This window comes from Clarias gariepinus, chromosome 18, assembly GCF_024256425.1.
Source record: "Clarias gariepinus isolate MV-2021 ecotype Netherlands chromosome 18, CGAR_prim_01v2, whole genome shotgun sequence".
Classification (NCBI taxonomy): domain Eukaryota; kingdom Metazoa; phylum Chordata; class Actinopteri; order Siluriformes; family Clariidae; genus Clarias; species Clarias gariepinus.
Genome location: NC_071117.1, coordinates 9960273 through 10104451, shown reverse-complemented (window position 1 = coordinate 10104451; position 144179 = coordinate 9960273). Strand labels below are relative to the sequence as shown.

At 38.2% G+C, this 144179-nt stretch overlaps 10 protein-coding genes across 12 annotated transcripts; 8 read left to right on the top strand and 2 right to left on the bottom strand.

Annotated features, from left to right (window-relative positions):
- Window positions 1-2848: 2848 nt before the first annotated feature.
- On the top strand, window positions 2849-4262 carry LOC128506805 (serum amyloid P-component-like). The gene is made up of 2 exons (XM_053477399.1): window positions 2849-3502; window positions 3607-4262. The coding sequence occupies exons 1-2, from the start codon at window positions 3445-3447 to the stop codon at window positions 4233-4235; spliced, it is 687 nt and encodes a 228-aa protein (XP_053333374.1). The 5' UTR covers window positions 2849-3444; the 3' UTR covers window positions 4236-4262.
- Window positions 4263-8681: 4419 nt separating this feature from the next.
- On the top strand, window positions 8682-9564 carry LOC128506778 (serum amyloid P-component-like). The gene is made up of 2 exons (XM_053477363.1): window positions 8682-8771; window positions 8857-9564. The coding sequence occupies exons 1-2, from the start codon at window positions 8714-8716 to the stop codon at window positions 9486-9488; spliced, it is 690 nt and encodes a 229-aa protein (XP_053333338.1). The 5' UTR covers window positions 8682-8713; the 3' UTR covers window positions 9489-9564.
- A 5903-nt stretch (window positions 9565-15467) lies between these two features.
- Window positions 15468-30504, bottom strand: ctsh (cathepsin H). Its single transcript, XM_053477436.1, has 12 exons — window positions 30307-30504; window positions 29948-29979; window positions 29673-29778; window positions 28937-29007; window positions 28731-28835; window positions 27637-27723; window positions 27444-27499; window positions 24066-24147; window positions 16740-16808; window positions 16548-16654; window positions 15950-16075; window positions 15468-15806 (listed from the first exon to the last, which is right to left on the bottom strand). Exons 1-12 carry the CDS (start codon window positions 30374-30376, stop codon window positions 15737-15739), a joined length of 981 nt encoding a protein of 326 aa, XP_053333411.1. The 5' UTR covers window positions 30377-30504; the 3' UTR covers window positions 15468-15736.
- Window positions 30505-35867: 5363 nt separating this feature from the next.
- On the top strand, window positions 35868-39282 carry rnaseh2a (ribonuclease H2, subunit A). The gene is made up of 8 exons (XM_053477200.1): window positions 35868-36396; window positions 36490-36561; window positions 37524-37650; window positions 37756-37843; window positions 37977-38114; window positions 38297-38384; window positions 38756-38879; window positions 38988-39282. The coding sequence occupies exons 1-8, from the start codon at window positions 36270-36272 to the stop codon at window positions 39145-39147; spliced, it is 924 nt and encodes a 307-aa protein (XP_053333175.1). The 5' UTR covers window positions 35868-36269; the 3' UTR covers window positions 39148-39282.
- A 1285-nt stretch (window positions 39283-40567) lies between these two features.
- snrpb2 (small nuclear ribonucleoprotein polypeptide B2) lies at window positions 40568-44101 on the top strand. Its single transcript, XM_053477281.1, has 7 exons — window positions 40568-40627; window positions 40788-40867; window positions 41230-41402; window positions 42330-42461; window positions 42599-42640; window positions 42762-42850; window positions 43722-44101. Exons 2-7 carry the CDS (start codon window positions 40804-40806, stop codon window positions 43879-43881), a joined length of 660 nt encoding a protein of 219 aa, XP_053333256.1. The 5' UTR covers window positions 40568-40627; window positions 40788-40803; the 3' UTR covers window positions 43882-44101.
- A 13484-nt stretch (window positions 44102-57585) lies between these two features.
- Window positions 57586-65586, top strand: prokr1a (prokineticin receptor 1a). The gene is made up of 3 exons (XM_053477446.1): window positions 57586-57639; window positions 59979-60545; window positions 64824-65586. Exons 2-3 carry the CDS (start codon window positions 60079-60081, stop codon window positions 65539-65541), a joined length of 1185 nt encoding a protein of 394 aa, XP_053333421.1. The 5' UTR covers window positions 57586-57639; window positions 59979-60078; the 3' UTR covers window positions 65542-65586.
- An 8317-nt stretch (window positions 65587-73903) lies between these two features.
- On the bottom strand, window positions 73904-96664 carry aplf (aprataxin and PNKP like factor). 2 transcript variants are annotated; one of them, XM_053476511.1, is made up of 11 exons: window positions 96540-96664; window positions 96353-96459; window positions 93521-93592; window positions 90616-90776; window positions 87298-87481; window positions 84643-84772; window positions 78260-78531; window positions 77780-78024; window positions 76293-76424; window positions 75505-75551; window positions 73904-74599 (listed from the first exon to the last, which is right to left on the bottom strand). In XM_053476511.1, exons 2-11 carry the CDS (start codon window positions 96452-96454, stop codon window positions 74412-74414), a joined length of 1533 nt encoding a protein of 510 aa, XP_053332486.1. In that variant the 5' UTR covers window positions 96455-96459; window positions 96540-96664; the 3' UTR covers window positions 73904-74411. The 2 variants fall into 2 exon arrangements, with proteins under 2 accessions (XP_053332486.1, XP_053332487.1); XM_053476512.1 differs by having other exon boundaries at window positions 96353-96455; window positions 96540-96647.
- A 418-nt stretch (window positions 96665-97082) lies between these two features.
- On the top strand, window positions 97083-100236 carry LOC128506648 (F-box only protein 48). Of its 2 annotated transcripts, none has more exons than XM_053477199.1 (3): window positions 97083-97136; window positions 98362-98697; window positions 99018-100236. In XM_053477199.1, the coding sequence occupies exons 2-3, from the start codon at window positions 98395-98397 to the stop codon at window positions 99177-99179; spliced, it is 465 nt and encodes a 154-aa protein (XP_053333174.1). In that variant the 5' UTR covers window positions 97083-97136; window positions 98362-98394; the 3' UTR covers window positions 99180-100236. The 2 variants fall into 2 exon arrangements, with proteins under 2 accessions (XP_053333174.1, XP_053333173.1); XM_053477198.1 differs by lacking the exon at window positions 97083-97136 and adding an exon at window positions 97143-97302.
- Window positions 100237-102299: 2063 nt separating this feature from the next.
- Window positions 102300-106768, top strand: cnrip1a (cannabinoid receptor interacting protein 1a). The gene is made up of 3 exons (XM_053477335.1): window positions 102300-102521; window positions 102921-103065; window positions 105195-106768. Exons 1-3 carry the CDS (start codon window positions 102343-102345, stop codon window positions 105357-105359), a joined length of 489 nt encoding a protein of 162 aa, XP_053333310.1. The 5' UTR covers window positions 102300-102342; the 3' UTR covers window positions 105360-106768.
- Window positions 106769-108640: 1872 nt separating this feature from the next.
- ppp3r1b (protein phosphatase 3 (formerly 2B), regulatory s1ubunit B, alpha isoform, b) lies at window positions 108641-129330 on the top strand. Its single transcript, XM_053477196.1, has 6 exons — window positions 108641-108867; window positions 116040-116079; window positions 126616-126792; window positions 127001-127060; window positions 127964-128148; window positions 129146-129330. Exons 1-6 carry the CDS (start codon window positions 108865-108867, stop codon window positions 129191-129193), a joined length of 513 nt encoding a protein of 170 aa, XP_053333171.1. The 5' UTR covers window positions 108641-108864; the 3' UTR covers window positions 129194-129330.
- Window positions 129331-144179: the final 14849 nt, after the last annotated feature.

Sequence of the window (144179 nt, the reverse complement as noted above, 5' to 3'; positions counted from 1 at the left end):
AAAGACATGAAGGTTAGGTTAATTAACGTTCCCAAATTGCCCGTAGTGTGTGAGTATGTGTGTGTGCCCTGTGATGGATTGGCACCCTGTCCAGTGTGTACCCTGCCTCGTGCCCTAAGCCTTGTGCCCTAAGCCTCCTGGGATAGGCTCAGGGACCCTGCAACCCGCGAACCTGAATACAGGATAAAGCTGTATAGAAGATGAGTGAGTCAGTGAGATATTGCTTTAAAGGTTTACATAAGTTCATCTGCCCTGACTTTGCTCATACTTTTTCCAGGTAATGATTTACTCTAATACTTTAATATGATGATTTACTGTCATATTCTTAACTATAGCACTAGCTACTCAAAGCATTTCAGAGTTATTATTTGGAAAGATTTGACAGTTTCTCATATGATAATGTTTTGGTCTAGAAATGTTATGTCTTCTGTCCTTCAAGGTCCATGAATAGTTCTGGCTTATCTGAATTTAGGAGAAGGATGTTTTTATTTACTTTGCTTATCTGTGCTACTAAAGTTTTATCGAGTGTCATTACCTTAAAAGTAAAAGCCAGAAGTCTTTTTTCAACAGTTAAATTTTCAAAGTTCAAACTTTGTAGTACTTACTGTCCCAAGTAGGACATGTATTTAACGGGAAAAAAATCATCCACCTAAAGTGCTCACCCTATCATCCAGAGATCGCTTGTTTGATTTCCCGGTGATGCTGTAGCCTCTTGCAGCCGAGGGGGCCTAGAGAGAGCTGATTGGCCAAGCTCTTTCAGTAGGGTGGGTGTGTCAAGCTGCCCCAATGGTGCTTGAGTGAGTGAGTGCCTAATGTGCCAGACGATACATAGACGGAACCATACATAATACACATAAAACCTTATTTCACAATCAGAGCAAATAAATCTTCATGAGAAATTGCTAGTCATAAACTGTTTAAATGGAACACGACTATGCAATTTTTACTGCTCAAGGTCATGTTTGCAATGAACAACAACTGAAAGGCCAATTATATAATGTTAATAATTGTATATGAAAAATACTTAGAAATAAAGACCAAACTCCATAATAAATACAGTACCAGTCATACGTTTGGACACAAGTTTGTATTTATTTCAAATATACCTCTGCTGCAGAGGAGAAGCTCATTTAGAGTTTTGAAGACTTTAGAGAAGATGAATAGCAGACACATCTCAATATCAACTGTTTAAAGGAGATTATTGCATATTATGGATGCCTTCCATATGGTTTTACAGAGTAGAAAGAAATAAAAATCAGAAAAGACGATGGAAATAAAAAATGTCTTCCAACTATTGAGGACACCCCACATGGCTCCCTAATTTCCACATGATACATGAAAATGTTATCCAACTTTATTACAGTTCAAGTCACATAAATAGTAAAAAAAAAAAAAAAAAGTACAAAGTACAGTCTAATAATGTTTCATTTAGGTTAATAAATAACATTCAACATTAAGCAAAATCATATAAATACAGAACACATTTAAAGAAGTTTATGAAAACCAGACACAGCCTGAGACATTGACGATTAGAGAAATGAAGAGACTTGTGGTCTTATTCTCACTGTTTCTCCTCGACACAGCTGAAAGATAAGGTTAATGTGTTATTTCTTATCACTAAATATATTATTTAATCCTGTTTCTAGTATCTGAGTACCTGTTTAAAATAATAATAATAATAATAATAATAATAATAATAATAAAGTTTCTTTTCAATATAAAGATATTTCAGGTAAAATGTTCACATTTCCTGTGGAGTCCAATACTCCTCGACCCTGAGATGAATAAGATCTTCACCACTGTCACCGTGTGTCTGCGTGCCTTCTCTGACATTTTTAGGGGTCAGATCCTTTTTTTACACACCATAATTTTCATGACATTAGTTTATTTACACTTACTTTATTTATGCATGTGATGGGAAGGTGTAAATCTGCGAACAACGCAGGGGTATAAGTCAAACCACAGAACAGTGATGAGACTCTTAGCTGCAGTAAAATTGTATGCAAGGCTGTACGTCCATGAATGGCGATCACAGCCAAGGTGGCGCAGAGCGCACTACAGTCGCATGTATTTATATGGAAGCAACACGTCTCTGTAAGATTCTGCTTCCTTGTGCGCTACTATTGTTTTCTACAGGTATGTAAAATACTAAATGGCATATAAACATTTACAGTCTGTTCTTAATTAACTAAATATTAGTTTATTAAAGTACTCTGGAAAGATAAAAAGTCCTCTAAGGCTCAGTTATGAGATTGTTGTTGTTTTGTTTTTTGTTTTTTTATTAATATAAGATAACAAATATAAAACCTCATTTCACAATTAGCTGATATCTGAACACAAACATTGTTTAGGTACAAAGTGCATCATGAGAAATTGTCAGTCATAAAATGTTTAAATGCAATTGTTACAGTACAAGGTCACATATGCAGCAAAAACAAGTTTAAGTTCATGTATGCAATGGAAAACAGTTCAAAAGCCAATTGTATGATTTTACATTTAAATTGAACAATAACAGAAAATGGGAATTAAATTACACTGAAATAAAGAACATGCTCAGTGCCAAACATACAAATTGTTACACAAAGCAGTAGATATGATTAGACGAATAGGGAGAATGGTGGACTTATTCTCACTCTTTATCCTTACCATGGCAAAAAGACAGGTTTTGTCTACATTCATTCATTTCGCATTTTGCCAATCCTTAGTACGGTCCGGGGAGGCCTGGAGAACTTAAGACTCAAGGAGGGGTACACCCTGGATGGAGTATCAACCTATAGCAAGACACATGCACATAGTCAATTAAACACATAGTCAATTATTGTCTACATGCAATTTAGAAACACCAATCAGCCTACAATGCTTCTTTGTATTGTGGGGAGAAACTGGGGTACCCGGAGGAAACCCACCAAGTTCAGGAAGAACATTCAAACTCCACAAACGCAGAACAGAGATGAGATTTGAATCACCATCCCTGGATGTGGGATGTCAAAGGTTCACATTTCTCATAAAGTCCAATTCTCATTGTGTGGTTCCCAGCCCTCCTACTCCAGTGCTACCTGTAATACCTATAAAAAAAAAAAAAAGGAAATCATGCCAAGGCGAGCCAGCACAGGCAGTGTGATGCACTGGACACTGTCCACCTTTGCATTCAGATGGATTTTACCTTCTGTTTAGGTGACATGCTATGGGACCTATTTAATATATGGCAGGGGGATTTAATGTTATCACTGATCAGTGTCTAATTTGCCTCATGACACCTTTTTATCCAATTTTATTACTGTTCAAAGTCACACAAGTAGTAAAAAGAGCACAAAGTACAGTCTAATATTGATACATTTAGGTTAATAAATAACATCCATCATTATATAAAATCACATAAATACAGAACACATTCAAAGCGGTTTATGAATCCCAGACACAGCTCAAGACAACGTGACTACAGAAATGGAGAGACTCGTGGTCTTATTCTCACTGTTTCTCCTCACCACAGCCAAAAGACAAGGTTTGTGTGTCGCTTCTTAATGCTGATCTTTAGGTATGGGTATGAGCGAAAAGTCTCTTAAAATAAATAAATAAATAAATAAAAGTTCTTTTTTCACTTTAAAGACCTTTCAGGTAAAATGTTCACATTCCCTGTGGAGTCCAACACTCATCATGTGGTTCTCAATCCTGAGATGAATAAGATCTTCTTCACTGTCACCGTGTGTCTGCGTGTCTTCTCCGACATCTCCAGATTTCAGAGCCCATTCTCACTTTCTCTCCCATCATGTGACAACGCCTTTTCAATTTTCAAGGAAAATCATGTGTATATTTTGAACATTTTAAACGAAGGTCAGAATTTTTGGGGCTTGAAGGATGAATATAATGTCTGGAATTCAGTGTGTGCTACCTGGGACGCTAGCACAGGACTCGCTCAGGTCTGGGTCAATGGAATCCCGAGTTCACGAAAAGGAATCAAGGCAGGAGGCTCTTTAACTGGAATTCCAAAAATCATTCTGGGTCAAGAGCAAGACAGTTACGGTGGACATTTTGATGCGGCGCAGTCATTTGTTGGGATGCTGACTGACGTGCACATGTGGGACTCTGTTCTGTCTCCTGATCAGATTGCGTATTATTCACATGGTGGGCAGTTTACGCCAGGCAACGTTATCAACTGGAACTCACTAGAATTTAGTACAAATGGGTATGTAGTCGTTGAAAGTAAAGAAACTTCACATGAAGTTGGTAATATGTAGAAACTAGAGTAAACACACACTAGATGTAGTACTTGTTACATTTATTCTTGGAGTGTGGACAAATGCTTTATTGTAGATCCATACAAATTTCTTTATTAACATAACTAGAAATATTACGACTCACAATAGTCGATTTGGTATAATTTGGAGTTGGTATAATTTCTTTTTAAAAAATTGGTATTTACATATGATTGTTTGAACAATCAGTAAAGGTTTATTGACATTACACTTTTAACCTCTTGGCAGAGGATGTCATGTGTTGCTTACTCCAAGACCATTTTTTTTTTTTAGTTTTGGAAAACGAAAATACAATACTACCAACAAGCATTCCATCTGCAATTACCATTACTAAAATCAATTCCCTTGTACTACATACAGTACATACTGAGCAGCACAATGAAGGTATCGAGTCCTTGTATATGTCACAATCCTAGTTAGATCTCCCTACACACTCACCACACATTGTATAGGGCCCAGATAAATAAACAAGGCCCTCACCCTCTTGTCAAGGCGACCATCCGTGGACAGGTTTTGAGACGATGAAGCGTAATTATCCTTTAAAAAAAAAAAAAAAAAAAAACATAAGAGTGAACTACAGAAAGAGCTGTCCAGTAAATCAGTGTTTTGACCTCACATTTTTTTTTTTTTTTATTTTGTATCGGAAGATGGAAGATGTAAATGCTGTAAAAATTGTGTATTTAATTTCAAACTATCTTAAAGTTACAAACTCCATAAATGTTTTTTTATGCTGCTGAAAATGAAATAATAATAAATTAAACTAACACACACAAAAAAGTATACTAAAGCCACTAAATGCAGCCATAGAAGGAACTTTCATGGTTTTGCACATGCTCACTGTAGTGGAAACAGATTTATAAAAGGAACCAATCAGGAACAGGTAGTCAGAATGTATACGTCACTGCATTCGGCTTCTAAAAATCATCGCAGAAGCAAATGGACCAAGCCAGCTTCAGCACTATAACAATGACAGTAAACCAAATTTCAAATTTAAATGTAAAATTTTTATTTGCCACATACACAACCATACACACACAGTATGATACGAAGTGAAATGCTTACATGACTGTGACCTTGAAAGAAAAGAAAGAAGTAAGAAGGCATACATTCTTATAAGAAAGAATATAAAATATAAAATCTACCATCTTTGTTACCATCAAATCAAAATGAATAAAATAAAGTAGAAAAGAGGAAATATTTTAAATATGTAAAAATTGTAAGACTGTAAGAAAATTAAGCACTGTTTAAATCAATATGTGCAAGCAGCAGATTCATGGAGTGTCCATCTTTTAAAGTGCAGTAGTGCAAAAGCAGTCTTTTTTATGTAAACATAAACCAGAACGTGTAAACCAGAAACATATACAGTGGAACCTTGGGTTACGAGTAACGCGGTTTACGAGTGTTCCGCAAGACGAGCAATGATTTTTAATAATTTTTGACTTAAAAAAACGACCATTGTCTTAGTTTACGAGCACCGAGTATCATGTTTCACGTATGCGCTTCTTGTTTTGACACTGAGCGTCACATCATCACAAGTGAGCCAACGGTTTTTCTCTCTTTTGCAGCGGAATTTTAGGTAATCGTCTCTCCTGCTGGGTGAATACACACACACACACACACACACACACACATTTTTTTATTAATTATTTTTATGCAATTATTTTTTGGGGCTGTAGAACGAATAATTTAAGTTTCCATTATTTCCTATGGGAAAATTACATTTGGTTTACGAGTGTTTTGGAATACAAGCCCGCTTCCGGAACGAATTATGCTCGTAATCCGAGCCAAAAATCTTTAAAGCAAAATAGCAGGTTGAATTACATGAACTGAAAAAAAATTTTTTTTTGAATTTTTCTGCATTGCAATTTAAAGCAAAGCCAGCGCTCTTTGATTCACACGCGAGAGCGATGGGTTTCCCGCCCCTGAGCTCAGTAATGTTCAGTCACATTCAGTAACCAGATGGGATTAATTTTCTCAGCAGCAGCAACAACATACATGCTGTTTACACTTTGTTAAATGATGTTGATGTGACAGGACCAGGACAGGTCCTAGGTATCGAAAGGACTGAGGTAATGGAAGCTGTCCACTCTCTCCACTGGGCCCTCAGTGATGACGGGGCTCTGGTAGTTCCTCTCCTGGTCCACTCAGCTCCTTTGTCTTACTGACATTCAGGAGGAGGTTGTCCCACTGGCACCTCTTCTCCAGATTCTTAATCTCCTCCAGGTAGGCCGTCTCATTGTTGTCAGAGCTCAGGCCCACCATGACACTATCGTCAGCAAACTTGATGATTGTGGTGGAGTTGGTAGTGGACATGCAGTCATAGGTCAGATCCTGACCTGGCGTAGCTTGGAGCCCACCTCAATCATTCCAGTGAACATTACGGTGGAATGCTATTAGGAAAAATTTACTGATATGATCACCAAAGGCATTTTGTTCTCACAGAGCAATGCACAACTTGATATATAGACAAATGTACATAGAGGGAGCTTTTTGGTGTGTTTTTTTATTCTGCACATTCAAAAGTTTCGCTTAGTATCAAAATGACATCCAACTTTTTCTTTAGTTAATAAAAAATCTAAGAAAAATTGGAATATCATGAAAAAGTCAATTTTCTTTTGGAATTTAAATTAAAAAGTGAAACTTGGATATTCTATATTAATTATAGGTAAAGTGAAATATTATAAGCCTTGTTTTTAACAGCTTACACCTCATGAAAATCAAAAATTCTAAATATTAAAATGGTTAATTTTGAGTTGAAGTAAACAAATATTAAAACAGCATAAATCTTTGTAGCTCTTGGTCTAGTTCTGTACATGTATGAGGAAAACTGCTGACTTGACAGTTGTCCAGAAGATGATCATCAACTCCCTCCACAAGGAGGGTAAAACCAAGAAAGGTGTGTATGGAAGTATAATTTCTTAAAGTTGACTGGAAGGGAAAAGTGTGGTACATGGAAAAAGGTGCACAAGCAACTGTTGGCCACAGTGTAAGAAAATTGTTAAGCAACACTGATTCAAGAACTTGGGAAAGTATAACAAGCAGAACCGCAGCAGCCTACAGAGAGAAACCCAAGCTTTACAAACACAAGCTACACAGTGTTAAACGAATAAATATCTTTTTCCACATAAAAATTTAAGTATCTGTATTAACCACGCGGTTTGGTGGTTGAAACACACAAGCAAAATTACAATGAACAACTGGACGTGGACACCTACGTTAGAGGACACCTATGTTCGAGGGACTATCGAGAGCATCCTAAGCAGCTACATCACTGTTTGGTTTTGGAACTGTGCCATCTCACTCTACAGCGGATAGTGAGGACAGCTAAGAAGATCATCGGGGTCTCTCTTCCCTCTATCAAAGACATCTAAACCACATGTATCCGCAAAGCATTGGGGCTGATCGGACACACCCATCACACTCTCTCTCTTCACCCTCCTGCCACCTGGAAAAATGTACCAAAGCATCCAGATGTTCTTATGTCCATAACTACCATCCTGATGTTCTTTCCAAGCCATCGTCTCCTCAACAAAAAGGGACTGGACTGATAAATATACACACACACACACACACACACACACATACACACACAATCACTCAGATAAACTCAACTACCTTAAAACTTTGGGACTAAACTGATGAACACATGTGCAAAAACACTGATCAACAACCATCTAAGAAATGTTCATACCAACCTGTAACTTTTTTTTTGCGTAATATTTATTAATTGTTATTTGCACGAAACTCTCTTGTATCTTCGCTGCTATTTACAAGGAATGTTTACTATTTACTGTTTCTCCTCCCACTACCTCAATTCATTACCCTCATCACAAAGACGTAATAATATGTGTCATGTTGTCAATGTTGTCTCTTTTGTATAGACTTAGATATTTTTCCGTTAATTTAAAAATGTCAATCTGTCTTGTCTCAACTAGTCGGCTAATCAGGTTTCTTCGTTAGCTAGTTAGTTTTTGTTCATTTCTGTTGTTAATTTCTGTTGTATGTAGCACCTCGGTCCTGGAGGAACGTTGTTAAGTTTCACTGTGTACTGAACTGTATACGGTTGAATTGACTTCTTATTGTGAAATTCACAAGGCCACAGAATATTTTTTTAGGGCAACGCTTTGAAATAATTTTGTTCCACTATTTCCTGTTTTTGCTTTGAGTCTGTTGATTATTTGCAATGTCTAACCTCGTTTTACCCCTGGCTGATATCTAACATATAAATCTTGTTTTCATACAATAACTCACTGTTTTATTTTAAAAAAGTCACTCATAAACCCTCTCTCTGGAACACCATGACACAGTTTTTACGGCTTGTGGTCACGTATGCAGTGAAAAACAGGTCAAGTGCCGGTCGTATAATGTTAAATTTTGGTTAAACAGTGAAAGGAAATGGAAATGGATATAAATCCAGCGCAAACTCACTGCCACACACAACCTGAGGGACATTTAGAAAAATGAAGAGGCTCGTGGGCTTATTCGCACTGTTTCTCCTCGCTAAGGCTGAAAGAGAAGGTTTGTCTACCTGTTACTATCATTTATGATTGAAGTTAATTCTGTTTAAGGTAAAAAAAATAATAACTATTTCTTTATCGTAAAGATCTTTCAGGTAAAATGTTCACATTCCCCGTGGAGTCCAAAACTCATCATGTGGTTCTCAATCCTGAGATGAATAAGATCTTCACCACTGTCACCGTGTGTCTGCGTGTCTTCTCAGACATCTCCAGGGCTCAGAGCCTTTTCTCACTTGCTCTGCCATCAACAGCCAATGCGTTTCTATTTTTCAGGGAAAAGCAAGGACATTATATCTTACACATCTTAGATGGCACTGCCCATTTTTGGGGCTTGAAGGATGAATATAATGTCTGGAAGTCAATGTGTGCTACCTGGGACGCTAACACAGGACTCGCTCAGATCTGGGTCAATGGAATCCCGAGTTCACGAAAAGGACTCAAGCAAGGAGGCTCTTTAACTGGAATTCCAAAAATCATTCTGGGTCAAGAGCAAGACAGTTACGGTGGACGTTTTGATGCGGCGCAGTCATTTGTTGGGATGCTGACTGACGTGCACATGTGGGACTCTGTTCTGTCTCCTGATCAGATTGTGTATTATTCATATGGTGGGCAGTTTAAGCCAGGCAACGTTATCAACTGGAACTCACTAAAATTTAGTACAAGTGGGTATGTAGTCGTTGAAAGTAAGGAAACTTCACATGGAGCTAGTAGTGTGTAGACTCCAGAATAAATACAGAATAGACTTAATATATAATCTGTTGTCTCTTAATCAGCCTTACTGTAATTTCTAAAACTAAAAAATGTACTTTATTCCAATTACAATTCAGTTCATTTGAATTCATTTAAATCACTATTGTGTGACAACTTAATAAAAATTTATGAACATTACACTTTTACGCTCTTGACAAAGGAAGTCAATGTTGTTGTTCCTATTTTTTTTTATTTTTCATGACCATTTTGAAATATTTCACCACCAACAACTTTTTTCAACTATTTTACTATTACAATTACTATTACACAAGCCTTGTTTGCTAGGCAGATACAGGTTTCCACCACAATGTTATGTGGTTTGTCATTTTAATGAACAGCGTCTGTAAGGTATTCTGACATTGTTTAGACTTTCCCATATCTCTACCTCTTGCATCTCTTTATGTTCTATGTCATATGTCTATAAAATAGTGTCTTCCTCGTTTCTTATATGGTAATACGTTCTATGGCCTGTGTCTGGACAAATAATCTTGCAACTTCCCGTGGCTTGCTGGAACCTTTTATCTAACTGTAATATGCTAATATGCTTCCCATCTTTGGTCTGTCTTTGGGTCTCCATATGCCTTACTGTACATTGCAATACACTGTATATATCCATACATGGTCCATTCATATATTGCAATAAAAAGTCTATAACTCTAAATTTTGTATAGTGAAGCTCATTGTCTCATAGAAAACAAAATTAATCAATATAAGCCACAGTTTCCTATATATGGAAATGTATTATTAAATTTAGTGCAATATATTTTACATTATACTGATCAGACTGCGTATTATTCACATGGTGGGCAGTTTAAGCCGGGCAACGCTATCAACTGGAACTCACTAGAATTCAGTAAAAGTGGGTATGTGATCATTGAAAGTAAGGAAACTTCGATTAAAGCTGGTAGTGTGTAGACACTAGAATAAACACACACTAGACGTAGAACAGCATTTTACATGACAACTTACCCTCTATCTGGTGTGGTCAGATCCATAAATATATTGTATTAACATTACTAAAAATATCATGAGTTGGTATAATTTCTAAAAAGTAGACAAGACTTGATTGCAATTACACTTTGGTTTTAGTTGTTTCAAGTATTAGAACATTCGTTAGGGGTTTGTTGACCTTACACTTTGAATCTCTTTGCAGAAGAAGTCATGCGTTGCTTTTCTTTACTGATTTTGAAAGACGTAACATGTAAAAGATGTAATTTTTATGAGTAATACTGTATGCAGTATGAAAACTATGTATTTAATTTTAAACTATCTTAAAAACACCACGAAGGTTACCGTATGCAATTAAAAATACAGTGGACCCTTTGGCATACAAACACCCCGGGTAGCAATTTGTCAGTGAAAATTAACAAAGAAAGAATCGTTAATACTGTGGTCTGATTGTTATAGTTTTAATGGTACTGTTTCCAAAATAAATCACAATAATTAAAAGTTAAATAAGGTTTAATGTCTGTTCATTTAGTATTTTATTAAATTAATAAGAATTTTCTAAATGTTTTAATTGTCTTCATCTGCAAAAACCAATTAAAGTGTTGGAAATGTGAAATTTTTGGTTTTATTTTTGGGTTGCCGGAACTGATTATTAACATTTACGTTGTTTTCTATAGGACAATGAGCTTTGCTATACAAAATTTAGAGTTACAAACTCACCTCCGGAACAGATCTAATTTGTATGGTGAGGGTTCAAAGATAAAAACTAACAAACACTTGTTTCCTTTTTTTCTTCCCCTGTGTTTCAAGAGTCCTCAAATCTACACTAATCAACCTTAATATTCATATGAAAAACATTATTCCCAGTAAGGTGTAGGTTTCCCTTGTGCCACCAGGCAGCTCTGGTCCCTTGGGGACATGACTCATAGGATGTCTGGGGTGTGCTGTGGTATCTGGCACTAGGACATTGGCAGCGGATCCTTTGAGTGATGTGGGGTGGAGTCTCCATGAATTGAACTTGATTGGACTGGGATCTGGGAGACTGGAAGCTCTTTGCCTGCTTGGTCTGTCTGTGGTGGGCATTGGGTGTTCTGGTTCCTTTCTGTTGTTTCCAGCATTAACTTGACAAGTTGTGTAAGATTAGACTGGACAGGCTGAGCTTTGGTTCCCGATAAGCATGGGTGCCCATGGTTCTGTCACTCATCGACTCGTATATAATCGATAATAAATGTTAATGTTATGTGGTGTTAACATTACAGCTGATCGGTCCAACCGGTCCAAGTCTACTGGTGTCTAGACTCTAGAGTAAACACACACTATATACACTGTCTTGGGTTAGACTTCCTGTTCCATGAGCACCTGCATGAGCACGTTCCATCAAGTTCCTGCTTTTATCATTTAACTTCTTTTTCAGGTTGTAAATATGATTCAGTGATGATGTGCTATATTTCAATGCATACAGAAACTTTTGTCCATTGTTTTGATGCATGGTGTGTAATTGTAGCTTGAATGTCATAAGTGGACTCATGAAACCTGGCAAGTAATACATTTAAACTTAGATAAGCAGTAAGAACCAGTACAAAGTGGTAGAATTTAGTACAAATGGGTATGTAGTTGTTGAAAATAAGGAAACTCCATATAAAGCTACTAGTATATAATTAATACATAATTATGTTAAAGATGCAACACAATATTTTACCAGGTTTCTGCTTTTGTCATTAAAATTGTTCTTCAGATTGTAAATAGGAATTGGCATTCATAACAATATTCACAACATTTGTTAACTGATCCCCAAATGTGCTATTCTGAATTATTACATATTACAGTAAATATTGTTGTGATGCATGATGTTATAATAAATGAATTAATATGATCATGACTGATGCAACCTCTAAGTTTTCTCTTTCGTTTCTTATCACTGATCATCTGATTTAATCCTGTTTTTAGTATAATTTTTTAAGAAATATTTTTAAATAAATTTTGTAAAGATGTAAAGCATGGGGTTTGTGATGTTAATCAAATGTGTCCGAAGAAGGTGGCATCAAAGATCGCAACGCTGCATACTAAATAGTTAATGTCTCCCGTATTTTTGTTGAAGTTCATCCTCACACCTCACCTGCTGGGAATTTAACCCAAGATCTGACACTTCATTCAGCCTCCAAAATCACTACAGAAGCAAAAAGACACCCAGCTTTTATATATATATATATATATATATATATATATATATATATATATATATATATATATATATAGTTTTAATATTAAACTTCTTGCATGATTCTGCTGTTGCTGCTCTTGTGTATGTGTGTATGTGTATATATACGACAACCACAGGCTTCAATTTATTTTTAGAAAATGTGTCATATCAAATTTGTCCATCTACCAGCCTGACGAGATGCCTTTGTATTGTAGGTCACCGAGCCCTCCTCTACTGTGATTGTGTAAGTTCAAGATGGAGTTCACGGTTCGAATTAAATGTTGGAGAGAGAGTCCCATTTTCCAGTGTGCACACGCATACACACACTACTGTGGCAGCGCTGTCAATAACAGGGTGACTGCTAAAAATATTATCTTATTAGGCTACTACTCCAGTTTTATTTCACATAGACACAATAACACCAACAGAATCATGCAAAAAGCTTAATAGTCTAATCAGAGGCAGAACAAACAAACTAAATTAATCATAAAGCAGTGGGGCAGGTAACATCTTTTTGCTTCTCATAAACACTTTTCATCACTTTTTATCATCACGTTTCATCACTTGTTGTTGTCTTTGTTTGTTTTGTGAATCCAAGTTGTTCGAGCACTCAGGGGCGTTTCCATTTTGACATTCTGGTGTTTATTAGCCACAGTTAAACAAACCTGTGAGAAAGATATTGAATGGATGAGGAAACAAGTAAAAACTTGACTCAAACATTACAACAGACTGAATTCGAAAAAAGGTAAAAAAAAATATTTAAAAAATTGAAAAAAGGCTTCTGTCTGGAAAGAAGAAGATATTTCCATAGAAGAACCTTTTTCACCAGACGAATGACTGAGACAGTCACATGTACCTCCGGTTGCACATACATCCGGTAGGCGATCAAAAGCAAAGCAAGTTTACAATTTTTTTTTTTTTTTTCTTTGTGCATTAATAATTCTGTTTTGTCACCAACAATTAAGCAAGATGTAATAAGGTTAATACCCAAACCAAACACAGGTTATATCTCTTTATTTTACACTATTACACTATTCCTATTACACCTATTACACTTCTTTGATGTGATTATATCTTTTTGTACATGTCTATGCTAACAGACTAAATACTGGACTTTCTTAAGATAATTGATGAAATTCATAATCGCATTCATATCATATCCACTTTGTTTTAGATATGCTTGATCATGATTCACTGGTCTCGCAATATAGCTTTATTTTATTCTTAGATTCTTTTTAAAAGCCCTTGATTTATTAAGAGTGGTCAAGACTAATGAAAGGGCCACTCTAAAAAAAATCAATATTATATCGACAATATTTCTTCTAAATTCAAAATATAACTATTGTTATTTAGAGTAAATATTTAGAGGAAATGACAAGATCACAACACATCAAAATAACCCAAGATCATGCAGTATTTGCAGAGCTTTAATAACTCAAATAGAACAAAATGCAAATCATTAGTTAACAAATTCTGTTAATACTTTGGCTAAATAACATTAAGAAATCAGTATTTGGTGGAATAATTACTGCTTTCATGCGTTTTGACTCTCCACCAGTTTTTCACATTGCTGTTGTTTAACTTTATACCACTTTTTTTGCAAAAAAGCAAACAGCTCGGCTCTTTGATTGATAGTTTGTGACTCTTCATCTTCCTCTAAATAACATTTCAGATGTTTTCTGGAGTAAATTGCAGTGCTCTCTCTTTTTCTCCCAGGGCTGTAGTGTCGGCTATAAACCCTGTCAGTGACTTTCTAATGGAAAGATTTCTATTTGATGCAGACTCCTGTAAATTTTGTTCTTCAGAGACAGAAACTCTTGATCATTTATTTGTTAACATGCCCTTATTACGTTTTTTTTGGTCTGATGTACATAGCTGGTTGTCACTTAAATTGTACTATATAATATACCTTCTTTTAATTGTATTAATGATAACCTTGTAATAATTTATTCATAACTGTAAGTTGGCAAGGCAAAATTCCCTCCTCTACCTTGTTAAGTGACTTTATTGAACTTTATCAAATACGTCCAGTCGTTAAAATGTAAAGGATGGTTTAAATGTCTAGAAAATTATAAACACAAATTTCTAAATCCCTGCCTTTTTAATGTCTCCTTTTATATTCCCTTATGGTATGATCATTATTCCTGTATCTTTACTTTGTAGTTTCCTGTACCGTTTTGTATATATTGAAGTTATGATTCAAACAATTTGACATTGTAACAGTCAGTAGTTAGAATTATTCAAACAAAACAAAGCACAAAATAAGTCACAAAGCAATTACACTATAGCATTTATAATATATCACATAATAAAAACATAAATAACAATCATAATATATTTATAAAAATAAAATTTAAAAAATTTAAAATATTTTTTTTATGTAAAAAAAATCTTCAGTAATGATTTTTAATTCACTGCAAATATTGAGGAGTTTTATCCCATTACAAGATACAATTTTAAAATTGGTTGTTTAAGTAACCTCCTTTCCTCTCTCATCTGTTCCAACCACTCAGCATTCAGCCTCAGAAGTATACTAATCACCAGCCTGATCATCTGCACCTGTTTCTCAATATATTATATAAAATACACTGGCATTGATTACCATACGGATACCATAAAGATTGTAATTTTATTGTAGTTTTTATTTATATCAAAACAAAGCGATAAGCGATAACATCATGATTTTATAACTTCATACTTACCTGGAAGACCAATAACTGGCGAGCTTTTCAGACACCTCTCATGAGTCTCTTATCATAATCATAATTGAAATGCAACGGAAGAGCAAAGCACAAACACTTGTGTACAATTTTTTTATTCCAAATCAGGTGACAGAAATTTGATTAATCCATAAAAATATAAATCAAAAGTCAAAAGTTTTAATAAAATGAATCATTTAAATGACAAATATTCATATAATCAATGCAATCATTATTAGTTAAGCTGAACAGTTGATAAAAAGATTTTTAAAGCTGTCAAGTTTGTGTTATTCTTTATTGACTCACACATTCACCTTTTAAAAACACTTCTGTTTTTGTCCCTTGTCAGTTTTAATGTCGAGGAATATTTCACACTACTGGATAAGATGCGCAGGCAGCAAGACCGCACATGTTCTTTCCTCTTTCGATGTAGAAATATCTGAAGAGAAGGAAGACGCTATATTAAGAACGAGAACATTCATGCAAAAAGTCATGCGTCCTAAACATATTTTTAAGATCATGTCAGCAAAACTAGCTTAAAAAGACACCACCGAGCCATCCGATCGATTACAGCACACATACCCGTCAATGCCCCACAGTGGGCCCCAAGAATTCTTTACTATCCAGTAGGGTGTGCCGTTCTCCTCGGCATAGCCCACGGCGAGCACGGCATGATTCACAGTGTCTGTAGTGTTGTGGCACACGGTGCTGCAAAATAGTAATAGTAATCATGACTATGTAAGGAATAAAACACATGGGGGTAGTGCTGTAACAGAAAAACAATCAACAGTACAGAGAAAAAGGAGCATTTTAAAATAATCAAATTTTAAAGATTATTCTTTCACCTTTTACCACAGAAATGTTGAAAAAACATGTTTATAGTCAAACAACAATCATTTCCTCATCAGTTGACAAACATCAGGGATAAACGCATAATTACTTGAAGCTACATGTCCACAGTTAATTGCACTGTATGCGACGTTGGTCTACCTGCTACACAGAATCTGTCCACTAGATGTCAGCACAATTCACTTTTATATGAATCTTGATGCATGAAATGAACCTTTCAGAGAAACTACTGATCGGGAAGCCTCGACACCTAACATCACGAAAATATCACAACAGAATATTAACCACCTCACCGCAGTGTGTAAATCCTCTGGTTCGCTCTGATTTTCACCTGGTATACACTCCGTCTTTGTAGTGCATGAAATCACTCAGCACCTGGAAAGCGATGCTGACAGGGTTAAGCCTGGCCACGGCGTCCACGATCCCCATCTCGTCATACTTACACAAAAATCACTGACTGTTAGCAAAAATTTTTTTTTTGTTTAAAACTATTGCTTACACATGTCATATGAGGGTCACTTACTTTTGTGATGTTCACCACGTCTTTCACGAAGGCCGCAGCAAGTTTAGGATTGTACTTACAAGTACTGTCCTGGAAACAGAACAGGGTCGAAACAGAACAGTTAGCCTTCATGCCATTGTGGTGTAATATAACAGGCATATTATACAAATAGTATGATTTTAAAGGTCCTGTATTTTACTTTTCCTTTAACTAGGAGACTCCCCTAAAGTGTACTGATTGATGTTCCAGCTGAAATATCCTTCAGATAATGCATTTTTATATCTCAAACTCCTGAGGAACTAAGCAAAGATATGTAGAGCTGAGGAAAAACACAGGGAAAGGGTATCCTCTGATGTGAGGTCACAATAGGGAAAAAAAATCCGGTTGGCTTGTTTAAGCCCCAACCAAAACAAAAATAACAAAAAAATATTTTCATTATGTTTTTATCTGGAGACCTACCTGAATGTCGAAAAATGACTTAACAATAAATTTTACATAATAGGTGCCCTTTAATGTACTGTATTACCTGTTTTCTGTGAGAATGTGCGCTTTTTTCCTTAGAAATAGAGCAAAGCAAAGAAAAAACCCAGGCAGGTCCGCATAAGCAGATGCAAACCTTTGTAATGATGTAATTTTATTCAAACAGTCAGGAGGTTTTGTATTATGAAGGTGGGGAAAAAAATCCCTTTTTGAATAGTCACTAAAAGTCACTTAGATGCATATCATTTGCGAGCTCTCAAAGAGACAGTAAACAGATTTCTGGTATCTCTGATTAAAAACCTGCTGTAACTGAATGTTGAAAAAGAATTATACCAGTATATAAACTTACTTGCACCCAAATTAACGCAGTTAGCCTATATAATGAGGCATTTGCTAGTGGATCTCTTCCCTCCTCTTTTAATGACACTCTGATATCAGTGATCCCTAAGAAAGATAGAGATCCCACTGAACCCTCAAATTATCCACCAATAAGTTTAATTAATGTGGACACGTACAAGATCCTTGGTAAAATTCTTGCGTTGCGATTGCGGAAGGTTTTCCCCAATATTATAAACCCGGATAAAGTTGGATTCATGATGAACAGGTTTTGATGAACAACTTTGTCAGGTTTTGGGTTTGGACATTTTACAAAACGCCTAGGGCATGTGTGATCACCAACGGCAAACTCTCTCCATCTTCTGACATATCTACATTTAAATAATCTGTATCTGTAGTACAATCCTACACTGTAGACAGCTGTTGCAGCGTGAGGTGTACATACAGTAAGATGCAAGAATCATTGTATTAGACTGCATGAAATTTATGAAACTTTTTACTGTAAGCAGGTTTGTAATAGAATTCAGTCTGTAATTCAGTATGTATTCCCCTACAGGGCTCTATCCTAAAGATAATGGATCGTTAATATGTCTGGATATATCATAGACACCTCAAAACTGTTCCCCGCTCATATTCCTCTGGGACATAAGGGTAAACCATTTAAACACGTTGTTTGAGGTCTCGGGAGAATAGAGTAAATTGACCGATAGCGCCATCTGCTGTTTTGGAAGAGGAAGTTGCGTCATTGCATTTGTGAGAAAATAGGTTGGGCGCATTTGTGAGAAAGTCAGATTGTGTTTGTTTGTTAAATTTTGGCACATAATTAACTCCATACTACCGTAGCCACTGTGTATATCCTAACATGCAGTATTTGTATGGAGTTGTTTTGTATGATATTGTCATGTATCGAATGAATACAATAAAAATAGTTTTTTAAATTATAAAAAAAAACTGCTGTAAAACATAGGGATTTTTGCCTACTTACTCAATATTCTATTGTAATGTAAATTAGATTTCATTTGAAGTGAATTCCAGTTCAGCTTTTCCACATACATCCTGATTTTGTTGATGACATCGTGTTTAAATTTGATTCCTTCTTACAGCTTAACAATGTCCAGTGAAACGAATGAACAGGGTTCAAATATATATTTAGATGTCACTCAAAATTCTGAAAAAACTTATGAATAAATATGAATGAATCTTTATATGAAGTGATATGGAATAGGGAGAAAATATATACAGTATACAAATTTTTTTTAATTAAATAAATAAATAAATATTTATTTATATATTATATATCATGATATATTATTTTATTTTATATATATACATATATATAATTTTATTTCACTATACCAATATTTTATATTATTATTTTTATTATATATTATTTTATACCTAAAAAAAATTGTTTTCTCTCTCTCTCTCTCTCTCTATATATAATATATATACAAAGGGATTGTTTCCTTGTTCTTAATTAACGATTTATTTAGATTGGAATTGAATTTGAGATGAATTCCAGTCCAGCTTGAAAATTATAGAAACCTTTTGAAATTTCATGGTTTTCTGCATTAATTTGTTATAAAATGTGATCTGATATTCATCTAAGTCAAAACTATTGACAAATACAATGAGCCTAAAATAATAACACAGAAGTGTTTTGATCTTTCATGTCCATATTTAGAATAACCATGAAAACCTCATAGTGCTAGTGGAAAAAGTACGTGAATCCGTGAGTTAATGACCTCAAAAAAGCTAATTGGAGTCAGGCGTTAGAATACCTGTAGCCTTGTTAAGAAAATGATTTTGGAGGTGTGGCCTGGAGCTACTTTGACTGGTTAAAAATCTCTCAGACCTTTGAGTTTGCTCTGCACAAGAAGAATACGCTTATGTAAGCCACGGCTTTCCGAAAAGAGCTTTCAGAGGATCTGGGATCAAAAAGTGTTGATTTACATAAAGCTGGAAAAGGTTACAAAGTGATTTCAAATACCTTATGACTTCACCAGTCTACAGTTAAGTAAATGGAGACACCTTGGGACTGTGGCTAATCTACCAAAAAGAGTCTACAGTATGTAAAACATTGAACAAGCAGGATGTCCACGGCAGGACACCACAAAGGAAACCGCTGCTTACTAAAAAGAACATTGCTGCACGCCTGAAGTTTGAGAAAGTGCATGTTGACACTCTATAGCGGTTCTGGCAAAATGTTCCGTGCACTGATGAAAGTAAGATTGAACTATTTGGAAAGAACACACAGCACTACATCTGGCAAAAAAAGCGCACTGCACATTATGGAAACATCATCCCAACCATAAAGTATGGTGGACGAAACATCATGATTTGGGCCTGCTTTGCTGCATCAGGGCATGGGCAGCTTGCAGTCATTAAGGGGAAAATGAATTCCCAAGTGTATAAAAAAATTCTTCAGTATAATGTGAAAACTCTTTTCAGAATTGGTGATGCAGGAAAACAATGATCCAAAACACCAGAGTAAGTCCAGAACAGAATGGCTTCTGAAAAACAAAATCCGTCTTTTGGAGTGGCCGAGTCAGAGCCCAGACCTCAACCCAATAGAGATGCTATGGAATGACTTGAAGAGAGCTATACACATGAGACGTCTAAAGAATATGACAGAGATAAAGCAGTTCTTCCAGGAAGAATGGGCTAAAAGTCCTCATGAACAATGTGCAGGTCTGATCCACAGCTACAGGAAGCGTCAGGTCGAGGTTATTACTGCCAAGATGGGACTCAACCAGTTATTAATTCCGAGGGTCCACTTGTTTTTTCCACTTCCATGTTTAATGTTGAATGAGTGTGTTCAATAAAGACATGATCAGATCAGATTTCTTTTGATCAAAATCCAACTTGTCAACTTTCTTCAAAAAAATATCCTCTACAGATTTCTACTGCTTTGTAAACACATAGAATCATCTCTTCTACTTGTGATGAACTCGTTAACTGTTATTTTATCCTGCTACTCCATGACCTTCAAGAGGCACAAGTAAAAATCAAGCAAGTTGATCTCGGAAATATTTACACTTGCTACACATGCAATGGCCATAAAGTCTGATCCAAAGATCCTGAAACTGCTAATCCGGACATGCGCTCATTTTCTGTGCATAACCTCTGTTAGGTGTCCTGGCTTTATCACCAAGCACTATTCAATTCAGTTAAATTTACTGCTTAGGGCAAAAAAATTGTAATAATAGCAACATAATCAAATTGCTAATTGGGAGCGTGTAACTGATATAAATTTACTTTAATACATAACCCGTCCTCTGGGAATTTTATTACAATTATTATTATTATAGTACTTGTTCCCCGTCATATCAAGTCAAGTATAGTTCGCCAATAGATGAAATATACATTGGGGCAAAAAAGTATTTATAGTAGTCAGCCACCAATTGTGCAAGTTCTCCTTGAGAGAGATGAAAGAGGCCTGTAATTTTCATCATAGGTATACCTCAACTATGAGAGACAAAATAAGAGAAGAAAATCACATTGTAAAGAATTTATTTGCAGATTATGGTGTAAAATAAGTATTTGATCACCTACAAACAAGCCAAGATTTCTGTCTCTCACAGACCTGTAACTTCTCCTTTAAGAGTCTCCTCTGACCTCCAGTCGTTACCTGTATTAATGGCATCTGTTATCAGTATAAAAGACACCTGTCCACAACCTCTAACAGTCACACTCCAAACTCCACTATGGCCAAGAACAAAGAGCTGTCAAAGGACACCAGAAACAAAATTGTAAAAATCCCTGCACCAGGCTGGGAAGACTGAATCTGCAGTAGTTAAGCAGCTTGGTGTGAAGAAATCAACTGTGGGAGCAATTATTAGAAAATGGAAGACGTACAAGACCACTGATAATCTCCCTCGATCTGGGGCTCCACGCAAGATCTCACACTGTGGGGTCGAAATGATCACAAGAACTGAGCAAAAATCCCAGAACCACACGGGGGACCTAGTCAATGACCTGCAGTATTTGTATGGAGTTGTAACCTGCGTTTTGTATGATATTCAAATAAATTCGTTTTGTATGATATTCAAATATAGAAGGATGTACTGTTACTACCAGCTCAACAGTAAAAGACCTGGGCGTAATATTAGACAGTAACTTAACAGTTAGTCTGTTGAAAATCATATTTCCAATATCACAAAAACAGCCTTTTTCCATCTTAGAAATATCGCCAAACTTAGGAGTATCTTATCCGTATCTGATGCAGAAAAGCTAGTTCATGCATTCATGACCTCCAGACTGGACTATTGTAATGCATTACTAGCTTCAGTTAGTCCAAAATGCAGCCGCCAGGGTTCTCACCAGATCCAGAAAATATGATCATATAACACATATGACAAAGGCCAACCCTGCGAGGATCCTGAGGCATCCAGAGAAGGACCAGCTCCAGCTGGATTCTGCCTTATTATGGTTGGAGCTACACATCCTGCTCCTGTGCTCCCAGTGATCCAGATCCCATCTGCCCTCTGCACCTACTGACTCATCCCCCTTTCATTTTTGTGAAGCTGCTTTGAGACAATGACCATTGTTAAAAGCGCTATATAAATAAAATTGAATTGAAATTGAATTAAATATTCAGGGAAAACTAAATCCAACATTTTAACTAAATAAAAACCCAACGTTTTTAAAAAAAATATATCCTCTACTACTGCTGATTTCTACTGCTTTGTAAACACAGAATCATCTCTCCTACTCATGATAACCTTGTTAAGTGTTATTTTGTTCTGCTACTCCATGACCTTCGAGAGGCTTAAAAATCAAGAAAGGTGATTTCAGAGATAATTAAACTTGCTACACTTGCCATGATTATAATGTCCGATCCAAACATCCTGAAACTGCTAATCCAGGTGTCAGCTCATTTCCTGTGCACGGAGACTGTTTGGACACCCTGGTTATTGTGTTAGGTTTCCTGGCTTTATCAGCCAGCAATATTTAATTAGATCTCATTTCCTCAATAAAGCTTGTTTTCTTTTTCTTAATTAATAATTCATTTAGATTGGAATTGAATTTGAGGTAAATTCCAGTTCAGCTTGAAAAGTATGTGAACGTTTTGGAATTTCATGGTTTTCAAAGGCTACCATCAGTAACACACTGAGATTTGATGACTCAAATCCCGCAGTGCCAGACGTGTCCCCCTGCTTAAGCCCAGTACATGTCCAGGCCCATCTGAAGTTTGCTAGAGAGCATTTAGATGATCCAGAAGAGGATTAGAAGAATCTCATATGGTCAGATGAAACCAAAGTAGAACTTTTTGGCAAAAACTCAACTTGTCATGTTTCGAGGTGAAAGAATGCTGAGTTGATCCCAAAGAACACCAGACCTACTGTGAAGCATGGGGGTGGAAACATCATGCTCTGGGACTGTTTTTGTGCAAAGGGACCAGGACGACTGATCTGTGTGAAGGAAAGAATGTATGGGGCCGTGTATCATGAGATTTTTAGTGAAAACCTCCTTCCATCAGCAAGGGCATTAAAGATGAAACATGGCTGGGTCTTTCATCATGACAGTGATCCCAAACACACTGCCTGAGCAACGAAGGAGTGGCTTCATAAGAAGCATTTCAAGGTCCTGGAGTGGCCTAGTCAGTCTCCAGATCTCAACCCCATAGAAAATCTTTAGAGGGAGTTGAAAGTCCGCGTTGCCCAGCGACAGCCCCAAAACATCACTGCTCTAGAGGAGATCTGCATGGAGGAACGGGCCAAAATACCAGCAACAGTGTGTGAAGACCTGCTGAAACCTTACAGAAAACATTTGATCTCCGTCATTGCCAACAAAGTATTTAGATGAAATTTTGTTATTGACCAAATACTTATTTTCCAACATAATTTGCAAATTAATTCTTTTAAAATCCTACAATGTGATTTTCTGTTGTTTTTTTTTTCTCCCATAGTTGAGGTATACCTATGATGAAAATTACAGGCGTCTCTCATCTTTTTAAGCAGGAGAACTTGCACAATTAATGGATGACTAAATACTTTTTTTATCCCACTGTATCAGGTATCAGTTATAATTATAATTTTAGTATAATCGTCATTTTAAGCAAAAATTAATAATAAATCTCTTATCTTCCTGATGCTTCAACAGAAAACATTGTTTTAAACCACTTCAATCAAAACTCCACAGGCTGGTTACTCTGATTGTGATAGAAAAACATGCATTTCGTTATTTGTTATAACACCATGCTGCTGGCAAAGTTATTTTGAGGGTAGCATGGACATCCTGGTGTCAAAATAAGGCTCAGTTTCACATTTAAGTATTCCAAACTATAGGATTTCGACAAACTTGCACTGGCCAAAACGCCGGGAACCGAACTCGATACAATAATAAAATAAATAATGAATCAGGAATGTGACAACATGCATAACTCAAATCACCTGATTTGATGTAACAGGTCACATATTGTCTGATTCCATCCTTAATAAGACAAAACAACAAAGTTGCCTGGTGCTGCTTAAGTGTGTGTGTGCGTGTGTGTTTGTGTGTAGGAGGCAGCTGTTGTGTGTCACTCACTCGGCCGACGTAGGGATAGTCTTCCTCTGTCATAAGACCTTTGTTGTACATGATGTACTCGAAGGCTTGACTGGGAAGTCCACTGAAAGATAACAGGAAGTTCGTTGTGCATTGTCAGCCTCATGAGGAAATTAAAATTCATAAAACAAAACTTGTGTGTATGCACCACATCACAGCTCTCTTTATTACTGACATTTTATTTGGATTAAATCTTTGATTTAGTGTTAATTGTGATAGGAGAACCCCAGCGATTTGAGTCCTGTCTCAATCTGAATGAGTCTGGAAGCATCACAGTGTACAGTAGAGTGCTGTGAAAAAGTATTTGTCCCTTCCTGATTTTTTTTTTTTTTTTTTTTTTTTGCATATTTGTCACACTTAAATGATGGCGATCATGAAACAAAGAAACCCAAACAAACAAAGATATAAAATGCAGTTACATAAATTATTATTTAATTTATTTAAAAAAAATTTTGGAAAAATGTTGTGCCCTATGTGAAAAAGTAATGGCCCCAATTATCTTTAATCGATTACTAATAACTGTGATTAACCACATTTTATGAAAAGCTGAGTTAAATTCTATTTTTAGAATTACTAAAAATTACTATTTTTTGATTACTGCCAAATGTGTTGAATCAAGAAATCACTTAAACATGACCTGTCTGACAAAGTGAAGCATGATACAAGATCTCAAATTACAACATCTAATGAAATTAAAGAGCAGATGAGAAACGAAGTCATTCGAACATATCAGTCTGGAAAGGGTTACAAAGCCATGTCTAAGGCTTTGGGACTCCAGCGAACAACGGTGAGAGTCATTATTCACAAATGGAGAAAACTTAGAACAGTGGTGAACCTTCCCACAAGTGGCCGGCCCATTAAAATTACTCCAAAAGCACAACGACGAGTTATGAAAGAACCCAGAACAACATCTAAAGAACTGCAGGCCTCATTTGCCTCAGTTAAGATCAGTGTTCATGATTCAACAATAAGAATCAAATCTAATTCAAATCCAAATTTTAGGTGACACATACACAGTCATACACAGTACGATATGCAGTGAAATGCTTATACAACCGCCAGTGACCTTAAAATCAGGATTATTAATAGGAAATAAATTGTGGAATAGAATATGGAAATGATGAAATATGGAGAAACTTAAATTAGAAGAAAAAAATTTAAATATAAGATATAAAACAATATTTCAAAAACTTTGCTGTATAAAATATCCACAATTATGGCTGTACAAATATGAAAAATATGGAAACTGATATGGAATTTAAATAGAAATGACTGGAGATGTCATTTGTGCAAATATGCATGAATGTGAGATGTACTGACCATAAATGTAAAATGTGCAAAAAGTGTGCAAAATGAAATAAACTGAAATAGAAATGTCCAGGATAAGTGCAAATGTGCATGCATGTTCAATGTTTCATGTCTGTAAATAAATGTCTTGGGTGTGAGCAATGTCCATGAAGTGCAGTGTGCAAAAAGAATGTTTTTAGTCCCGTGTGGTTAAGAAAGAGACTAATTCCATTAATACATGGAATAATCTTTTAAAATGGCATTTTGTATCTACTTGGGTTATCTTTGTGTAATATTAAAATTTGTTTGATGAAATCAAATACTTTTTCACAGCACTGTAAACAACTACAGTGGAACCTCGGATTACGAGTAACGTGGTTTACGAGTGTTTTGCATGACGAGCAACAATTTTTAATAATTTTTTACTTGAAAAACGAGCATTGTCTTAGTTAACGAGCACCGAGTATCATGTTTCACGCATGCGCTTCTTGTTTTAACAACGAGCGTTACGTCATCACAAGTGAGCCAACGGTTTTTCTCTCTCTTGCAGCAGAATTGTAGGTAATCGTCTCTCCTGCTGGGTGAATACACACACGCGCTTTGTGTGTGTGTGTGTGTGTGAGATGTGCGTGCGCGCGCGCGCGCACGCACACACACACACATTAACGGAGAGACCGTTTTTAAAACCGTTTAAAATTTAGCAAGGAAAATCGCTAGTCACACTCGCGTGAGTGCATACTAACGGGATTACTACTGTAAAGTAAAACAACAACAACAACAAAAATTAAACAGCTCCTCACCTTTGAAAACAGTCGCGACAGAGAAGAGTTTGTGTGTTTATTTGGCAACCTGAGAGAAGGGGAGCTGTAAAGCCGAGACCTATCGTCTCCCCTGCTGGGTCTTAGTGCTTGCAGTGTTTTTACGTGTGCGTGTTTGTGTCTGTGTAAGGCAGAGAGTTTGTGTGTTTGTTTGGCAACCTGAGAGAAGGGGGCTGTAAACGCGAGCGAGCCCCCCTTCATCCCCCCTCCTCTCAGGTTGCCAAATAAACACACAAACTCCTCTCTGTCGCGATTGTTTTCAAAGGTGAGGAGCTGTTTAATTTGTTTGTTGTTGTTGTTGTTTTACTTACAGCAGTGATCCTGTTAGTATGCGCTCACGTGAGTGTAAGTAGGAATGTTCCTTGCTAATTTTTAAATGGTTTTAAAAACGGTCTATCCGTTAATGTGTGTGTGTGTGTGTGTGTGTGTGTGCGCGCGCACACATTTTACACACATACACTCTGCATGCACAAACGAAAACCCTTATCTATTGGGGTTTAATTTTACATTTCTTTAAGGTAAAGTACAGGTTAATTTGTTTTATTTTTACTTTATATTTTGTATTAATTATATTTATGTATTTATTTTTTTGGGCTGTAGAACGAATAATTTAAGTTTCCATTATTTCCTATGGGAAAATTAAATTTGTTTTAAGAGTGTTTTGGAATACGAGCCCACTTCCGGAACGAATTAAGCTCGTAATCCGAGGTTCCACTGTATATGAAATTAAACCAGCACGATGGCATAGTGATTAGCGCTTGGGGGTTCGAATCTCGCCTCCAGTTAGGTGCAGGCTTATTGATGTCTGAATATAATGTCTGCCTTTGCGCACTGCTATGAGCTGGCACCCTATCCAGGGTGTACACTTCTTTGTGCACTAAATTCCCCAGGAGAGGCTTTCGACCCAATGCAACCGTAAACAGAATAAGCCATATAGACGATGGGTGCATTTATATGCATAGCCTGGTCACATGCACAAGTTGGTAAGATTTTGGTATACCATGTTGGGGGGAAAAATACAATTTCACTTTTTCTTTAGCTCTGTCTTTTCTATTACTTTTGGGTAAAACCAAATCCGAGGTTAAAAAATGTAGAAGAATAAAATATAGTCCATGTGTAAAAGAGAAGTGATACTCCTAAAAGTTTTACATACTATGACCATGTGACCTATACACTACAAGACCTTACAATAAAAATATACTATAAATCTAATCTGTTTCATCAAAAATAGGAATATCCTGTTTTACACGCTCACCCGTTGCAGCCATGATTGTTGAACGCACCAGCGCAATCCACCAACTGCTGCTCTGCCTAAACAAGGAAAACAAGATGTCCTTTTTATACTGAACATACATTTATAACATTGTTCCATGTTTGGAAAAGATATCATAATAATTGCCCTTAAATCCAAACTATGGTAACCTTGTTGCTCAAGATCAGTTGCTTACCAATAAGGGGAGTTTCCCTGTGGCGATTGCCGTGACGGACTCCAGGCAGCCTGTGGTAGAGAAAGTCCAGCAGCTGCCACAAGCACCCTGAAAAAGCAGGTGTGTACATATCTGGTCAGAACATCTGCCTTCCAACTTAATCACACCCATGTCTAATACATTATGTGCATTTCATTTGTGCTGCACTGACTATGTCAGGAAATTCATTTCCTTTGGCGTTATTATAATTTTTAACCACATGATGGTAGTGTGGGGAAAGGAGACAGAGATCTAGTCAAGTGGATCGATATGCTTTATATTGTATATTCCTGTCAAAGGCGTTTCAAAAATCACTTTGTCGACAAATTCGACTTACGAACGTTCATAAGTTGAGGACTACCTGTAACTACAATATTATAATCACACAAAACAGTGAATGTTTTTGTGATTTGATTGGTGGTTTTGATGCTGATTAGTGCCTTGTGCTGTAGTCTTATATGCTGTAAAGTCTGATTTCTTTTTCCACATCAAGTCTACACAGACTCCGTAGACTATGCAAGTGTTGCAAATTTCAATTAAATTCAATTTTATTTGTATAGCACTTATAACAGTTGACATTGTCGCAAAGCAGCTTTACACATTCAAAAGAACTATTTAAGTTTGTATGAAATGTGAATGTGATAAGACTGTCCCTGATGAGCGAGCCGAGGACGACGGCGACAGTGGCAAGGAAAAGTGTGAGCCTGTCTTTGTGGAAAAGTGGAACCATTCTCAGTCACCACACGCATCCCAGGCAGACCACACGGGGCATCCATGTGACAAAATCTCCAATCAAAAGCAGGGATTTCTACTTGTGCTCTGGGGAGTCTTGCAGAAACAAGAGAAGACCTCGGAGGAGACAGTCACTATGGAGTTCATCTCAATTTAAAACTGGAGGCCGGAAATACGATGCTCTCAGACGGACCAAGCACAGTTGCTGCTATCTGTTATATTTTTACTTCAGGCTACACAGGAGGATACGCCACAGGGTACGTGGCTACGCAAGACCTATAGACACAGTCAAGTCATTATATTTAGACATTTAATTTCATTTCATTTAAGTTACATGAGATTACCTGATTTTTCACGTCAGTGACGTAGTTTCCTTTCTTCCTCCAGTCGATGGAGTCTGGGTACAAACCAGCACCTCTAACGTGATTCCCTTTGGTAGCGTTACACTCCTGTCATGTTGGACATTAAGATTATTAATATAGACGACATGCATGTACAGTAAATGCTGAGCATTGCACACACACACACACACACACACATAAATAAATACCTGAGGTTCTTTCAGAAGGTAGAATTTCTTGAATTCAGCAAAAGTCATATCTGAGAACTGGTTTAGTCCCACTGTATTGTAAAAAAAAAAAAAAAAAGTTAAAGATTGATATATTTTTTTACAGCTTTACACTATAAATACTGTGAAATACAGGTGTGTGCGTTTTGAGGAATTGATTATTTTATCTATCATGCTTTTTCTTTACCGAAAAGGGAATAAACTAACACCACCGCTTGTGTAATGATAATACAGTTTAAAGAGAAGGACAGGGAACTAATTATGCAAATATAACGTTTTGTTTAATATTGTGAGGAAACACCGCATAAAACTAGCAGGGCAGGAGTAACCTGACTTGCTTACGAGTCAGAAATGCAGTTATTTTTGTCTGTGTGTTAAAGAACAAGACGGCAAAAGAGAGATAGAGAGACAAGTGAAACATCGTGTTTGTTATGCAATCCATACGATCACATGATATAGTGCAATCCTTTGCTTAACCAGTTTTAAACGCTTGTGATTGGCCTACATGTCTTTCCAGTTAGTGAGATATCACCGCATGTTGGTTTCATGTGCTCTTTACAGTACTGTTTTTTTTTTGGGGGGGGGGTTCTTTTTAGAACAAAGTAGGAAATCCCCATATTTAAAAAAATTATTTAAAAAAACACCCATGTGCATGTGGACTAGGTGATAGATTTTCTCCTCCCATCTGCCCTGTTATTTAGAACACTCTTAGACCTACTTCTGAATTTGTGATTTCCTGCATTGTGTGTGTCAATTTTCTTCTTATTCTCAGTAAAGATCTGCAGCCTCCGGTAATACTCATCCATGCCGTATTGCCTATTGTGCTGAAAAAAAAGAAAGGAAAAAAGAAAGGAAAAACTGTCAAAAAAAGCCACCAACGATGAACCAATCTGTTTTCATGGTAGTGATTTTTTCGTTTGTTTGTTTCACTTCCTTGTTTAGGGAAGACAATAGCTTAAAGAAAACCGTCTCAGGAGCTGTTAGTATTTGTACCTTAGACATCCACGTTTTGAAGAGATATTCATCTGCAGGAAAGGACAAGTCACAACATATATGCAGAGAGGTTATGAAATATAATACACATAATAGAATTTAGACAGATATGAGACAGACAGACATGAGAGACGCATGTGTTAATATGCAAAGATTATCTTTGTTATATTTTCAAGTTAAAATGTAACAATAATTGTATTATATAATTATTTTAACTTCATATAAAATACAATTTAATATATAATAAAAACCTGTATTTTGAAAAAAACTAAAAAGTCCTTGGATAGAAATATGGCGTCAAAAGTCAAACGAAAGTACTTCACAGACAGAACATTAAGAATGCAGCATTGTTTTCCTACCTTCTTCTGTAAACAAAGGCGTTGCAAACACGCAGTGCAGAAGCGCAACACTTAAAAAGAGTGCTTTCATCTTCAAAGCGGAGCTCTTTCCCTTTGTACAACTGTTCACGCGCGCGACCTACAGTATACTGTATACTCCGAGAGGCGCGTGAATATACCGAGTCGCTCAGGCACGGACGGTCACGTGACCTCGACGCTCCTCCACCTACTTGTGTTAGCTCCCAGTTCTCCACCAGTGTGTGTGTGTGTGTGTGTGTGTGATCTGAGAGGGGAAGTGTGTCAGCCTTTGCTTAGTCATTTCTCGAGAAATTTTAATGAAAAAAGATGTCTGTGGTTCATGTCAATTTTTTGTGAAGAAGAAAAAAAAAGTTTATTTGAAATGCTCAAATCAAATAGAGTGATGAAAAGCAGGAAGTGAAATGCGTTTCAATGCCCCACAGCTCCTTTACCAGACATTTATATGAACTTTTGTTCAAACATTCCTTAAATTACATTCTTGAGGCAGTTTTACTTGACACTAACATATCATATAACATACAGTATAACCTATGATAGGATATGGTGGCACAACGGTTTAGTGGGTCTTGGACCCTCCAGGGTTCGATTCCCGCCTCGAGGTCCGTGTGTATGGAGTTTGCATGTTCTCCTCGTGCATGGTGGGGTTTTTCAAGGTTCTCTGGTTTCCTCCCACAGTTCAAAGACATGCAGATTATGCTTACTGGTGTTCCCAAATTAGGAGTAGTGTGTGAGTGTGATGTAAAAAAAAAGGGGGGGGGGGGTTAATACAATGGTCACCATTGGACTCCATGGTCCCTAATTGGAATACAGATGTTCCTAGATGGATGGCTGGATTTCTTAAATTGCATGGCGACTTTTAGTTGACAATAACACTTGAGTGGGTATAAAGACTGGACAAAATGGTGTTTTGTGTGTGTGAGACGTGAAAAACAGAATGAAATTGGAAATTGTATGGTGGAAGGAAAGAACACTTAATCAATTGTTATCTGTGCCCTTTTCTAAAAACTCAGTTTTAATTATGGCAGCAATGTGTAGTAGGTATAAAGTTTCGTGTAAGATGTCAGTAGTTACACCACCGTTAATGTATCATGTGACTGTTAGGAAGCGAGCCAAAGAAAATGCCGGAGTATGTGGTGTACTGTGGAAAGGTTGTGCACTACATACACTAAAAGATGAGTACACTAAAAACAACTCGTCTGCATCTGTTCCCTGCATACATGTCCACGTCTGCTTTTAAAAAAATTATTTTACCGCGAGTTTTACTTGATTCTCTATACTAGTAATAAAAAAAAAAGAAAACTTACAGCAACCTATCATAAGATATAATATTGATGACTTTAATCACAGGGGATATGGTGTCTCAGCATTTAGCACTGCTGCCTTGCATCTGCAAATATCACCTCTGGTCGGTGTGTATGTGTCTGGGTTTGCATGTTTGCCATATGTTTTGTGGGTTGCCTCTGGGTACCATGGTTTCCTCCAGGAAAGATAACAGTATATTATGTAAAATTTAATTATTTAGACAAAAAAAGCAAAAAGAAATCTTCTGGGTTTTGTGGCATAAAAAAAGAAGCAGGTGTGACAAACTCCTCAGAAGGACGTTCTGCAGGATGTTCAGTTAACCTAAGCACTTAATTTCCTTATAGGACTGCATGACATTGTACCTGAGACTACGAAGGGGCAATAAAAAAATTATACACTCCAACATAAACATCCAACATATGCATAAAAAATTTGGTAAATATCGAAGGTAGCTGTAAGTTATGTTTTAATTATGTAATCACATTAAGTGATCAAAGTGGTCATAATTGGCTTCCAGACACTTGATTTTTTGCGAAATACTGAACATTGACTAGATTTCTCCCCAAGATATTTTCTTTTCATAGAGCCGCCAGAGTAAGTGGTTTTTTTTCAGGTAAGTAGTAAAAGTATAATGCAGAGCAATCCCTGTGGATTCTTACTGTACTCATCTTTTAGTCTTTGTATCATTAATTTTGACTTTGTTTTATTTGCATGCGTGTGTAAGACTTTTGCACAGTACTGTGTAAGAGGTTGGTCCAGATTAAATAAATTGTCAAATTCAATTCAGTAAAAATATATATAGGCCTATATTTATCCTCAAGGGGCAAAGTAGTAGCAGAATATTACTATTACATTATTACTTAAACTTTTATTCATTTACTGATATGCAACTATCATTAATACCACTCATCTTCCTCCCTGTGATGATGATGATGATGATACTGTGCACAACTCGTCTGCATCTGTTCCCTGCATTCATGTCTACCTCTGCTTTTTTTTTTTTTTTTACCGCGAGTTTTACTTTATTCTCTATACTAGTAATGACCAGTGATAACAACTCTGTGCAAGAAAACACCCTAGCACGCCTAGCAGATCTGTACCACATGCATGTACTGTACAATTGCAAATTTGCAACTTTATAAGTGTGACTCCACCAATAACACTTAACAAAATTTCTCTCAGCTTAAACTTATACATTTATAAGACAATTGTTTTATATGACAGTAACATTAGGCATTTAGTAAATAATTGTCATACCTCAGACTGTAAGGTCACAGTCAGTTTTATAAGTTATACATATATTATAATACATGAATTAATTATGTTACAATATAATTAAAATAATTTAAATATATTAATATATCATTATATGGACTATATTTGCCTACTTCATGCACTTGTTTATACAATAATACAGGGCATGATTTTTCCTATGGTATATTAGTATTGCATCACATGCAACTGTGATTTTGTGATCATGTGACTTATATTTATGTCTGTGCTCACTTCTCTTTTTACATAGGCTACTTTTTTTTAACTTCTCTTTTTACTCCCTTCATTTAATGTCTGCTGACACTAAATTTGGAATATTTACCACAACTGTGCAGTGGTGCATTAACTTGAATTATAACTTGAACTATAATTAAATACACTTTGGCCATTTCAACAAAAACACCTATACATCTGTTTATACATGCAATTATCTTAGAATGGCTTTAATTATTGTTCTCATCAAACTTTAGAATGGGGAAATGGTGATCTCAGTGACTTTGATTAAGGCATTGTTTAAGCTAACAGGAACGTACTGTAACTCTTTTCTTTTTTAACTACGGTAAGCGGAAAGGCATCACAAAACACACACAACATATCAAACTTTGAGGACAATAGCATAAGATTGTTTCATGAATCTGAGGCTACCGTGGGTACAAAATCACCCAAACTGCCCACTGCAGCCTCAGGTCTGTGCCCTTTCCTGACATCAAGCTGTTCAATCTACTTTCAGTCGTATTAAAACAACAGAAACTGCACAAACGGCATTTAATTGAAACCCCAGGATTAAAAAAAAATGCTTAAGAGTGCCCACCTTTAAAAAAAAAAAATTAAGAGTGAGGTGTGTGGGTGAAGTCAACTAAGCCACTTAAAATGAACAACTTAAAATAGTCTGAGAATGTGTTATCAAGCTCCAGACACTAATAATATTATTATTAGATAATGCTAAAAAACCTAAAATTTATAAAAACCTAAAAGATTAGTAGGGATGCCTTTAGGGTGAATAGATAGCTGTATCTCCCAAAAATGAAATGCCACTACATATGACAACTGTATCTCATAAAATTCTTATATTAAAACTTATTTTTTTATTTCAGCACTTAAGAGGTATAAGTCCAGGTATTAGCAGTTAAACAATTTTTTTTTATTCATTCATCTCCTACCGCTTATCCTGTGTACAGGGTAGCAGGGACCTGGAGACTATCCAAGGAGACTTGGAGGCACAAGGTGGGATACACACTGGACAGGGTGGAGTATAGAAACAGAGTCCAGAAACACACACACACACACACACGCACGCACGCACGCGCGCGCACGCACACACACACACTTTAGACTATTTGGGAAATCAGTTAACCTAATCTTAAAAAAAAATCTAGTGTTTGGACTTGTGAGGGAAAAAATCTATTGTTTGAACTTGGAAGGAAAAGACTCCACTCACCGAGTACCCAAGGCGGGAATCAGACCCTCTGCCCTGGAGGTGCTAACCACAAAGCCACATAGATTTTTTATTATACTTAAGAATTATAAGGCATTAAAATTTTTTATCTTAAATGTATCAGATTTCACAGACCATTTGATATGACAAAAAGTACAAAGAAGGAATGCTATACTTTTTCTGTGGTCTGTAGAGGGACGGAGCATTTCTTTCTTTCTTTCTATCTATCTATCTATCTATCTATCTATCTATCTATCTATCTTATCTATCTACATCATCCATTCATCTAGGATCCTCTTTAGTCCAACATGGTGGCCATTGTGTTTATTCCTATTTGTGCGACCGTGGTAGGACCTCTGGTCAACAATCACAAACCCATTCACACACTATGGGCAATTTAGGGACCCCAGTTAGCCTAATCTGCATGTCTTTAGACTACAGGAGGTAACTGGAGAACCCAGAGAAAACCCACCAAACATTATTATGGTGCGAAAATTGAACTAAAGATCAGGACATGCTCTCAACAATATTTTACTCTCAACAATATTTTTATTGATTTTAAACAGGTATATAACAGAGTAAACATGTAATGTTTCAATACAAATTTTATAACCCCCTTATAAAACCCTATAGCACCCACCCCACCCCTCCCTGACTCTACGCCAGCTTTACATGTGTAAGAAAGGCTAGACGCCAGGCTTATTTAAAAAAAAAAAAAAAAAGGAGAGAAACGAAAAAAAAAGAATATGAAGCTGGAAGTTTTTGGGTTCTGCGTACAAAAAAAGGGAAAAGAAAAAAAACAAACAAACAATTAAATAGAAAGGAAATCAAACTATAAATGTATATGAAGGATTTGAAGGAAGGGCCCCCACACCTGTTGAAATTTCAAGTCTGAATAGCGGATTGAGTAGTGAATCTTCTCCAGGGACAAACAGGACATAACATCTCTGAGCCACTGGCCGTGAGTGGGTGACGCAGCATCCTCGTCACTTAAATAAAAGAGAACGCCTGGCCAGGTCTGGTTCAAGGTTGCGTTTCAATCTGTACGACAAGGTTTTAAAAACATCCCTCCAGACGTTTTCCCAATTCGGGCATGTCCAGTACATATGAATAAGAGACGCCTCTCCGCTTTAACATCTATCACAACAAGGATCGACATCTGGGTAGAAATGGGAAAGCTTAAGTTTGGAAAAATGAGCCCTGTGTACAACCTTAAACTATAATAAAGAGTGGCAGGCACATAAGGAGGTTGAGTTGACAAGTTTAAGAAATTAATTCCAAGGAAGTTATTCCTTTTATATTATATTCATTATATCAGTTTAAAATAAACCAAAAGCAGTGACAAACAATGAATAAATACAGGCCAAAAAGTAAATGTATACAAATTTTGACTCATTCATATTCTTCAGGAACTGACTGCACTTAAAAAAAATAATAATAATAATCTTCCCTATAATGTGTCGCTTGAAGATGAAGTCACGACACATTTTCCCGGGCTTGGGTGCTTCAGCCAATCAGATTCCACTTCGTTAGCTTCGCGCTGTAGCGGAGATTCTGTTTGCCAGATTAGCTTCTTTTCTGTGGATTGTTTTTGTTTTTTTTTATTTAATACTGCACTATACTATACTTTTCTTGTGGGTAATACACAAAAACAAATATATTTGCGTATCTGGAGGTTTTTGGACTCGGCTATCGCGCTGTGTGTAGGATGTAATTTGAGTTAGAAAGCGTCGATAAAGTGGGTCGAGTCCTAAATAGCGCCTGTTTAGACGGGTAGCGCACTAGGTAGGGCGCGGACGCCATCTTGTCTAAGGCATCTTTATAGGGAGTTGGCGGCGATTTGGAATTCGGCCCGGAGTGTTTACTAGTACTAGCTCGTTTGTGAAGGTGTTTAAGGGCTTTCTATCGTCACAAATATCAGAAACTTCACCCAGAAATGGACCTGAGGGATTTTGAGGAGGATAATTCAATCAGTTGTAGGTTGTCCTCTCCTGTCCCTGAGCTGTGCAGGACTGAAGACTGCTGTCTGGGAATCGACGAGGCAGGCAGAGGACCTGTCCTGGGTCAGGACAAATCTTTATTAACCCCCCTGGGTGTTACTGATTACTAAAGTGTTGGTCTGTTGAACACTGTGTCCCCCCCTGTCTCTGCTTTAGGTCCTATGGTGTATGGAATCTGTTACTGTCCTGTGTCCAAAAAGGACGACCTGAAGAACCTGAAAGTCGCAGGTCAGCTTTGGATGTGTCTCACACTCACACATAGAAACAGAGGCATGATGTCATAGGAAAACAATCAACAGCATGGAGCTGAGTTACTGTAACATGGTCCTGAAGTGTCTCATCCCTTGTTGGTTGGTCCTAGGGATAGGGTCCTCTCTCAATACGATGATATTGTAAAATTGTGATCTTTATCAAAATCCCCATTCAATATTACAATCTCTTTGATTTTGTTACAATTTTAAACCTTTAAAAATATATAATAATTAATTAAATTCAGCCCATTTCTTATAACATTGGTTTTCTCACTTAGAAACTAATCGCAGCATTTAAACAGTACAAACTAAAATCAAATTCAAGAGTTTTCATTTAACTAGGCTGCGTGTATCTCTGTAATCTGCCATAATATTTATTTCTAAATATCTTTTCATTTCTACCAAACGGGATGTTTTACAGCTTTAAAATGTCCAAAAACTCAACTCAACAGTGATCACACAGGCGCGAGCGGCTTCAATTAGCGCTCGTGGTGTTTTGAGACTGGTGTATTGAATGGGTTTGATACTCTTATTATTAGGATTCATACACATTCACATTTCATACAAACTTCCATAATTCTTTTGTTTGTGTAAAGCTATTTTTTTTTTTATAGAATTGTCATCTTCTACTATGGAAACGATTAGGTGTTAGAACGAGCTGTTCTTAATAGAAAACGATTTTACGCCTTTCCACCAATTACTATAGATTTGGGTATCTAGCACTGCTGTGGTTTTAAAAACAAGGAGATAAAGATCAGCGAATTGGAGAAAGAAATCTGATTCAACCCCTAAAAGCATCAACGAAACAATTAAACAACAGATAAATGCATTAGTTAATAGAAACTGTGTGAAGAGTCGTCCGGCCATGTTGTGTGATCTGCATCAGATATATGAATCCTGTGTTTGTGTTGTCACACTTTTTGCTTATTTTCTATACAGATTCGAAGACTCTGAGCGAGGCAGAGAGAGAGAATCTGTTCATGAAGCTGGACGAGGCCAAGACTTTTGTAGGCTGGGCTCTTCAGATCCTCTCACCCAATACCATCTCCACCAGCATGTTACAGAGGTACACACACACCAACACAGATATCCAAACAGCTCTCTTTGTGAGTGTGTGTGTGTGGTGCTTTAATAAAAAATCTCTTTTTCTGTTTTTTTTCCCCCTGTTTAGGGCGAAGTATAATTTAAACGCTCTGTCTCACGATGCTGCAATCGGGCTGGTGCAGTACGCTCTGGACAGCGGCGTGCAGCTCAAAGAGGTAGGAGAGACGTCCAAGTCACCCCTTACACTTACGTTATAAGTAGTTAATGTTGCTAATGTAGTAACTTTAGTGCCGTAGTGGAGCTACAAGGCCTGGTTCCGACATGTAACTGTGATTTGTGTTTGGTCAGGTGTTTGTGGATACGGTGGGCCCGGCGGAGAAGTATGAGGAGAAGCTGTCTCAGCGCTTTCCCGGTGTGAAGGTGACCGTCCGGCCCAAAGCTGACTCGCTCTTTCCCATTGTCAGCGCCGCCAGCATCTGCGCCAAGGTCAGTAAACGAAGGAGAAAACGCAGGATAACTCCTCAATGTGCATTTTAGGATTTTGGTGTTGGTATTGCTTTCAAAATGATGTACGATACACTCTCTGATATCGTAGACGATCAGTTTGTCACTGAAACTTAGGTCAGTTACTAATCTAGGACCAACTTGGTTATTTTCTTGTCCCGCAGGTGGCTCGAGACCACGCAGTGAAAGGCTGGAAGTTTGCAGAAGATCTAGGAGACGTGGACACCGATTACGGCTCGGGATACCCCAACGGTCCGCATTGTTTATTCTTACATAACTACTTCACAAGGGGCGTTTAAGTCAAACCAAGAGCGAGAGCTGATTGGCCGAGCTTTCTCAAGGGGGGGAGGGATGGGAGTGCTCTTACATTAATTGTCGCTATGAGGGGCGTCGGTGAGATTATGCAAGCGGAAGTTGTGCTGTTCAAAAACATGAGGTTGGCTGAACGCTCCATTGTCTTGTAGATTACAGTAAACCACAGCGCTGTTGACTTATTACTCAAAAAGTGTGATTCATCTTCGGTAGCAAAGTACAAGTTTTAATTCATGCATTTATAGTCACACATGTTTTTTAGGTCCTGATAAATGTGGTAAAAACATGCCCCTGTATGTTTGTGTGTTCAGATCCAAAGACTAAGAGCTGGCTGTTGAAGTATCTGGACCCGGTGTTCGGTTACCCTCAGTTTGTGCGCTTCAGCTGGAGCACAGCACAGACTCTGCTGGACAACAAAGCGGTCCCAGTGCACTGGTGAGTTCACCAGCAGGGGGTGGAACATCACCCCGTGTGAGCACGGTACAGGGAACTTACAATGCTGCTGTAGTCAGATAGTTTAAACTCTGTTATTTGTGTGTGTAGGGATGATGACGAGGAAGATGGAGAGAAAGCAGCAGCTCGAAAGAACAACACGTCCATGTTGTCGTACTTCAGCCACAGCAAACCTGCCAACAACTCACACATACGAGACACACACCGCTTCTTCACCGAGCGCAGATTACAGAGCATTGATACACTCTGAACACGCAGACGCACTGTGCAGTAACACACGCATTGTTGACCTTACAGTCAAGATCTTCTGCAGATGTTTCTGTTTGTATTCTTTACTACAAACTTCTTAATATTCAAATAATAAAATATGTATTTTTTAACATTACATATTATATTTGTATTTTTGACTTCTAGCATTTTTTGGTATATAAAGTGCCAATCAAACCACATACCTGGTGAAGCTGGCACAGCACCAGGTTTTTTGTGACTTATTTTTACACTCTAGAACAATACTGGATTTTATCAAAACTGAAATAACACCTATGTCATTAGGGAAATAATTAACACCGAGGTTTATATTAGGTTAATAAGTAACACTGACAGTCAGTTGTTATTTTAAGACATGAAGGTCAGCTGTTCTGGAACAGTTCTTGCAAGAACAGTATTGTGTTGATTACATTTGCAAACCCCATCAAGCTCCATGATGAAACTGTCTCTCCTGAAGACCTCCCCAGGAAAGCAAACCCAAAATGTACCTAAATTGTTTTATTTTGTTTTTGTTTTAATTTTATATCAGATTTTATATCAAAGTCTCACTTTTTAATCAAACGAAGATGGAAATTTTTTCAGGAAGTTTTTCACGATATTTTTTTTAGATTCACCGTATAGTTCTCTACAAGCTGTAAAATAATATTTTATTAAAAGAGGGCACAGAGTATTCTGCAATATGATAAAAACCAATAGTTCAAATAGACTGATTAGTAGATAAACATTTTACAAAGTCATAAACTTTTGAGAATTATGTCTCATTGTGCATCACATGTACAATTTTGACAAAAAAGTGTTATTATTATTATTATTAATAATAATAATAATAATAATAATATGAATATAATTAATACCTCTTAAATATTACAATTTTCCCCTTAATAATTTTACTTTATTAAAGTAACTAATAACATCTCTCTTGAATTTTTAACAGATGTTTTTACAATAACAGTAACAATAGATATACAGTATAGCAATATGTAAATAAATAAGAACAATGGACAATAAACAAACAAAAAACAAACAGAATTTAATAAAGATAAAATCAGTGATTCGTTGAATGTTGAGACAATAACAGAGTATTTGTTGTTTATTATATTATATAATAATTATTATAATTATTATTGTTATTAAAAAAGGTCTCAGAAATATATATTTTTTCTCTTAATATTAAATGTTTAAAAACATTTTTTTATAAGAAATACCTCAACAAATATATTTTTCTCTGCTAACGTCAATCTTGTCAATCTACAATTGTTTCATGGCTAAATTTTAAACTGATTACCATGTTCACTTATTATAAGAATAATTATTATTATCATTATTATTATTATGATGTACAAACACAGAGTGCAGTTCCTCCTCCACTACAGTGGGAGGTGAAACGAGCGCGTTTACGTCATCAAAAAGCGCAGCAGTAACCGGAAGTGCGCTGCTGAAACGTTTCCGGTGTAGTAAGTGTGGTAAGTTTGAGACTTATTCATTAATAGTAGTCAGAATAATTCAATAATTACAGTCCGGGGTTAGTTAAACGTTGTCAGTTTTGTTTGCTAGAAATCTTAAGTGTGTTATTTGTTTTTAAAATCGGTTAAACGACGCGTAATGAATCTTTAATAATCGCAGGTAAAAGAAAAGCAACATGGACATCCGACCGAATCACACGATATACATCAACAACCTGAACGATCGCGTGAAGAAAGAAGGTGCGTGTGCTGAGTCACTGTCATTAAAATACTGCTTATGGAAACGCGTGGAATGTTGCATGCTGGGATAATGCTTTGTTTTTGAATGGAAAATGTAAAAGTTCATCAAACATCAGCACGATCAATTATATAAAAAGAAAAATGTTGTTTTTTTATGTTGTTTTGAAATATACTCGTTTTAATAAATTTCAAGGAAAATTGTCATGTACTAGTCTTGGTGTGTGTTTGTTTGTTTGTGTGTGTGTTTTCTGTCCCTGGAGTGGAAATACCTCAATTCGAGTAATTTCATGGAAACTCATGGAGCATCTTAAATTAATTTTGCTGATTTGTTTTTTTTTCCTGCTTTTTTGTCTCATCCTCAGAGCTGAAGCGCTCTCTCTACGCCCTGTTCTCTCAGTTCGGCCAGATCATCGAGGTCGTCGCGATGAAGACGATGAAAATGAGAGGCCAGGCGTTTGTAGTGTTTAAAGAGCTCGCAGCAGCTACGAACGCATTGAGACAGCTGCAAGGTTTCCCGTTCTACAACAAACCCATGGTGAGTGTTTCAGATCACGGTGAGATTGTTGTTTAAGGATTTTGTGTGTGTGTGTGTGGACTTTCATGATGGTTGGAGTCTGACCTCAGTTTACTGTGAAGTTTCCCCTGGGTTTTTTTGTTGCCTCCTGATCTGTAGTGATGTCTATTCAGTTATGGGTCACCTCCGATCTGCCTTTTTCTCCCAACTCTGTGAGCGAATCAGTCTCAAACCAACTCATTACACACACTTACACCTGTCTTAAAACACAGCGATCGCTAATTAGTCGAAAATCGTGTGCATTTAAAGCTGCAGGCTCTCAGCCACTCAACCTGTGCGCTCACTGTCAAGTTGTGTTTTGAGACTTTGGACGAATTAGAGGAATTAAAATGCCACCGTTTCTTCATAATCTTAAAAATGGCGCACTGTGTACTATTTACGCATCTTCATCCTGTGTGTCAAAACCTCTACGTTTGTTTAGAAATGATACGCACTGCTCAGTTAAATACTAAACTCTAGTATTTAAAGTTTGTAGTGTTTAAATGCTGCACTTGTTTTTTTAGTAAGAAAACTTATGTTATAAGGAACGAGCGGCATTTAATTAATCAGTACTCATTTTTTTTTTAAAGGTTTAAAATTGTACTTTAGAAAGTCAGGAAAAATGTAATATGGTGTCTGGATATTTATAAAATCGTGATACTTTGTGATAGAATCGCTGTTGTAATTGAGCACCGGTGTATCCTGATGAAGTTGTATAACTGGTGTTTTCCGTATCTATGGATATTTAACTCTAAAATTAACACTAGATGTTAGTCATGTGACAGATGTGGTTTAGGATGGAGCCAGGTGGAAATAATTTTCACCTCCCAGAGTCTGAAGGTGAGATTGGAGTGGGATATTAACACTGGTGGTCCAGGCGGTAATCCACACGTGTTGTTAATATTTCAGAGAATTCAGTACGCGAAGACAGACTCTGACGTTGTCGCTAAGATGAGAGGCACGTACGGAGACAAAGAGAAGAAGAAGGAGAAGAAGAAAAAGGCTCAGGAGCAAGCAGCCAACGCCGCCAAAAAGCCAGTGGTGAGTTTATACCGTGAAACTATTATTATTATTATTATTATTAAGGATTATTTTAACAGTCAGTAGTATTTGTAGCTCCGCCCAGAGACCATGTATCTAATTAGATTTACTTAATGTTGATGCGTTTTGTTTTCCAGAATGCAGTAAACACACAGCCACCTCCACCAGCTACAGTCCAGGTACAGGAGCAAATTCAACATGTCTCTTTTATTTATTTTTTTTGTTTCATGTTTCAGATCTAAATTTTTTTGAGATTTGTATCGTAGCATTGTACTGAAGATTCTTTTTGTCATGTTGCAGGTTCCTGATAATCCTCCCAACTACATCCTCTTCCTGACCAACCTACCCGAGGAGACCAACGAGATGATGCTGTCCATGCTGTTTAACCAGTGAGTAGAGTTTCACCGCATTGATCGTCGGTCACTTAAAAGCCTAAAAATATATATTTTTTCTATGTCCCTTAAAAGAGAAATGGGTCTGGCCCCTTATGGAAAATTATGGGAGGCATAACACAGACCAAATAGACGACATAGAAAACAAAGACATCACATTTTTCTTGAAAATTTAATGACAAAGCCCTGTATATAAAAATGTCAAATCCGATGAAACTTGCTTTCAGTAAAAAAAAAAAATATTATTATTTTACCTGAGCTAGTTGCGTCACATGTGCTACTTGGCTACACTACCATTTTGAAAAGGATGTCTTGGGTGTGCAAATTTACAGACTGTCACATGACTGAATCAGGATGTTTATTAGATTTAAATAAAATTTGCTGCTGATGACCTACAGTAAAAAATTTTAAATAAAAAAGTAGAGTTTCCAATAAGAATATATAGTATGAAATAAGAGACATTTTTACAGATTAAAAATATAGAAAGGTGTAGAGGGGAAAAAAATTTAAGCTGTAAAAAGAATTTAAAATTTACATTATGTAAAAAAAATCAAATAAAAAGAATTAAAGTGAAATGTAGAAACTGTCCAGTCATTGGCAGGACAATGTGCAGAATAATGTGCTTGTAGATGTCATTTACAGACTTCATGAGTTAAAGTCAAGGGTAAAGCTGAATAAGGATCTTTTTCCCTAAACAATTTAAAGGGTTTGTGGGTTCTTACAAGTTTAGAAAAATTCTGTTCCATGCAAAAATCCAGTCGCATTACAGAATGCATAAGCAACATGCAGATTCAGTGCTGCTTAGACTCTCTAGCAAATATCAAGAATGCTTGTACATTTATGTACATCCTCTTTCTTCCCTTCTCAGGTTCCCCGGGTTCAAAGAGGTGCGTCTGGTGCCCGGAAAACACGACATCGCCTTCGTAGAATTCGAGAGCGAAGCCCAGGCGGGAGTCGCCAAGGACGCGCTACAGGGTTTCAGAATCACCGCCACCTGCGCCATGAAGATCACCTACGCCAAGAAGTGACCCTCACTAAGCACTGTTGGACTGAATCACAGCCCTGCTGAACGAATCTTACCTTCCATCATGATTTCGCTACAGTTGCTAGATTTTTTCTTTTATTTTTCTTTTATGAGTGTACAGGATTTTTGTTGTTGGAAAAACTGCCACAGGGGCAGAATCAGGCATGGGGCCGTCTGTATTGTATTATTTCTTACGTTAGAATATTAAAGGACATTTCTAACATTGTTGTGGAACCGGCTTGGTCTTTTACAGCGGGTGTGTATACTTGTAAAGCACTCAACACTGAATGCTGATATCTTACTTTTTATTATTTAAAAAACAGCATAAACTCACTTCTTTTTTTTTTTATCCCTTGCTATTCAACTGTATATGTTGTGAACTCTAACCCAGAGTCCAACATAAGGAAACGCCACAGAGATTTTAATTTTATTTTATTACTTTTTCTTAGAGATATTTATTTTATACAGAGTGACTATTTATTCTTTTAGAAATATTATATTCATGTTACAATTTCTAACTAAAAGTAATCCATGTTCCTGGATTCTAACCTAAATGTTTTCCTGCTAAATGACCACTAGAGGGCCCCATAATTTCACATTGGTAACACAAGGAAAACGTTCCACGTCACAAGGCAAAACCTGTATTCTGTTATCCGTTCGCTTCTTGATTGTTTGACAATCGCTTATAAAAGTTTTTATTTTTTCAAGGATGAACAAGTGGTGGTGGGCAAAGTACACAAATCTTCTACTTGAGTAAAAGTAGGGATTCTTTAGGGCAAATATTACTCAAGTAAAAGTAGAAGTCCTCCTTACTTGTGTACTTGAGTAAAAGTACTCATTAAGCTTCTCTTAGCTCACAGTAGCCTTTTCCATAAAAAATAAATAATTATCTCTCTTTCCGCTGCTTGTGAATGTGCTATTTTTCCTCATTGTGCGCAACCAGTCGTCCGCTTCTGATTTTAAACCCCTGTTGTTGGGCGTGTTTTCAAAATCAAAAGTCAGGCAATTACACGTAATTTATTTATTTTTTTTTTTTACTTTGTTGTTTAACAGCAGTTGAAAATTGGAATCCAGTAGGTAGATTACCTTACCATCAACTGTAGATCTCTCTCTCCCTCATCTTCCCGTCTTCTCTTTGTGACGGGTCTGGTGTCTGGGGACGGTTTCACTCTACCATGAAGACGGTTCTGGCCTCGACTGATGTTGACAGCTGTTTCTCTGAGGACTTGACTTGGCTGCAGTTGCTTGATAGTTCAGTCCTGGAATTTCCTACAAGTCTACCTAAGTCTCCAATAACTGCCTGGACTCCATATTAACATCAATTAACATCAACTGTTATAGCCGAACTGCCTGCCACCTAACACACAGTATGAATCCAGGTTAATTCCTGCTCTCTGTTTCACCCAGATGAGGATGGGTTCCCTGTTGAGTCTGGTTCCTCTCAAGGTTTCTTTCTATTACCATCTCAGGGAGTTTTTCCTTGCCACTGTCGCCCTCGGCTTGCTTATGAGGGACGATCTGACCATTTTGATTCACACACATTTACATTCCATACAGACTTAAATAATTCTTTTGATTGTGTGAAGCTGCTTTGTGACAATGACAATTGTTAAAAGTGCTATACAAATAAAATTTAATTGAAAATTCCAAACCGCAGGTAGCGGAAATGTTCAGTTCAAAGGGAACTGCGAATGGTGTAGGAAACAAGTGAACAACAGGTGTTCACTTCACCGGGAAAAGTCATTGCATCTCGCTGGAGCATGGAAAAAATGGGGCCCGACGAACGATTTATATATTTAACGTCATTATTATCGTCGATTACATCATATTAAAAGAGCTTAAAAATGTACATCTTAATTTAATCAAGAAATTCTTAGTATTATATGCATTCCTTCCAGAGTCCCACTGTGTGCTTACCCACTATACAGTAAATCCTACACGCCAACGTGGTTTGGGAACGCAACTGCATGCACAAAGATAGTTAGGTAAAAGTACAGATATTTGCTGTAATATGTAGTGAAGTAAAAGTGTAAAAGATCCTTTAATAAAAGTCGATATACATGTATAATAGTAATGCAAGTAGAGATACAAATAAGTATCTAAGTCCAACAGTTAGACAAGATTTTCCAAACGCCGGCTACCGTACGATAGAGATGTAACTTGTGGATAGAAAACCAAACTGGAGATACAAACTTTTCCAGTGCTGGAGCTTGCAAAATCCTTTCTGTCAAGAACATCAGTCAAAAACATGTGCATCATTTGTCCTTCAACTGACATGTTCAATCCAGATGGAAATAAAACACTGCAGTGTTCTTTGGTGTCCATGTAAATTTACATCCATCCAATAGGGGGTAAGTGGACTACAAAGAGCGTCACAGTTCAAAGTGTTTTCAAGTCAACTCCTAAGATTGATGGTATCTCTGTCTTCTGTACAGCCGCAGCAGTTGATCCGTTTTGTTTTTAGTTGAAATACAGTTAAAGTGCCTTGATTGGAATTTGACCAGAGAGCAGCTGGCGCAGGATTGACGGACCACAGCTCGGCCTCGTGAGGAACTAATGAAGGTCTGGTGTTTGGATGCCTGAGCTTTTGACGTTCACATAAATCCAGTGAGGTGAGTCTGAGGTTTTATACTCTGCTGTGAACTTTAGATTGGTAAAAACGCTGCGGTTCAACGTTCTAGCCTGCTGTATCATGGTGTTATTGGAACGCTTGGAAATGCAAGATTTTAAAACTTTTTCCAAGATTTTTTTTTTTTTACAATTTTCGATTGTTGTCATTGGATCTTTTAAATTTATGTGTGTTTTTAAAATATATAATAAAAAAATAATTTCAAAGTATTTCAATAAATGCTCTGTAATGGGATATAATTCTTCCCCCTGCTAGGATAGTGATTTTCCAAAACTGTAAACTGTATATTAAACACAAAAACACTCATTTATTTAAAGATTCATGCAGACCATACATGGTATATTACACGTGTAAAAATGTATGTTAACGTGAAGAGGGGAAAAAAAATGAAGTCCTTATAGCAATGTGCTATATAATTAGTAAAATAATTCAACACAGACATGGATGAAGATGCCCATCTTTGGCAGACGCTTATGAATATTAACATGTATGCAAATGAAACGGTCATGTGACAAGGTGTCAGAATAAACACGATGTCGAAAATGCAAACAAGTGGATTTTTTTCTGGGCAGATTCAGTAAAAAGCTTGTGTCTTTTTTTTTTAGCGAGTTGGCTCCGTGTCCGCCATGAGGGTTGTTTTGAAGGAAGTTATAATCCAGTCTCAGGTCACATGATCTCAGTGCCATGGATGGAAGGGAGGTCGGGCCTAATTAGCATTCTAACAATACAGGCTGAACAAACCAGTTTTCAAAAATGATTATTTTTATAGATGGATGTGCAAGACCAAGACAATAACAGTATCATTTATAATTTCAATGACTATTCTTTTTATTTATTGTGTACTTGTAAAGTTTGAATCAACCTTTAATCATAAAAATGTGCAAAAATACAAAAATGCAAATATACAAAAAATGACAGAAATATACAAACCTAATGTTACAAAATGTGTCGTTTCACCCAATTAAGGTTGAAAAAAAGAAAAAAAAACAATCAGACAAAGAATGGTGTCTTAATGCAATGCCATTTTTTTTCTATACCGTTTATTCAGTCTCCTATGTTTCCTAAGGAGACACTGGGCATGAGGACTATCACAGGGCACACACACACATAAACACATTACAGGCAAATTGGGAACACTAATTAGCCTAATCTGCAGGTTTTCGGACTGAGGAAGGAAACCGGTGTACCCGGAGGAAAACCTGCCAAGGGAGAACATGCAAACGCCACTGTCGTGCCCCATGCCATTCAGGTTTGTTTAAATATAATGTGGGATTTCCAGAATGCAAAAAAAAAACCTCTTAATAAATTAAAAGAACATTTTGTTGTTTTTATGCTCATAATAGGCAAATACACGAGGAACCTTTGAGGTAAAGCTCTGATTATCAGCATTAACATCTGAAAAATAGTTCAGTATAATAAAGTGTTTTTTATTACAGTGAAAGACTCTTACTTTTCCAACCTCAGGGTACTGGAACAAGGCACGGAAAACATCTCCATGTGAAGTTTAATTCTGGAGAGATGCAGAAGAGTCAGCCTCTCACTCATCTTTTTTTATTATCATTATTATTTTAAAGGTAGGCCTGATCTTTCCTTCAGAGGTTATTTATGAGGCTTGTAAACACACTGGCTGATCTGATTGACAGTTAATGCAGCTTGATTTTTCCCAGTTGCCATTCGAAGGAGTGTTCATAAAACACACTGAAACGTGAGATGAAAAAGTCCGAGATGAAAAGTAGGCCTGTTACAAAGAGGATTGCTGTACACGAGCTTCTCTTTATGTCCCTGCCATTAGGGAGGACTAATGTAATTTAATATAGCTGTGCGATTGTATCGTAATTGTTTACACACATGTGGAAAGGGTAGGGAACACGAATAAAACGTTTTCAGTTTGCTAAGAAAAATTGTAGATACAATACAGGTACTTTGTGTACAAAATAAATAAAAAAAACACCCAGAACATAAGCAGTTAATTACTAATTATGTAAGGAAGATTAATCGCCATGCAAAGGGGCAGTTACAAATGATCGATGTATAACAAATCAAAAGTTTTTGTGAAGACCTTCCAGTGTCATCGACCATTTCTGAGACACGTTGAATCCTCTTATCACACTTGTCGTAACAGCTGATAAGTCAGTGGTTGTCACCCTGATATTAAGTGAATGACAATCCCTAAACTTGATGTGTTGGAATCAGGAAAAATTGGCAAGTCTAAGGACTGGAGTGATTTTGACTTGGGCCAAATTGTGATGGTTAGACATCTGGGTCAGAACTCTACAACTGCAGCTCTTGTGAGATGTTCCCTGGCTGGCCATCTGGTCTGATGGATCACATTTTTCTTACATCATGTGAATGGCTAAGTGTGTATATGAATCTTAAGTGTTAAAAATACAATCTTACAAATTCAGGTTGCAAAAATTCAGGTAAAAAATTATGTAGACTTGAATTCTGACTCAACCTGAATTTTGTCAACCTGAATTTGTAAGATTGTATTTTTAACACTTGAAAATTAAAAAAACAAACTGCAATGTAGACTTGAATATTTTTGCATTGAATTTTAAATGCTTGGATTGCATTTTCACTTGAAATATACAACCACAATAAATTGCAGTGGCAAAAATTTCAAACACTGTAAATACTCTATAGATTTTTTTAAAAATTCAGATTAAATTGCAATGCAGAAAAATTCAAACATTTTTATTGCAACAGGTTTTTTTCAGTTTATGTAATTCAACCTGCTATTTTGCTTTGAGGAATTTTGGCACTAATATATTCAAATTCAAATTAAAATTTTTATTTGTCACATACACAGTCATACACAGTACGAAATGTAGTGAAATGCTTACACGACCGCCAGTGACCTTAAAAAGAGAATTTAAGCTTATAATAAGTAATAAATATGAATAAAAGAAATACGATAGAAAATTTAACTAGGAAAAATAGAACTAAAAATAGAAACTGAAAATAGAAATATACTGTACAAATAGAACTATAATGGTGTGCAAATATGCATAGAAAAAGTGACTTTGTGCAAAGGTTATTGAAGTGACTTTGTGCAAAGGTTATTAAAGTGTCTTTGTGCAATGGTCCAGAATGTAAACGTAAACATGTAGTGTAGATGTGATGTGCGTGGAATTGTCCATAGTGTCCATGGATGTATAAAGATAAAGATTGATTGATTGAATATTGATTGATATACTTCCATATTATAATACGGGCCTTGAGTGGTTGCAAGGTTTAATTTTTTACATTTCAGAAATAGATTTATTTAGGACGTAATTCCTGAAGAAGACGCCACAATGCTAACTGAGCGTTCATGATTATAAGTCGGTCATTCTTTTACCTCATATCACGTGTGTACTGTAGATGAGTGAGAAAGAACAGACTGCTCTGTCACTCTAACACTCCCCAGCTTTATCAGTCACAGATCGATTATAATGCGTTAAGTCAAGAGTTCACATGTGGGATGTAATTGGGCTGCCAGTCTATCAACCTCCTCTAATGAATTACTGCATTATTGTAGCCTAGATTATAATATCATCTGCATGCAGATAGAGATTATGAAAAGATCTATTAGTGATATTACAGTCGAAATAAATCTTGATCAAATGCCAGCTTGCTGAGTAAATCAGGATGACATCATGGATATGAAAAAGGCCCCTGCTGATATCTAGCGTCGCCGCTGATTCATTTTAGATGAACTTTTCATTACATTTTCACGGATGATAAAATGCCTCCCGTATGCAAGCGAATCCTGAATCGTGAACGTGGCCACCAGATGACATGACGAACTGGATATACTACCCTCCCAGATCTAAATGAGGTGCTTGGATGTGTATTTATGGCCGTCTCTAAGCCATGAAAAGACAGGAGAATATTTCGACACTGGTTTTCTTCTTCCCCGCTGACTTTACGAGCGGTGTTTCGAGTGTCAGCAGCTGCCTGACCTTAAAACTCGTTTGTGCAGATTTATTAAGGAGCGAAAGTGACGAATATTTCCTGTCACGTATTGATAATGAACGCAGCACACACACACACACACACACACACACACACAAAAACCGGCAATACAGTTGCTTTTATTTGGAGGAAGATAAATGTGTGTGTGTGTGTGTGTGTGTGTGTTGAGATGAAAGGTGAGAAAATGATCTAATTTCGTCAATGACAATTTTGAAGCTAGCTAACATATTAGCACCATGCTAGCCCCTGTAGAGATAAAATTAGTGGTTATGTTCATATTTATTTTATATTATTTTGTGTACATTGCACATTAATCTGCTTGGATTTTTTTTTACATATTTATAGAGATTATTAACCATTTAATATCTTCTTATTAAGTCGACGATACATGATTAGCCAACACGATTACATTTGATACAAGCTAGCCTTGTATGTCAGGTGTGTTGTGCGATAAAAGAGTATCAGCGAGAATGAAAGGAAAGGTGTACAGTGGTGAGACCAGCGATGCTCTACGGCTTAGAGACAGTGGCGCTGAAGAAAAGACAGGAGGCAGAGTTGGAGGTAGCAGAGCTGAAGATGTTGAGGTTCTCTTTGGGAGTGACAAGGATCGATAGAATCAAGAATGAGTTCATCAGAGAGGCAACCCATGTCAGATGTTTTGGAGATAAAGTCAGAGAGGCCAGATTGAGGTGGTTTGGGCATGTTCAGAGGAGAGATTGTGAATATATCGGTGGAAGGATGCTGAGGTTGGAACTGCCAGGCAGGAGGTCTAGAGGAAGACCAAAGAGGAGATTTATGGATACAGTGAGAGAGGACATGAAGTCAGTTGGTGTGAGAGAAGAGGATGCAGAGGATAGGGTTAGATGGAGGCAGATGATTCGCTGTGGCGACCCCTGAAAGGGAACAGCCGAAAGACAAAGAAGAAGAAAGCCTAAAAACAAGTTAAAAGAAGTCAGAACATTTTGCCTCATTTTTCTTTGAGGAACTTAAACACATCTCCTGTTATACTGAACTTCCAGTCTCACACAGTATGAATGCAGATCAATCCCTGCTATCTGTTTCACCCAGATGAGGATGGGTTCCCTGTTGAGTCTGGTTCCTCTTAAGGTTTCTTCCTATTACCATCTCAGGGAGTTTTTCCTGGCCACCGTCGCCGTCGTCCTTGACTTGCTCAACAGGGACAATCTGACCATTTTGATGTCCTTTGCTGCTTTGCGACAATGTCAATTGTTAAAAGCGCTATACAAATAAAATATTATTGAATGAAATTACAGCTTAGCACAACCTTAGCCACATGCTAATACTGAGGTGGATTATTTTATGTATAATTTTTTATCTTTTTCACTGTCCTGGGTTTGATTCCCGGCCAGGTTCAATTCCCGTCTCTGTGTGCATGGAGTTTGCATGTTCTCCCCATGCTTGGTGGGATGGTTGGCGGGGTACACCCTATACAGGTTCACTAAGTACTTACTCCCCTACTTCCTGGGTTCACTGGTTAATTACTCCCCTACTAACTGGGTCCACTGGGTACTTACACCCCTACTTACTGGGTATTCTGGGTAATTACCCCCATATTTACTGGGTTCACTGGAAACTTACCCCTTACTTACTAGGTTCTCTGGGCACTTATGCTTACGTACTGGGTTCACTAGGTACTTACACCCCTACTTACTGGGTATACTGGGTTACTTACCCTCCCTACTAACTGGGTTCACTGCATACTTACACTGGGCACTTACCCCACACTTTCTTGGTTCACTTTGTATTTACCTCCCTCTTACTGGCTTAACTTTGACATCTTACAACCTATGCTCAAGATACAAAATAAAAAAAAAAGATCAACAGAACACTCTGAGCTTCTTAAAAAAAAAGTTCTTCTCCATACTGCTCAAGGTTAATCCTACAGCTCTGTAGTCTTGCGCCACACCGCAATCGTGATGGTCTTATATTGGACAAAGTTTTAGCCCGAGATCCACATTTATTCCCAAACCTATCGTTACTGGGCCAAAACAATAAATTAAAGTTTCAACCAGTTTTGTTACTCTGGCTCTGACTTCTGCCATTTAAATGGAAAACCAATGAGCCACCTGTGGACTGCAGTACAAGTGGAAAACATCCAACTCAGCAGGTAGTCCTGAGCTATTTAACACAAAATGACTAGTTTAACCACGATAATATTTTTATTCTCACTAGGAGGCGATATAATCAAAACAATATACTGTACACCATTGATTTCCTTTACTTTATAACTAGACGCATCTCTTTAATCTGGCATACGCGTAACACATCCCATAACCTCATACTACAGTACACCTATCCTGAATGGCAACTACGCTAATTCTCTCCATCTTTTCTGTATTTTTCTACCCATCCTGAGACATCTGGAGATTGTGCCAGCTTCAGTAGACAAAGGCCAACCCTGCAAGGTTTCTAAAGCATCTTGAGAAGGACCTGCTCCAGCTAGATTCTGCTTTATGATGGCTGGAGCTACACATCCTGCTCCTGTGCTTCCAGTGATCTGACCCCATCTGCCCTCTGCACCTACTGCTGAACTGAATCTACACAACTTCTGATATATTGAACTTTCACCTGCACAACACACTTGATGTTATTTCTATCTGTTATCACCCAGATGAGGATGGGTTCCCTGATTGAGTCTGGTTCCTCTCAAGGTTTCTTCCTATTGCCATCTCAGGGAGTTTTTCCTTGCCACTGTCGCCGTCACCCTTGGCTTGCTCATCAGAGACATTTCATTCATCATTCATTCATTTCATTATTATCTACACACATTTTTCTCATACATACACACTTCCAAATATTTTCTTTTCTTTTCTTTCTTAAAAAAAAAAAAAAAAAAAAAAATCTTTCATTTTTTTTCTTGTGAAGCTGCTTTGGGACAATGACCATTGTTAAAAGCGCTATATAAATAAAATTAAATTGAATTGAATAAGCAAAACGTTTAACTTAAATATAATTATAACAAAAAAAACCAAGTACTGTTAACTAAAGCCATTTTTGTATCACTGTTGTCGGTATGTTTTCCTCACACACACCCTAAAAGTAAGCACTTTAAGCTGCAACCCTACAGGTACTTACTATTTTATGTTAAATTAAAAAAATAAATAAATCTTAACTATCCCAAAGAGGCTATCCCATGTGCTTAGAAATAAAGCTTGAACTTGTTGCTCGAGTTACTCATACTCACTCATCTTCTATACCGCTTTATCCTGTATTCAGGGTCGCAGGGACCTGGAGCCTATCCAGGGTGACTTAGGCAGGGTACACCCTGGACAGGGTGCCAATCCATCGCAGGGCACACACACATACACACACTCACACACCCATTGCTTGAGTTATTTATTTATTTTTTTTAATTTAAGCTTCACAGGTACCTTTTTACATTTTTTAATAGATAAGAGTTAAACAAAAATGAGTACCGTAAATAATATTTTAATTTGTTCTTCCTGGAGAAGTGGTTAGATTGTTTAAGTCTTGTAAGTTGTTAGTCCTAAACATTTTACAAATTCTTGACTTGATTGAGATTTAAGGAGTTTCTACCGTTTAAACTTGTAATAACCATTTTTACCTTTGTCAGGGTGCATCATCCTGCTGAACAAGGCCACTTTTATTTGGGAGCACTGTTTTTTTAAAGGGGTGTCTATCTACAGTATCTATCCATCCATCCAACCACCCATCCATCCATTTAGGAACCTCTGTAGTCCAATTAGGGATCGCGGAGACCAATAGTGATCGTTGTATTTATCCAATTTTTTTGTCCCCATCGTAGGACGTACATTCAACATTCACACACGCATTTACACACTATGGCCAATTTTATAAACGCCAATTAGCCTTATCTGCTTGTCTTTGGACAGTGGGAGGAACATGGAAGTGCAAGGCAACAGTGCTAATCACTACGCAACAATGTTTAATATCTAAAAGTAACATCCACATGAACACCACACCGTAAGGTTTCCCAGCAGAACATTGCCCAGAGCGTCACATGGACTCCCCCAGCTTGTCTTTTATCCATAGTGCATCCTGATCCTGATCCCTCATCCTGATCTTTTCCCTAGGAAAGTAACACATATAGAGATGATTTTCTCCTTTGGTGCAGCAATCGTTCTGGACAGATTCTGATAGACTACAGACCTCAAATAAACTTAAAAAAGTTGAAGTGGTGTTTGGTTCTGCTTCTGTTCCATCTTATATTGGTAGTTTTGAAGCCATCTTGGGTATAAAATAGAATCATTTAGGGTAAAATGCCTGTGGATCCAGTTTGTATAGTGCAGCTTGTAGTGCAAATCACAGATTTTGATTTAATGCCGTGGTTCTTAAGTGTTGCTGTTTCTATGGCACCATCTTCTAAAGGAAGATACATGGCAGATGCTTCATATATAGAAAAAACTGAAAATGTGTGTAACGAATGACATGGTGAGGTCTTTGTTGAGGGAAGTCTTCATTGTCACTGCTTTGTAATAATCCGAGGTAAAGAATGCTGATAGGAGAAAGACTTCATGACGGAGATGTTTGTGTATTTATTGTGCCCCAGGTAACTGAAAGTGAGGCTCATGAAGGAAAGACACTTTAATGCTGCTGTAACATAAACAATAGCAAGCCCTATTTCAAGCAATTTAGATAAAAAAGTATGATTTCAAAATTACATCATTATGCCATGCTGTTTTTTTTTTTAAAGATTTTCCTAACAGAACTCTTGTCGTGTTTTATTCCTTACATACTTTCTGCTCAGCGTCTTCTGATTTATTGTGTCTGCCTAATTCATCGACAGTAAATCCTTTTATTTGTGGTAGCCCTGCTGTTTTTATTTCCCTCAAGGTCAGAGAAAGGTTTTGTTCTTCATAAATAACGCCATCAGACGGCGTGTTGTTTTAGGCTTACGGGATTAGTGAATAGGAATAAATGCAAGTGTCATTTCATCAAAATAAATGGACTCTGACGGTTACGTTCAGGCAGTCTGAAACGAGGACACGCGAAAATATGGAGAGAGAGAGAGATGCGAGTGAGGTGAGATGAAGATGAGTCCAAGCAGCCTGGCAAAAGCAAGAAAAGAAGCACAGGAGTTACAGAGTGCATATAATAAAGAATGAGTGAAAAAAACCCTCCAGGTACTCCAGTTTCCTTTCCCGTCCAATGACATGCAGGATGAACTACTGTAATTGGTGCTTCCAATTAGTCCATAGGGTGTGAGTGAGAGTGTGAAAGTGTGTGAGTGTGCTTGTGTGTCCTGCAGTTAAATGGCACTATGTCCAGGATTTACCCCGCCTCACGCCCCAAGTTTCCCAGGATAGGCTCCAGGCCTCTTGCGCCCCAGTACAGGATAAGCGGTATAGAGATTGAGTGAGAGAGTAAATGAGAAGAACAGATGGTAAAATGACCGAAGGAAAGATAGAGATCCGTGGAATAAGACAAGTAATGATGAGGTGAGTGAGTGTGAATTAAGCGATTCTTTCTGTTGTTAATGTTGTTTCTCATCTTTCCACTTTCCACCCAGTATTCCTTTATAATTATTTTACATTTCCTCACTTTATTTTTCATATATCAAATCAATCAATTGTAAATGTTTTAAATAATATCTCCATCATGCACACACACACACATACCCACACACCTTTAAAAGGTTTCTGTTTTCCTCCTCGAGCGATTAAATGGTTGTTAACTTGACAAGGAAGAGGAATTTTGGCACACCCGCTGAGATAATGAGCGTTAAAAGAATAAAACGTTCCCTCGGTTTCTGTCTCGTCAGAACCACACTGACTTTTACTAGTGGGTCTGGATTAGTGCACATGAGCACTATCCCTTAATAAATGTCAGCTTGAGAGAACAGTGTGCATGCCAGGATAAGCAGACTGGGCCATATAAACCAGCCGTGCTTATTTGCATGGAGATTTATCAGCACACCAGATCTGTACACACAGACATTTTCTGCTCCGCTTGTCTCAGAGGCTTCATGCAGCTTAATGCGTTACACCATCGCCTTGTGAACACTTTGTACATCTGCTCCTGTGTGCTGCTGAGGGGAACTCAGGTTACTTGCAGACATCTCCATCCATCCATCTATCCATCTATTAATTCATCCATTCATCCATTCATTCATTCATCCATCCATTGTCTACATCTGCTCCTTTGTGCTGCTGAGGTGGAGCTCAGGTTACTCGCAGATATCTTCATCCATCCATACATCTATCCATCCATCCATCCATCCATTCATCCGTACATCTAGCCATCTATCCATCCATTCATCTATCTTCTGCTTACATCTGCATTTGTGTGTGCAATCACAGATTACCCTCAGACAGCTCCATCCATCCATCCATCCATCCATCCATCCATTTATCTATCCATCCATTAATCCATCTATTGTTAAACATCTGCTCCAGTGTGTACAGCTGGGGTTAGTCTGTTCTCAGACATTACTATCCATCCATCCATCCGTCTATCCATACTATCCTTACATTTGCTGCAGGGGAAATCTTCGGCTACTCTTCAAAATATCCATCCATCCATGTATTATCATTCATCCATTCATCCATCTGTTCATGATCTGCTTACATCTGCTCCTGTGTGCTGCATAGGTGAAGCTCATCTTCCTGTTAAACATCCTGTGTGCTGCTGAGGTGGAGCTCAGGTTAGTTGCAGACATCTCCATCCATCCATCTATCAATCCATCCATTCATCCATCCATTGTCTACATCGGCTCCTTCCTATCTATCTTTCTTGTCTCATCTATCTATTATAAATTAGTCTCAACTATAAAATATTATTATTATTATTATTATTATTATTATTATTATTATCAAGTAACAACTATCCATCTATCATAAATTAGTATCTATCTATCTATCTATCTATCTTCTTCTTCTAATTATTATTATTATTATTATTATTATTATTATTATTATTATTATTACCAGTCTCAACTATCTATCTACTTATCTGCTCACTTTTCAGGGTCTGATGGAGTAAAATCATAAACAACAGATAAACAAATAATATCGCACTAATACTCCGCGCTCTCTCCCTGTGTGTGTGTGTGTGTGTGTGTGTGTGGAGCAGCAGATCATCACTCAGAGGGAAGCCCAGCTGGACTTTAGATGGAGAGCTGCTGATGTTTCGGGGGGGAACAGGATCATGTCGGGACACCGGACACCCGCGGCGGTAAGGTGACGCATATAAACATTTCCTTTCGTTCACAAACGACATGTTTAAATCGTTCTGCTTATTTTCTCTCCCGGTTATTTGCACCGAATTGACTCGTTTTTAACCCTTTTGTTGGTCGGGATTGTGATCAAAAGCTTCCTGAGCCGAGCAACTGATGCTGTCGAAGTTTTTGTCCAGTGATTTGTTTTAACCCTTAAACGCGGTAAATAACGCGGTGTGTGTGTGTGTGTGTGTGTGTGTGGGACGTTATTCATAGACGTTTTACTAAAGCTTAAAGTCTTCATATTTTAATAAAAAAATTAATAAAAACTCTTTTCCGATCACAGTCACTATTACAGACACACACACACACACACTACACAACTGCAACATTGTATCACATCCACAACAATACTAACGGCAACACAGTAACACAGTAACACAGTAACGTTTGATCTCAAATATCCTAAAAAATTCGAAAACGAACGAATCAGTGACGTCATCTCTAATAATGAGATTATGATTTCCTGCATTTGCATTTATTTTTCATACAGAGTACAGCTTCAATTACCTGATTAATTCATTTACAATATTATTATCATTAATATATTATTATGATAAAGATGATGATGATGATGATGATTATTATTATTATATTTTGCTGCACTTAAGTTTTTTTTGGCAGAATAGAACACAAATTGAATTCATTCATTTAAATTTCACACAAAACTCACATCATCTGGAAACCAAGCATCAGGATGTTCAAATCAATGTTCACTTTCGTCATCTAGGGTTCATAAACCCTCACACAATAAAAACCCAGAACATTTATTTTTAATCAATTACCTGCTTGGGAAATGATTTGATGCATATTGTTTTATGCCCAGCAAAACAAAAAGAATAAGTAATGATGTTTAACATTATATTAGCTACTCATTACTATTAAATACTATTATTATTAAATATTGATGTAGCCCTTAAAACCCTAAACAGCATTCTAGGCGTTTTTTGTTTTGCTGTTAAAAAAATAAATAATAATAATAATAATAATATATATATATATATATATATATACATATATATATATATATGGGATCAGGGGTATATAGTGTAGAGTGACATCTCTTTTATTTCAGCACAAAATAGGCAAAATGATAAATTGACTTTTAGTTCATTTTAGCCAACAATACAAACATGACTGAGCAAAAAACACAAGCAAAGAATAGCACAGATACACTTCACCTATTTTTGTTGTTGTTTTGTGTTGTTTCTATAACAACAACAATAATTATTATATTAATAATAATAATTATTATTATTATTATAATAAATATAGTTTTAATAGATATAGTTGCAAGCACAGATGAGAGGGCCCAATCACAATAATAATAATAATAATAATAATAATAAATAATAATAATAATAATAATAATAATAATAATAATAATAATAATCTCATTTTGAAAGTTCTACTGTAAATTTTTGTGACATCATGAAAATTCCATTAGTGGTAAAATCTACACCTTTTAAAAGTCATGATAACTTTCGTTCTAGGTGACGTATCTGAAAATCCAAATACACTGTTTAATATCAGCACACATTGTTGGTGGCAGAGATCTGTGCTGCTTGAGTTTTAAGGTTAAACACAAAACATTTCTTTTTCAATAATACTTTGTTGGGAGGAAAAATGCTGTATATTGGTTTGTTTTTACCCAAAACATTTTTTTAATGGTGTTTAATATTATATTAGATACTGCATACTGAAGATATTTCTATTTAATAGTGATTCCCCTAAATAAGATGGACATGACTCTAGGTTAAGAATAAACTTTCTTTCGGCTGCCACAGTGGACCATCTAATCCGCACACAGCTTTTGGCCCAGATTTTACACTGGATTCCCCTTTTGGATCTTGAGATCCCCAAACCAACAACCTAGCGCCTTAGCCATCCAAGTATAAGAATGGAAAATTATTTAAAGTTTTAAATCTAACAAAATGACCTAACTCCCGACTCGACAAAGTGAAAAGACTAGAAAAAAAACTAAAAATAAAAAAAGGATTAAACCTAGCTTTTAAATTAAAACCATCATTTGATAAACGTGACAAAAGTCATGGGATTGTAGAAATACTGAGCACACAAGTTAGCGTTATGCATTTCTGATTCTGCGAAAAACAAATCTGGTTCCAAGCTCAGCTCAGAAATCTAATACACTTTATCTGAGCCCCTGTCTATCTAGGTTAAAAGGGTTGGCGTGTGTGTGTGTGTGTGTGTGTGTGTGTGTGTGTGTGTGTGTGTGTGTAGTGGACCATACAGACTACTGTGAGAAATGATTTACTTGCTTCCTCTTATATTCCAGAGAGAAATGCTAAAGATAAATCTAAAGAACAAAGCAAAGAGAGAAAGCAAAGCAATGTTTCTAATGTTCCTTGATCCATGAAGTACACTAAAGGAGAGCGATGGGAGAAAGAAACTACTCTTTGTTGGCTGTAACGTGGACTCAGGGACAGCCGTCACAGAACCCTCAGGACCCTCTCCTGGCAGGTTATGACATCACGATGGACTACGACATTCCCGTGGACCAGATTCCGGACACGACTCAGGGGAAAGCCTTTTTCGTCTCTACCATTATCATCGCCATGGTTCTGGTCTGCATCATGCTAGTCTGTGGCATCGGGAACTGCCTCTTTATTGTCACGTTGGCGCGTAACAAAAAGCTGCGCAACATCACCAACCTGCTCATCGCGAACCTGGCGGTGTCGGACTTCCTGGTGGCAGTCGTGTGCTGCCCGTTCCTGGTGGATTACTACGTGGTGAAGCAGCTCTCCTGGGACCATGGGATTTTCCTCTGCATTTCAATCAACTACCTGAGGACGGTGTCTCTCTACGTGTCCACCAATGCCTTGCTGGCCATCGCTGTGGACAGGTGAGTGATTGGTTTCCATGGATTCCATGGATGTTAATTCATGAGCAGTTACAGAACCAATCAAATATGTTCTTTATGTTCTTAGAATAGTGTAGAAACATTATCACAAATTCCCAATCTCAAAACGTAGTTTATGCAACATTGCTTCAAGTTAACGATCTGTTCCAGTCCGTCATCATTCCCATTATATCCTAATGCGTTCACATACAGTGTGTTCTAATATATACACTGTATCGGTTATCTTAATTCGACACTGCAATACTGGTTTTATATTAATTAATTAATTAATATATATATATTTATTTATAAAATTTTTCCATACTATGTTATTTATAATTGCCGGATAAACCAAAATTTTTATCCTGCCTTTAAAAAAAACAACATTATTTTTCTCAATGATAAGGAAAAATATATTTTTATAAACTATTTTGGATTTTCATTTCTTTTCAGTATTTACTTAGGATCACTCAGGAGACATTTCTTAACCTTCACCGTCCCAAATGAAAGAAGAGATCCTCTTTGCTTCTTCGCAAGTTATACATGAAGTTATGTTAAAAACAAAATGGACATACATGGACATTTAGTTCAGTACTTACACGTGTCTTAGAAACAAAATTCATTCATAAACCTCTATGAAAATGTCTCCTGGGACCCTGCGTCCTCATACGGTGACATTACTTTTGGGGTTCACTGCACCTTATACTTGATGCAGTCTGACTTAGACCTGTTGTTTTTATGAGTAGACACTTTAGAGCATCATCTAATGGTTGCAAAAGCACGATACAATAATGAGGTGAAAGACAAGAGTGTGTCCAACTCTGTTTCCGGTTCAAAGACAAGATTTTATACTATATTTAGTATATTTATAATCTACTTATACCTAATATATGGAAACAAATAAATTAATTAATACATAGAAAAAATTAAATGACTTAATATATATAAGACATTTTAAATGTATGCAGAATTCAAGCTTGAGTATTAAAAGGTTATGATGAGAAAAATTATGCAAGAAAATTAATTTTATTATGAAAATTGTGTGTGCAAACATTTGACTGCTTGTGTAACTCATTCTCTATCCATAGATTAAGCTTCTAAGTTTAGGTTCTAGTCGTTATAAGTTTAAATCCAACAACTACTAGAATGCTAGTGAAAGTACATTAATCCTGACCGGGTTCAGTTTGTTTATATTACTGTATATACAGTCTGTTAGTTTGAAGGGGAAAAAAATCTACCAGTTGAATATGAGTTTTCAGTATTCCTCTATACAGAGATGTGTTAAATGTGTGTTAAGGCTGTGAGTTACTGATCAGAAGGTCGATGGTTCGAGCCCCAGCTCCAGCAGGTTGCCGCTGTTGAACCCTTGAGCAAGACCCTGAACCCTGTTAAGCCATATAACGGCTGACCCTTTGCGCTCTAACAGGATGTATATCACAACATGTACAAAATATGTGATGAATAACGGCTGAACTTAGCAAATTTCATACATGGCGATATACCAAAAATATACCATAAATAATATATAATAAATATACCATCAAAATGATATGTTACCATATTATATATATATATATATATATATATATATATATATATATAGCTTACATGTCGCGAAATAGTTTTTAACTCATTATTCTAAGGTAGTTTCAACTTAAACCCTAAAACATTATGGCCAGTATTGTGTACGTTCCCCTTGTATACCCTCCCCAGCTCTGAAGCCTTTGATCCATGACTCTACAAGCCCTCTGAAGGTGTGCTGTAGTATCTAGCACCAGGATGATCCAGGGTGATCAACAGCAGATCCTTCAATCGCTGTAAGTTGCACGGTCGAGTCTCCATGGATCAGACTTGCTTGTCCAACATATTTTATGGACAGATTGAGATAAGGGGAATTTGGACATCGGATCAACAACCTCAAGCTCTTTGCCTGATAAACGTAACACATGTCAGGCCGTGATGCACCAGGTCTTCTGATACCTTTCTATCACACTGATTTTTTTTAAAGCAATTTTTTGGGACCGGACTAGACAAGCTGTCCTTCAGTCCCCACTCATGATCAGTTCACCAGTGTACTACAGTAATATATATAATGGATAATCAATGTCATTCAGTTCACCTGCCTGTGGTCATAATTTTATGTCTGACTGGTGAATGCATCAAAAATATTTGTTTGTATCGATCTCATTTATAAAATGGACCAATTTCATATATGCACCATATATGGTACATATTTTAAATTGATTCATGTACGTCAAAATATAACATTTCTATATGGGTCAGACACGCATCATTCTGATAAATATGATGTTTGTAAACTACAAGGATAATTTACATTTAAATTTCGGTCAGTAAGGCAAATCAAGTAGAAATGGAGAGACTGTTTAAAATAATGACACATTTAATTATTGAATATAATATTCGATTAATTAACCTACACTATGTTTATAAAATAGACAGTGGAGTTTGTCCTTTTAGTCTGGTTTTATTTTTTTTATTAAGGTAATTTGTACTTAATGTAAAATATGCAGGAAAATAAACCGACAAAAGCTCTGGAAAGTACACTCGGATTTAAGGAATGAAACCGAGGACATCGGTTTTTCCATCCTGCCGAATACGTGTTTATAAGGATTATAACTGGGCCTGTTTACGCTCCGTTAGTCCCGCATGCAGTTAGTTGGTTCTGGTTCTGCTTTGGCGTAACATCCATGATCGCGGCTCACACTCGTCGCTGATGATTTTAAACACTTTTTCAACAAAAGGAATCTGGAAAATGGAGATCCAGAGTTTTATTGGAAGAAAAAAAAGTTTTAATGGACATTTTTCTAATAAATAAAGGATATCTAGGCATGGCTTCCTCTCTTCTGTTACCTGATTCTTTCCTGATGTAATTCAGAGTTGTGCTCTTGACTATTTTGTGTTACACTCATTCCATGTCGTTATTAACATTCCATGTCATTGCTTATTTTAAAAAATTAGTTTCTGTGTCAGGTTTAAACCTTTGCCTTTGTCTGAATTTGATTATGTTTATGAATAATTCTGTCAACCGTGCCTGCCTCAGGCTTGATGTCTGTTATGAATAAAGATCTTTGGAGAAGTCTCAGTAAAAAAAAAAAAAAAAAAAAAGGATTAAAATCTTCCAGATTATTATTGCAAAAGAATCAAATAACTAAATTTGCGCAATTATCACAAGATGATGAGTCAAAGCAAGAATTTTTTATTTCCTATGTTATTATTATTCAGGCTTACGTGTCATCATTACGGACCTGATCCATGCGCATGCATGTGTGGTGAGATAGTTGTATAATGACACGCTGCCTTATCTTAACATTAGATCGAACGGGAGACTGAACGATCTGTGGAAACGCAGACAGCTAAGTGTGCTGAGAGTTAAAGAAGTATAAAGTAAGGATCGGTGAACTGTTTTTATATTTATGAATTCTCCTGGAGGTCAAACAGATTCAAAGTTCAGCAGTGAAGTGAAGAGAAATATTGACATCTTGGCCATGTTGAGTATCGAGCAATGGTCCTAAATGTGAAACAGACTAATTTTCATCACTAAACTTAGAATCAATTCCATGATTGCTTGTAAGTGAGAATGTTTGCGTAAATGTTTGCTACAGTGATACTGATTTATCACTCGATAATTGTTTTTAAATCTAGTTAATCACAGTCATAGTCAACATAAATCACAATTTTAAAATACACAGATTTACTTGCATTTTAAACGTGCAACGTTGGAATAAACAAACTCGTTACAGGAAACAGATTATGCAGGCTTATAATATCTTAACAAATGTTCAATTATAATTTCTTAGATTTTGCATGCAGTGGCTGGGAAGTACGGAGGGCTCGCATCCTCAGATCCAAAAATTAGCCACCTAGAGCCTTAGCCACCCGAGCCACCACTCCTACAGCTTATATTTAATGTATTCTTGTAAAAAATTGTTTCCCTTAAAAATAGCTCGAGTGCACGACTTTTCACGAAGTTTTTTTCAAATTTCCATTTAGAAGCTTTTTATAATGAGATTTGCTGATGTTTCATCAGTCATCTTATTATCCGCGTTAAACAAGCCGTTATCAAACATAGCCAGGTAACCGCACTGAGGTTATGGGACGCCATTAGGCTCAAACTTTGTCATATGATTCATTTGTGGAAAAAAATTTTAATAGGTTAAAATATTTATATGAATCACGTGTTGGCGCATTAATATAGACAGCCCTAGTCCAAATACAATAAGACGATCTAACTCAGCTTCTGTGTGTGTTTTATTTTTGTAGATACATGGCTATCGTGCATCCTTTGAAGCCAAGAATGAAGTACCAGACCGCCTACTGGCTCATATTCGGTGTCTGGATCTTCCCAATCGTCATCTCTGTGCCCTCGGCCTACTTCGCCACGGAGCACGAGTACCCTCAAGACACTGTCGCACGCAGCAGCAAGATCTTCTGCGCACAGATCTGGTCAGCAGACCAGCAGCTTCTCTACCGCTCTTACTTTGTGTTCGTTCTAGTCGTGGAGTTTGTGGGACCCGTGGCAGTCATGGCAACGTGCTACGCTAGGATCTCACGCGAACTCTGGTTCAAGAACTTTCCGGGGTTTCCAACCGAGCAGCTCGAGAGGCGTTTGCGCCGGAGGCGACGCACCGTCGTCGCACTGATTGCTGTCCTTGTGGCTTACGTGCTTTGCTGGGCGCCGTATTACGGCTTTGCCCTTCTGCGGGATTTCTATCCATCGGTGATCACGCGAGAGCGCAACTCTCTGGTCGCGTTCTACATCATCGAATGCATCGCCATGAGCAACGGGGTCATCAACACGCTGTGCTTCGTGAGTGTTAGGAACAACGCCACAAAGTGTCTCAAGAAGGCGAGATGGCCCCAGTGGCACGTTGTACCCAGGAACGCCGCCACTGCCGGTGTGAAGTTAGTGGTCGAGGGGGATGTGAGGACTTCTTCACTCAAAGCGACCGAGGAAGTGGAATGTACACGAGTAAGATGACCGTGATACTGGTGCAACTTGGGATGAATCAGAAATAAACTATGGAATCTGCATGTCACAGAACCTACAGGTTTCTTATGGACTTCCTTTTATTTCTGACAGTTAAATTGTCAAAAAAAAGTTGTTCTTTCTTACTTAGAGGTCCACATAGCTCTGATATGGAATCCTTTCATGTACTGGAAGGTTCCAGATAAACCTTAAATGGTTTCCACAAGGTCGCACTGTCGCCTTGCGCCTGCTGGGTCTGGGTTCGATTCCCGCGCGGGGGTCTGTGTGCATGGAGTTTGCATTTTCTCCCTGTGCTTGGTGGGTTTCTGTTGGGTACTCTGGTTTCCTCCCACAGTCCAAAGACATGCACGTTAGGTTAACTGGCGTTCCCAAATTGCCCATAGCATGTAAGTGTGTGTATGTGTGTGTGCGCTTAGATGAATTGACACCCTGTCTAGGATGTACCTCGCCTCATGCTCTGCGTCTCCTGGGTTAGGCTAGGGCACCTCCCCACCCCCCCAGTCCTTATGGTAGGGTTCCTGCATTACTAAACAAGGTCTAGTAGAGGAACATGTTGTTGAAGGTGACTAAAGAATACTTTCGGCCAAAACATGGTATCGGTGCTAAACAGTGTCACCTACAGTAGATGAAAAAGTTATTGTTCAGATAGGATCATATGACAATATTTTTTAATAATACTTAACGCTTCTTATTTCCTGATTTATGCGTAATTTCTTTGTAAATATGTATACACGTATATTTTTATCAGATAAAAAGAAACACATTAACTAAATACAATTTCATGCCCTTTTACGTCTGTAGTGTCTGTAACTTTTTTGAGATCAAATCTTTGAACTGGCATTTAGATGAAACTTTGCCGATTTAGATTTTACATGAAAAGACAGAAACCTGAAAAAGTTTATTCTTCTACATGAAAATTCAAAATTGTAAAGATATTGCAACATGATTCGATATGGTTACGGACACTACAGATATTTTTGCTTTTTAAGCTTTTTCCAAAAAAAAAAAAATTTAAGCAACAATTTTTACAGCGCATATGCTTCTAGAAGTTTACACCAATTTAAGTATCAACAATCATAAAGAAATATGAATCATTTTCATTTTAAATTATTGTTGTTTAAAGTGAGACAGTATGACGCTGAAAAATGGCTATTGTGGGGGCTCATATAAAATCATCTCTCCAAAATGACTGAAGTTAGCAACTTGAAAATGTAGAAGTAGCTTCTTTGGCCACACTCGCTTTCTGTATTATGTCCGTTTCGATTAAGTAGATTGAAGTTTCTCTTTTCAGCTCTTCGAGGCTTAGTATCTTCAATGGTTTCTGATATTGGAGAACTCCATGTGGTATGGTTCTAAAACCCTACAAATGTCTCTCATGTCAAAAGGGAAAAGCAGATTTTATCCAATAAACATACTGGTGTATCAGGTTTTTTTTCCCCCACTCTATCCATCAATGGAAAAAGAACTAGCGTCTGAGCACGGAATACTGAACACTCATGAATGCTAGAGGACATTATTTATGCCTGGGATAAGACATAAAAGACCTACAGAATTCATGATCTGCCTGGAGGACTTCTGAAAAGCTGTCCAGAGGGAGCTGAGATCAAATTCACTTGCCACAACTGCATTTGCAGATCATACGGCTTTGATTTATCTCCTGCACAACCAGCTAAATGCCACAGTACATTTTCCCAAAGCAGGACGAACAGGATACACACAATTTACACTTTCTTGTCTAATCACTTTATCATGTTCTTCTCTAGTGAATGGGGATGTTAATAATTAGCGAAGCCTTTTTATTCAGCAAGAAGCTCTTGTTAACTATTACTTAGCATCCTCTGTTTCTTTCTTTCTTTCTCTTCTCTTTCCGTTTTCATACCTTTATTCAGATTCTTAGTGGCTTTGCTTCAGCGAGGTTTATGTTCATTTTTCATAATCAGGAAGATCTATATTTAAATATTTAATGTCGAATTGATGAATTGACAATGGGGAAAAAATGTAAGAGTTTGGGGGCAAATCCAGTTGTTCCTAAGCATTAAGTATATTTCTTGAAATAAATAAATACAAAATGTATGTTAATATAATTCACTGTTGTTTTTATACCAGAAATATAGAAATATTATATAACACCTAACCACAGTCTAATTCAACCGGAGTTTAAAATGAGAATTCCGGGGTAATTCAGTATTTCGCCCACGTAGCCAACTCGTTTTTGGCAAACATTCCAGCGTGATTTTCAATTTTCTTTCTTTTACGAGCAGGTTTCCGTCCATAAAACACCGGACTTTTGTCCAAATATAAAGAAACACGTATCTTTTAAAGGCAAAGTAATATTGCAGGATTTAAAGCAGGATTTTTCAGTAAGCTGGACAACTTGAGCCAAAAGTGTCGACTGATCCAACATTCGGCTAGACGTGACTTTCCAGCGTTTCTTTCTCTCTTTCTTTTTTTCCCCAATAATTAAAATATTGTTTTGGTGGGCACGAATTACATTAGAAACGTGCATTTGTTTTTCCTTATAAAAAGCAAAACATTGTGCTGTAAGCAAAGCTGTAACTTCTCTTTTTGAATTAAGTAAAGTATTAGCGGCAACAACAATGTTAGCAAGCTGTTAATAATTTAGGCTAATATGCCTGCCATCAATTCTGCGCTAAGAACAAATTGAATGCATTAAATGCTAACATTATGGTTAGGTCCACTCCCTCTCTTTCTTTCTCTCTCTCTCCCTCACACACACACACAATGTAAGCATATTCATGTGTTGGAATGGCCCAGACAAAGTCCAGACCTAAAGCCTATTCAAAATCTGTGGCAAGACTTGAAAATTGCTGTTCACAGATGCTCTCCATCTATTCATTTATCCATTTCCATTCATTTTACAAAGATTCACCCTCTAGATGTGCAAAGCTGGTAGATACATACCATAAAAACTTGCAGCTGTAATTGCAGTAAAAGCTAGTTTTACAATACACATGTGAATACAAAATATGTGCCACTTTGTGTTGGTCCATCATAAAAAATCCCACCAAAACACATTTACATTTCTGGTTTTAAACATGACAAAATGTGGAAAAGTTCTTGGTCTATGAATACTTTTGCAAGGCATTGTAAAGATATTTTTAAAAGTAATCTTTTTTCCTGTGAATGATAATTAATTAACAGTTTAAGACATTTAAACTGTTATATAGCACACTTGCACCTCCAGGTCTTGGGTTCAATTCCTGTACATGGTTGGTTTCTTCCGGGTTCTCCGGTTTAGTCCCACCCTCCAAAAACATGCAGATTAGGCTAATTGCTGTTCCCAAATTGCCTGTAGTGTGTAAATGTGTGTTTAAGTGAGTGTTGACCAGAGGTCCTACCACGGTCGTACAAATGGGAATAAATACAATGATCAACATTGGTCTCAACGGCCCCTAGATGGTCTACAGAGGTTCCTAGATAAATGGATGGGATAAAGCATGCTGGTGGCAGGGGTGGCTCTGTGGTTAAGGTTTTGGACTGCTGATTAAGAGGTCCTGGATTTGAGCCCCAACACTGCTGGGCTGCCACTGGACCCTTGAGTAGAGTCCTCCACCCCTCAAGTGCTCAGATATAAACATGTGTCAGGCTGGCAACCCGGCCCTGTAAATAACAGACAAATAGATGATGGTTATATCTCCTGGGTTTGATGTATCTGTCTCTAGGTGGACACTTTCACCTTTATAAAAGCATGCAAATACACTTAATACAACAGTTTGCCACTGTTGTAAACATTTCCGGCCAATTAACCAGAGGACTAGATGATGAAAAATTAGGAGACATAGAGCGAAGGATCAACTAGAACTAATGAACTAAACATGCTGAATTGTTCATACATGTACACAATGCCAAGAAAAGGAAAACACAATAACAAGTGAAGAGAAAAGCATAACAAGAAATAAACATTATCTGAGCACAAGTAATCAAGGACATGTATGGACATTGTGTTTGCTCTTACACGCCTGAGAGACTTCACTTTGTGGAACTGTTTGTGAATCATTCCTGTGATTCACTGCCGCATTTCACTAATGCGCTGCTCTTAGGAACAAACAATGAAAGTTAATTATTGAAATGAGGTTGTGTGTCTTACAGAGGAGGGCATCCTTTCTCCATCCGTAAGATTCGTAATGCTGTCTCTGCTCTGCAGGTGAGTGTTTTGATTTAAGTCCTGCATTATATTGATTCCTAGCTCTGCCAAAGAACACACTATTAGCATCTCACCTGTTCTGATTTCCATCCTTTAAAACATCCAAGAGCACTAAACTAGAAAAACACATTAAGCCAGAAACAGTAATGACTGCTTGTTTAGCTGTTTCTAAGGAAAATATACACAGATCAGCTATAACATTATAACCACCAAAGGTGTTCTAACACCTTTCTATGATCAGCATTAACCTTTTCATCAATTCGATCTACGCTAGCGGGCCAGCCTTCACTCCCCATGTGCGTCAGTGAGCCTTGGCCATCCATGACCCTGTCGCCAGTTCAGTGGTTTTTCCTTCCTTGGATCACTCTTGGTATGTCCTGACAAGTGCAGACCAGCATCCCACAAGAGCTACAGTTTTAGAGTCCCTCTGACCCAGTCCTCTAGCCGTCACAATTTGGCCCTCGTCAAAGTCACTGTAATGAGATGTTGAAAATGTAGCTACAGTTCCCAGGCTGCAGGGGTCAGGACCTACCAAAAGTATTCCAAGGAAGGAAAATTGGTGAACTGGCGACAGGGTCATGGATAGCCAAGGCTCACAAGGCTTACCTGGACCGTGTAGTCCGATCCAATAAAAGAGCTACTGTAGATCAAATTGAGGAAATGTTTAACGCTGGTTGTGATAGAGAAAGTATATTATGGCTGATCAATGTATATATGGTTAAACAAAATTGATATTTCCTGCACGGCATAATTAAAAAAGGACTCCACATAATGTGTGCGAGTGTGTGTGTAATGTTGGCAATGCACGTGTCCACTTGTTCCTGAATAACTGTGTATAGCTAATAATGATCTCCAATAGGCTTCTGGTTGATTTGAAAACAGTTTCAAGACTGAGACTGGTTTTGTTTGAAGTTTGGTTTCACAATGTACAAGTGTGGCAACGTAAAGTAGATACAGGAAATCCTGTTTTGTTTATTTAAACCTGAAATAAAAAACTGTTGGCGTTTCCGCTTTTTTGCATTGCCTTCTGCAGCTTCTCTTGCTGTTCTTTGCTCCTGTTCAGAAAATCAATTTTATTTGTATAGCGCTTTTAAAAGTATGTTATTGTCACAAAGCAGCTTTACACAATCAAAAGAATTATAATCATGGACATTTGTATGAAATCTAAAAAATGTGTATGAATCAAAATGATCAGATTGTCTCTGTTGAGCAAACAGAGGGTGACGGTGGCAAGGAAAAACTCCCTGAGATGGCAAAAGGAAGAAACCTTGAGAGGAACCAGACTCTACAGGGAACCCATCCTCATCTGGGTGAAACAGAGAGCAGGGATTAAGCTGCAGTCATACCGTGTTAGGCAGCTGAAAGTTCAATATAACAACTGATGTTTTTTAAGATAATATGGAGTCCAGTTATTAGAGGCTCAGGTAGACTGAAATAATGTTGAAAATAACTGAAAACAGTATGAAACTTAGACAGTTCTGTAGTTTAAAACCAAAGAATCATCATATACTACCGCTTACAGTAGATTAATATTAGAAGTATTAATGTAGTGTGTACATGGCAGCATAAAAATAAGACAAAAATAGACAGAATAATAATAATAATAACAATAATATAATTTATGTGGTAGGTTTCTCGCGTACCATGTGGAAGGTCCGGGTTTGATTCCCAGCCGATGCCCAAACCCCAGCCACAGGATGCAGGGGCAGTCCCAAGCCCGGATAAAATGGGAGGATTGGGCCAGGAAGGGCTTCTGGCGTGAAACCTACACCAGGGAGTTGTGTGGATCCTTTGGTCTTCTGTGGTGATCCCTCAACGGGAGTGACCGAAAGATTCACACCAGACTATAGCTACTGTAATTAGCTGTAACAGGCATGAGACTTTAAATCCTCCAAAACACACCAAAATAAAATATATCCAAATGGCCTTACAATTCTACAAACTTGTCTCTTACACTAAATTCTTAAAAAAATAAAAATGTAATACATTTAGTGCCACTTCAGTTAGCTAGCATGATTGTAAAGATGATAGCTAATGCTACTACCGCTACCAATTATCCTTCAGAAAACAAACTTATGGTCTTTATCCTGAATGGCCAGTAAATAAACATTCAGTTTAAGGTTTTAGTTGTGATGTTCAACTGACAAAGTTATATTTTACTTCCTGTGTGTTAGTGAGAGATAAATAGCTGCAAAAATAGAGCAGCTTTAGCCTACTTGCTAGTTAGCATTCCACTTGCTAAATAACTAGCAGACTATCAGTGATTGAGAACGTTTTGTTTAAACTGCTACTTAATTTGTGTGTGTGTGTGTTTCAGTAAATACAAATTTCCTAAATGAACAAAGAGAAAAGTGTATAAAAAATGTGTTTTAAAAGGAAGTGATTTACCTCACTTTTTCTTTTCTTTTTTCTTTTTTTTTTTTTAAATAAATGCACCACAGAGAGAAGAGGAATGCTATCACATCAAGCTGTTTCCATGGAGATGATAAGCAAAAGGAAAAATTGATTTGATTAAGGGTAATAACACCATCAAGCTTTTTTTTTCTGCAACTATAGCAGTCAAGATCACACAGCAACATCAATCAGACTAATGTGGATTTTGTTAACCCTTAAACCTGGAATCGCACCGATCTGTCCCGGAAATACAACAAAAGAACTCCTCGTATAGAAGCCCGACCGGTGTGTGTTAATCGGAGAGCCTTTAGACGTCAAACTGTGCGATCAGTTACGTCACGTAGAACCAAAGTTATTACTTTTAGAATGTGCAAATTTAAAATAATAATGGACTCACAAAATGTTCATATTATTAATATTTTTTTCGATCATAGAAACAACTATAAAAAACACCCAATCATACTGTATGTGCCTATGGTATTCCTTTGCTTATGTGACCCTTTTATTATGTCAAAATGTGCCGTAGTGGTTAGCACCGTGGCCTCGCACCTCTAGGGTCCAGGTTCAATTCCCGTCTCAGGTCTGTGTCAGTGCAAAGAGGTGCAGATTAGGCTAATTCGTTTTCTCAAATCGTGTATGCTTGTGTGTGCCGTGTAATGGACAGAGGTGGAAAGAGAAATACAATATTGTACTCAAGTAAAAGTTCTGTTACTTCGGTAAAGTTACCATTATAAAAATCTACTTAAGTAAATGTAAAAAAAATAGCTCATTAAAAAATTACCAATTTTTTTTTTTTTAACAGTGGGGTGGGGGGATGGGGAATTTAGTGTAGTTCAAAAAAGACAAGCGGATATAATTCTCAAACTAGTTGTTTTTAATTGCAGAAACACCTTTGTATAACAAAGCTGTTGCCTTTCTTGTGCTTGAACATCAAAGTGGTCAGTTAGTTATGGCCAGGGGTTCTTCATAAGAGTCCAGTGTTTCACAGGGTGCAATTTTTATTATTTTATAATCACTATAAATTATTTAATTTTAGTTTTTTTTTACTTAGTAACAAATATGCTTTAAAATGTAGCGAAGTACAATACTTCAAACAAAACATACTTAAGTTAAAGTAAGACTACAGATTTTAAAAACTATTTAAAAAAATTGAAGTATCCAAAAAAACTACTCAATTACAGTAACGTAAGTCAATGTAATTGATTACTTTCCACCTCTGGTAATGGATTGGCCCCCAGGACCCTGTATACAAGATAAAGCGGGACAGTAAATGAGTAATTAAAGTAAATCATGTGATTAAAACTTAAATTATACTAAATTACTAATTCTAATACTAAGTCTTACCTTATGCAATAAATGTAAATATCACCATATCCAGGTGTGATGTCCCCAGAAGTTTTGTAATGAACAGCTGGAAAATGGATAATATTTATTGAATGCTGTTTCTCAATATACATCATTATTTGAGCCCTTGTCATGTGTTCAGTACAATATAACCAGTGATTCATCATTATTGGGCACGGTGTTGTTATCCGAGGCAGACATGACTGCCAGACAAAATGGTGAATGTTTTGATTGTGGATCATGTGACTGCAAAGGCTCTATTTGAAGGTAGTATTGTAATAAAGTATTATCGTTTATACTGATATACTAAATATCAAACTTGTAAATATACGGTAGCCAAAAGCCTCTAAAAAGTGCAATTTATTTTATTTACACCACAATAAATTGCTACTTGTTATGCAATAAAGTAATGATGTATCACATAATGAAGATTCTTGGAATTTAAGTTTATTAAAAGATCACATGATAAGAACAATTTGTTTATAAAAAGATTTCACAACAAGTATTGTTTGAAATATAATGGGGAAAAATCTGCTGCATTGAACAACTAAGTGCTTGCTATGAAAAGTTAAACTTTAAGGCCACAAATAGAGTTTGAAAAATGTCTCTAATATAGACTAGTGTAAACCTACAAAGAAACGAAAAAAAAAATTAACATTCACGCGGAGTACCAGATTAAATTTATCCCTGCGTTTGAGTCCAGACTGACCTGAAACCCAAACAGACCTCTCTGGCTGTGTAGTGCTCAGAATTTCTGGAAATCTGGAAACGCTTTGGAGAATAGAATACATTCAACTCTTGTGATGCTGAAGAAGACATCCTTCCGTTTCCTGCAGATGTACAGTTCGATGCCGCACCTCCACCCTAACTCAGACACGTTAGATTAGCCCAGTTTAGAGTTCACCTGTGCTGAGCAGTAGATGGAACCTTTTTTTTTATTATTTCTTTGTTTCTCCATTTACTTCTTTTTCTTCTTGATGAATGCTTTGGCTTCCTTCTGAAGCCGTTTAATGTCCTCCTTCCCGCTGTCCTCTGACTCGGGAACATAGTCGGAATCCTCGTCCACATCCTCTTCTTCGCTGTCGTCATTAATGAAGCTGTTCTCATATTGGTCTTCATCCTCGTCATCGTCATCATTAACTGGTGCTGAGTAAGGAAAATTTAAAAGAATATTAATGAAAGTTAAAGTTTACATTAGACCAGAGGACAGACATTCACAATGAGCATGGCTGGATGAGATCTCAGGATTATCTGTATCCTGCGTGTCATTTTCCTGTCATGTAACTCTAGTAAAAAAAGCAGAAGGAGCTTCTAATTGGCATGAGTAATGAACTTTTACCAATACAGTTCGCAAACAATCCAAGAGTGGCAATAATTTACTCTTTACTGAATATACAAGGATGTTTAAGTACAAATCTTTTGAGCGTTATTCATGAACGGATTGCACTGAGAGCCAACTATATATAAGGATTACTAGTTAGCCTGACTGGTATTGAGATTAGCGTGCTATAACAGGTCTGGAACAGCTTAAGTGTATCTGGTATTTTGGTTCATCTCGTGTATGACATTTTGTTGTGGGTTTGGTAAACCCTGGATGAAACAGTGGTGTACGGTTTGTTTATTTTAAGCTACAGTTTCTGGCCCTGAAATGAAGCGAGTCCAGGTGGAATCATGTGCATTCCAAAAGGAAGCGAGTCAACTAAGTGGGTGTGAATAACACAGGCCAGTAATTACAACCCCGTCCTCAGTGGCTGCTCGGATCACTGCTTGTAAAAAGTGCCCAATTAACGAAAGCTCGATATTTTCTAATCCGGCATGTCTCAAGTGGACAGCCAGAAAATGTGTAAGATAAAAGCGCTGCATCACTGCGTCCTGTTAAACAACCCCTCCTTCCCCGATGACGGAGCTTGGCAAGCGCCCATGAACATGATCCATCCCGAGTTGGCGGCGGATCCAATCCGTATAAAAAATTTATTCAGGGTCTGGTGTTTATTACAGTGCGATATATTTTAACACGGATTACTAGAAGATTTAAAGTGTGAAATACACACCTGAAGGTTTAGTGTGCTTGTATTCTTTCTTGTGTAGTGGATTTTTTCTGGTGGGGGAAAAAAAACAAGCAGGTAAAAATTAATCAGAAACAATTTGTACAAGAGAAGTAGAAAGACAAATCAAAACAACACCAGGGTCAGAGGAATTTATTTCGGTTAAAGGGCAACAAAATAATTAAAAACTCATGACCTACACTGCTGTGACAAAGTATTCACCTTCTTCCTGAATTTTTTGTTTTTTTGCATTTTTGTCACACTTAAATGATTCAGATCATCAAAGAAATGTTCTTGATTCTGCGCCTTTGGCATAACCAGTTATTACTTTTAGGGGGCAATTACATTTTTCCCCTCAATAAATAAAATCAAAATTGAAAAACTGCAGTACTAGTAAGTAAAACTCTCACTTACTTATCTTCTATACCGCTTTATCCTGTATTCAGGGTCGTGGGGACCTGGAGTCTATCCCAGGAGGCTTAGGGCATGAGGCGTGAAATACCCTGGACAGGGTGCCAATCCATCGCAGGGCACACTCACACACTCATTCACACACTACGGGCAATTTGGGAACGTCAGTTAGCCTAACCTACATGTCTTTGGACTGTGGGATGAAACCGGAGTACCCGGAGGAAACCCACCAAGCACATGGAGAACATGCAAACTCCATGCACACAGAGACGGGAATCAAGCCTGGCCGGGAATCGAGTAAGTAAAACTCTACAGTAAAAATGTCAGCAAGTAATTAACATTTAAAAAAAATATCTGTAGAATATCTCATTAATCAAAGCCACCTGTAGCAGTCAGTGCCGTACGGACACTCCGGCCGATCATCATCGTCGTCATCATCATCCTTGTTGTTTTGCTCTTCCTCGTAGTCACTGTCTCCGGGGTGGCTGCACTCCTGAAAGTGGACTGGGTTTTTCCTGGGAAAATTGTGGATTTTTATTTATTTTATTTTTTTGTATACATGATACGCTCACGCATAGACATGATGCAACATTGCTGCTAAGCACCTGAAAATCTAACGTTACACAGTAAGCACGATTATGCTAGATAGGTACAGGTAAGTCCCTGATGTACAATGTACGAATTAATTCCAATTTGTTTTTAAGCCAGACAACATGAGTTTTATACGGCTTTGACACGGATATACAATGTAAAGCATACCAATCCACTTGACTAAACCTGTCCCCTTTCCCCAAACTGCAATCATGTGGCCAAAAACTGTAATCGCGCCTAAGGAAGTGAATCTCACTGTGAAATGTATTGTCTCTGCGCCTCAGAGCTGTTTTCCACTGTATAGGATTGTGAATTCGAATAGGACTTTGAGTCCTAAAATTAGGATTATTCACCATCAGAACAGCTTTACAAGACAGACATACAATATACCAGACTTTAGACATTTTATACATTCATTTACACACTGAAAATATGGTATATAGTTGTAAATATTGATATCTGGTGCACTGCAGTGTCTGTTTTTTTGTATAATACATGTAAGCTAAAGTACTTTGATTGAACCGGAATGTCACCGAATGTCCGTGAGCCGGGGACTACCTGTATCTTATAAAACTTGTGTATGAACAACGTAAAGACAAAACTGTTCAAGACATCAATGTTTAGCTTACTTATGTAGCAGCATAATGTAGCAGCAACCACATCACACCTCATCTTTACCCCAAAACATATGAAGCACAAATAGTTAAATGGCATCACACTGATATCTCTCTCTCTCTCTTACTGCTAGTTAGAATGATTCGTGGGAAGATTTTAAAATCCTTTGCAGTACAGTGAAACAGTGAAAAAGTTTGCTTTAACGAGAGCCTTTTGGGAGATTCGTCATCTTAAAGCGATACACCAAGCGCTCTTTCAAGCCTAAAGATCTGAAGGGCTCCTAATGGATAAAAGATGTCCCACGCCATGTGGGATTCTCCACGGACACGACTGGGAACGACAAAGTGCTCTCAGCTTGTTATCAGTCAGCTGTAAGAAGTAAATCAAACACATGAAAGAGTGCATCAGGAACAATGTCCTTTTGATATATATATGCAGAAACCATCGAGCCAATTTCTCTATCATTAAATATTTTTTGTATGATTGCAACCAAAAAAGGAACAGAAGGGTAAAAAATCTTAACTTTTATCCTAAACCTGAAAAAAAATACAACAGCATGACTGAACATAGTGAGGAATTTTATCATCAACAACATTTGGAATATCACATGGACAAGATTTCTGCTTTTTGTTTTTTCAGTAAGATTTCAGTAAAAAGTTTGCACCTGTAACAGGAGGTACCAAAGGGACACGGCGTCCTGTGCCGAGTTTTTGCCTTTTGCCGCACGTTTGTCTGCGAATTTCCTGAGCTTTCCAGACTTAACGTCCGGGATCTCTGACTGCCCCCGGCTCCCACTCTTTTTTCTTCCTGCTCCTCTTCTTCCACATTTTGTGCTACGTTGTGTCCTGTTTTGGTGGATTTTTCATCTGGTTGCATATCTACGTTGGACTTTGGCACCGGATCCTGTTCCTGTTAAAGAACAAACAAGTTTAATTAACTGGTGCCCAAAAGGATCACCGTGTCCAGACCTAGCGCATATTAAACCTTGGACCTTGTATTTTTATGTAAAACAACCAAACTTCTTAAATCTTTATATCCCACTAGTGTAAGCCAACTGCCTCTGCAGATGATTAGAAATGCACTGTTCAGTGTGTTGGCAAGTCCGGCACCAACATCAATCATGGTATCCATAAATCTCCCGTACCTGGCTTTCCTCCGTGTCACTTTTCAGCCTTCTCGCTCGCTTTCTCGGAGTCTTGCTGCATCCTTCATCCTCCTCCTCCTCCTCAACCTGTTTCCTGTTCTGCCTTCTCGCTCGTTTTCTCTGAGTCTTGCTGCATCCTTCATCATCCTCCTCCTCCTCAACCCATTCCCTCTCTTCATCATCTCCTGATAATGAAGGCACCCTAGGCTGAGGTCGTTTGGGTCCTGCTGAGCGTTTGGATGAAGACGTGCTTCGGACTGGAGCGCGTTTTGCTGCAATTTGGACGAAAGCATAAATCACAGAAAAAAAGAACAAAAAAGTTATAATATCAAAATATTATACCTGTTCTAAATCAGAACCAGCAACTTACACACACACACACAGCACAAAATTTAAAGTGCAAAAGAGCGAAAAAAAAAAAAAAATCATCGGATACCACAAAAACCTTAAGGAAAGTTACTGGACCTACTCCTACTTCTCTTAATGCGTTTACACTCTTCAAGAGTCAATATATATAGCGTATATTGTTTCTATATTTGTATATGTATATTGCATATTGTGCATATTATTTATTTGAACATTAATATTCTTATCATTAATATTAATTTCATTAAATCCTTTTAGTGTAATATTTATTTATAAACATGTAAACATGAAAGGTGGATGATTATTCAGCCACTTTAATGAATTCTGTCTATTCTGTCTATTACAGTAGGTCTATTCTGTACACCATGCCTGCTGTGTGTTCTTGGGTGGCGTAAAAAAACGGTTAATATAATAATATAACGGTTTATGACATCGCTTTTACTCAGCATTTTGATTTCACTCCTGGTGCAGGTTAAACTTGAAGTCCTTTCATTAAATTCTGTCCAGCAACTAATTAAGGAAGCGCCCACAGTTTGACGCACACACAGTACGCTGTCAAAACTTGCGGTTTCTAATCTGCCATATAACTGATAATAATTTCACCACTACTCAACATTTTTATTTCATTTATGGCGAAGGTTTATTTTTAGAGGAACACTGAAGGACTGGCAAAATTTTAATAAATTCCGTCCAGCTATTTTTGCGTGATGCTGTGACCAAATCTGGCAGGACAGACATACAGACATACAGACATACAAATGTACAGACAGATTTTTTTTTTTCTAAGACTGGTTCCTCGTCCTCCAATGTATAAAATGTAAAGATATTATTGAAAGAGCGAGTTCTAACCAATGTGCAGTACAGACAAAATCTCTCTTTTATTTATATGGACTTGAAGACCTTGGAGTCTCATTAGCGAGGTTTAAACTTAAAAGAGCAGTCGGGAAGAAAAAAAGCAATTGGTTGGATAACTTCTTGAGCACGAGACAGATCAAGGAGAGTGGAAAAAAATGGAGAGAAAAAAAGCATAAAACGAGGAGCGTCTCAGCGTGAAAAAGAAACCTCGGTGGTTATGAAAGCCGGTGTTGACAGAATGTGGATTTATCAGCCTACAAAGGAGCACCAAGTGTCTTCCACTAGAGAATCTCTGTACAGTTTCTACTGAATGAGAAAAATGTCTCTAAAAGGCCACAGTGACATTAATGATAATGGTTTTAAAACACAGTGAAGTTATGAATGTGCATTAAAGCCGTTTCAGGCATTTAGTTTATTTCTTTTCTCGTAACCCAGATCCGCTCTTCTTTTTGAGAGGAAAAAAAAAGTGGTACCCCATATCGAGCTAACCAAGAAACAGAAATCGCATATGAAACTACTCGGCTTTATTAATTTTTTTTATATTTTATTCACTTTTGCTGAATTATATTGCACATATATATTGTACAGAGGAAATGGCAGTGTAGAGCGTAGCCGAGTAATAAGTAATGTGTTTCCATGAAGGAGGAGATTTATCTGAAAAATTAATCATCGCTAGGTGGATTGACATGGACCCTCATATTCCACTAATAATGCCAATAATAACCCAATAAAAATGCAGCATATAAACACTTCAATCTGAACAGTCTGGTCCCGATCCGGCCCGACGAATTTCAAATAGGAATGAGACTTTGACAGTCCGTTCAATAGGACAAATCAATATTTTTAGATCATGTTTAACATCAGTCGATGTGACGAGTCTCTGTAAAAGAAATTTAGCTTCACCCGCTGGGTCTCTGGCTGAGGAAGGAGCTCTGATTGGCTCACTACTGCATGCGTGGTTCCCACATTAAGGCTAATTCTACCAGTCATTGGCTGTAGAGACGTGATCGATGCGAAGGCGCAGAGTTCCTCCCATCCCTCCCCTCTGAGAGAGCTCGGCCAATCAGCACTCTCCAGAACCCCGGCTGCGTCACCACCCGGGAATCGAAAAAGCAATCTCCAGATGATAGGGCGAGCCCTTTACCACTGCACTTACTCTACATGCCTATTTTTGTTTATTTAGTTTTGAGATAAAAATCACTTCATGCAGTGCTTCGTTATCTACGTTGCTTGTAAGTTATAAGCGAGTTTAATAAACGTCATTTGCTTATTACCAGCTGTTCCTGACCTTAACCTTGAATAGAAATCAGACTCAGTCCTTTGAATGTTAGGTTTGAGAAGCGCTGGTCTACTGTTGGTACTGGGGCATCTATCAGAAATCTGATTTAATTACAAATTAGAATTACAAGCATAATTCGTTCCGGAAGTGGGCTCGTGTTCCAAAACACTTGTAAACCAAATCTAATTTTCCTGTAAGAAATAATAGAAACTCAAATTATTCGTTCCACATCCCAAAAAATAAATTCATAAAAATAAAAAATATAAAGTAAAAATAAAACAAATTAACTTGCACTTTACCTTTAAAAAAAGACTAAAAATAAATCCCGACAGATAAGTGTTTCCGTTTGTGCGCACAGACGCTGGTGCATGTGTGTGTGTGAGTGCGAAGCTAAAGTAAGGAGCCCCTCCCCCTCTCCCCCTTCTCGTCTTACACAGTTACCCTTCGTCCACTCTTTCACACATTCATAAACTAAGACTTGTTTGTTTTCCAAGTCAAAATTTATTAAAAATCTTTGCCCTTCTTGTGGAACGCTCGCAAACCGTGTCACCCGCAATCTGAGGTTTCTCTGTACTTGATAAAGAGTTGGTGTCAGTTTAACAATTTCAAAAATGTACTGTAGGTAAAATATTTACTTAATGTTTATGTAACAACCTCAGCAGCAACCTCATTTCCCCTCTCGTCTGTTCCAACCACTCAACAGTCTAATAATAACCAGCCTGAACGTCTGTCATCATCTACACCAGTTTCCCACTGGAAACAACAAACAACAAAAAAATTTGATCCAAAATAAGTCCTTCAGGAGGCCTGGCGAACTAATTCTCAAGACGGCATAAAAAAATAAAAAAAAACTGGTTGGAAGCAAAGTATAAAGCAGAGAAGAGTTTGCACAGAACTGAACAACCTGCTATGGAAGCAGAGATCGAGTCAACCAAAGGTAGGAAATGGAACTAACGTCAGATAGCATATATATATCTAACCTGAGGCAATATGTTTATTCCCAAGTACATAAAACAGTCAACTGTCTTCAACTGTGATACATTTTCCAGTTTTATTTCCTTCCCATGTGTTTAGCAGCATTATGGAAGGCTTATCTTGATTTACTCTGTATCCTGAAGTAATAAGTAAATCACATTATGAAGAGCTGGAATGGAGTTTCCAAACTGTAAAACATCATCTACTAATAAAGCGATATAGTGTATGTGTAGTGCTATAATAATTTGGAAGAACACACTGCAATGACTAAAGGATCACATGATCATATAATCAGTAAAGTACCCTTGCCCACACACATACAGTACACACGTGAGGAATTTAATTTGGTAATTATTTATGCCTACAATTGAATATGTAAAGAAAGAAATCTAATAGAAAAAAAAACTTTAAGATGTTGCATAAGCCGTTATACTTTCCTGAAGCTTTCCAGTGACGTTAAAGCAGTGTCTGGCTCTCCCTCCTGGTAATAAAAAAATCAACAGTCTTCTGACATTGCGCAATCCAGGTCTGTCTGATATAAAGCCACTCTGGTCATTAGTAATTCCCTAAGGTAATATTTTTGTAGTCTTTTGGCCACGATTTTGAAAAACAATTTAAAAAAATCCACTTTCTTTAATTTTTATTAAACGGTTTTATGTGTTCTCATTAGTTACGAGGTTTACCAGGTTTAGGCAACAATGAAACCAGAGCTTCTCATGATAAACCAGGCAAGATTCCCTTTTGTTCTTCTCTGAACAGTTGATATTGAGATGTATCTGCTACTTTTGATCTGTAAATCCTTCATAACGGCTCTAATCTGAGGTGCTGGTTGTTAATTAGTGATTTCTGAGGCTGGTGACTCTACCAGCCTCTGAACTTCTCCTCTGTAGCAGTGGTAACGTTTTGGTCTTGCTTTACTGGGATGATCTTCATCAGAGACAGTTTCATCATGGTGCCTGATGGGTTTTGCAACTGCACTCGACACAATACTGTTCTTACAAAAACTGTTTCTAGAACAGCTGACCTTTAAGTATTAAAAGAACAACTGACTGTTACAATTACAATTTACAATTACCTAATGCCGTATGTCTTATTTCATGGTTTTGAAAAAAAGAATGAATGAATCCAGTATTGTTCAAGAATATACAACATAAATCCAAACAAACTTGTGTCCAAAGGTTTAATTGGTACTATATACTGTACATTATACCTATGTAGTTTACGAACTTGTAAACCTCATACATGAGCCTTAAATATTGACTATCCAATACGAAACGTTTTATCTTTATTTGGTTTGAATTACATCAATTTGTGTTTAGAAACATAAACAAAACAAATTTTGGATCTAAAAGCCAATTTTTTTGCTTAAGTTGAAGGTATGATAGGATAAAAAATAGTATGCCATCATGATGATGATGATGATGTTATTGTTGTTGTTCCTGCTGCTTCCATTAGTGGTCACCAAAACGGACCATCTGACCCGCACATTTAGATTTGGCACAGCCTTTACACCGAATGCTCTTCTGGATGCAACCTTCCCATTTTAATACAGGCTTATGACTGGCACCAAGTGTGCCCTGCAAACCCATGGGCTGGCTGTGTTTGTCCTTAAGGGCGGCACGGTGGCTTAGTGGTTAGCACTGCCGCCTTGCACCTCCAGAGGTCGGGGTTCGATTCCTGCCTCGGGGTCTGTGTGCATGGAGGTTGCATGTTCTCACCAATTCGCTTGGTGGGTTTCCTTCGGACTCTGGTTTCATCAAGCATCGTGCTGGCACCAAACCACTTAATTAACCGCCACAGAAACGACGGATAGCTCTGACGGATAGTGTCCATCACCCGATGTGCTGGATGGCACGTGGTTTTTATTGATGTTCTTTCCTTTTTTTTGGATAAACTGTAGGACACCTTAAATGACAAAAATCAGCACCAGAGCATCTATCCAGGTTCTTTTTTTCTTTTTTTTTTTCTTCCTAATTTAGTCGTGGCCAATTTCTCCCCGTCACTAGGGGGCTCCCACATTAAGGCTACTACCATTGAGCCGGGAGGGCCGAAGACTACCACGTGTTTCCTCCGAACCGCATCACCCGGGAACCAAACCAAATCCCTGGATGATAGGGCGAGCACTTTACCACTGCCACTTGGAGGCATCTATCCAGGTTCAAATTGCAATCGATGTCTCCTGCTACAACAAAACCACCAGACAAACCTGAGAAGTAAAACATGGTGTGGGGGAGGGGGGCGTCTAGGGGTTAAAACTTGGTATAGATTTCCAAGTTGAATTTTTCACCTTGCAGGATTGTATATCTTCAAGCTAAGTTCTTCGTTTCCTTCATCACGTAAAACTTTATTGGTTTACAAACTGAAATGACTAAAACACCTCTTTCGTCTGAGGTGAACAGTGTAGAATGAAAATACTGCCTTGCCACCACATAATAATTTCATAAGCACTACAATAAACAATGAAATATAATGTCCAACACCATGCGACCTGACGCTTACGGGCGAGGAGAATCCCTACTCCGCTTTTAGAGCCTTCCATTACCTATGCGACCCGATTACTTTGACAGAAACATCATTTCTGAACGAAACTATTAAAAGAAAAATACTAAACAAAATAAAATGGTGTAAGAACAGAAACCTAAATTTAAAAAATTTAGAAATACAATGCAAACTAAGCAAGTCACTGATCCTGGCTAGGAGATTCCCCTCCCACGCGCACATCTGCATCCACATCCCTTCCTCTTCTATCAAACCAGACATTTCTCTCTCAAGCGCAGCCAGAACGCTGCTACTCGGGCGTCTGCCGCAAACAGCAGACGAACCTGTACAGCCTTGTCGGCTCTGGGAGGAAGGCCACTAAGCGATGCGAGGCGTCTCTGGAATGGACAAGACGTTCTCTTTCAGGTACCTTTCGCTGGCGGAGTGTTCGAGGCTGCAGGAGCGGCGTCCATCATCCAGGCGGGAAGGACTCTTTTTTTACGAGGCGTCAGAAGATCAGGAGCATTAGATTTACAAGAAGGGAGAGAGTCGGCACCAGCCTACAGTACATACACACACATACACAGAGACAAGAAGTCAAATAACATCTGAAAACTTTTGAGGGTGGGTTTAGAGCTACTTTATACCTACGTAAGTCTATAACCAAAGGAGGTTTAGTGTTTCCCCTCATCAAATAAAAAAAAAATCATAATCTTTATTACAGGATCATGAGGGAAATTAATGACACTTTAATGACTGCTTATAAGACCCTAATGAATCCGCTATGATGCTACTTTGACCTTGAGGACATGATAATAGATATTTTCTGCCTCTAAATTGTGTCATATGATGTTCCCCTTCAGCCAGCAGCACTCTTATTTGAACAATTTGGTAACAATTTTATATTAAGGCTGTGGTTATAAAGCTACATAACAACTTAAACATAAATCTATAACAAATGTTATCAAAGTTTTCTGGGCCTTAAGCAAAGTAAGCTTAAATTTCACTGGTTATAACACCTTAGTGAATGTATAAATTAAGACAAATGATGTCCTTATGTTGTTACTTATATAACACATTTAAAGATGATGTTCATAAGGCTACATACAGCCTTTATGCCAACCGACATAATAGGTTTCTTTTAACAGGCATTAGTTGTCATTAAGACCTGTTTGCCAAAACTCACATCAAGTCCACAAGCACAGATTTCTATTGACATAAGGCTGTTATAACACATTATAACTTATTTAATAAAAGTTCAAAGATTGTGATAGTTGACATAACGTTCCAATGAGCTAGTAAACTGGCATAAACCAACTGTACGACAGGTTTTATTCTAAACTGGACAGAAGGTGTCTCTTATAACAGATGGCATCTGTTGGAATAAGCCTGCATAATAAACCTAGCATTAAAACTGGTGTTTATAAGAACAAATCCAGTCTTTAATTAGAGATAATGACTGTTGAACAAGCCTTAATAATAACTAATAATGTCGAAATGAACAAAAGTTCTCTCTATATAATCCCCTGCTACACTAAGGCACTCATCCGATTGTTTCAGTAGTGCTTGGACACCAACAAGGTAGAACGTTTTCATGGACTTTGAAACGCCGGCCTCCCAGGAACTCCTTTAACGGCCCAAACATGTGGAAAGGGCTTGGAGTGATGTCAGGACTGTACAGGAGGACGTGTCCTAATAACTCCCAGCCGAGTTTGTGTAATGTGCAGGTGGTGTTGGTGTTACAGGTCCCACAGGAGGATACGTCTCTTATGAAGTTTTCCTTCGATCCTCAAGGATCAGGTGTTCCACTCGATCGGCGTTCATGGGAACGTGCGCAGCCACCTCATCCAGGATCGTTGTTCACGGGTGTACGTCCTTCTTTGAAACCTTTGCACCGTATGAATGTTTTACTGCAACTAAGAGTCTCCTCTCCGTACTAAGCTTTAAGTCTTCTGGTAATTTCAATCTCTTCATTCGCAAGTCCAGGTTTGACTTGAACGCCCCTCATACATCCATTTCAATCTTTAATACTTAATTCTGGCAGGACCTTTCAACATGACTTCCATTAATGGTCACGAATGAAGAAAATCTACCATTTTTAACCAAGCCAGGTGTACAGATCGGTGGCATGGGTCTATTCTCAAATCAAGTCAGACTCATAAAAACCTAAAATACTACATAAAGTGCGCTTTTCCAAACCCTCAAAAGAGCCAAAAGACGTATCCAAACACACATTAAGGATGGGAAGGATGCCATGAGCCCCTGACTAATTGAAGTCATATTTTCCTTTCTTTCCCAGTGTTCCAGCGTCGTGCTTAATTACATGGCTTATATAATTCAAATTTCCATCCTGGCTTTGGCAGTACTGTATTTTAAGTCGCCAGTGTCTGGACTGAAAAATTAAACATTTAAGCATTTACTTAAAATTTATTAGCTAGAAGTAAACGATACTTCATAGCACGAGTTACCTTAAGGCAGCCTAAAACAATACTGTATATATTTTTTTATCCTCCATACACACATGCTCGACAGTCTAACAGACCTTTTACCTCTGATAATTTAGATGGTTTAAATATAAAATGTGTACCAGGTACTGTGGGTTTATCTGTTTTTCGTAAAAAATAATTGGGATTGTGGGTTATACTCTAAAACAGGGAAGATAAAAAAAAAAATTTAACAATCTGGCTTTTGTCTTTTCTTTTTATTTTCCATCTGAGTTTGGTAAAACTATTATGTGCACACCGAAGAGCCGTAAAACCCCACGAACGCTAGCTGAGATATCGAAGGACATTACGTTCTGACGAGCGTCCGGAGATTTTATGAGCGGCTACGTGGGCGTTATGGCGAAGAAATCCTTCTGTGATAGTGGCAGGCTTATTGACGATCCGAGATACAGATCGTGATATTTGTTAAAGCGAAAGTCAAACAACATGTACGGGGACATGAAGCGTCCAGCCTCTAAATATTTCACACACCTTTCTAAGAAATTATCTTCTAATGAGGTGTGTAAGCACCTGAGCCAAACATTGGAATGTTGCTTATCGCACCTTTAAAAGCGAACGGTTACGATAGCATTCATCCCCACCTGACTACAGACAGCAGGGCCCGCTGTGTGCGTCTCGGCTCCCGTCTTTGACTCGTAGGTGAAAGACGGGCTGCTCTCGGCCTGAGGGGTGTACGCCAACGTCTCCTCACACGATCGGGGCGGTTTCGAGTTCAGCTCCGTCGTCTCCTCCTCCTCCTTCGCTTCCTCGAAACCTTGGCTGTTCCTGTCGCGATAAAAAAAAATACAAATATGTGCTTTCTGAGTTTCTTCCCCTTAAAAATTTCACGACTTTTACAAATCATCATGTGATGAACTTCAGGACTTCGGGGTTTTCGCTCTATGAGAATTCAATTACGCACGGATTTGCCAGGAGCCTGCACTATGTAGTTCGGACTGGCGAAAAAAATAATCTGATTTATTTCCCCTGCGTTTAAGCTCAAGCAAACAAGTAAAAAAAAGGACATTTACTTCAGCGAGGACATCGGGTGCTTGGTTTAATCCCGGTCTTAGACGGAGCGTCTTTTGCTTGTCAGATGTATCTAATATTACAGCCTACACATCTAGAACCTTATAAGGAGCCTTCATCCAATATAATCCACTAGATTTGCATCTTGTAATAAAAGAAAGATCTCATGCATTTCAAATAGTTCACATGCATAAACACTTCAGTACTACATGTAGGACACACACAGGGTGGAATCACCTAAAACTGAAAAGTTCTTTATATACAATATGAGGATATAATATTTTTTTTCATAACCTTTTCAGTCTGATTCTACGGAAGACGTGAGCGATGGTTTAATTATATTATTTCACACACGCCCGCTTTGACTTTTTAATGCATGCAAATGACAGCACCGTGAATCACTCCCACATCAATGCACTACAGAACAAATTAGCATCATTTGTTTCTCCCGTGCCCACGTGGGCGCGACTCGTTTGCCGACGAGGACGATGAAGGCCTGAGTGACTGATGGCTGAATGTAAACGACTCTCAGCTGAAGGAAGTGTGTCTGCGCTTAATGATAAACATGCACTTGGGCTTTAACTAATGTTTAATTAAATCCATTAAAAGATTTTTAAAGCGACTTGAAACAACAGGGCTGGAGATAAGGATTGTAGCATAATTGTGATCATGTATTCTACACTATATTTACAATAGTGTGCAAAAGTCTAGACTCCCTCATTTCTTTGTATTAAATTCTATTAATTAATGTATATTAAATTAAAGCGATGGGAACAAATATATTTTACTGTAACAGACTGCAAAGTGCATAAATTTTTTTTTTTTTTTAAATATGTTGTTTATGTAACAAACCTGAGCAGTGACCTCATTTCCCCTTTCGTCTGTTCCAACCACTCAGCATTTAGCATCACCAGTGTACTAATAATCACCGGCCTGATCATCGGTCATCATCTGCACCTGTTTCTCACTGGGTCATGCCTTAACTTAGGTGATTTTTTTATGCTTGAATGATACATACATTAGTTCACAATGGAAGCGAAAAAAGTTTTTCAGGAAGCCCCAAGACTACATTAAAATACAAGAAAGCCAGGTTCTTTGCAAGCAAAATATAAAGAAATGAGGAGTGGCTCAAGACTTTTGCACAGTACATGTAGTCCCCGCCTTACAAACAAGTTCAGATCCAGGAGCACGTTTGTAAGTCGGATTTGTTCTTAAGTCCGACAAAGTGACATACATCTAACAAATTCATCTGTGAAAATGTCCATGACGGTCCATGAATATACCCGCCTATCATGCCTTTGGCACGAATAAACATAGTAACGCAGACCAATCCACTTGACTAAATCTCTGTCCGATTTCCCACACTGCCATTATGTGACAAATACTGTAACCGCGCCTAAGGAAATTAATCTTACAGTGAAACGTAGCAGTGTTGCCCCTGCACCTATAAATCGCGAGGGGAATCCCAGATGCCTTTTTGTCTCAGAGCTGTTTTCCACTGTATTGGACTGTGAACTCTGTTTTGTTGAGGAGTTTCCAAAATAGGCATTTCCTATCATCGTGCTCCTGGACTGATTCATTGAAACCGGTGAGTCTGACTCATTTCTCCTGTACCCCCACACTCACACACATACAATATACCAGACTTTAGACATTTTCTACATTCACTTACACACTGAGAATATTGTATATAATTGTAAATGTGGTATCGTGCACTGCAGTGTCTATTTTTTTGTACAATACACATAAGCTACTTCTGTAATAGAACCGCGGTCCATCCGTATCTGTAAAAAATTTTGTAACTCAAATGTTTGTAAATCGGGGACTACCTGTAATGTAAGTGCACAAGTTTGTGTCCCCCAACTTGGTCCACGTACAGCACAAAAAATTAACAATTCATGTGCAAAAAATATTAGAAATTATAGAATTTTGGTTGAAACCCACACAGACAACAACTGGAAAATAATAAAAACACACAACTGTACAAACAAATCTGGAGAATAGAGTGTATAACAAATAATCAGCTATCTAAATCACTGAAACTGCAAACTTATAACTGATACACATTACGCTTTTTTGTTTTTTATTACACAGGTCAAATACAGGGAAAGCTTAGCTTTGCTGTTTGGAAGCTCAGGGGTTCAAGTCCCAGGACCACCAAACTTGCCATGTTGAGCCCTTAAGAAAAGCATTTAACCCTGTCTGCTCCAGGGGGCGCTGTATCCTGTGCTCGGACCCTGAGCTTTATCTTTCAGAGTAAAATACAACCTGCTGTTCCAGGAGTGAAAACATTTAGGCTTCTATTTAGAATAGTGTTATTGACATGTGTGGGTTTTTCTTTTTGACATGTTTTTGTTACTGGTGTCTGGGGGCGATCTCCGTGAAATCTAAAGTTTTTGCAGGGTTGGATGGCTGCCTGTTTAGTGTCACAAGATGACTGATGACAAATTTCCTGACAAAGTTCTTGATTTGAATCTCAGAGTGTGAGCATGGCCATGACGCTTAAAAAAAATCCACAAAAAAGAAAAAAAAAACAGAGGCGGAGGAGGAGGAGGTGGAGGAGGAGGAGAAGGAGATGGATGGGAATTTCATGGGAATCTCGGTTACGAAATACTGTCACAGGAACAGCAAATTCTACAAAAAAAACAAACAAAAAAAAAACATGCCAGCGGATGGAAAACGGCTTATTACCACAAGCTCACTTTAAAGAACATTTAATGCATGAGCTGAATACCAGATCATGCTGACTGATGAGATAAGCAGAACTTTATTCAGTTTGTTTAATCTCAGAATACGAACAAGTCCTTTATTGGGAGCTAAAAAGACTTTTTGATCCAGAATAAAAGCATGAGATGATGATTAAAGCGTGTGTATTCGACTGTAAGCGTTACCTGGGTGTTCCTTCCTCTCCTACAGCATGCACTCTGTAGATGTATTTCCCCGGGAGCAGGGAGAAGATCTCGCCGTCCCTCAGGCGGTGCCATTTGTCCTTCTCTAGCGGCTCCGAGACTGCATCCGGGGACGTCTGAACGAAACAGGGGTTCACGTGCGTCTGCAGGGGACATAGTAAAGGTTCAAGAAAACCCTTCACGCAGTGAAATCTATCTCGGTCACCATTTGAAAGTTCTCACCCTTAAAGGTTTTAAAGCCTTAAAGTTGTTTCCCGACTCAAGACGTAACATCAGTGGGGAAATAGTTGTTCAGGCCGACTATGTTTTTTTTGTTCTTCACATCTTGTATTGGGACATTTTATCTTTTTAAATGATGAAGCAGGAGCATGTGTTCAGTGAACATTTTCACAGATGAATTAGTTAGACGTATGATCATTTTCCTTAAAATCCATTAAATCACTAAGAGAAATCTTCAGACTTATTGACTAAACTCATTGCAGTGTTTGTTTAGCTAATGTTTGCAGGCAGACACAAAAAGGTAAAACTAAAAACGGGCAGACGCTAAAAACTAGCCTAAATAAAAACTTTTCCATCTCACTTTGGCAAAACATGAAAAATGCTATTGAAAAAAAAAAAAGATTTTTTTTTGTTTTTATAAATGCTTACAATGTAATATTTAATTGTAACGCTTTTTTCATAACATTAATTTCAGTCCGGAGTCACGTTAATTTCTCGACAAGGTTTTGTATTATTGAGGGACCAGAGTCGGACCGCTGAGTAAATCTTTCTCTAGAACGTCTCAAAGGTTCTCAATGAGGTCGAGGTCTGGATTCTGTGACGGCCGATCCACGTGTGATGATGATGTTTCATGCTCCCTGAAATGCTCTCTGATGAATTGTAGGAAAGCCAGGATTTTTGTTGTCTTTTGTTGTCTTTTGTTGAAAAAAATCCAATGATTTCGTGAGGTAACAATGTAGGAAAAACCTGGTCATTCGGTACATTCAGGTCGTCGGCTGACTTCATTTTTTGGCCACATAACTTAGCTAACGAAGCAACCCCAGATCATGACACTGCCTCCACAGGATTGATCGCTTCTTACCCTGATGCCCCATCACTCTGGACCCCTCAGACCACATGACATTTATGTTCCCTAGCAAAGTGAAGTCTTTAATTTTTCTGATTAGTCTCACTAATAAGTGCTTTTCTTCAGGCTACACAGCTGTTTAGTCCCAGTCCCTCGGGTTCTCTTCGCATTATGCGCACCTTACTTTCACTATTAAACATAGCTGTGAGTTCTACTGTTGTTTTTATTTGTACAATTTGATTTCACTAAGAGTTTAACCCCCCTGTTACCGTCAAATTTAATATCATCGGGTCAATTTGACCCCCAGCAATTTCCACCACCAGAAAATTATCATATTTAAAATTCTTACCCAAGTTTATGTATAAAAGTCACTGAATATGAAGCAAAACAATTTATTTTGAGACTTTAAAAATAGGGTCGAAATGGCCCCAAAGATAATAGAAGGATTTAAGTGATCTCCCATCACGATTATTATTTTTTAACGCTTCTTGTTTTTCTTTATCCAATTTTAGCGGCATTTAAAATAGTTGTTTAAGAAATGAGAAATAAGTAATTAAACAATGGGAGGCTCGTACCTATTTACTTGGTTAAATCCAAATGGTGCCATTTTTTTGGGGCGGGGGGGTAACATTGGGGGACGTGATGAGTTTCTACGTTCCTCGAGGACGACTCGCCAGTGTTTACATTTATCCACTGGGTTTCAACATTTCGAACGTAGTAAAGCGTCTAACCAATCACAGTTAAAGACTGAATTCTTCTAACCAATCATAACGCGGAAGGCGGGATTTACCGGAAAAGATGAGGCGCCTGACCTAACCTGAAACATTAAAACCCACATCCTATCCAATCCCATCAGCGTCCATGTAAACAGTTAACCTCTAACCGGAACGACTGCAATAAGATTAAAGAAATATCCTCCAGTAAACGTAGCTAGTAGACGTGGCGCTTGTTTTACGATGACACTTAAATGGGTAATTCGCTTTTACGAGGCCACAGGGAGGACATATAAGATCCTGCGCCCTGGAGATAGAAAAGAGCTCAAACGCTCCATTGACACATGACGCAGCGCCATCTAGTGAGTCTTTCTCATACGACACTGTGTTGCTTCTTAACTACAAATTACATTCACTACAGGGATGCGTGAGAAATCATCAGCTAAACTGCTTTCGAAGTCCCGTGCCGCCATTATGGAGCTGATCTCATCGGCAGGACGAACAGTTCCCCCGAAACGTAAAACCCGAAGACAACACAGAAACACAATGTCACATGAGGAACATGAGAGCGGTTAAATATTTATGCGGTGATCTTTTACAAGCCATTTACTGTCGAGTACACAAACCATATTACTGATTCACTTGACTGTAAATATACTGATAGCACAGAGATACAGAGAAAGAGAGACAAATAGACAAAGGGAAAGACAGAAATGGAGAAAAAAAGGTAAAGATGGAGAGATTTGAAAAAGTTTAGGCTAGTTTAAGTTTAATTTCTATTTTTAAAATAATATTTAATATACACTTTCTAAATTTAATAACTGTTTTTCTCTTTGGCAATATGGTTTCATACATGGACATGAAACAGGAAGAGAGAGAGAGAGAGAGAGAGAACAGGAGTGAGAGAGCTTGATACAGACAGAAACAGAAAGACAAAGGGAAAGAAAGAGAGAGAGAGAGAGAGCAGGACATCAAAGAGTTTTTAATCTTGTCCTCCGTTTGATGTCCGACCCTCTCAGGCGGACACTCCAGCATGGCATAATAAACCCTTCACAAAAAAGGTCACGAATAAGGTTCTAAAAATAAGGTTGGGTCCTGGAGCACGTACGGGTTTGAGCCGCAGCTGTCCGTCCACGTTCTGCAGAATCCCGTGGTTCCTGGACACTCGCTTATCGCTTACCTGTTGAAGGAGAGACAGGAAGTATGACAAGTCTCCTCATGGCAAATATATTAGAAATTAATATATACATACAAACAGGTGACTACCGTGACGTCAGTCACAAAAGCGGACAGCAGAAGTATCGTTAATATGGACTTTATTAAAAATAAATAAATAATAAATAAATAAATAAAAAATAAACAGAATGATTACCTGATGCTTCGTCTCACAGATAAAAGAGTAACCCTAAGCTAACAGCTTATGAACTTCTGATTATGTTCATACACAGTATGTTGCGGTGGACTTATTTCGGAAGAGAAATGAGCATGTGGAAATTTTGCAGAAACAAAAATGTTCAAAAGTCGACCATCAGCTGGAGAATTCATCAGTGCTTACGGTTTTCTGGGATCCTTAAGGGCCAGAAGTATTGGAATGTCATAGGAAAAAAGGTTCAACATTTGCTGATGCAGTGCTCATTACAGTGAGACACTTATTGAAGAGCTGAAGACTAAACTTAGATTAAACACAGTGGACTGATAGTAGCAGACTCTATACTCTCAGACCTCGCCCTATTAGACCTTTACCTGTTTGGTCCCCTGAAAGCAACCCTACGAGGACAAAGATTCACTTCTAATACAGAACTGCAGACAGTGTCTCACAGCTCAGCAAATTTTATTTTTAAATGAGGGAATACAAAAACTTGTTGACAAATGGACAAAGTGTACTGAAAGGCCATGTAAATGATGACAGATGTAAATGTCAGGGAAGTTAATTAAGGCTGTTAAATTACTATTACACCACAGCTTTTAGAGAACTTAAATTTTTATCATTATTATTTTTTTAAACCAAAATTAATTAATTTCAAAACAATGATGAATTTAAAACGTAAAAGCCTTCCTGAACAGTGTTCTCTGGCCAGTCCTGAGACACACAGTGCCACCTAGAGGACTGAGTTTGCAATTACCACAAAAGAATATTTTTTTACTTGGCCAATCGAAAGTGAAAGTTTGATCCACAATTTTAAAGTTATTGTTCAAACACTGAAATTATGATTTTCATAAGTTGACATGATGGAGCACCTGTTCTCAACAAAAAAAATCACAACCAAATCCATGGATCCTGGACATTTATCAAGCTCAGCTCAAGAAGGGATGCTAAGGAGCTGATTAGTACTAATCAGGTGTGTTCAGGGGGTTAGAGCAGGAGAAACACTAATATGTGCACGCCAGGTCAGTCTTTCATCTTGAATGATAATCTTCTTCTTTTAGCTGCTCCTGTTAGTGGTCGCCACAGCGGACCATTTGTTTCCATGTAACTCTGTCTAACACATCTTCCTTTGTCACTCCAGCCTCCTGCATGTCCTCCCTTACCACATCCATAAGCCTGCTCTTGGGCCTTTCTCTTCTCCTCCTGCCTGGCAGCTCCATCTCCAACATTCTACTCCTCCTCATCCCGTGTCTGCACATGTCCAAACCGTCTTAATTTGTCCTCTCTAACTTCGTCCCCAAACCGTCCTACCAGTACTGTCTCTCTAATATACTCATTCCTAATCCGGTTCATTCTTGTCACTCCCAAAGCAAATTGCAACCTTTTTAGCTCCACTACCTCCAGCTCTGCTACCTGTCGACATCGTTGAACATTGCTGTTCCTCTTCTCTCCAGTGCATCCATCCACCTCTTTAGACTCATCTGAACCTGCTTCCTAGCTTCGCTGCCGATCACAATATCATCCGCACACATCATAGTCCATGAGGACCCTTGTCTAACTTTATCCGTCAATCTGTCCATCAACACTGCAAACAGAAAGGGGATGAGAGCCGATCCCTGGTGCATACCTACAGTACGTTCACCTTAAACCAGTCGGTCGTACCTATGGCACACCTCACTGCTGTAACGCTGTCCTGGTACAGTGTTACTGCACCATACATATAACCTCACAAATTTTCATGATGGGACTGGAAATTTTGTAAGAAATTTGCCTCAGCATAAAAAGCATTTTCAACATACAAGCGACCGACTCAGTTGCGCATATATCCAGTAGCCGTTCGAAACTTGTTTGCGTTAGAGGAAGGGAGTTTACATATTTTTTGGTGGGTAGTTTTGCATTTTGTGCAAGATTTATTAAACAAATAGCACCATGCATCCCCATGAATTTCATCAAGGATGGTAGGAAATAAAAAAAGGATCCACTTTCACTTTTGGTTTTTAAAGCAGGCGGTGTCATAGGAATCATAAATAAAGGTTTAGTGAGATTTAACGTTTGTTTAATTCATATTTTACTTAATTTACATGTCTTTTTTAAATGTTTTAATGGTTTTTATATGCAAGAATATGACTGAAAATTGGTAATATTTCCAATGATTTAGGGCAGCAAGAACGGATTAGCTGCATTTACATTATTTCCTATGGGAAAATGCGTTTCGCATAACGAAATTTCACCTAAATTTGTATGCGGAGGTTCCGCTGTAGATATCTCTTGCACCACCTTGCACTTCTGACTTCTTCATGCAATACCACAGTTAATTTCTGGGCACTTATCCGCCTGTCTAGATCTACAAATACACAATGCAACTCTTTCTGACCCTCCCTATCCCTTCTCTATCCATCAGCATTCTCAAAGCAAAGCCTGGCATCTCTGGAGTGCCCTTTCTTGAAATGAAGCTGTACAGCTGCTCGCAGTTTTGTCACCCAACTACTCTTAACCTCATAACCTGATGGTGTGGCTCATCAGCTTCATGCCTCTGTAGTAATAAATAGTAATAGTACTACTGTAGACACTCACGTGTAGAAATGGTCCTCTCCCAATCACAGAGTCTCCATCAGGCAGGTCAATGTGCTCTCCTTCTCCTTCTCCATCCACCTGCTCCAACTTAAAGCCTGGCATTCTGACTAAAGCATTTATTTTACAATATTTATCATTGAAAGACATTAAAAGACAATAACATTTACAAAACAAACCAATGTCCTACCTGTTCGATCAGTTTTGCATCTGTAATTTTAATTTTAAGAAAACATAAAAATATATTATTATTGTTATTATTATACTCAGCAGCAGAACACTGCCTTCCTTCTTGCACGTTTTGGCACACACTTCCGGGTAGCGCAGGACGCATGCGCATGAGCGGTTTTTTAATTTTATTTATTACTTAAGCAAAAGTTAAATAAACAGTCAATATAATGTTGTAATCACAAATATTGAAGCATTTTATTGTATTTATTTATTTTCATACAGTTTTAATTCGATTATATTTCTTCAAAGATTGTTTTGCGCATGCGCACGTGTGTTTCTCCTTGGCGACGCATCTTTCAAAACTGATATGCTTTTTATTATTTATTAGACTAATTCGTTCAAGTGAAAGATCCAAGCAATTATTGAGAATGCTTTGTTCATTTGTGTAAAATTAATTTTTATATGTTTTTTTTTAATAAATATTTAAACAAATCGTACTGTCAGGAAAAGGTTCGAAGCCTGCGCGCATGCGCAGTAATAAGATGGGCGGCGCCCTGACGCCATAGTTGTCAATAAACAAGGGACATTTAAACCGTGAGCTGGAGGAGTGTGTGCGGTAAATCTTTATCATTTTGTGCTAGATTGGTATAAATATAATTCTTTAATAATGAATTACACCGTGCACGTTTTCTCTTAACATTTCTTTTTTACAATTCAATGTTTTGTTGAAATGACACTAAGCTTCATATTTAACTGCTTTCTCTTGTTCAGTCTGTATACAGGTGGGTTATAAAATGCTATTGCAGCTGATTATCTTATTATTCAATTATCTAATTAACATTTTATATTATTTACCACTTTTAGATCTTTATTTACAGGTGTTTACTGAAAAGGCATTGTTGTAGGATGTATTTAGGACCCTGAACAGTAGTAGTTTCAGTTTCTGTTAATATGATATCAAGGGATTTCTTTACAGTATCTCTAAATATATAAATAAGAGACAAAACTTAAAGCCTAAAATATATAAATTCAGTTTGAGAGGTGGGCAGTGTGGGCTAATTTTATCTAAACTTGGCACCAGCTGGGGTTTGGGCATTGGGTGGGAATTGAACCCAGGACCTTCCTGTCCTTCTGGGTCCCTGCATCCTCATACGGAGACATTTATTTTTGGGTTCGCTGCACCTTATACTTCATTCTGTCTAACTTAGACCTGCTGACCTTATTTCAGACACTTTAAAACATCATTCAATGGTAGCAAAAGCGCAATACACTAATTAGTAGAAACACAAGAGGATGTCAAACTCAATTTTCTGTTCAAAGGCAATGCTTAGATTTTATACTTACTAGGTTCTACTAATCCCAAATATATAGGGGAAAATACAAATGCATGCGAAATGAAAGCTTGGGTCTTTATGGCAGGCGGAAAAGCTACCACTGCGGTAGCTAAGGCGCCAATGCTCTGTCTAAAAAATAATAATAATAATAAATCACATTTATGACCACATTGAAGGGAGATTGTATCAATCTGTACTGTGCATAAAAGAAATCTTTGATTTAATGACATTATTATTGTTAGCTGTATTATTATTTTATCTTTCTTTGTTTTAAAATGAAGCAAAGGGAATAAAATATGCCATTTAGGATGTTTTGGGATACAGATACAGATATAGTGCTTACTCGCAATAGTCCTCACCACAAATTCCACTATATAAAGCTTTTGAATATGCATCTACCAATCAGGACCGAGCTCAAGTTGACTATGATCCTCGTTGCCTTGTAATATCTAACTGAAATCCGCTTGCTGAAAACACTGTCATTAACTCAGCTCTTATCCATCGCAGCTTCAGTTAACACGCGTGCATGGCGATGCCGAGATGCAGCATGTCTCTAAAAGGAACCTCAACCCCCGTGCTGTTGGAGAAGGAGTCATATCCTTGAAGTCCATCAGGAACGGAGGACCAGAGCTGAACTTCACGGAGACGCTCCCTACAGAGATGAGCGAGAAGATCTTTAGCGAGCTGGACGTGAGGAGTCTGTGTCGCGCCTCGGTCACCTGCAAGCGCTGGAACGTGATCATCGAGGGCAGCGATATTCTGTGGAGGAGCCACTGTCTGAGCGCGCTGGCCGTCTGCCGCAGGGAGGTGGACGGGGACCGGAGCGATGGACTGTCCTGGAAGGTTGGGCTCTCATACTCACATATTGTGTAGGGCAAAAGTATTGGAACAGACAAGAGGGGAAATGAGGTTGTAACATAAACAACCCGTTCTAAAGGAAAACATTTGTTCCTATTTCTTTTATTTAATCTACATCATTTAATTATTTTTGATGTGAAGAAATGAAGGGGGCTCAAGACTTTTGCACAGTACCGTACATGGTTATATAGTGTAAAGTGGTAGCGAGAGAAATCCACGATTTTTTTAAGTATGAACAGCATCTTCATTCAGTCCATTCAGTCTAGTCTGATTTCTTCACTTTTTTTTTTTTGTTCCCCCACTAGGTGACTCTGGTGCGTAATTACCAGAAGAGCTGCGTGAAAAGAAGATGGTTAAAGGGAAAATATAGCAACATCCTCTGTGCTGAAGATCTGCCCCCGAACAGCATGTGTCCTCTGGACGTGGAGACCTGGGGGGAGATCCTGGAGGCAGAGCTGGAGAGATAACGTGCACAGACACTTTTACACCCATACTGAAACGCTGCACAGACTACCTGCTGAGCACATACGTGTCTAAAGCACTTACTTTTACTCTTTTTTTATTATTTGTACTTTGTCTAAAGCACTTAATTTTACTAATACACTTTTTTTTTTTAAAGAGAATGCTTTGTGTTAAAAAACAATGATGAATGTCAGAGACATCAGGATATGATTTTATTCATGCAAGTGATCAGGACAGGAATCCAGACCTTGTTAAATGTAATTATGAGGAACTTGTTAGAAATGAGGCATGGAATTGTAAATTAGAGTTTTCACACTGAAATTCATGTCTTGTTTTAGACTTTGTTTTATTGACAGTGAATATTATTAGGCTTGCATAAATGCATAATCTGTTGCATTACATCCACCAGCATTTCACTTTAAATCCTCTTTTGTAGCCTAGTTCTGGTTAAGAAACGCATGAAGTTCTTTCTTCCTTGTCCTCTTTCTCCTATTCCTTTTTTTTTATTATTGTTTTGTACTAGTGAAACTATTATTATTAGTGTTATTAGTATTATTCTGTTAGCACTGTGGCCTTGCACCTCCATGGTCGAGTGGTCGAGTTCTCAGGTCTGTGTGCATGTTCTCCTTGTAGTTGATGGGTTTCCTCCATGTACTCCGGTTTCCCCCCACAGTCCAAAGACATGCAATGTAGGCTAATTGGCATTTCAATTGCCTGTAATGTGTGCGTGTGTAAGTGTGTGTGCCCTGCAATGGATTGGCACCCCGTCCAGGGTGTATCCCACCTTGTGCCCCTAGTCCACTGCTATAGGGTCCAGGGCCCCCGTGACCCTGTAATGAGTGAAATTCTTTATTAAAAATATTTAATATATTCAATTCAGTTCAATTTTATATGTATAGCATGTTTAACAATAGTCATTGTCGCAAAGCAGCTTTACAAAATCAAAACATCTATTTTAAATTGTCTTGGTAATGGTAATATTTAATGTTGTCGCTCATATTGCTGTGTCAACTACATATTATACTTGTATAATTATTTTTCATTAAATTTCAATTTTTTTTACTTATTTTGTTTCTTAGTTTTTTTTAACAAGTCAAAATCCAAAGCAAAAACCATTTAAACGTCTTGTGTTTTTATAATAACAGAGACGATACTTCTTAATATCGTAAATATTTTGCATTTAGGGATTTAAGTTTAATAATTCAGTTGAAAATAAAGGGAACAAAATGGTTAAAGAATTATGGTTGGATCTCTAAATACTATACTGTATCTCTTTTTTTGAAAAAGTGTTTGTTTTTACTGCCCCCTAATGGCCATTTGAATTTTTATGACAATTTTTTACAGTCTATTAAAAAAAGGATTATTTAAAATTGCTACAACTTTATTGTGATAATAATAATAATAAAGTTCAACAATTAATGGCGATTTTGTTTTTGCAAATAAGTGAACAATATTGTAAACACTCATTTACATCCTATTTGTACTGTAATGTAATTTATGGTGTTCATTTAAAAATGTTCATGCATTAATATAATAATATAATATAAAAATAACATGATTTACAGTATACAGTATATGTAACTCAAGAAATACAATAAGACAATGCATTGCAAAACATGTGCATTGTAATGTTTGTTGGTCAATCTGTCACAGTTTGTTATTTAGTCTTATTGTGTTAAAAAAATTTACCTTCACACATGGGAATTGATCCTATTCCACAGCATCCACCAGTGCAGCTTCATGGGAGAGGCCAACAGCCGGGTTGCCAAGCCCTTATTTTTCATGCCTGAAATAGACACATTACTTGCTACGCTTTCTTTCTTTTTCTTTTCTTTTTTTTAACTATGCTGTTAAGGTTTGAATGTTATTGCATATTATATTAATACTTGTAACTGATGTTGCTATGTCAAAGTTTTACTTTTAAGATTTTTACCACAAGAGCTATAACCTAACCATTAATTAATTAATTAATTAATTAATGGTTATAGCAGTATAATAGGTAGATAATTGGAAACTTAAAAAAAAAATGATTAAAATGTCTTTAAATGATGACACATACTTAAATAATGATAGCATTTTTTGTATGTTACACACAATATAAAAGTATTTCAATAGTATAAAAATGTTCATATTTGACTTAACATTGGTCTGGTTTTGGGTTTTCTCATAGGCCATTTTCTTTCCATGTGGAGTGCGGAAGGTTCTAGAAAGTTTAGATTTATTAAATGTTCTTATTAGTTTGAATAACATATTAGTCTGATGAGGGTTCATTTTTAATGCCTTTTGGCTGTAAATCCTTCATAACGGCTCTAATCTGAGGTGCCTATTGTTAACTGGTGATTTCTGAGGCTGGTGACTTTAAACGAACTTCTCCTCTGAGGTAATGTTTAGGTCTTGCTTACCATGAGAGACCATGAGTTTCATCATGGTGCTTGATGGGTTTTGCATTTGCACTTGACACAATACTGTTCTTGCAAGAACTGTGCCAGAACAGCTGACCTTCATGTCTAAATAATAATATAACTATTATTATTATTAATAATAATAATAATAATAATAATAATAACTGTTGTTGCGGTGGCTTGGTTGTTAGCACTGTCGCTTTGCACCTCTAGGGTTTGAGTTTGATTCCCGGCTAGGGTCTATGTGCATGGAGTTTGCATGTTCTCCCCCTGCTTGGTGGGTTTCCCCTGGGTAATCCAGTTTCCTCCCACATTTCAAAGACATGCAGATTATGTTAACTGAAATTCCCAAATTTCCCACAGTGTATGAATGAGCATGTGTGTGTGTGATTGGCACCCCGTCCAGGGTGTACCCTTCCTCGTGCCCTAAGTCTCCTGGAATAGGCCCCAGGACCCCTACCCGCGCGACTCCCCTGTATATAGGATAAAGCGGTATAGACGATGAGGGAGTGACTTATTGCTGTGAAAAGTGCATTAAAGTGATATAAATAAATATCATATAAATAAATATCCAGTTTTGTTCCCGAATGTAGAAAATAAACCAAATAAAAACTGGTCACATGGATTAGAGGTGAGTCTTGGTTGGGTAGTTGGGGATGATTTTTGCGGTGCGGATCTGGCAACCCAATCTGGGATCTTCCACCATCCGTGTAGATGCGGGGAGCGCAGGAGACCTACCGAGGCCCGGTACCAGTCCCTCTTCATCATGGCCGACGTTCCAGCGTTAATAAACATCTGCGTGTCGTTAAAGATCCAGCCGAACGATGGGCCGGTGTTCTTTAAGGCGGACGGGTCCCGGTTCGGACAGACGCGGACCATTAAGCTGCTGACGGGCTCCAAGTATAAAATCGAGGTGGTGATGAAACCGGGGAACGCCGAGGCTGTGTAAGCGCCCTGCACCAGCTGGAGTCATGTGTACCTGGCATTAACAGTCTGGTGGTCTCTTTTTAATAGCGTGTGTGTGTGTGTGTGTGTGTGTAAGAGCTTCTGGGTGTGGTGCTTGGTGCACCTGTCCGGAAAACGGTTCACATTCACGTCCAGTATTATTATCATGCGTGAAAAGGAAAGCTGCACCTAATGTCCGTGTCTTTAAATTAATTAATCAATTAATTGATCACGTGATCGTTCTTTATTTTTTTTTAACCTATTTGGTTATTAAGGCCCAGGTCTTGATAATAAAAACTTATTTAGGTTTACGTCTATATAAATACAAAATTAAAATACTTAAAAATGATCTGTATGAACTAATATTAATATTTTTTGTTGTTGTTGATTATTATTCAGCTCTATGGGAATCGGCGGAAAAAGCTTTGATCTCGAGCAGCAGTCTAAAGATGAAGAGTCTGCCGTATACCACGGATTATACGACACCGAGGGTGTTCCTCACACCAAGAGCGGGGACAGACAGCCTGTGCAGGTCTCCATACAGGTATAGTAGTGTTTATACACGTAGAGGTTAAGGCAGTGTAGGAGTGTGTGTGTGTGTGTGTGTGTGAGGAAGATGGACGGATGAAGAGCAGCTGATGCTTCAGCTCTGATGTGGAAACTGGAGTGCGCTTTTCCTCCGGGTTTTACGGTACACGCTAAGCCGCTTGTGTCGCGCGCTAGGAGTGTCGCCTTCGCTCTAAATGCGGCACAGAATTCACGAGGGCTGTAACGTCTATACGGTATAAACCTGAGGTAGATCTAATGAGGTGTCAAGGTGGCTGTACACAGACCAGCAGTAATGAACGAATAAATGGAAAAAAGAAAGGAAAAGAGTTGAGAGAAAAGAATTAAAATAAGATGAAGATATTTTGCCTTTTATTAAAATAAAAGAGTAGCCTGTTTTCATAATTTTACCTTCAACGTTTCCCAAAGCAGACACAAATCGATAAACATACACACAGAGTCAGGCAAAACATTTTTTATAAACTCTCACTCATCTTCTATACCGCTTTATTTAGGAAACCCACCAAGCACGGGGAGAACATGCAAACTGCTCACACACAGAGAGAGGAATCGAGCCTGGACCCTGGAGGTGCAAGGCGACAGTGCTAACCATTACACCATCGTGCCGCCAAAATGTATACACACTTCAGGAAAAGAAGAACTTGCATAAATATTTTAATATGAAAATGTATTGCTACAGTATATATTACATATACTGTATGATCATCATCTGATAATATTATTAATATTATATTAATATAGGCCATTGATGGCTCAGTGGTAGGTTTCTCACCTGCCATGCGCAAGGCCCGGGTTCGATTCCCACCCAATGTCCAAACCCTAGCCACTGGATGCAGTGCCGTTCTCAAGCCCAACACACTATATAAATATAATTTAATATATTTATTATTATTATTATTATTAATAATAATAATAATAATAATAATAATTACAAATAAATGCACTTTAAAATGAAAACATTTGGGGTAAGTGTACAAATCGACAGTTTACAATATACAAAGTAGCAACAGAAAATATAAATAAAATAGAAAAATCTAAAATGTATAAATAAAACATATAAATTAAACAGGATGTGCAGAATGTTGCAATATGGTTCGATTCCCTCTTTGAGTTAGTGTGTGAGGAGTTTTTATGTTCTTCCTGTGCTAGGTGGGTTTCCTCCGGTCCTTACATTTCTTCCATCCAAAGACATGCAGTGTAGCAGGCTAATTGGCATTTCCAAAAATTGCCTGTAGTATGTGTGTGTGTGTGTGTGTGTGCATGTGTACATTGTGATTGATTGCCATTCTGTCCCAGGAGTACTCTGCCCCATGCCCCGAGTCCCCTGGGATAGGCTTCAGGCCATCTGTGACTCCATACAGCATAAGCAGTATAAAGAATCTATTCTAGAATTCTTATTTCTTGTGTTGTGGCTATCACTGTGGCCTCGCACCTCCAGCATTGGGGTTTGATTCCCAACTCAGGGTCTGTGTGTGAGGAGTTTGCATGCTCTCCCATGGCTTGATGGGTTTCCTCCAAAGACTCCGGTTTCCTCCAGCGATCCAAAGACATGCAGATTATGCTAATTGGTCTTCTCAAATTACTCATAGTGTGTGTGCCCTGCTACAGATTGGCACCCTGTCCAGGGTGTACCCCACCTGATGCCCCAAGTCTCCTGGGATGGGCACCAGGCCTCCCGTGACCCCTGTATACAGGATAAGCGGTATAGTTGATGAAGTTTGAAATTTAATCTCGCTTGTTAATATACAGTATATTAATTTCTAGTAAAAAGGCAGCTTTATTGACTTTAATTGCCTAGTGGTTACCGTAAAAACCCAAATAAATGTGCACTTCAGGTTCCATACTGATAATGCTAAGGTCAGGGAGATGTACTATGGTCCTCAGGGATATTGGTTGCCATAGCAACACATAAAGGTTTCTGCAGTGGAGGTTAATGAGTGCTACAAAGCACTGACAACGGAGACTCCTTCCATAATTGAAAAAATAAAAAATTTCCATATAAACAGATGTACACATTTTAGCACATCCATTGCTAAACTAAACCAAAACAAATAGCTTTTGCTTTTCAACCCCGTTGTCTGACGTTTGATGTTTTGTCTCCGCCAGTTCAAGGAGGCGGGCGTCTTCGAGACGGTGTGGCAGGTGAAGTACTACAACTACTACAAGCGTGAGCACTGCCAGTTCGGCAACAAGTTCACCTGCATCGAGTACGAGGTGAAGCCCAATGAGACGCGCAGCCTCATGTGGATCAACAAAGAAGTCTTCCAGTAGAATACGGTCATGGTGGCGTTAACGGATTTGAGCGCAGCGCGGCAGCACTACGCCTGTGTGAGCAGTAACCATCGCTGGGCAGTTTGTGTACTGTGTCATAATGAATTCAAGATGATTAGCACGGCTCACGCTGTTCTACTTGTGAGCCATGCTAGCAAAGAGGAGACAACCTGCAGAGATTAATATTTTCTTCTTGTTCTTGTTGATTTGACTTTTTTTTTTTTATTTTGTGCATGTATGCTTTTATACATATCATTTGAGTTAGGACCTGAACGCATACTGATCTAAGGGTTTGTGCTGTTCGTGCATGTTCAGTGTTCACACATATTATAGTTACTTAGTCAATAGTGACACTAGGATCAATTCTCTCACCACAATCCCACAATGTCTTATATTTTGTGAGATGTTCGGGCATTACAGCAGAAAGCATTAACACGCAGGTTTATCCATGAGAACCAGAATTGCAGGCATTGTCTCAGGTGCAGATCAAAGTCTTTTCCCAGGTAGGTTCTTTCTCAGGTTACACCTGGTCATTTTACACATCTTTGTTTTTCTGGATTGAGATTGTGAATGAGGCATTTCTAAAAGCAACGCTATCGAGATTCATGGAGCATGTGCGTCACCTCCACGTGTATGAACGGATCATAAATGCATCTCAGTGCCTCAGATTTTTTTCGCAGTCTTAAGTCTGTGCCTCCAGACTCATGGAGTACCAGGATCCCAGCAGCGGATCCCAATGATGCTTTTCTGCTGGATGGATGTCTTTTTATTTATTTCGCACCATCAGCATTTTTATGCAATACTCATTAGCAACCATGGCATGATTTTTCATGCACCAGACACCTGACCTCCTGGCTGGATAATCGCATCTAATAAACTGGCCACTTAGATTTAAAACCACTGTAGGAGGAGCTCCGAGATGCGTCCATACTTAGCATGTGTAAATGAATTTGGTGTTTAAATGTAATGAGATGCTTTGTTAATAAGATGTGTCAAATGTCCTGGTGTAACACACAAGTGAATATGAGTTAACAGGATAGATTACTAATTTCGAACCCTGATATACTGTACATTTTCTGCCCCGTTATGGTTACACTGATATTGCCATGGTATTCTCGCTAAAGTTAAACAGAGCAACTCTCAGTAATGCTTGCTCAATAAAGGGTGCTGTCTTATTATTATATTTATTTAAAACTATTTATTGATGATATATTTAAAATGACCTAATCAATGTTGTGATCTTCTGCCGCTGGCTGGGACTGGTAACGATTTGTGCTCACTGGTGTGTGTGTGTGTGTGTGTGTGCATTTATTGTATGAATGAATATTTTCCTGAGTTTTCATATTTTCACGGTTGTTCGATCTGCTGATGCCTTCATGCCATGAAAGTAATAGATTGTTAAAGGATCAGTTTTGCGTTTTGCAATCGCTTGTGATCATTTTTGTGGCATATCACAGGATTTAATACGTGGAAACTTCAGAAATATCCCACACTGGTCTTTTCCTCATGAAAAGGTCAGTTTAGTCAATCTTTTGAGAGGTACATGTGATGTAAGCAGTTAATAAAGTTTAACCTGTAGTTAAAACCTTCCCACATTCAACCGTTAAACAGAGCATTATGGATCCCTGAAAAACAAAACTGCGCATATTACACACTGAAAGAGTTAAATCCTGATAGTTTCTGTTATTGATTATTGATTCAATTATATTGATGTTTCTGTGATGCTTTGTATATTGCGCCATATGTATGTGTTTAATTTTGTAAAAAGGGGAAAAGGTGGAAATCTTTTGTAAGATAAAGCATCACAGTGCTGGAAAGGGTCTGCAGGTTTTCTTGAATATGATGTAAAGTGCAATACAACTTAATGTAGTGAAAAAACATAATTATTGCTGTTTGTTTGTCTGTCTATCTATCTGTCTATCATACATACCTACAGTACATACATACATAGAAAAAAACTGTCTAGACCCACATGTCATACTTATCTATCTATCTATCTATCTATCTATCTATCTATCTATCTATCTATCTATCTATCAATTCATCCAGAAAAAAAACTAAACTATTATTCTGCTATGCGGTTGGAGACGTTAAATTTATATAAATGTCCATGTATTAAAAAAATTTATAGTCCCACATACTATCACTAATCTATCTATTTGTGTAGTTTGCAAATGGAGACTCTACATTTATTTATGTCTATATTTAATAGTCAGTTCAGTTCAGTCTTCATTCGTCACACATACAGTACATTACTGCACAGTGAAATTCTTTACTCTTCGCACATCCCAGCTTCTTGTTGATAGGCAGTGCACAGGGTCAGCCATTTTACGGCACCCCTGGAGCAGACAGGGTTAAGGGCCTTGCTCAAGAGCCCAACAGCAGCAACCTGGGGCTCAAACCACCGATCTTCTGATCCATACAGAGCCGTAACACACTGAGCCACCACTGCCCCACTCAATGTAACGTCTCCAAACGCAATCTACACAAATAGATAAATAAATAGATAATATGTGTCTACAGTATATATTTTTTTCTAAATGGACATATAGGTAAATAAATAGATTAGTGATAGTATGTGGGACTATTAACACACTGAGCCACCACTGCCCCACTAAGAATTTTAACAGTGGAAAGAAAGCTCAGGGTTAAGATCCTTGCTCAAGGGTCTTAACAGTGGAAGCCTGGCCAAACTGGGGCTCGAATCCCCACCCTTCCAATCAATACCCCAGTATCCCACAACCTTAACCAATTTTGCCATCACTGGCTTAGTATAGGCCCGCATACTATCATCAACATACTACCACTAATCTATCTATCTATCTATCTATGTGTCCATTTAGAAAAAAATATAGTCACATATTATCTATTTTTCTATCTATTTATGTAGTTTGGAGACCTTACATTTATCTATATGACTATATATTAAAAAAATCTAATAGTCCCACATACTACCACTAATCTATCTATCTATCTATCTATCTATCTATCTATCTATCTATCACGCATAGATAGAGGCTCTAAGACCTCACACTTCCACACTTACCTTTGTGTTAGTACTCTACTCAAACGGTTACCATGGTAACCCGGGCCGTCTTCCTGTATTCCCCGCACGCGCACTCACTAGTACGGTTAGTGTGTATGTTGTAGTACGCACAGAGAGAGAGCGCGCGCGCGCGCGAGAGAGAGAGAGAGAGAGAGAGAGAAAGTGAGCGATAGAGAATACCCGGATGTTCCTGTCCGGACGCCCCGCCCCCTGCTCCTCGGCACTGAGCGCTGAGACTGAAGCCGCTCCTCCTGTTTCCGCGCTGCGGCTCTGCCCCGAGTCTTTACCGCAGTGAGAGATCCGTCATCTGTCCGTCACAGCAGCGCTCCGGGGGGGCTCCTCACCCTGACACCGCCACCAGCTCCCGAAAACAAACCGGTGCAAATAGTGTTATTAACAATAATAATTAAAAATCAATAGACAAAGAAGGAAGACGACGTAGACGAACCGCGCGACAAAATGGTAAGTGAGCGCGCGCGCTGCGAAACGAATTCGTCGGTTGCTAACAGTTAGCTAGCATAATAACAATTCGAGCGTTGAAAAAAAAAAAAACAGAGGCGTTAGCGTACATGCTAACTGGTGTGAAACGGAGATCATTTTAATGATTTAAATATGAGGTTTGCAGGCTGGAGAGGTGTTTATTTTTGAGCTGTGTCGTGATCCGGGTTTCTCTCTCTCTCTCTCTCTCTCTGGCCCACGGTGTGACGGCTAACACGGGAAAGGCGGACACACCTGAACACCGACACCCCGCTAACACCGGGCTATTTTATTATAAAACCTTTATAAAAAAATTTTATATTAAAAGCAGGGCGACATTAGAGGTAATAGCTAGCATCACTCAGTCCTGCAGTGTCATTAGCTTCAGTTAAGTGTGTATGAATTAGCAGTGAGCACTCAGCTCTGTGTGTTTTAATATTATGGGGTGTAGAAAAACAAATAGGAGAAAAAAATATATAATATATATTTAATTATTTAAAGTCCACCCTGAAACACGTGGAATATTCCTGACATGTGATGATGATGATGATGATGATGATTTTCATTCTTCCTGTGAGAAGTGAGCGACCTCACTTGCCCAGTGTCCTGGACCTCCATCACATGGGTTAGCGCTGGCGTAGAGGATTCAACGATCTCAAACGTGCGAGGAGAGGTCTCTGCTTCTTACTAAGAGCGTTATAACGCCAGGCACGTGATTGACGTGCACCGAATGCTCAAGAACCATTGCTCCCTACTCTCTGTTTGCCAGCGTTCATTTTAATTTTAATTTTTTTTCTCTGTACTCGGGTGCACTTGTGTATTTTCACCCTCCGATACAGCAGGTGGCAGTATGCACCCACAGTATGCTGTGAGATTTTGGAGGAGACTGGCGGCACTGATGACGTCGCGTCCAAATGGCAATCTACCTCCGTTCTCTGGTGCAATTAGCTCCCATATCTCTGGTTCCTGAACGCGAAACGATTGCGTTCTCACTGATCAAAATGAACCAGACTATGGGGGTCAAGTGCTCTCAAAAAGAATTCCAGCACTCTAATGTAAAAAAAACAAACAAACAAAAACAAAAAAAACACCATCACAACATTGTGGGTAATGATATTGAGTGATATTCTTGAGAGCGTCTGTGGTTCAGGAGCTCGGGCGCACCACTGTGTAGAGGTTTGATTATTTCACAGTTGATGAGTCGAACCGGGAGATTGGAATGATTCAGCATCTGTTTAATTGGCGTAATGTTAGGACCCTCCACATTGCAGCAATTAATTTTCTTAAAGCATTAATATCACTAATAAGTCATGCGTCATTATGGCTAGCCTTGTTCATAATCCTGCATCATAACTTCAGTCATCAGTGTTAAAATTATCATGGAGGCTGAGTAGGTTATTTTGCGAGGTCATGAGTTTATAACGTCTTCAGGGGTTTAACTGTGAAATAAATTCCTCTTTCACTCACCTGCGTTACTATTTAAATGTTATGGATGTTGTTTAATATGTGCAATAAGATGTTATCTATCTATCTGTCTATCTATCTATCTTTATCAAAACATCCATTGATTTATTGTTCTGTCTGTAAATCTGTCTTCCAATTGCTCTATCTGTTGATCCATTTATTGATTTTTCTGTTTATGCAACTATCTATCCATCTATCTTTCTGTCTGTCCGAATATCTGACTGTCTGTCTAGCTATCTGTCTATCTAACTCTGTCAGTCTGTCTGTCTCTTTGGCTATATGTCTGTCTGTCTGTTTATCTATTTGACTGTCTGTCTGCCTATCTGACTTTCTAACAGCTTGTCTCCTTGGCTATCTATCATTATGTCTGTCTGTCTATCTATTTATCTGAATATCTATCTATTATTTATCTATATGTCTATCTGTCTGTCTATCTAACTCTGTTTGTCGAGCTGTATATTTTACTATCTAGGGTCTTTTTATCCTTCCATCTATCCATCCATCCATCCATCCATCTATCTATCTCTATCTATCTGATAAAGAGATGGATAGAAAGAGAGATGGAGAGATCTATAAAGCATTTTTTGTTTTTCCTCCTTTAGCATTCAGTTGCCTGTTTCAGTCCACATATACAAGGCTACAAAGCTTTTTAAAAATGAATCCATATAAATAGACAGATGGAGAGGTGTGTATGTATATATATATATATGTGTGTGTGTGTGTGTATGGAGTAGTGTGTGTGTGTTTGGGATTTGGGGAACAGAGGAGTAACGGAAGACCCAGAGCATTTCCATGGTGACGCTAGTTGGCAGAGAGGAATTAATGTATGCATCATAAATCCTTATGCGAGTGCTAGATTGGGAAGCAGATCCAGCAATCTGTAGTGAGCGCTGAGGAGCGTCAGAGCTGGAGGTCTGTGTGTTACTGCAGGCCGCTTCTGCTGCTTTGTGCTCTTTAATTGAGTCTCTGTCTATTTATGGTGCGTTTCATTCTGCACAGCCCACCATCATGTCCAAACTTTACAGATCAGAACATTCTGGAAGAGACTCTGCTTGTGTGTGTGTGTGTGTGTGTGTGTGAGTGAAATAGGCCAGCCGGGATTCTTTATCTCCTCCAGGCTCTGTAGCCTATTTAACATCCCATTATTCTACAAATAGAGGAGAGTATTCTCAACGGAGGTCAGAGATCCAGGTTAATCAGAGCACCTGTACGGACCTCGAGACAAAAAAAAAAAAAAAAAAACAAGGCCGATTTTTAAACGCTTCATTTCCATCAGTCATGCGTTTCATGCTAATTTCTGTCTGGATCGTTTGTAGCATAGGTTTTTTTTTTTTTTTTTTTTTTTTTTTTTTTTTTGATGAGCTGTTTGCTCTGTTCTTGTAATGGGGTTGGAGAGATGATGATAAAATCATACAGGTGAAAGAGTAGATGTGATGATCGGCCCTGAGTTATTTTGATTGTTTGGAAGTTGACTTGGATGAAATACAAAAAAAAGTGTTTGTTGATATAAATACGGATGAGGGGATTGTTACATATTGTCTTCTAGGGGACAACGTTTCCACATTGGTCGTTGTATTTGCTCGAGCCTGGGGTGATGCAGCTGCAGACCTAAATTAGCTGTCTTCTGTCGTTTTTTTATTTTATTTTTTTAGACTGATGATGTTTATGCAGCTTTTCTACAGTGCATGGTCACCAGTTTCCTCTAGGAACCTTAAAGACAAACCTTTAATTTCTCTTACTTTACAGTACATGCTAATGATGCATAGCCTGACAACAAGCCCTCTTAATAAAGGCGGTTTCGAAACGAGACGTATTAAAGTTCTAACGTGTCAAATGTCATGTGTTTTGTCTTCTGTATATAGCCTGTGGGCTCTAGCTGTGCAGAGCGTTGCTGTTGCTACGGTAACCAGCTCGAGGGTAAGGTTGTGCTGAGAGCCGATGGTCGGGGGGAGAGGGGTGAGGGGTAGGTGGCGGGGCGTGGGGGGTTTATTCTGACCTTTTCATACAGCAAGCACAGAGCAGCGTGTTTAAAGCCTTTAGAGCATTTAAAATCCGTCACTCAGCTCATGTCTCGTCAGGGTGTCTCAGTGTGAGAGAGAGAGAGTGTGTGTGTGTTCGTGAATATATGTGTGTGTGTGTGTGTGGATCTCCTTTTTGGATGAGGGAATAGAAACCAGAGAGGACGGCAGAAACGTTAGACTCGGACTCAGACAGGTCGGTTTCTCTCTGTAGAGCGTAAAGACGTCTCTTCCTTCTGTTGCCCCGTCTGTGTCCCCCCCCACTGCTTATTTTCGGAGACCTTTTACCCCACTGGCGGAGTAATCCTAAACCCTCCAGCCGGGTAAATTGGTGTCAAAATAGCACCGGGCGCTCCGGCTGCACTAATGTTAGCCAGGAAGTTTATTTTCTATCACCGTCGAGCACACACAGTCAGAGCGCTAAGCTCGAGTCGGTTTACGCAACGTCACGTCCACCTACACCTTACACACTCCGTCAGCCCCGACAGAGTCCTTCAGCTTGCGTTTAAGACGCTCGCACTCCCCTCGCTTTCCTTTTTCCTTTCTGATTGAAGTACTCCTTGACCTTGTCTTGCAAAAAGGTTAAAATACGACTCGCGGCGAAGGCGCTTTCTAAACAGAGACGCTCAGACGCGCAGATAAGGAGGCAGTGTTTGCGTTTCCTATTGTGAGGAAGGAAAGCACAGCGAGGGTTGACTGTTGAGGAAAAATAAATAAATGGAGAGATCCCGAGGTAGGAGTCAGGAAAATAAAATAAAATCACAAATTCTTTAAAGGCGATGTAAAGTTTTACTCAAAAACAAAACAACGAGATCTGCTGACCCTGCTGTGTCACCGGGATTCCCCTCGTGATTCGGACGCGCAGAGTATAGCGTGGAGCCAAAACACCAAACCTGTGTGTTGAGGTTTTTTTTTTTTTTAGCTTTACATTGTATATTTGTGTCAAAGGTGTATAACACCTCCATCTCTTCTACGCGGTTTGACTCGCGGTGAGTGACCATCCTACTTTTTACAAGGTTTAATTTTTTTAACAATTGGAAATGTTATCACTACGCTAAATACTGCAAAAAGCGGTGAATTGTGATAAACCATAATTGCGGCCACTGCTAGAAACCGTGCTGATTTTGCGTAGGTGAGAGATGGCTGTAAGACTCACTTACGGACGAATCCAACTTATGAACATGCTTCAGGAACGGACTTATTGTACTCTTTAATGGCTACTACATTTTTTTATTGTTTTATTTTAAAATTCAACACTGAAATAGATTTTAAAAATGTATAGTTATTATTATTGTTGGTATTGAAGTGCATGAATTTTAACAACAAATTTTTAAATCACTCCGATTATCTTATCGTCGCCCTCGCTCATCATTAACAGTCTGATCGTTTTTAATTCATTCACCCGTGAACAAATGTTTTGAGACCGACACAAATATTAAGTTTCACAAGTTTGTCGCTTCAGTGTTCTTAGATCTTTTTGTCAGACGTCACTGATTTATGATTACAAGCGATATCGTAAGTCCTGTTTCACGCCAGCAGTAAAGAATCCTGAGACCATTCATGTGTGGTGTTGCTTCTCAGCCAAGGAAGTGGGCTTACGAACAATTTTTCGGACGAACACAGCCATGAATAAAAAATGGTATAAAACATCCTCTTGGAAGGTTGGGAAAAGTTACTTTCAGAACAGTTTGGTGAGGAACAATGCCTTTTAGAGCCACAAAAAATGCTGGATAATATTAAAGAAAATCTTTTTTTTTATTGATTTATTTTTGTTTTTTTAATAAACAATATATTTAAAGTATACATAAAAATAAGTATACACAAAACACAGCTTATTTACACACTACTTAACCCGACTACAACAATTTTACACCAATAACCTCAAAGTTGTTGGTATTCTTAGTACGCTACAGACCAGCTGTAGCTTCCAGACATTCTTCTGCAGAAACAAAAACATATTTTCCTGATCTGGCAAAACACGACACCTCTCCTGCCAGCTGTTAAACACGGTGCGTCCCTCATTAGTGTGTCCTCAGATGTGTTCATTAGGTTTCCCGCTTTACATGATGATGTCACATGTCATGGTTGTGGAATACAGACACACTTTTGAACGTTTGTAGCCTGTCGGAGCGAGTGTAATTACTTGAAAAACCTGGCCTTCGATAATGTTTGTTGGAATCAGGAACAAACTCTCGGAACAGAAGTCGTTTGTATGTTGAGGACTTACTGTGTTATGCTTTAACCTATACATATAATAATACTGTAAAGTGGGCGTGTCTGTACATTGAAGATAATTGCGTAGCATGCAAGATGAATAATAGAGCACATCAAGTTGGTTTGAAAATTTTTGTTTGTCTGTTCGATTGTGCACGCATCATGTAAAAACTACAGAATTAATTTTAATCTTTTTTTTTGTTTGTTTTTAACATATCTTTCATTTTATTTTACACACACATTGTATTTGGCTAAGCTTGAGGTGTAACATACAGGCTTTGTTTCATCGTAGTCAGCCCACGGTTTGATGCACAGTTTGATGTCTGAAGCCTCCTCCATCGACACACATCGGCAAGACTTCTCTATAAGACGTTGTTGTTTTTTTTTTTTTTTTAATCAGTCATTGACCAGTGCTGTGAGTTTTTTAGTTTTTCTGTTTTTTTTTTTAAGAAGAGCACATTTTTCTGCAGAGCTCTCTCTAAAACGGCCTTTTTATTTTTTGTACATCAGCTGGTATCCGCTGCTGTTATGCTGAGAAAGAAAAAAAGAGAGGGAGAAGAAAGAGACACCTCCAGCACATAATTTTCTCTCATTATTCGTCAACCACGTCTCTCTCTTTCTCTTCATCTCTCTGTTCTGTCTCTCACCATTCTGTACCTCTCTCCATCTCCTCATCTTTTTCTATCCCTCTCTCATCCCAATGTCTTTCGGTTTCCCTTTATCCCTCCATCTCTCTCTCTCTCTCTCTCTCTTGATCTCCCAATGTTTCTCTGATTTCTGCCTCGTATTACTGTACTGTACATCTCTCTTCTATTCTTTATCTTCTTTTATCTCTCCTTCTCTCTGTCTGTCCCTCTGTCTCTCCATCCTGTTCACCTCTCAACACTCTTCATCCCTGCTGTCTTTTTTCTTCATATCCCTCTATTTTTTCTTTGCTTTACCTCTGCTTTACTACTGCTCTCTCTCTCTCTCTCTCTCTCTCTCTCTCTCTCTCTCTCTTCTCATTAATGCAGCCCAATTCTCTCTCTCTGGTGTAATGATGTGCTTTTTTCCCTATGCATAATGAAGTGAGCCTAGCTGTGAACACACACACACACACACACACACACACACACACGCGCACAGGAATGTGCAGTCTGCACTTTATTAAACTATCAGTCAGGAGCTTTTAATTGGCAGTAATCTGTAATTCAAGCTTGTGTGTAAGAGAGAGAATGATCTCAGGATGATGTGGACAGTCTGACCGATGCTCTCTCACTCGTTTGTAACAGAATACTGGACACTTGGAGTCAAGAAGCATCATGACATCGCATCCTATCCCACCTCTAACCTCCATCAGGCTTCACTGTTTTGCATTTAGGGGTGTTGAACTAGTGAAGTCTTTCCTTAGAGAAGTGTGTCAGTTTTTCTTTCCTTTTTTTTTTTTCTTCTAATGAGTTTCTGTTTTTTTGTCTTTTTCAGGGAAATGAAGCAAGTTACCCCTTGGAGATGTGCTCGCACTGTGAGTATTCAGGAAGTCTTCTGGGGGAAGGTTGGGGGGGGGGGGGGGTTATGGTCTTGATACGGCCTAAAAATGTGTCTCTAATCACACACTGTTCGCTCTTCCTGGTTCCATGTAGCACAGCACAATCACTCTGTTTTTTTTATTTTATTTATTTATTTATTTTTATAAACGTAACAGTGGCTTGTCACAGACTGATGGAGTCTCACGCGCTCGGCCCCTGAACTGAGCCGTTCACAAACTTACCAAGACTGCCGGACGGTTTTAAATGTGGCACACCTGACCCTTTAATCACACCTCTGATCAACAAACCCGAAACTGAGATAAATGAAGAATTTAACTTGTGCATGTATTTCACCACCTTCTTGTTTTTTATTCTACCTCTCCCTTTGTTTCGGCTATTACGCAGCACCTGTTTTTACAGTTCATACAGTTTATACTTATTTACGGGTGTTTACTTGAAGCTTCTTACTAGGGCTGCACAATACATCGTTTCAGCATCGTCATCGCGATGTGCGCATGCGCGGTAGTCACATCGCGGCAGTCACGATGCAGGACAAAATAAAAAAAAATGTCTGCGTGTCTGATTTAAAAATGTACTTTCTATATTTCTAAACTTTCTATTCACAGATCTATACAGTATTTGTCTAATATAAAGTAATTAACTCATATTTAAGGGTTCTTTAAAAACTACAAAGCACACGTTGCTTCACCTACTTCATGCACGCAGTCTCTGCGTGCGCATGGCTAAATGAGCGCGGGACGCGCGGGAGAAAAGCGCCGAAATGGAAGATTTGGTCGCAAAAAGAACCGCAACGTCCGTCATATGGAAGTATTTTGGATACAAAAAGGATGATGCTGACCAAAAACATGTGCTTTGTCGGGAGTGCCTGGCAGTTGTTGCCACAACTCGCGGAAACACTACGAATTTGTTTGACCATTTAAGTCGGCACCACAAGGTACTGTATGATGAATGCAAAGCCAGATCAGATTGCCGTCCAAAGCAAAAAAAAAAAAACTATTTCGGATGCGTTTGCCAGTGTGACGCCTTACGCAGTGCGTGTGTCGCGCATAGGCAGAGCAAAAGCAGCGTGCAGTCATGTAGATCATAAAGAACTGTGTGTATATATATATATATATATATATATATATATATATATATATATATATATATATATATATATATATATATATATAAAGAAACCAAATATTTTTATAGAGTTGTTGAAAAGTTTAATCTTTTTTGTTAGCTGATGACCAACACTTGTTTTACTTACTAAAAAAAAGTATACAGACTAAAAAAAAAGAGAATCTTCTGACATATTATTTTATTTATTGTAAGATAATTATTGTTAACATCACTTGTTATTGTCATTACAACAAGTTAAGTTTAGCTTATTACAATTTATTTGTTACCACTCGTTTTTTTTTTGTTGTGACAAAATATATTTACTAATCTGTTTTCAAAAAAAGAAGTTGTTGAATAAAATGTTAAATTACTTATTTTGTCACTCATGTTAATTCCTTAATGTGATATTAAAGTGTCCTCTTTTCATTCACAAAATGAGTTCCACAAAAGCAAAAGCAACATTCATTATTAATTTCATAACATATTAGAGCCTTGATTTGCCTGAATTGACAGTGAATAAGGTAAGCCAAACTGTTTATAAAACAACCCAAAATAAGCTTAAAAAAGTATTTTATTTCAGGGTTTTGATTATACTTTTACATCTTTTTATTCTTTAAAAATGCTTACAAAATTACCCCAATTATTCTTGAATTATTATTTGATTTTTAAGCAGTTTAAAACACCTGGTGAACATAAATAAATTTGTACACATCGCAATATATATCGCAGGAAAAAAATATATCGCAGTGTAATTTTTTCCCCATATCGTGCAGCCCTACTTCTTACACTAACTGACTTTTTTAAACTGCCTTAAAAAGAACGTTTATTTTTTTTTATTTCAATGTTAAATCTCATGGCTTTTATTTTTTTTTTTCTGTTTTTTTTTTTTTTTTAGTTCTGGTTACATTAACCACTAAATCAGAAGTACTATATGGGAAATTTAAACGGAATTACAAAGTTAAAAACCTTTTTATTTATGTTTGTTCGAACTGACCTCTCACTGCCACTTGCAATACCGTTACAGCTCACACTTTATAGAAACCCTGCTCTGAAATATCTGTCTGAGACTTGCTGTAACCTACATGTTCCTCGTTAAGTCACACTTGATAAGACTGTTGATTTTTTTTTTTCAATTCAGTGGTGCTAATATTTATTGCTTGATTTGTCTAAGCAGCTTTACTTCATATTAAAAACTACTGAATGTTTTAACAGTGAAATCCTTTGTAACTTTTTTTTAAATTGCTTGTTTTTGGATTTTTTTTTATTTTTTTATCTGCTCCACACTCCAGTCCAGTAGGTGGTGATATTGTACCAGTCATGCATAAACTCAAAAAAGGAAGAAAAAGTAGTAATCTTAAAAAGCAACTCTTAAAATAAAAGTGGATTGGATTTTCTGTCCACAGTCAAATTGAGACTGTTTAACGTTTGTAAGTTCATTTTTAAAGTGTAAATCAATTATAAATCAGAAACGGACCCAATAGTTGAACAAATCAAATAAAAGTGATTGATTAAATCTCACAGCTTTATTGTACACATATCCTGAAATAAACCTGGTGCATGCACACGGTGGCAATAGAGTGCCACAGGTCCTCAAACTAACGTAACATCGTTTGTAGTCGTCACAGTAATCCTCACCTGAAATTAAGACTAAACCTAATCGTTTCCCCGTTTGACATTGTTGTCATGGCATCATTCATAGATGGTGAGCTACAGGGCATCCATTATCAAATTTAGGCTTAACAGACGTTCACGTTCTGTCCTGTAGGCGCGGAAAAGAAAAGTCGTGTCCATCACGTCCCCTGTGTGGTAAAGATGTCACGATAAAATGTGCAAAGAAAAACTCAGTGACTCCGCCTTGTGACCACGCCTTTCTGTGGCCAGATTTAGTCAAACAGTGCCGTTTCTTAGACCAGGCTGCTGGCTGACCTTTGACCTTTCACACATCACACTCGAGATATTTTATAAACAGAATTGCACAACAAGTGCGGTCAAAGTAGAAAGTGACATCGTCGCGCCTGTGTGCCCATGTACCCGTCTGTGTCGCAGGGAGACGAGAAATACGGGCGCACGGCAGGTCATGTGACGAGAACCGACCAGCTCCTCTCTTTCGTTCCTCCTGGATCAGATGGAATCTGTGTTTTCTTAACACTTGAAGGATGGGAGACACCCAAACATGGCATTTTGTGTGTGTGTGTGTACTTTCTCTGTCTGTATGGCTCATTCTTTTTCTCTCTGTGTCCCTCTCTCTTACCCACTCTCTCTCCGTCTGTCTCTCTCTCTTTCTCTGTATGTCTGTCTTTCTTTCTCCCTTTCTGTCTGCCACTGTCCCTCTTTGTCTTTCACAATGTTTGTCTCTCTCTGGCTGTCGCTCTTTGTCTTTCTTTCTCTCTTTCTGTCTGTCTCTTTCCCTCTTTGTATGTCTTTTTTCTCTTTCTGTCATTTTCTGTCTGTCTGTCTGTCTTTTTGTCTGTATGTCTTTTTTTTTCTCTCTCTATGTCTTTCTCTGTCACTCTTTAGGTGAATCCCAATTCTACCCCTTACCCCTACACTTAGCCCTACCCCTCCGTTTGGCGCGTTCACGTGAAGGGGTAGGGGTGTCTCATTTCTCTTTTGGTTGGAGGGGTAGGGCTAAGGTGAAGGGCCAGATAGCCCTCGAAACGAAGATTTTTCGGGACCTCACTTCAAACGAAGGGCTAACGAAATTTTCAAGATGGCCGCTCACTCGAGCAAGCAGACCCGTACATTTAACGATTTTTTGCCATTAATAAGGATTTTTATGGCAAGTTTTTATTATATGTATATTAATTTTAGTCTTGTGTTTGTGTTTATGGTGATGTTTTGTAAAAAAACGTTTGCAAAAAAAACCGCTAAAGTTTGCTAGCGGATAGCGCCGATTGCGCAATATTACAAAAATATATTTTTATGTCATATACACTTTACTACATGCTACAAACAAATATGAAAGTTTAGTAGCACGGCAGTTTGCCGAGCTTTTGGTAACGCATTGATTGTTTTGCTTACGGCCATACTGTATGTGTACATGTAAATGAACGGATACGTATGATGACGTATAACAGTGTTGTAGTGGTGTCCCATTTCTTAAGGGAAATATTTTAACCCTTCCCCTTTCCACTTCGTTTTAAGGGACAAGGGGAAGGGGCGAGGGTTAGGGGAAGGGGTAGGGGAAGGGGTAAGGGGTAGAATTGGGATTGGGCTTTTGTCTATCTGTCCGACTTTCTCCCTCTCTCTCTCTTTCTCTTTTTGTCTGTATGTCTGTCTTTCTTCCGCCCTCTTTGTCCATCTTTGTCTCTCCGTCTGTAGTTTTTTCTGTTTCTTTATCTCACCGACTCAGGAGTTCATCATCTTGACCCCCGAGCTCTCCGGACAAACCTCCACACACTCACCTTCCATCCTAGTTCAGTAAGGCCGTCTCGAGCGCACCGTACTGTAAGTGCAGAGTTTTTCCGTTTGTCGTGCGGACCATAAGAACAGTCACGACGACGGCCGAGAGTTCCCTCAGAGCGCGGTGGGAGGTCGTGAATCATCTTACAGTCGCGCTCGGAAACCCGACAGCCGAGGACGTGAGTGAGTGTGTGAACAGCGTTGCTCTCGTAGCTGCTGCTGTCAGGCGTCTCGTTTAAACCAGCTGAGGATGAGCCGGGTGTCTGTGGATGTGTGTGTGTTTAGGTGAAAGGCACGACCGTGATGAACTGTCTAACGATTATAGCCGTTACCATAGAAACAGGCTGGAACACGGCCTCGGGGACTGAGGTGTAGATTTTATGATCAGCTGGTCTTTAGTTCTCGTCCGTCATGATGATCCCAAGTCAGCTGTGATGCAGCACATACTAGTGTGTGTGTGTGTGTGTGTGTGAGAGCGAGTTGGAGATTGAATGTTGAATCTTGAGAGAGAGCTGAGTGACGGAGGCGTGCTGCTGTAAATTCCTCCTGCCTGCTAAAGGTCAGACATGAGGGGCAGCCTCGCTTATTTTTTGTGTGTGTGTGTGTGTGTGTGTGTGTGGGAGGGTGCATTGCACAGGTTAGTACGCGGTCAGACTGGCCCTTCTTCATTGTGTGTGTGTGTGTGTGTATTTTCTTTGCAGTGGGTTGAGACTACTCTACCCATGATCCCCTGCTCTGGTCTACGAACGTCTCTGTGGCTATTTCAGCTCCGGGTTAAATCAACATTACAAAGATTTCTCTCTCTGTATCTCTCATTCTCTGTCTGTCTCTCTGTCTGGGACCTTCTGAAGAGAAAGTCCAACACCTGTCTGTCTTTCTCTCTCTGTCCATTTCTCTCTCTCTTCTTGTCTCTCTCTCTCTCTGATAATTTTTTCCTGTTTCTATCTCCCCCTGTCTCTCTCTCCCTGTGAGTCTCTGTCCATTTCTTTCTCTCTCTCTCTCTCTCTCTCTCTCTCTCTCTCTCTCTCTCTCTCTCTGTGTTCCTTTGCCTCTCACACCCTCTCTCTCTGTCCATTTCTCCCTGTCTCTCTCTCTGTCCATTTCTCCCTGTCTCTCTCTCTCTGTCCATTTCTCCCTGTCTCTCTCTCTCTGTCCATTTCTCCCTGTCTCTCTCTCTGTCCATTTCTCCCTGTCTCTCTCTCTGTCCATTTCTCCCTGTCTCTCTCTCTGTCCATTTCTCCCTGTCTCTCTCTCTCTGTCCATTTCTCCCTGTCTCTCTCTCTCTGTCCATTTCTCCCTGTCTCTCTCTCTGTCCATTTCTCCCTGTCTCTCTCTCTGTCCATTTCTCCCTGTCTCTCTCTCTGTCCATTTCTCCCTGTCTCTCTCTCTGTCCATTTCTCCCTGTCTGTCCATTTCTCTCTCTCTCTTTCTCTCTGTGTTCCCCTGCCTCTCTGTCTCTCTGTTTATTTCTCTCTGTCTCTATCTGTAATTCTTTTTCTCTGTCTCTCTCTGTCTTTCTGTCTCCCTGTGTGTCTCTCTCTCTGTCCATTTATTTCTCTCTTTCTCTGTGTCCATTTCTATTTCTCTCTCTCCGTCTTTCTCTCCTCTCTCTGTCTGTGTCCATTTTTTTCTGTCTTTCTCTTGCAGTCTATTTTTGTTCCACTCTCCCATTTTTGCTCTTGCTGTCTCTCACTGTTTCATTTAGCGCTTTATTGTCATGACAAATATTTACGTTCGTGTTGCCAAAGATTAGAAATAAGTTGCAAGAAAATAATAGAAGTAAAGAGTTTTTTTAAAAACCCAATAGTATATAAATATAATAATAAATAAATGTATATCTGTAAATAAAGTAGATACATTTAGTCAGTCAGTAAAGTTCAAGTAACTTTCTCTGTCCTTGTCCCTTTCCAACACCGCTTATGTCTCCCTCTTGCTGTCTCTTTGTCCGTCCCTCCATCACACTGTCTCCCATCGTCTCCTGCACTCTTGGTATTTTCTCTCGAGCGAGCCAGAGTAATTAACAGCACATTACTTTAACAGTGATTACAAGCTGCCTGGTGTGAAACTGAGCCACCTGTTGGTCAGCCGGGTGCTTAGCAACCGCAACGGCATCCCATAATCCCCCTGCAATTAGCAGCTCCTGCCACAGAGCCGCTAGAGCGTTCCTATGAGAGAGAGAGAGAGAGCGCGTCCGCCGTCTGTCCGGGCGTCTCCGGCTCTTCCAGCGCAGCACTGAGCTCTGATAGCTAAAAACCTGGGGGGGATTGTGTGTGTGTGTGTGTGTGTGTGTGTGTGTGTGTGTGTGTGTGTGTGTGTGTGTGTGTGTGTGTGTGTGTGTGTGTGTGTGTGTGTGTGTGTGGTGAGAGAGAAAGAACAACTGGAGAGATGTTATGAAAGCTGTGTAAAGTATCATGTCTCTGTTAGACAAGTAGGGTTCTGCACACACCTCCACACACACACATACATTGTCTTACTCCTCCTCATTGGACACGGGTTTCTTTGTTGCCAGGGGCAACAAGAGGGCATTTCCTCCCAGACTAAGATGATATTTAGAGGGAAATTAAAATATTTAATATTTATTATAAAATATATTACAAAAATTGTTTTAATAAACATTATAAAGAGTAAAAAACACTTGATTATGAAAACACTAATGAAGAAGGGGAAGTAATATTTTATCAATTAAGCACAAAAATCAATTAAGATTTTAATTTTTAGCGCTAAAAAGAAGGCCTTGGTAAATTAAGTACTCGGTTAAATACTAGAAAAAAATATACAGTACAGTTTCTCAGATTAGTCACATAACAGTGAAAAAGAAGATAAAACAAACAAATTTTACACTTTTAAAATATTAAATATAAACATATGTTTAAGACTAGAAAAAGATATTTTTTATTTAAAAAATGAAATAAATGTTAACCCTATATCTGAGGTTATTAAATTCTTATTATAGGAATTATTATTATTATTATTATTACTATTATTATTATACTGTAGGGTGTTTTAAAATTATTATTAGTAGTAGTAAAAGTTTATTATTATTACAAGATTTTAAAATTATTAGTAGTATTAGTATATATTTTAAATGATTATATTTTTTTTATTGTTATGATTTTTTATTATTGTAAGAATTTATTAGTAGTGGTTCTATAAGATTTGTTATTATTTTTATAAGAATATGCAAATTATTATTATCATTATTATTATTTTTGTTTTCTTCTTTAAGTAAGTAGCACATTTTTCAAGTTTAGGACCATAAAGGGGAGTTTTTTGTTTTTTTTTACAAAACTTTAAATATTTTATATTGAAGGGATTTTAAAATACAATTAAAATGAGTACAAAATTAAGGAACTATCTAGATATTTTGTCTTATATTCCCAGATCTGTATTTTCTAGTGCTACAATAAAATCTATAAAGACAGACAGAACACACACACACACACACACACACCCTGCTATTTGGTATATACAGTACAGTATACTGTACCCGCTCGAACAAACCTGCTCATGCACACACACTCCACAGTAGACTTTTATTTTTGTATGTAGCTTCCAAGAAATTAAAGAAAACACACACACACACACACACACACACAAACGCACAATAAGACCTCTGTGTGAATACCCTTACAGTATATACACCCAGGTTTAATGTCTTTAACACACAGAAAGAAACCTCTGTTAGAAAACACTTACAATACTGTATATACACGTAGCTTTACTGTCCTAAACACACACACACACACACACACACACACACAAAGCTGTTGTTGTTTTAAAATGATTATTCATGATTGCAGTGTTTATACAAGTGTCTGAATTTTAGTAAAGTACTAAAGATCCATTGTGAGGAAATAATGTGACGATATAATTCAATACTCTATTTATTGTGCATCTAATGCAGTCGCACTGTTTGAACACCAGAGGGCACTGCTCCATAACCAATATAACCGATGTAAAAGGAATTCAGTCGCTTTCAGACACACCCGTCCCACAGCCAAGAACGAGACCAAGATACAAAATTTGGTCAAGGACACCAAATATTACCAACTAAAGCAGGAATTAGAGATAGATTTCGGAGACTTCCTGTATTGATGTTTCCATCTTTTCCAATGAATTATTTTGCATTCATGTTTTCTGACGTCGTGTAGAAACTAGTTATGGGAATTCGAATCATTTCTGTGACTTAGTTCTTTGAGTCTCATTTATCAAAATGACCGAATCTCTTTTTTTTTGTCATTTAGTTTATTTTGTTCTTTTGATCAGAAATGAAATAAATTGTTACATTTTCCAAAAAAGACCCCTAATATGTCTACATACACAAATTTTGGCTATAGTTCCTGTAATAAAAATATTACACTGCAGCTACGAATATTATAATAAACAGAATGAGTAGCTTATCTCTCATATCTTCTAGTCTGAGTCATTTGTTCTTTTGTCACGTGACTATTATAGACGCAGTCCAGTGAATTACACAGGAAACAGAACTGAGCGGTTCTTCTCTTGAGTCTTCCAGTCTGAGTCATTTATTCTTTTTAATCTATTTCACATGCTTCGCGTCCAGTAGAAAATAAACGAATCACTCTCCGAGACGACTCGCTCTTCTGAGTCACGTTAAAGACTCATTCGGAAGGATAAACGACCCATCACTACTAGAAACAAAGTTATCCTTACTTTTAAAACGTGTCGATTTTAGTGCTACTGCAAATATGGGAATGACGTCGCAAAAATGTAGAACTTGTATTTTATTTTTATGTAATTATTATTATTATTATTTTTTTTTTTTACAGAAACAACCAGAAACAACCTGATCTTATGTTACGGTGCTCTTGCTTTCTCTTTAGCTAAATTTCACCTCAGTTTTGAGCTTTGCTGTTTGTACAGTTGCTTAAAATAAAGTAAAATTTAGTTGATCCAATTGCCTGGGTACCGTTAAAAAAAATAAATCACTCTATGTTGCACAGTCCTGAGCCCTAGGTATGTTTATTTATAAAAACATAGTAATGCAAGTAAATGGCTAAAATCCTCAGGGTTTTAAAAGCTGTGTGTTTTAATAAACAGAATAAAGAGTGCTTAGTACTTAATTTTATTTATTTTATAATTTCTTACTTGAAAGGAGGCGAGGGATTGTAAGGTGGATCTCTGAAATATGAGATTAATCGACATATCAAATAAATCCAAATATCGTCTTACAGCTAGTATGTGTTTACTGTTTGTTGTATAGTTTGGTGTTGGCAGGTAACACCGGCTCGTTCCTCTGGCCACCACCGCAAGTGTATTCAGACCTGTGGGAAACACTGAAAGAACTGTGTGTGTGTGTGTGTGTGTGTGTGTGTGTGTGTGTGTTCGTCTCACATGTGTGGGAGCTTAACAGTCCTGTTGTGGGGGCGGGGACTCCGTTCAGCTTTAGGCTAGTTCTGTAACGTGCTGAGTTTCTGCAGCGATGGCTGCTACTACCAGGCAGGAAGCAGGTACGATCACTTCACAGTAGACCCGAGAGATCCTGCTGGTGCTGGTGCTGGGTGTGTGTGGGTGTGTGAGTGGTGTGTGTAAGTGTGAAGAAGTGTGTGTATGGTTCTTCTTGCGTTTGGTGTTTTACTTAAAGTCTCTTTCGTTTTTGTGTTTGGTTTTTTACTCGATTATCCTTTCTGTCTCTTCACTTTCATCTGAGGATCAGTTTCATGATGAATAAGAAACCTGTGTGTGTATGTGAGTGTAAGACAAATTGCTTTGATCAAACTGCAGTAATACCAGCACAGCTGTAGGTGTTTGTGTAACGAGAAAAAACGAGTAGGTGTTTGTGTACGGATGCTTTTAATCACTCGTACATAATGTAACCACGTTCCTCTCTAAAGGTGAGCAGTTTTTAAGACTTCTGATGCTCCACACAGCATGGTCATCACTTATAAAAGAACATCGTTTAATAATGTTGTTATTATTATTATCGTCTCTGCTTTGATGCGCACTCACTTTGATGTGTCTTTCACTCTCCTCCTGTTTTCCAGTCGATGCTGATGAGATTAAGAGACTCGGTAAGAGGTTTAAGAAGCTCGACCTGGATAACTCGGGATCCCTGAGCGTGGAAGAGTTCATGTCGTTGCCCGAGCTCCAGCAGAACCCGCTGGTCCAACGAGTCATCGACATCTTCGACACGGATGGCAACGGCGAGGTGGACTTTAAAGGTGCATAAAGGGATACCATGGGTGTTTTTATTTATTTATTTATTTATTTTAATTAATGTCTCATGTCTTCACTAGATACAAATTATCTTCTTTATTAGATTATCTTTCGTTAAATTTAGTCAAGAATTAATCATTTAAAGAGATTTTTTACTCACCTGCATTTTTTGTTTGTTTATTTCTTTTCTCTTCTCTGCCTGTTTTTCTGTAGAGTTCATTGAGGGCGTGTCCCAGTTCAGCGTCAAAGGTGACAAGGAGCAGAAACTGCGCTGTGAGTAAAACACTCCCAATGCTTCCAGTCTGAAATTTCTCTTTAAAGGTCCCATCGCCATTTTAAATAAGTTAACATAAAAAAACTCCATAATGCATATGTTCATACCGCAAACCCCATGTGGATGAAATCATGTAATATCAGCCAAAACACAGTATTGGTGCTGATTTTTTATTTATTTATTTTTTGCATGTTAAATGTATCCTACAGGAAGTGTGTGTTTTAAAGAAGCTACTTTAGAAGTTTATACAGCATGGAAGTGACCAATCTTGCTTACCTAAAAATTTCTATAAGTTGCTAACCCTGTCATTTTGGAGAGAGGATTTTATATGATCCCCCAAAATGGAGTTTTTCAGCGTTATACTGTCTCGCTTCAAACAATTATCATTTAAAACGCAAATTATTTATATACTTTTATAAGTGTTGATACAAAAAAAATGTAGTGTCCGTAACCATGTTCCATACACTTTGCGATATCTTAACTATTTCTGCCTTTTCATGTTAAAATCTCAATTGATTGAGTTTCATCTAAATGACAGTTAAGATCATTGAGAAGATTTGAATCAGGAAAAAAGTTACGGACACCACAGACATAAAAGGGCATGAAATTTTATTTAGCTTTAGATTTATGTTTCTTTTTATAATATGATTTTAAATTATTTTAATTTTAAAATATAAATGTATATGGATATTTACCAAAAAATGAAGAAGGGATTGTGAGATAAGAAGCATTATCCTTTCTAAAAAAATTACTTTTTCACCCAGGTGAGACACCGATACCACATTTTGTCCACAGAACATGGCGATGATGATGAAGGGGTGCACATACTTTAGTCCGTATGGCATAAACAGCTATTTGCACTGATTTAATATTTTTTTTTTCTGCTCTTCCTTTCCACGCAGTCGCGTTCCGGATCTACGACATGGACAAGGACGGCTACATATCCAACGGCGAGCTCTTCCAGGTGCTCAAGATGATGGTGGGCAACAACCTGAAGGACACGCAGCTGCAGCAGATCGTCGACAAGACCATAATCAATGCCGACAAGGACGGAGACGGGAGGATATCCTTCGAGGAGTTTTGTGCGGTGAGCCATGTTGTCTTTCGTTTTATTTAAGAATAAAACAGAAATTTCTCTCCCTTGATGAGGCGTGAGAACACGAGTCTCGAGGAGATAGAGGATGTACAGTGGAACCTCGGATTGCGAGCATATTGCGTTCCGGAAACGTGTTTGCATATCAAATCACTTGTATATCAGAGCGAATTCCCCCTCATAGAAAATTATGGAAACTCAGATGATTTATTCCATAAACCAAAAATATTCATATAAATATAATTAATACATAAAACAAATTAACCTGCATTTCATCTTGGTGTTAAACGAGAGAGTGTGTGTGTGTGTGTGTGGGGGGGGCGTTATTGTGTAGCACAACTTTCTCTTACACACACAGACTAACGGAATCACTACTCTTTTTAAAACTTTTTTTGGGTGTGTGTCACTTTTTGTTTTTTAACGACTCGTCAATCAGTGCACTCGGTTCAGGAGTCCGCACGCTCAGCTTAGTATTCAGTGCAAACATTTTTTACACTTTTTTTTTTTCTTTAAAAAACAAAAAACAAAACATGACTCCTTAGGGTCCATGTAAACAAGGAAACCTCACTAACGACACTTTGCTTTTGAGGATTTCGTTGGGAAATGTGACGTTGTTAAACAGATTGATCTGAGTAAATCTGACTTCTTAGCCTTTTTTTCCCTTCTCTTCACGAGGGCTGTTCTTGCAGTACAGTTACTAAAGAAAAGTCACTAAACATAAATGGTCACAATATTGGAGTAAACAGTACACGCACTGAGACCGAGCATAGGAGACGATTACCCACAATCCCACAGCGTGCATGCGTACTACAGTACTCGTGTGTATCGAGACCTCGCTCGTTTATCAAGTTAAAATCCATTAAAGCGTTATTTGCAATCCGAGGCTTCACCGTATCTGTGACATCATACGCAGAGATTGTTCTCAGATAGCGATCATGAACATGTGCTCCATCACTCTGTAAAACTCTGATTGTCCTCTCGTGTCTTCCAGGTGGTCGGCGGTTTAGACATCCACAAAAAGATGGTGGTGGACGTGTGAACGGATGGACGACCCCTTTCACCAAACACCCCTCTCTCTCTCTCTCTTTTTCTCTCTCTCTCTCTCTCTTGATCGCTTTTTTCTCATTCTGTTCCCGTCTCTCCTCTTCTCCACGTTCTCCTCCACACCTGAGAATCAGCTCGCCGTGTCCAGCTGTACAAGCGCTCTCCTTCACGCGTACACTCGAGTTTTCGTTTAGTGACCATGTACTCCACCACACCCACACCTTTTTTTATTTTATTATTTTTTCCCTCATATCTTTTCACGTTTCAAGCCAATTATCGGAAGTGTTATTGAGCACGACAAGTTTCTTTTTCAGGCACTGGGCAATCATTTTAGTTTGGTGGAGAAAAGGGAGAAAGTGTGTGTGTGTGTGTGTGTGTATGATGTACTGTTTGTTTCTTTTTCATTTTTGAAGGGGGGACATTTTTATATTTATTTTGATCATGCATTTTTTTTAAGAGCACGTAGGTGTACAAAGAGTTTGTCGACGTGCAGAAAAGAGCATAAAGTGCCAATCAAAAGTGATTTATTATTAAGAGAAATAATAATAACAAATAATTATGAGCAGAATGTATGGAAACCAGTTTATAAAAACACATTTTTCACACACTTTTTTTTTTCTCCTCCACTCCTCACTTGAGATCACTTGGAGCGATAGGAAGCTGTAACGTTTTTGTAATAAGACGCGAGTGTGTGAGTGCGCGAGTGGGATGTTTCTACTGCTAAGGTGTTGACGCATAGTCCTCGCTTTTCCAATATTCACGCTAGATTTAAAGAAACGCAAAAAACAACAGTTGAGCAGTTTACTTTTACGAGATATAAATATATATTATATTGAAGTATATATAATTTTTGTCAGTGTCTTTTTTGTTTTGTTTTGTTTTAAATAAGGTTTTTTTTTCTGAAAAAGGGTTTCTAGCCATTAGATCGTAAGACACACAGGATGGAACAGTGCCATCTGCATCTTTCTTAACATTTTTTTTTTTTTTGTATATCTTAAATTTATCCATTAACAGAAGAAGAAAAAGGGATGCATCAGCTATCGACTCGGCGTTACAAAAGACGCGAAACGGTTCGGGCACAGAACAGAATCGGAGCCGGGCTTAATCCTCGAAACGTGACTGCAGGCAGCGCTGTGAAGTTGTGACGGGTTGTTTTTTTTGTTTTTGTTTTGTATATTAGAACCTTAGGACAGAGTCATGAGGTCGGGCCGTTAGCCGTTTCATAACCAAGCCTCGTTTACACCGCGGCTAAGCCGAGTGTGAGTCCAGGTTTCGTTCACGCCTTTTCGTTTTCCAGCCATGAGAAACCTCAGGACTGACTCTCTCTCTCTTTCTCTCTCTCTCTCTCTTTCTAAAAGAAGGCTACGTTTCGAACCACTTACTTGGATACTATATAGTATGTTAAACTCGTACACACACTGACGCGCACGTGTAGACGTAGGCGTAAGGTCGAGTGCTAAAGGATGGACGCTTTTGTACTTGTACACGTTTTCAGTAAAGTTCAGGCTCTACTAAGTGCAAAAAAAAAAAAAAAAAAGTCTCAATTCACACACCGTGAGAACAAGAAACACACTTTCAGGTGATTTGTATAGTAGATGTACAAACCGAGAACGTCTTGGTGATCTGTGTATTCAGTCACGTTAATAAGCTTGTAACTTGGAAAACAAATTGAGCATCCAGTTGACGCGGAATTGTGATTTCAGGAAGGTGAAGGTGGTCGACACGGCAAAAAAATACGTCTTTACTTCAGATCTAAATTCATAACACATTTACCCATACGGGACTCGAGGCACTTGACTTGAATTCACGATGCTCTAAAATAAATTGCGTAATTGCAAGTTCAGACTTTAAACATCTGAGTTTAAGTCGAAGGCCGCTGATCGTGACCAGTTTGTGAAGGACCGGAAATCGGGCCGAATCAGATTAAGGAGAAAATCGGGTAGAATGTAACAAAAGAAACCTGCGACACGGTTCACTAAATCTAGAGGCGGCTTTTTATTAAATAAACATTTGCAAGTATAAAGATGTTTTTACTCTACCGGAGTCGCGTGTCCCGACTCCACAGAGTTAACTCAGTACTGTGGTTTCCATGGCATCACTTTAGATTCCTGATGTTAACTAGTTAACCTGAAAGACAACACTGAGAAGCTAGTTTAGTCCACGAGTGTGTGATTTTGAGACTTTTCATCAAACTTTTTAACTTCGTTCTAGCATCAGCGCGACAACCAGACAAGAGCCGCTGATGCCGGAAAACAAACTAATGTGTGCGCTCGAGTTACGAGGTTTCTGCAGAGCACTGGCAGTAAATACGTAAGTGTTAGCATTAGCGTTAGCTCTGCTTGCTTAATTTATTTTTTATTTTTTTGCGTGATTAAGTCCTCTTTTAGACCACCAGGATGCGCTCTCTTTCTCTTTTGTCTGTCTTTCTCGCGCACGCACGTCTGCTGTTTTTTCTAAACCACGCGCTGCACGACTTGCATTTTCAAAAAAAAAAAAAAAAAAGTAAAAAAAAATACAAACCAAAAAATGGGACCTTTAAAGGTCTGGTGATGTGCTTTGCATGAAATGGGCGGGTGTATTTCTTTTCTCTGTGCATGTAGGTTCGACTTCTAGGGAAAAGATAAAAAAAAAAAATCCTCTTGTTTACATAATGAATTGTAAGAATCGATATATGAATGACAGTTGCATATAAATATATATATATGGATGTTGCCAAACTTTTTTTGGTAAATGTTTTAAATATGGAAAACGACAAAACGTTACTCCACTACACCGTGTATCCATACTTCTTATAATAACCAGATAAGTACGATCATTAGGAAAAAAAAAATAAGTCAGTGTCACATTAAACGAAGCTTCACTCTGGCCCTCTGGACGCAGCGTGCTGTGAAAACCGGGTCTCGTGTTTTTGGGGGTTTTTTTTCTTTGTTTTTTTTCTGCTGATTTGGATGAATTGTTTTGTACAGACTTTTGTTATTTACATGTGTTACAGTTAGTGCTTCTCTGCTTTCAGTTCAGTGCTTTCTATAGCTCTATATTGGGGATCGGTCAGTGTGTGTGACCTTGGATATGATATCAATGTGGTGGTGGGGGGGGGGTTTAGGGAGGGGTAGAGGAAAGAAAACATTTCAGTCTTAGGATTTTTGTTGAAGTTTTTGTTTGTTTCTTTGTTTGTTTTGGGCCTCTTCATCTCTGCATGCTGCATCATATGCTGTGGGAACCATTGAAATGCCACTCATGACGATGAGAAATAAAACATTTGAACCTCATAATACTGCCTGCTTTTTTGGTATTTTTCAGGAAAAGTGCTTCTGTGTTTTTTTGGGGGGTTCTTTTTAGGTTAAATGAATTTGGAAAATGATGTGAGCTGTGAGCTTTCTATGGCATTACCTACTAAATTACACATTTAGGAAGAAAGGGCCGATTCTCATTTTATATACAGTACTGTGCAAAAGTCTTAAGCATCATATTATATGGTGTGCCAATGTTTATCATGTCTGCATAATTATGTACAAAATCATTCAGTATGTTCATGTATAACTTAATATATTAATTTTTAAATAATATAATAAATTCAAAAATGAATAATAACATTACAGGAGAATATATGCATGGCTGTAAAAAAAATATATATATACTACAGGACAGAACAGTTTCCGAATGGAAACAAAAAACCTAAAGTGTTCCTGAGATTTGCATAAAAATTACGAACAGCTGTTTTCTTATAAAACTGCACAAATCTGTGTCTAAAACTCCTGATTTTAAGCAACGAGTTTTCACTTCAAATATTGACTGTTTATTTTATTACTCTTTATAGAAGTTTCCTTTATGCAGAAATGTTTTTAAAAGAATCTTATGCTTATGACATATTTTTGTACGTGCCTAAGACTTTTACAAAGATCTACAAGTAAAACACTTGTTAGGTTTTACTGAGCTTGCTGGAGAATGAGTTCTTCTGGTAACTTTGTCACACTCGCTCTTTTCAATTTTTATGCAAATCCCAGGAGCGTACGTTAGGTTTTTTGTTTCCATCTGAAAACTGGTCTGTCTTGTACTATCTTTTTTTCTTTGCAGCCATGCATGTATTCTCCTGTAATGTTATTTATTTATTTTTAACTGAATGATTTTGCACATAATTATGCAGACATTATAAAACCTATATAACAAAATTGGTACAGCATATAATATGGTGTGCACAGTACTGTGTATATAAAAGAAAGTGTGGTGTGTTGGGTAAGAAATATTTTTTTTTCATGAATAGGTTTCCTGACTGATCGATTCCTGCCCACGTACACAAAGCTCCGCCCCCAGGATCTTACATCACAACCCATGTACTGTCATGTATGCAGCAGTGTGTTGGTTCTGTTATTGGCACAGGCGCCTCACACCTCCAGGGTCGGGGTTCACCTCACACCTCCAGATCTGTTTATGTGGGTTTCCTCCCACATCCCTAAGAAACCTGTTGGTGTTTCCAAGTTACCTGTTTTGTGTGTGCGCGTGCGCTTGCACCAACCTCACACAGTATATAAGCAGTACATGAAAAATATAAAGAAAGAGTACCTTAGTCGCAGGATTTAAAATACGACAGGTGTAAACAATGCAGTGTTTGTGTTTTACCACAAGGCGGCAGCAAAAGCACATAAAAAGCTTTTTATGGGCGATAAACAGATTATAAGGTTATTTCACAACAGTTTCTCTTAGCTTATCTTCTTAATGATGTTTTTACAATCCATACCTGCTGTTTGATTGGAGCAGTTACAGATTTTTTTTCTTAGAAAGTCAAAGGTTCATATATATATATATATATATATATATATATATATATATATATATATATATATATATATATATACATACACACACTCATCTAAAGGACTATTAGGAACACCATACTAATACAGTGTTTGACCCCCTTTCGCCTTCAGAACTGCCTTAATTCTACGTGGCATTGATTCAACAAGGTGCTGAAAGCATTCTTTAGAAATGTTGGCCCATATTGATAGGATAGCATCTTGCAGTTGATGGAGATTTGTGGGATGCACATCCAGGGCACGAAGCTCCCGTTCCACCACATCCCAAAGATGCTCTATTGGGTTGAGATCTGGTGACTGTGGGGGCCATTTAAGTACAGTGAACTCATTGTCATGTTCAAGAAACCAATTTAAAATGATTCGAGCTTTGTGACATGGTGCATTATCCTGCTGGAAGTAGCCATCAGAGGATGGGTACATGGTGGTCATTAAGGGATGGACATGGTCAGAAACAATGCTCAGGTTGCCCGTGGCATTTAAACGATGCCCAATTGGCACTAAGGGACCTAAAGTGTGCCAAGAAAACATCCCCCACACCATTACACCACCACCCCCAGCCTGCACAGTGGTAACAAGGCATGATGGATCCATGTTCTCATTCTGTTTACGCCAAATTCTGACTCTACCATTTAAATGTCTCAACAGAAATCGAGACTCATCAGACCAGGCAACATTTTTCCAGTTTTCAACTGTCCAATTTTGGTGAGCTCGTGCAAATCGTAACCTTTTTTTCCTTTTTGTAGTGGAGATGAGTGGTACCCGGTGGGGTCTTCTGCTGTTGTAGCCCATCCGCCTCAAGGTTGTAAGTGTTGTGGCTTCACAAATGCTTTGCTGCATACCTCGGTTGTAACGAGTTGTTTCACACCATTCTTTGTAAACCCTAGAAATGGTTGTGCGTGAAAATCCCAGTAACTGAGCAGATTGTGAAATACTCAGGCCGACCCGTCTGGCACCAACAACCATGCCACGCTCAAAATTGCTCAAGTCACCTTTCTTTCCCATTCTGACATTCAGTTTGGAGTTCAGGAGGTTGTCTTGACCAGGACCACACCCCTAAATGCATTGAAGCAACTGCCATGTGATTGGTTGATTAGATAATTGCATTAATGAGAAATTAAACAGGTGTTCCTAATAATCCTTTAGGTGAGTGTATGTGTATATATATATATATATATATATAGTCTCTATAAAGAAACATCCATAGTCCATTTTTCCCAGAGTGGATTCTCTCGCTTTAGGGAAAATTAGATCTGTTTGTAGACATGGCACAAACCACATGTTAACCAACACTAATTTAATGAGTCTTTAATTTCTGTCCAAGTTAAAAATCTGTTAACAGAGGATACATTTCTGAAATCCTTAAGGTGTTCAATGTCTGCATGGAAACAAAAACAAGCTTTTGACATTATATATTTTTTTATTCTCAAGTTTGATAGTTTGGAAAATCTTTATAATGATTACATTATGAACAAAAATGACTGTGATACTTTCTGCTTATTTGGCTAGAGTAGCCTGTCTTATAAAAACAATATGTTAAATATAACAAGTTTATAATCTTTATTTAAAAAAAAAAAAAAAAAAGGTCTTTGTTTTATTCCATCCAATCCATCATTCACACACTACAGGCAATTTGTGAATTTCAGTTAGCCTAATCTGTATGTCTATCTAACATGACTCAAATGTAAATTTTGCATTATAGGTCCACTTTAAAATTTTCATCATTACCTTTAGAGCTGTAAAAAAAAAAAACAATAGCAGTACCACACAAAGAGTAAGGGAGGAAACTCAAACACAAAGGTATTTTGTTCCTCTTAAACTACAGAATTTGTTTTTAAGAAATACTAAGCATGTTCCATCCATCCAGGAACCTCTGTAGTCCAACTAGGGGCCGCTGAGGCCAGTGTTGATTACAGTACCATTGTATTTTTTTCCAATTACACAACCGTGGTAGGACCTGATGATTAGGGAATGCTGATTAGTCTAATCTGCATGTCTTTGGACTGTGGGAGGAAACCGGATTACCCGAAGGAAACCCAGCAAGCACAAAGAGAACATGCAAACTCAATACACAGACCCGGGACGGGAATCGAACCCGGATCCTGTAGAGTGCAAGGTGCAAACTGTATAGTGCTAACCCTAACATATCAGTTCCACTGTCAGGGCTTTGTAACATGATAACGATTATGTTGTATTCAGCTTGTCTTATTCAATTAATTGAGGCTCTTTTTTATATAAAATAAAACATGTAACACCTTTTGGGATTGTTTAGTTATGAAATTAATACAATTTAGAAATTTAAAAGGTAAAATTATATTTTTTAAATGGATACAATGTTTAGAATTCCCTGAAAATGTATTTATATAAAGATATGCAGTGTAAAAATCACATGATTCTGGGGGAAATTATTGCATCTCTTAACATCGTTTTAAAATTTAATTTAAATGTATCTTAATTCCCGGTTGCCACCCATCAGGGTAACACTTAATACACTTTTTAAGGTAAAATGTACACACTAATGGTACAAAGTGACAAAAAGTTTGTGCTATTTCTTTTAAAGCATCTAAATATCATCACTATTTTTTTATAATAATCATCACTGCAAATCTAAAGCAAAAAGGACATTTAAAAAAAGAATGAGAGAGTGCATTTAGAAGCAATAATTTTTTATAACAAATAATTTCTTCTAAATGTAGTCAGTGACAAAACCCATTCTTCTTCACACACTGTACTTTGTAGTATCTATCTGTCTTCATTTTCCAGGGTGAGTTTGCAATGGAAGCTACCATTATAGACAGATGATGTAGTACCTATGATCCACCACCAGATGGAAGCAAAACTTAAAGCAAGAACTCTGTGACTCTTCTGACTGGTTTCCACCACATCTTGTCTTTCATCATGGTCTATAAAGCTACATGACTGTTAATTTAGCAATTTGAGGACACAAAACGCAAACTGTGGAGAGGCTGGCGAACCATTTTACCACACACACACACACACATACACACACACACACACACACAAACTAAAATGGCCGTTTCAGGAACAGATGTGTTACAGATGTCATCTGAAACATTAAAGTGTTACTTGATACCAGACTGCAAATATACACTGAGAGTGCTGAGATCCCCCGTGTTTTACACACACACTGTACTAAAGCCTCTTCCATTACCCACATCATTAGTCAATGTTTCCTGAATTCTCCTAATTGTGCTCGTGTATAGCGCACGCTCCTCTGGAAATGCCACCCATCATAAAACAACTCATCCATTTCTGCTCCAGCGGCTTTGCATCCATGTTCCCGACTTCTCGCTGCTCCACAACACACTCCTCTGCAACAGAAACTTAATCTCTCTAAAGTTTTTCTTGTGAACTTCCTCTACCATAACTCCTTTAACAGAGCTCTCATCTGTTCCTGCAGAAAATTGATGAGTCTGTGGCCTGTGTATTCACCCCACTCTCAGAAAGAAATGGACCGAAAACAAAGGGACTTCCCTGTGAGGATTTATTTCACCGGGCTGAAGTGTACCTTTAGAGTAAATCTTAGAAACGTACCACATGATTATTAAGTGTATATAGGTCAGGTAAGAAAAAATGGTTTGATTATGCATCAAAATGGATTAAAACACACAAAAGATGCCGCCCTGATGGTGTCACATCAGCGACGATAGAAGTTTTTGTGAGTATATGTTTATTAGAAGGACTCTCAAGTGTCAATTCTATTCAATTCACTCACTCTCACTCTCTCACTCTTTATCCCAGGGGACCAGGGTGTCCCACTCTCGGTACACCCTGGGACAGGGTCCCAATATGCCACAGGTTACACACAAGGAGGAATTCAGGAGCACCAATTAGCCGACTCGGACTTGTCTTTGGACTATGGAAACCGGCGTACATGGAGGAAACCTACAATTCAAACCATCGATCTTGGGGATGCAAATCCATAGAGGTAACCATTACGCCACCATGCTGTCTTTTAATTCATTCATTCATCTTGGTGGTGTAGTGGTTAGCACTGTTGCCTTGCGCCTCTACGGTCCGGGTTCGATTCCCAGCTCTGTGCGCATGGAGTTTGCACGTTCTCCTCCCACATTCCAAAGATATGTAGGTAAGGTTGATTGACGTTCCCAAATTGCCTGTATTGTGTGTGTGTGCCCTGCGATGGACTGGCACCCTGTCCAGGGTGTACCCCTCCTTGTGCCTTAAGTCTCCTGGGATAGGTTCCAGGCCCCTGCGACCCTAAATACAGGTTAAAGCGGTATAGAAGATGAGTGAGGGAGATTCATTTATCTTCTACACTGCTTTTCCTGTATACAGGGTCCTGGGATGCCTAGAGCCTTTTCCATGAGAATTCAGGCACGAGGAGGGGTACACCATGGACAGGGTGCCAATCCATCTTTATGGATAATCTGGGAATGGTAATTAGTCTAACCTGCCTTGTCTTTGGACTGTGGGAGGAAACCGGAGTCCCTGGAGGAAACCCTGGATGGAGAACATGCAATCTTTAGCATTAAGTCCCGAACCCTGGGAATGAAACCCTCAGCCCAGGAGGTAAAAGTCCATAGTGCTAACCACCACACCACCCTGCTGCCTTTCAATTCAATTCAATTTTATTTGTAAAGTGTTTAAAAAAAATTTTTTTTAATAAAAATAATTTAAAAAAAAACGACAGATTTACATATATAGACTTAGTTTGTTTATAGTTAGTCCCTAATAAGCGAGTATGAGGTGAAAAACTCCCTGAGATGACATGAGGAATCCTTGAGAGAAATCAGACTCGGAAGCAAACCCCTTTCTTATCTGGGTGATGTGTAATAAATTGACTGTAAATAAAATGTCAGCACTGTATTACAATCAGTCTATATTAAGACTGTGATTTTTTCCCCCGACTTCGTGATCTCAACAGGGTAAAAAATCGAGTCTGGTAGGAGAGCAGTTGTTTAGTGCTGCTGGAATGTTACCAACTTGTTTTTGAACCTTCAGCTACGTTACATGGGGGACAAAGAGTAAAAGTTTTTTTTTAATTAATAAAAGAAATGGAAGATTGCTCTGGCAATCAGAAAAACACTTTTTCTGGATGCGGCATTAAAGAAAATTAATCAACTTTTAGATGGTAAGAATAACTTTAGGGTTTCGACTCCAAACCATCACTGTTTATTTTTCTGTAACAGTATGGTTAATTTCTAACAGATACAATATTTGAAGCCTCGAACCAGTGACATTCCAGGTCTTTTTTTAAGGAACCTACAGTAGGGTCAATGAATCTCATTAATATTTATAATTTCAGGTTCATGGAAGAAAAGCAGACGTGCTGATTTTAACAAACCTTTCACACTTTCCACCACAACTTTTTTTTTGGGCCTTAAGACCTGAGCATTCAGCGGATGTTCGACTCACAGCTTACCTTAACCCACACCTCAAACCCACACTGGTGAACTAGGCCCGGGTTATCGGTGCGAGGCATCTGTAGTTGGTAGAGAGGTAAATGTAATCCTGGGGCTACAATATCACACACAGGGGAGCACACAGTTTCCAACACGGTGTTTGTTTTGCAGAGACCTGAGCGGAAACTGGACCGGACTCAAGAAAAGGACTGCGCTTGGAGCGCTGATCCGAGGTCAGTTTGTCATCTTTCATATCCGGATGGGCTTGAGGACGAGGACTGTTCCTGGATCAGAGCTGTGAGACACGATACCTGCAGCTATCAGTCATCGTCAGGTGAGGGACAACAGACAAATTAGAAGCTCTATCAGTTACAGCTATCCCCTGCACACACACAAGCACACTCGTGGCCATGCACTACTTAGCTGTCTCATATTGCATACTTATACAGACTTTTATTTAGTGGAAATAAGTATAAATATGGGACAGTAAAAAGATATGAATGATGGACTAAAATAATTAAAGTGGACACTACAATCTTGTCCCATCATGCACCACAGAAGAAAAAGTTCACAATTTACGCCTGAGTAAGAGTTTGTACGATTTTTACATCTCATGAACAGATAAATGGGTTCCCCACTGGGAATTCTTAAGATGGTTTAATTTACTTTAAAGAAATTGAATAGTTAATTGAATAGAGTGTTATATTTGCATTTGGAAGTCGTTCACTTGAACCTTCAACATGAGGTCCGAAGAGGTGTCTATGCAAGTGAAGAAAGCAGGAGAAAAAATTACCCCATCAGGGTCATTACAAAAACATTGAGAGTGACCAATACAGCAGTTTGGAACGTTCTTAAAAAGAAGCAATTACCCAGCATGCTCAGCAACGATGAAGGATCTGGAAGACCATTGGAAGACAACTCAAGTGGATGACCACAGAATTCCGTCCAGAACCCTTTCACAACATCTTTTCCAGTAAAGAGCACACTTGAGGAGGTAGGCAGGTCACTGTCCAAGTCTACTCTCAAGAGATGGCTTTACGTACATATACATATAGACGCTTCACGTCAAGGTGCACACCACTGGCAACTCTCAAAAACAGAAAGGCCAGATTAGAGTTTGCAAGAAAAACTTTTTAGGACTGATGACACCAAAATGAACTTGTACCAGTAAAAAAGTATGGAGTAACAGCTCACGATGCAAAGCATCTCACACTGTCTATCAAACATGGAACTGGCTGCCAGTGGAACTAGGTCACTGGTGTTTATGGATGACATGGTTGCTACTTTCTGCTTAAATTCAAATGCTGAAAAACTGGTAGGTCACCAATTCATATTGCAGCTGGATAATCTGCAAAACATACAGCAAAAGCTACCCAAGAGTTCCTCAATGCAGTGAAATATGATATTCTTCACTGGCCAAAACAGTCACCCGTCACAACCAACGTTTGTCCCTTAAAGTAAAGCTCACTTTGCTCACATCTCACATCGTTTACAGGCCAAATGGCAAAAAAAAAAAAAAACATGTATTTGTTCCAAAATTGATGGATCTGGTCATACATTTGAAAGAGTCAAACAGAGGGACTGTAAGATATGAAAATGCATTATCTGAGGTGCGTTTCAGCTAACACACACTTTAGGGGAGCTCTGAGACGAGTGATAACTTATTACAGAAATACACTAATAAAATACAGTATAGGGGACCTTTAATGTTGTGAAACATCTATAGGGAAAGTTGTTTCCTGTTCTTACTCATGTTATAGCACTTATAAACACCGGACCCTCATCAGCTGAACTTTAAGTCAAAAAGAAAAACAAAAAGGTGCAGACACATGGATCCATTGTGTCCAAAAATTGCATATTTCTATAATAAACAATATGCCAAATCAGGGGACCCAACTGTGATTTGCAGTGTAGCCACTTGTTGCAGCCTTGTTTGGAACAAAGACAGACCTCTAGTAGGCCTATAAGAAAAATCAAGAATGTGACCTTCATGTACTTCTCTCCAGCAGGGTATTAATATAAGGTGCAGGGTGGTGGTGGTGGTGGGTGTAAGGGGCAATAACTGACTACCCCAGAAGTGGGCAGCGGGTACAGGGAGCACTCAAAAGACCTAAATGAAAAGGCTAACAGTAGGTAAGAAGACCCATAGTCTGTGAATTTGCTCACTGGCCAGGTATTAGTCGGTGCCGCTCTGCTTCCCCGGCGGCTCGGTGTCGCTGTAGATACAGAGCCAGCGTAGATTTCCATATCAGTGTCCCTCCCGCCCGGTTACAGGGGAATAATTGATGAAAGGCAGAAGCTCGGTGTAAAGCAGAGAGGACAGGAGAGCGGGGTCACGGCGAGTTCAGCGGCGCTCTCGGGTGACTTCAGCTCCATGTGGGTCGCTGATAACACCGTGTTTATCAGTACCGGGGGAAAAAAGGACACGACAAGGCAGGGCTATTTTTAAGTCTCTTTAAGGTCCTCTTTCGGCTCGTTTAAAGAGCAATGAGCTCCATTATACTCAGATACGGCTTGTTCTTTCAAACGAATTGTTAGTATTTTATGTAGTAAGGAAATGGTTAGAAGGGTTCACTGAATAACTAAGGGTCCACTTACAACGCTTTCTAACAGGGAAACACTCTGTGGTAGGGCTCAACATTTGTGTTGGCTTTCATGGAGCCTTTCATCTCGAAGATACCAAGTCTTGTTTGCTACAATTACATTTTAAAAATGATTGAAGATTTCTAAAATTGTTTTCTAAATTCTCAAACTTTGAGACTCATTACAGCAGCAATAATGGCCCCTTACCATTTAATAAACTTGTCATAAGAGAAACTTTTTCCCCAAGGCTGGTAATCGACAGATGTTTGGATGAAAGCATGTTTCACAATTGACTTTGATTAACCATGGATATAAAAGTGCTGAAACTGGAGACTCCTTCCAGAAGCAATAAAGGGACCTTCTCATAAGCCTATACAAGTAAATAAGCTGTTACTGTAGATGATAACAATAATACAGCGAATTAGAACGAGCGGATTAACATGTACCAGGTATTTGAAATCAATCAACACCTCCTCAAATTGAGAATTTCGCAACAACATATCCGTAACGTCAAACCGCATCTTTTTGCATTGGATCAGTAAACCCAACACGATCCAAAGGTAACTATTCTTTGTTCATCAATGCTTTAAAATAACTTTTATTAGCTAAAGCATTTGGGGTTCATGTGCTTACGTAAAGTGACATGTATGATTGCACCACACGTCTGCTATACTGTCCATGGATACTCTGACCTTTGGTGACCCTGTGACCCCTACCATGACCTTTTTAGGTATCCTTTTAAGGGAATACATAGCTGCGGGAACATAACACTGTGGGAACAGAACACAGATACACGCATAATTTTCACATTCTTGGGTTATTTAGTGAACGTTGAGTATTTGAACATTAACATATCTCACCAAGTGATTATTGAGGTATGAGGGTTGAACACACATCCAGCCGTCTACCAGTTCTGTTATATGGGGCCTATTTCCAAAAATGACAATGTGTCAGATGAAAAATGAAAATCTTTTGATTCCTAAAACTCACACATGTACTGCCCTAATGTGTGTATAATTTCACTGTTAAACCCTTAGAAACAAGGCGCAGAAGACATCAGGACCCCAGAAGCCACAGCCATTTATTATTCCTGCATTAGCTATTAAAACCGAACATTACCTAAAGTAAACACACACCACACAGCTGTGGAGGCGCAGTATTACCAGCTTTGCCATTCAGACAGATGAAATGACGACATGTCATGGCCACGGGGTGGTGGTGGGGGGGTTTAAACACACTGCTGTCTACAGTTACCTCCCCGCAGCCTGATAACAACAGGAGTCCTCTTTCAGGTGTGTTCAGGTGTGCTGCAGTCACACAGGTGTCAGTGAGCTCAGTAGTGAGACAGGAGGCGCGGTATCTCACCTGAATCTACCTCTGCTCTGGTCACGTCACTCCAAGCTGTTCAGAGTTGGACGTCTGAAACACGTCTGAAACATTGCATGAAATGACGACACGTGTGATTATTGTACACTAAATAGTCGACGTTATTGTATCACTAACTTAAACTTATTTTTGTGTAAATGAAGAACTAAAATACACAGGGCCTCTGCATCAGAACAGGTGAAAGGCGTGGTTTCATGGTCAGTCAGTCGGAGGGAAGGAGGCGTGGCCGGTGTGCCTGTCAGTCGGAGTGAAGGAGGCGTGGCCGGTGTGCCTGTCAGTCGGAGTGGCCGGTGTGCCTGTCAGTCGGAGCGAAGGAGACGTGGCCGAAGTGCCTGTCAGTCGTAGCGAAGGAGGCGTGGCCGGTGTGCCTGTCATTCGGAGTGAAGGAGGCGTGGCCGGTGTGCCTGTCATTCGGAGTGAAGGAGGCGTGGCCGCTGTGCCTGTCAGTCGAAATGTAGGAGGCGTGGCCGCTGTGCCTGTCAGTCGAAATGTAGGAGGCGTGGCCGGTGTGCCTGTCAGTCGGAGTGAAGGAGGCGTGGCCGGTGTGCCTGTCAGTCGGAGTGAAGGAGGCGTGGCCGGTGTGCCTGTCAGTCGGAGTGAAGGAGGCGTGGCCGGTGTGCCTGTCAGTCGGAGTGAAGGAGGCGTGGCCGGTGTGCCTGTCAGTCGGAGTGGCCGGTGTGCCTGTCAGTCGGAGTGAAGGAGACGTGGCCGGTGTGCCTGTCAGTCGGAGCGAAGGAGGCGTGGCCGGTGTGCCTGTCAGTCAGAATTAAGGAGGCGTGGCCGGTGTGCCTGTCAGTCGGAGTGAAGGAGGCGTGGCCGG

Excerpts from the sequence above, each read along its gene's own strand:
- cnrip1a (XM_053477335.1), top strand. The coding sequence starts at position 102,343 with ATGGCCGACGTTCCAGCGTTAATAAACATCTGCGTGTCGTTAAAGATC. Across the intron at positions 102,522-102,920 it reads CCGGGGAACGCCGAGGCTGT|CTCTATGGGAATCGGCGGAA; the intron begins GTAAGCGCCCTG and ends ATTATTATTCAG. Across the intron at positions 103,066-105,194 it reads CTGTGCAGGTCTCCATACAG|TTCAAGGAGGCGGGCGTCTT; the intron begins GTATAGTAGTGT and ends TGTCTCCGCCAG.
- ctsh (XM_053477436.1), bottom strand. The coding sequence starts at position 30,376 with ATGAAAGCACTCTTTTTAAGTGTTGCGCTTCTGCACTGCGTGTTTGCA. Across the intron at positions 24,148-27,443 it reads AACAATCATGGCTGCAACGG|TGGACTTCCCAGTCAAGCCT; the intron begins GTGAGCGTGTAA and ends GTTATCTTTCAG. Across the intron at positions 16,076-16,547 it reads AAAGACGGAGTGTATACCAG|CACCGTGTGCCACAACACTA; the intron begins GTGAAAATCAGA and ends ACTATTTTGCAG.
- LOC128506648 (XM_053477199.1), top strand. The coding sequence starts at position 98,395 with ATGCAGCATGTCTCTAAAAGGAACCTCAACCCCCGTGCTGTTGGAGAA. Across the intron at positions 98,698-99,017 it reads GCGATGGACTGTCCTGGAAG|GTGACTCTGGTGCGTAATTA; the intron begins GTTGGGCTCTCA and ends TTCCCCCACTAG.
- LOC128506805 (XM_053477399.1), top strand. The coding sequence starts at position 3,445 with ATGGAGAGACTCGTGGTCTTATTCTCACTGTTTCTCCTCACCACAGCC. Across the intron at positions 3,503-3,606 it reads CACCACAGCCAAAAGACAAG|ACCTTTCAGGTAAAATGTTC; the intron begins GTTTGTGTGTCG and ends TTCACTTTAAAG.
- LOC128506778 (XM_053477363.1), top strand. The coding sequence starts at position 8,714 with ATGAAGAGGCTCGTGGGCTTATTCGCACTGTTTCTCCTCGCTAAGGCT. Across the intron at positions 8,772-8,856 it reads CGCTAAGGCTGAAAGAGAAG|ATCTTTCAGGTAAAATGTTC; the intron begins GTTTGTCTACCT and ends TTTATCGTAAAG.
- ppp3r1b (XM_053477196.1), top strand. Across the intron at positions 116,080-126,615 it reads CTTGGAGATGTGCTCGCACT|TCGATGCTGATGAGATTAAG; the intron begins GTGAGTATTCAG and ends CCTGTTTTCCAG. Across the intron at positions 128,149-129,145 it reads CCTTCGAGGAGTTTTGTGCG|GTGGTCGGCGGTTTAGACAT; the intron begins GTGAGCCATGTT and ends CGTGTCTTCCAG.
- prokr1a (XM_053477446.1), top strand. The coding sequence starts at position 60,079 with ATGGGAGAAAGAAACTACTCTTTGTTGGCTGTAACGTGGACTCAGGGA. Across the intron at positions 60,546-64,823 it reads CTGGCCATCGCTGTGGACAG|ATACATGGCTATCGTGCATC; the intron begins GTGAGTGATTGG and ends TTATTTTTGTAG.
- aplf (XM_053476511.1), bottom strand. The coding sequence starts at position 96,454 with ATGCCAGGCTTTAAGTTGGAGCAGGTGGATGGAGAAGGAGAAGGAGAG. Across the intron at positions 90,777-93,520 it reads GACAGCTGCGGCTCAAACCC|ACGCACGTGAACCCCTGTTT; the intron begins GTACGTGCTCCA and ends TGTCCCCTGCAG. Across the intron at positions 76,425-77,779 it reads TTTGGTACCTCCTGTTACAG|GAAAAACCCAGTCCACTTTC; the intron begins GTGCAAACTTTT and ends CAATTTTCCCAG.
- snrpb2 (XM_053477281.1), top strand. The coding sequence starts at position 40,804 with ATGGACATCCGACCGAATCACACGATATACATCAACAACCTGAACGAT. Across the intron at positions 40,868-41,229 it reads CGATCGCGTGAAGAAAGAAG|AGCTGAAGCGCTCTCTCTAC; the intron begins GTGCGTGTGCTG and ends TCTCATCCTCAG. Across the intron at positions 42,851-43,721 it reads CTGTCCATGCTGTTTAACCA|GTTCCCCGGGTTCAAAGAGG; the intron begins GTGAGTAGAGTT and ends TTCCCTTCTCAG.
- rnaseh2a (XM_053477200.1), top strand. The coding sequence starts at position 36,270 with ATGGACCTGAGGGATTTTGAGGAGGATAATTCAATCAGTTGTAGGTTG. Across the intron at positions 37,651-37,755 it reads TCCACCAGCATGTTACAGAG|GGCGAAGTATAATTTAAACG; the intron begins GTACACACACAC and ends CCCCCTGTTTAG. Across the intron at positions 38,385-38,755 it reads CGGCTCGGGATACCCCAACG|ATCCAAAGACTAAGAGCTGG; the intron begins GTCCGCATTGTT and ends TTGTGTGTTCAG.